General features: G+C 44.5%; 3 protein-coding genes and 2 non-coding genes across 10 annotated transcripts; 2 read left to right on the top strand and 3 right to left on the bottom strand.

Annotated features, from left to right (window-relative positions):
- Positions 1-13,348: 13,348 nt before the first annotated feature.
- On the top strand, positions 13,349-112,417 carry BCL2L13 (BCL2 like 13). 5 transcript variants are annotated; one of them, XM_004616701.2, is made up of 7 exons: positions 13,349-13,488; positions 30,666-30,823; positions 54,683-54,790; positions 75,080-75,236; positions 89,226-89,295; positions 92,168-92,311; positions 110,212-112,417. In XM_004616701.2, the coding sequence occupies exons 2-7, from the start codon at positions 30,703-30,705 to the stop codon at positions 110,989-110,991; spliced, it is 1,380 nt and encodes a 459-aa protein (XP_004616758.2). In that variant the 5' UTR covers positions 13,349-13,488; positions 30,666-30,702; the 3' UTR covers positions 110,992-112,417. The 5 variants fall into 5 exon arrangements, with proteins under 5 accessions (XP_004616758.2, XP_054983856.1, XP_054983857.1 ...); XM_055127880.1 differs by lacking the exon at positions 13,349-13,488 and adding an exon at positions 13,875-13,986; XM_055127881.1 differs by lacking the exon at positions 54,683-54,790.
- LOC129402843 (U6 spliceosomal RNA) lies at positions 101,722-101,829 on the bottom strand. The gene has a single exon (XR_008628881.1). It is a non-coding gene; the product is annotated as a U6 spliceosomal RNA (small nuclear RNA).
- LOC129402808 (U6 spliceosomal RNA) lies at positions 109,800-109,905 on the bottom strand. Its single transcript, XR_008628850.1, has one exon. It is a non-coding gene; the product is annotated as a U6 spliceosomal RNA (small nuclear RNA).
- Positions 112,418-119,631: 7,214 nt separating the features above from the next.
- Positions 119,632-142,968, bottom strand: BID (BH3 interacting domain death agonist). 2 transcript variants are annotated; one of them, XM_055127883.1, is made up of 6 exons: positions 142,604-142,968; positions 127,506-127,595; positions 123,970-124,162; positions 122,523-122,662; positions 121,310-121,525; positions 119,632-119,840 (listed from the first exon to the last, which is right to left on the bottom strand). In XM_055127883.1, the coding sequence occupies exons 2-6, from the start codon at positions 127,545-127,547 to the stop codon at positions 119,829-119,831; spliced, it is 603 nt and encodes a 200-aa protein (XP_054983858.1). In that variant the 5' UTR covers positions 127,548-127,595; positions 142,604-142,968; the 3' UTR covers positions 119,632-119,828. The 2 variants fall into 2 exon arrangements, with proteins under 2 accessions (XP_054983858.1, XP_054983859.1); XM_055127884.1 differs by having other exon boundaries at positions 127,533-127,595; positions 142,604-142,965.
- On the top strand, positions 133,561-139,830 carry LOC129401759 (pygopus homolog 2-like). Its single transcript, XM_055124593.1, is given in 4 exon segments — positions 133,561-133,567; positions 136,972-137,261; positions 137,263-137,667; positions 137,670-139,830. Coding segments are annotated over 4 exon segments (1,482 nt in total). The 3' UTR covers positions 138,450-139,830.
- Positions 142,969-144,179: the final 1,211 nt, after the last annotated feature.

Consider the following 144,179-nt stretch of genomic DNA (forward strand, 5'->3'; position numbering starts at 1 on the left):
GTTATAAAGCAGAGTTATATAGGCAAAAGTGCATTCTCATATTTTTAAATTAATCACCATTGATATATGCAGTTATAAAGTTATTCATGATTGGATTTCAGTCATTCAATGTTCCAACACCCATCCCTTTACCAGATAACATTACTCATGACCAGTGTCCCCAATTTTATGATCTCCACCTCCCCCACCTCCACATCCCCACCCCAGCCAGCCTCTATGGCATTTTCCTGTCTCTGTCTCTGTCTGTCTCTGTCTCTGTCTCTCTTTCTCTCTCTCTCCCTGCCTCCCTCTTTTTTCTTTCGGGTGTTATGGTTTGCAATACAGATATTAAAATGTCATCATCTATAAAATGAGAAAAAACAGGAATAGCAGAATAGGAAAATATTAACACTGGATGTTTTTCCATACTAACACATTTTGTAGGTTCCTTACACATTATAGAGTTTATTTTGAGATCATACGAATCATTAATATCAAAGATTTCATCCAGGCAACTCCCTAATTAGATACTTTGTACATAATTAATTCCTTAGTTGCTTCATACTAGGTTCACACACTATCTCCAAAGTTCACAGTGCTGATAACCCAGTAGGTATGCAAAAAATTAGATAGTTGTGTAGAAACCTACTAAGCACAAGTAGCAAAAACAGAAGCACAGAAGTCTCAGCGAGCAACTAAAAGCTCAGCAAATCCTCAAACAATACCTTTAGCAGCACCTTTGAGATATATGTTATAACAAACAATATAGGTAAATTATTTTGCAACTACTAAGGGGGAAGGCTTTGGGGTGAGTGGATAACTTGGGACATTGGTGCGAGGAAAGTCTGATGGTGGGATTGGTGTTGAAATATTGAATGCCTGGAATCACTGTATTATGATCAAGTTTGTAAATCATGGTGTTTAAATAAAGTTTCAAATGGGAAAAAATTAAAATAAAAAGTCATCATGTAGGGGCTGGGGCTGGAGCGATAGCACAGTGGTTGGGCTTTCGCCTTTCACACGGTGGACCCGAGTTCGATTCCTCTGCCCCTCTCGGAGAGCCTGGCAAGCTACTGAGAGTATGGAGCCCGCACGGCAGAGCCTGGCAAGCTACCCGTGCGTATTGGAGATGCCAAAAACAGTAACAATAAGTCTCTCAATGAGAGACGTTACTGGTGCCCACTCGAACAAATCGATGAGCAACGGGATGACAGTGACAGTGACATGTAGGTGCTGGAGCAATAACACAGCAGGCAGGGCATTTGCCTTGTACATGGCCGACCTGGGTTCGATTCTCAGCATCCCATATGGTCCCGCGAGCACTTATAATTTTTTAATTTTAATGAATCATCATGAGATATAGTAACAGACTTACAAAGTTGCATGATTACATTTCAGTCATACAATGTTCAAGTATCCATCCCTCCACCCATGCCCATCCTCCATCACCAATGTTCCCAGTATCCCTCCTATCCCACCACTTCTCCCCTTCCCCACCACTGTGGCAGGCACATTCCTTCTTACTCTCTCTCCCCTTTCAGATGTTATGGTTTGCAATAATTACCAAGTGGCCATCATGTTTGATCCATAGTCTGTTTTCAGTGAGGTGCAGAAGCTTCTTCATCTACTGTCGTCCCATTTGTTTATCTTCACTCCCATTTGCTGGGGCAGTGGTGTTTCATGTTTAAAAGTGACTTTAGGGCAGGAGCAATAGTACAGCGGGTAGGGCATTTGCCTTGCACGTGGCCAATCCAGGTTCAATCTCCAGCATCCCATATATGGTCCCCTGAGCACCACCAGGAGGAATTCCTGAGTACAGAGCCAGGAGTAACCGCAGAGCATCGCTGTGTGTGACCCAAACTGCAGCCGCAGCAGCAGCAGCAGCAGCAGCAGCAGCAGTAGCAGCAGCAGCAGGAGGAAGAGGAGAAGAGGGAGGAGGAGGGGGAGGGAGGGAGAGGGGGAGGAAAATGACTTCAATTTCAATGTCATGGAGAGTTTTGCCTACATTTTCGTCTATGTACCTTATGAATTAATTCTGATATTGATCTTTCTAATCCATTTTGCTCTGGCTTTTGTGCATGGCACTAGAAAGAGATCTGAGGGGTCTTTTTTATGTAGCTTCCCAGTTTTCCCAGCACCACTTGTTGAAGACGCTTTCCTTGCTCCATTTCATATTTCTTGCTCCTTTATCAGAGATTAAATGATCATATTTTTATATCTGTTAGGACATTCAAGTCTATTACATTGATCTGAAGGACTGTCTTTCCTCACACTCCAGGCTGCCTTAATACTACAGCTTTGTAATACAGTTTGAAGTTGGGGAAGGTGACCCCCTCCCATCTTCTTTTTCCCAAGAACTGCTTTAATGATTCATGAAGATTTATTATTCCATATGAATTCAGGAGTGTTTAATCTATTTATTTGAAAAATGTCATGGGCATCTTTATAGAGACTGCCTTGAATCTGTATAAACTTTGGGGACTATTGCCATTTTGGTGATGTTAATCCTCCCAATCCATGAGCAGTGAATGTGTCTCCATATCCTTGTGTCCTCTTTCATTTCTTGAAGTAGTGTTTTGTAGTTTTCTCTGTATAAATCCTTCACCTATTTAGTTAAGCTGATTCAAACGTTCTTGATTTTCTGATGAGAGATTATACAGCAGATAGGGCACTTGCCTTGCATGTGGCTAACAGCACTTATAGTCCCTTAAGTCCTGCCAATGCTGCTCCCCTGAGAACAGCCGAGGGTGCCCTGCACATCCCTCCCCACCAAAAGCCAAACAAAACCTCACCCAAACAAAAAGAAGGTTGGAATGATAGCTCAAAGGGCTAAGTTCATGCTTTCTATGAGGAAGGTCAAATTCAGTCTGTGCTGTGGCACTACGTGATCTCACAGCACAGAGCTGGGAGTAGTCCTCAGCGCCATTGGGCGAGACTTCAAGACAAAAAACAAACAAAAATTAACAAACTAGCCAGCATTTTGTCACTCTCTAGTTTGGTTCTCTAGAGCAGTGGTTCTCAGCTGCCAGAACTCACATTCGTGCAGCCCTGCAAGCGTGGGAAGGTTGAGAACCATTCATCTACAACTCTGGTTGTAATTGCTAGTTCGTGGACAGGTGCTGGTCCACAGGGACAACTTGGCAGAAGGGGCCGTGTGACTCCCTGTGTGCCCCAGGATATTGCAAAGGGCTCACCAGTGAAAGTTGTGTAAATGGGAAGTCAATGGCAATCTATAGAATAGGGGAGGCTAAAGGAAAGAAACAAGGTCAATAGGGGACCATGGTCAGAAAAAGGTTGGGAAACACTGTTCTAGAGGCTTCCATGTGACCCTTCCAGATGCCCTCTGTGTGATGTCCTACGCCAGCCTGCCTACCTACTTGACCTAATCCTGATCACCTTCTTCTTTGCTCACCACCTTGAACTTAGTTTAGTTTCAGTTCCCATTAAACACAACCTTTCTAACCTGTGAAGAAAATATTATTGTACTCCACTTTTATTAGTTTGCTTTTTATTCTTTAAATCTCAACAAAAATGTTCCATCTTTTGGGGCTGGAGTGATAGTACAGCAGGTAGGGCGTTTGCCTTGCACACAGCTGACCCGAGTTCGATTTCTACGCCCCTCTTGGAGAACCTGGCAAGCTATTGAGAGTATCTTGCCACCAAGGCAGAGCCTGGCAAGCTACCCGTGGCATATTCGATATGCCAAAAACAGTAACAACAAGTCTCTCGATGGAGATGTTACTGGTGCCCGCTCAAGCAATCGATGAGCAATGGGATGACTGTGACCGTGACCATGACTCCACTTTTATTAGCTTGCTTTTCATTCTTTAAATATCAACAAAAATGTTTCATCTTTTGGGGCTGGAGCGGTAACACAGCGGATAGGGTGTTTGCCTTGCACACGGCTGACCTGGGTTCAATTCCCAGCATCCCATATGGTCCCCTGAGCACCACCAAGAGTTAATTCCTGAGTGCATGAGCCAGGAGTAACCCCTGTGCATGGTCGACTGTGACCCAAAAAGCCAAAAAAAAAAAAAAGTTCCATCTTTGGAGAGAGATTTGTGAATATACTTTACTTTATTTACTATTCAAACCCTTTGTCTACTTTCAGACAAGCCACAACTTTAAAGTTATTTTTCTTTTTTAAAATTTTTTTTAAACTGGGGGCTGGAGGGATAGCACAGTGGGTAGAGCATTTGCCTTGCACACAGCCAACCCGGGTTCAATTCCCAGCATCCCATATGGTCCCCTACGCACAGCCAGGAGTAATTTCTGAGTGCATGAACCAGGAGTAACCTCTGTACATCGCCGGGTGTGACCCAAAAAGCAAAAAAAAAAAAAAAATTAAACTGAATATTCGTGAGACAGACCATTACAAAGCTGTTCATAGGGTCTGGAGCAATAGCACAACAGGTAGGGCATCTGTCTTGCATGCGGCTGAACTTGGTTGATTCCCAGCATCCCATATAGTCCCCAGAGCACCATCAGGAGTACTTCCTGAGTTCATGAGCCAGGAGTAACCTCTGTGCATCGCCAGGTGTGACCCCCCCCCCCAATAAAAACAAAGCTGTTCATAATTGGGTTTCAGTCATACAATGATCCAGCACTCATCCATCCACCAGTGTACATTTCCCACCACCAGTGTCCCCTGTTTCCCTACCACCATCCTCCAAGACCCCATCCCCCACCCGCAGCCTCTCTCTATGGGAGGCACTTTCTTTCTTGCTCTCGCTCCTTTTCATCTATTTTGCGCATTATGTTTTGCAATACAGATGCTAAGAGGTCATGGTATTTGTTTAAGGCATTTGGTATTTGTATTGGGAAGATAAGGCTGGAGTAGCTTATTAACTAGGTGGCAGCTTTGAGATGTGGATGTGCCTGCTGAGGCTTCCAGAACTACAGGGAGGTGGGGGAAGGTGGCCCATCCCAACCTGAGAAAGCCCGGAGATTTCAGTCACAAAACCCGAATACCCTAATTTTCAGCAGATTATATCTTGATTATACATAGTAATAAAAATAATTATAATATATTGTTATTATATTATATAATAATCACATCTCTTGATTATATCCACTCTCCATACGTTTGGACGAGCCTCATGCATGAAGGAACTGGCAAAGGAACCCAGGTGTACGGGACCTGGAGCCAAGATCTCCAAGGCTGCTCGGATCGAGACCAGGCCTCTTCCACCCAGATTCCCCATTCTCCAGTAGCTAGGCAGTTACACCCAGAAACTGCCCCCCAGCGCTGTGTAATCTCATCAATGGCCAACATCCAGATACTATAAAACCTAGCTCCCAGACATCTGATAGCCTAGTTCTCCCTCTTGGAGAACCTGGCAAGCTACCGAGAGTTTACTGCCCGCACGGGGAAGTAAACCTGGCAAGCTCCCCGTGGCATATTCATATGCCAAATTCAGTAACAATGATGGGTCTCATTCCCCTGACCCTGAAGAGTCTCTAATGTGGCACTATTGGGAAGGATGAGTAAAAAGAGGCTGCTAAAATCTCAGGGCTAGGATGAATGGAGACATTATTGGGCCCGCTTGAGCAATTCGATGATCAACGGGGTGACAGTGATGCAGTGATATCTTGGTGAGGTCCATACTGAGATGGTGGAGTCAGGCTGGGGGTATGGTGACTATTTTGAATTGTGGAACCAAGCTGCTGCTGGGAGCTCTGCTTAGACAGGCACCAGACTAAGCCACCCCGCTCCACGGTTTACCCCAGTCTGTTCAGCCACGTGCAGGTCCAGGATTAACTGTAGTTTTTTATCTCTTTTGAGATTTATTTATGGGTCTCTGAAATAAGGCCAAATGAGGCTTGTATAGCTGAGCCGGAGGTGGTTTGTGGCTGTGGCTCCCACATATCTAACTTTTGGCCATTTAATTTCTTGGTAATCTTGGCCCCATTTTGTTGGGGTCTGGTCAAAGGCATAGCAGCAATTTTGGGGTATCAGGAAGCCTGAAGACACCATCAGGCTGCTAATGCACTCACCCCGCAGGTACAGATTGATCTGCTGGCGGCACCATAACCCCAGTTATTTTTCTTTTTAGGACCACAGATGTGACTCAATAATAGAGTGCCTGCCTTGCATGTGTGAGTTTCTGATTTTGATCCCCTGAGCATCACCAAGAGTGACCCCCAGGAATCATCAAGACCGCTGTGCTGGGAATAGCCCTGAGAATGCTGAGGCCCTCAAACAAACAAAAGAAACAGAATATGGGGCAAAGGAGATGGTTCATAGGGATGAAGCACATGCTTTCCCATGGGAGGTCATCCTAGGTTTGATCCCTGATCCTACATGGCACCCTGAGATCCCCCAGGACGCAGCTCCTGAAAACCAAACTGCTCTGTGTGAGGCAGTGGCCTCAATCTCTGACACACTGTAAAGGAAGGAAGGAAGGAAGGAAGGAAGGAAGGAAGGAAGGAAGGAAGGAAGGAAGGAAGGAAGGAAGGAAGGAAGGAAGGAAGGAAGGAAGGAAGGAAGGAAGGAAGGAAGGAAAGAAGGTTAGAAGAAAGGAAGGAAAGGAGAGAGGGAGGAGGGAGCGAGGGAAGGAAGGGAACAGCAAATCCTAAAACAAAAAAAAAATCTAAAAGAAATGAACCTGATCTTATTTGAAATTGGAACCGTAACCGTGCAGAATTAATTCATTGGTTTCGAGGCCACACCTACTATGCTCAGAGGTCCCTATCAACGGTGCTGAGAAGACCCTGGATTGATTCAGGTCTACTCCAGCATATAAAGCGTGTGTTTAGTCCTCTGGTCCCATGGAATATTTTGTATTTGTCTTTAATTTACACAGTGAATTGCACACCTTGAAAGAGTACTATTAGGTGAGTTCAGATGATGAGTACTGACTCTCCCTGATCTCCTGCCCAGTGGAGATATGTAGTATTTCCATCACCCTAGAATGAAAGTTCCCTTTGATAATGAAAGTAGCCTTCTTTAGCCTTCCTCTACCACAGGTTACAGGCTTCTGGTTTCTTTCTCCATGGACCGGTTTTGACTATTTTGAAATTAATGCAAATGAACTCACATAGTATGTAGAGTTTGTGGGTGGCTTATTTCACTTAACACAATTTTTTGAGATTAATTCATATGCCTTTTAGATTAATTAGATATATTGGTGGTTCATTTTTGTTTTATAGCTGAGAAGTTGTCATTAATGTTTTATTTTGTTATTAATTTTTTGGTCTCTGGACCACAACTGGAAGTTCTCAGAGGTTACTCCTGGCTCTGAACTCAGAAATCACTCCTGGTATGCTCAGGGATGTTGACAATGGAACCTGGGTCGGCTGTATGCAAGGCAAGTGCCCTACCTGCTCTACTATCTCTCTAGCCCCTATTTTGATAAAAGTAAATGTTAAAAAATAATCTAGGAGGCCAGGGTGGTAATACTTTAAATAGGCTCTTTCCTTGTACACTGCTGGCCCATGTTCTTTTCTGCACTTCATATGATCACCCATGCCTATCTGGATGATCCCTGAGTGCAGAACCAGGAGTAAACCCCGAGCACTGCCAGGAGTGGCCCCCAAACCAAATCAAACAAGTCTCGTAAACTTTTAGAAGATATAGCAAGGTGACCTGGGAGATCATAGGGCCAAAGTGCATGAGTTGTACGTGTGAGACCCTTAGTTCAATCCCGGCCCCACACAACCCGTTGTAGCACCACAAAGTGTAGTTAGTCCTGGTGTCCCCCAGTATTGTGGGTCCCAGTACCAACCTATCAGATGCACATTCCTATGATGAATGTTGCTAGGAGTTGTCCCTGGTCTTCCCCCTGCTCCTACAAAAAGAAGAGAATTTAAAAATACATTATTTGGACAATTGTGAAAATTAGATCACTGTATCACTGTCATCCCGTTGTTCATCAATTTGCTCGAGCGAGCGCCAGTAACATCTCCATTCGTCACTGTCACGTGCTAGTGTAGCCCGATGGCATATTGGGGGCTCTTTCGGGATCAGGGGGATGAGGACCGTCGTTGTTACTGTTTTTGGAATATCAAGTACGCCACGGGTACCTTGCCAGGCTCTGCTGTGTGTGAAAATTATATATGGGCTGGTAATTAGTACCAGGTTATTAGGGGCATGTGATAGTTTTCTTAGTTCACTAAATTTTTCTTTGGCAAATATCCATGTAAGTTTCATTAATGGCACCAGTTTTTAATATCAGGTAGGCTAAAGCTGCCTATGACAGCAGCTCAAACTTTTTGATTTTAAATTGTCACTTAGGATTTTTAATCACTCTCTTAATAGAGATTGTGATATAATATACACCATATAACACTCCCCATGCATTATGGGGACCATATTGCCAGGTATTTAACCTGGGTTGGCTGGGTCCAAGGCAAGCACCCTGCCTGCTGTACTATTTCTCTAGCCCTCACCTAAAATTTTTAATTATATTTAATTATATACACTCTCCACTTCTCTCAGAGAGCCCGGCAAGCTACTGAGAGTTTCTTGCCCCCACAGCAGAGCCTGGCAAGCTACCTGTGGCGTATTCGATATGCCAAAAACAGTAACAACAAGTCTCACAATGGAGATGTTACTGGTGCCCACTCGAGTAAATCAATGAGCAACGGGATGACAATTACAGTGACAATTATATACACAGTTGTGTAGCTATTACTACAATCAATTTTTTTTGGTCACACCCAGTGATGTTCAGGGTTACTCCTGGATCTGCACTCAGGAATCACTCCTGGAGGTTCTTGGAGGACCATATGGGATGCCAGGGATTGAACCTGGGTTGGCCGAGTGCAAGGCAAATGCCCTACCCGCTGTGCTATTGCTCTGGCCCACCACAATCAATTTAAGAACATTTTTGTACTCCAAAAAAATTATGACTAGGTGTCACTGCCTCCTGTTTGATTCTTTGTGTGTGATGGAGGTATTGGTAGGCCACACCTAGCATTTGTCAAGAGAGCGCTGTGCAGGGCCAGAGAGACAGCAGGTAGGCTTGCACACTGCGCCCGGTATTCAATCCCCAGCATCTGCATCCCCATATGGTCCCCCTCAAGGATCAGGCTCTCGGGGCTGGAGTGATAGCACAGCAGGTAGGGCATTTGCCTTGCACTCGGCCAACCCAGGTTCGATTCCCAGCATCCCATATGGTCCCCTGAGCACCGCCAGGGGTAATTCCTGAGTGCAGAGCCAGGAGTAACCCCTGAGCATTGCTGGGTGTGACCCAAAAGCAAAAAAAAAAAAAAAAAAGAATCAGGCTCTCTCTCTTTTTCCCTCTCTTCCCTGCCCCCGCCTCTCTCTCTCTCTCTCTCTCTCTCTCTCTCTCTCTCTCTCTCTCTCACTCACTCTCTTCCCTTTTGGACCTTATGATTTGCAAAACAGATAAAGGGTTGTCATGTATACCCTTTTAACTGCTCTCAACACTCAGTTCCTGTAAAAAATGATCATTTCCAACAATTAATGTCATATTGGTCCCTTCTCTATGCTAACTGCCTTTTGCCCTCCCCACAACTCCCCTCCCTCCCCATGCCACAGACATTCTTGTGGCAAGCTTCCAAGCATTGACCAGTTCTTCTGCCTCCATTGTGCCCTGACCTTGGATATTAACTTCATACTATTTTTTTGTTATATCACACAAATGAATCCAGTCATTCTATGTCTGTCTCTCTCCTTCTGAATCATTTCACTCAGCATGATGCACTCTGCGTCCATCCATTGACAGGCAAATTTCATGACTTCATTTTTCCTAATAGCTGTATAGTATTCCATTGTATAGATGTGCCATAGTTTCTTTCCCAGTCATCTGTTCTCAGGCACAATGATTGTTTCTAGATTCTGGATATTGTGAATAATGCTGTGATGAACATAGACGTGCAGATGACATCTCTGCTGTGCGTTTTGGGGCCTTCAGGATGTATTCCCAGAAGTGGTACTGCTAGGTCAAATGGGAGCTCAATTTTTAGTTTTTTGAGGAAATTCCATATTGTTTTCCAAAATGGCTGGACCAGTTGGCATTCCCACAGATAATGGAGAGTACCTTTCTCACTGGATCTGCACCAGCACTGGTTGTTCTTGTTCATTTGGATATGTGCCAGTGTCAGTGTTGTGAAATGATATCTCACTATTGTTTTGATTTGCATTTCCCTGATGATTAGTGATGTAGAACATTTTTTATGTGCTTTTTGTCCATTTGTATTTCTTCTTTGAGGAAGTTTCTGTTCATTTCATTTTTCCATTTTTTGATAGGGTTGAATTTTTTTCTTATTAAGTTCTATATAAGTGCCTTATATATCTTATCAGATGGGTATTGGGTAAATAATTTTTTCCATTTCATGGACTATCTGTATCTTATTTCTTTTTTCTTTTCTTTTCTAAATTTTATTTTATTTTTATAAAGTTGCTCACAATAATTTATTACATTTAATATTCTAATATCAAGCCCACCACCATTATTTTAAATTTTCCCACCATCACTCAAGCCTGCCCCAAAAGCAGACCCTAAATAACTTACTTTGTTTTGCTTGCTATGTTATGAATAATATGCTAAAAATGATCCAAAAAGTTTCCATAGAGGAAAAAGTATGAAGATTGTGTCTCGCCCTGAAGCCATGAAGCTCTTGTGTAAAAGATACTGAACATGTTGTTACACAGGTTGAGCTTTGTGTGCATATATATGTGTGTATATATATATATATTATCGAGATCAGTTACCTTCTACTTTTATACCCCATCAAATGTGGTGTGCTACAATTACCCCTGAGCACCTCCAGGGGTAATTCCTGAGTGCGGAGGAATAATCCCTGTGCATCGCTGGAGTGTGACCCAAAAAGCAAAAAAAAAAAAAAAAAAAAAAATGAGATGTCACCTGGCCACAAATATGGCTGTGCATTCCAAGAATTCTAAATTTTTTTTTTTGCTTTTTGGGTCACACCCAGCGACGCTCAGGGGTTACTCCTGGCTCTGCACTCAGGAATTACTCCTGGAAGTGCTCGGGGCACCATATGGGATGCTGGGAATCGAACCCGGGTCGGCCGCGTGCAAGGAAATGCCCTACCTGTTGTGCTATCACTCCAGCCCCAGAATTCTAAAATTTTAACAGGGTGACACAACTGGGGTTATATTTTTAACTGGATGGTCACTTTGGGGTCCGGAGGCATCTCTACAGCTTGTTGCTCTCTCCTGAGATTTATTTGTGAGTCTCTGGATCATGGCCGTTAATGAACATGTACAGCACCAGAGGCAGTTTCATTTCTTTGGAGGTGCAGAAGCTTCTTAGTTTAATGTGGTCCCATTTGTTTATCCTTGCTTTCACTTGCTTTGTCAGTGGTGTTTCATCCTTGAAGATGCCTTTAGCTTAAATGTCATGGATAGTTTTGCCCATGTTTTCTTCCATGTATCTTATGAATCCAGGTCTGATGTTGAGATCTTCAATCCATTTTGATCTGACTTTTGTGCATGTTGTTAGAGAGAGTTCTGAGTTCATTATTTTACAAGCAGCTGCCCAGTTTTCCCAGCATCACTTGTTGAAGAGACTTTCCTTGCTCCACTTCATATTTCTTGCTCCTTTACAAAGATTAAATGATTGTATAGCACAGGGGTTACTCCTGGCTCTGCACTCAGGAATTACCCCTGGCGGTGCTCAGGGGACCATATGGGATGCTGGGAATTGAACCTGGGTCATCCACATGCGAGGCAAACGCCTTACCCAATGTGCTATTGCTCCAGCCCCCAAATGATCGTATATTTGAGGATATTCAGCTCTCTTCCATTGGTGTGTGGGTCTGTCTTTATTCCAATACCATGTTGTTTTAACTACTACCACTTTGTATTAGTTTGAAGTTGGGCATGGCGATGTCTCCCATCTTCTTTTTCCCAAGGACTGCTTTAGCTTTCCGTAGGGGTTTATTGTTCCATATGAGTTTCAGGAGTCACCTGACACATTTTATTCTCAGCACAGTGCAGTAGATGTTGGTGGGCCCCAAGGGTGGCTCATGTGAAGTAGGGAGGGGAAAGACAGTCACTTTCGCCTGATCGGCCTCTGCCACCTGGGACCCAGGGTTACTTGGTTCTTGTCTTGCCTCGCAGAAAGGAATTTCAGGAGCAGACAAGTAGTGAAATCCGTTTTTATTTGGAGGTTTTGAAGGGATGGAGGGAAAGTGGGAAAGAGTGGAGAATAATGTGCTCAAGAGAGAAGCCAGCCTCGCTGGAGCGATACACACCTGTGCTTCGCCGGAGACAGCCCCTACATACATCCCAGTATTAGACATGAAAGCATGAAAGTACACATCTCAAGAGGGGAGATGCAGGTGACACATAGGCACTGCATGCTGGGCCATATGGGTGAAAGCAGCACAGGCAGCATATGGGCTCGCTTCCTTTGCCCTCACGTGGGGCTTCTATCTAGGTCAAAGTCTGGTGCTAAGGAGGTTGCCTAGGGGAGTAGGGTTGGGAGTGATGGTCTTCTTTGAAATTTCTTTTCTGGCCTTTTATTTCCCCGTGGAGTTTCTGTCTGAGGAGGGTCCAGCCTCCTCAGGGTCTGTAGCTGGCACCAGGCGAGGGTCTTGTCAGGTCTTAGTTCCTGTTTTCTGCAAGGTTGGCCTTTGCAACTTTAGCGTTATTACTTCCCAGAAAATTTACTGTTATCACCTAGGGAGGGGGCCTTCCCTATCTGCATGCCTACATCACAGTGAGCAAAAAGAAACACTGCTGGAGATCCTTCGGCATCTATACCTGTATTTGGCTTCTATTCCTATTACTGACATTTTTCTTTTTGTGGGGGGTATACCCCGCGGTGCTGGGGAGCTACTTCCTATCTCTGTGCTAGGGGTCATTCCAGGCAGGATTCAGGTGACTAAGAAAGCCAAGCGCCTCACTCAGCCTGTCTCATCTTTTCGGACTTCTTTTGACATTTGAAAAATCGCTTATTTGCAATTTGCAGACAGTTGGAGCTCAATACTTAAAAGTTGTTTTTTTGGTTTGTTTTTGTGGAGTGATGCATAGAACTCAGGACTCACATATAGAGCTCTACCGCTGAACTACATCACCGGCAGAAGCTGTATTCGTTTCCTCAATAACTCCAGAGAACAATTTCTGTGGCTATAGGACAAGTGTAGTTGACGCGTCAAGGCTCCTTTCGAGGCTTTTTGTGTGAGTATGGGCGGGGGGGGGTGAGTGGGATCGCAAGCCTCTCTCCCCACACAACTGGTTTATCACTTTACTTTCCACAGCCAGCAGGTCCCGCTGCAAAACCAGGAATCAGTTGAGCGACTAGAGGAAGCCGCGGGCAGGAGCGGTCTTGGCATTTCCGGGTCAGGTCTACGCGGACCTCCAGGTCTCTATGGTGCGTGCTTCCCTCGCGAGACCGAGCGGCCACGCCCCCCGCGCCGCGGTGACGGAAGCACGCGGATGACGTCACCCTCCAACATGGCGGCGGCGGTAGACTAGGGCCGCGGGTCGGAGCATCCGCCGCCGCTGAGGACCCTGTCGGAAACCGCTGCCGCCGCCTCCTTCACCTCTTCTGGGGCAGGGACCAGGGCCAGGTGAGGGGAGCGGGCTCCGGGCAAGCAAACTGGGTCCGGCGCTTCCCACCGGGTAGGGAGGTTCGGAGGCGACGCGTGCGTGTGACCGGGCGGACAGCGACGCCCCCGAGGGTGCTCCCAGTGACTGGGCCGTTGCTTTCGGACCCCGCGCCCGGGACTCGGGGCCCGGCTTCCCCGCGAACGGGGAGCGGGAGCCCGGCCCGGCCGTGGCATCTGCCGCACGCGCGGGCACAGTCCCGGAGACTCGTGCCTTTGAGATTTGGGCTCTTCCCGGCGCACGGCGAGCCCGAGCTTGTTCCCAGCCCGCTGCCAGGAAGGAAAACGAGTGTAGCCGAGGCGGTACCAGAGTGACATGGACCCGGCCCGTGGTCCACAGACAACTGGTCGATAGGTTTGTCCTTAGCCACTCCCGCTGCGCGTCTGTTTGTCCAAAGTAGCGTGCGCGCCGCCTCGAGCCCCCCGGGAAGCTGCGACCCGCCCGTATCCCAAATCTCTTTGGTGAGTGTGTACGTTAGGATGTAAAACAAAACAAAGGCTTTTGCGAAATTGCCAGTAATATTTCCCCAGGAGATTTGGTATAAACCCGAATGTTGATCTCTGCCCTGACTTGTGTGACCTTGGATGAATTGCCACACCCTTCCCGAACCTTCTTTTTTAAAAAATCTCCCAGAAAATTAAGTAAATGTTTGTGTAGATAGTTTATTCCCTCCCTCAATTAGGTAAAGGTACTGCACATATCCACCTGCAGATTGAACATACTTAAACCATTATGAAATAGTCTGTGTTTGATAATAGGTAAGGTTTGAAACTTTTACTTAGATTGGTCGGATACTCAGTATTTCTTTCATTTTTAATAGACTTGTTTTCTTAAGGTGGGCGGCTGTGCTTCATAATTGAATATTGTGGAAGGATATACATAAGGTTGAGTCATTCCAGTTTTTAAAGAAAAGAAATGCTTGGCTGTACATGAGCTAACAATATTTACTAAAAACTTTTTCACTAAATTTTTGTGACATATTTTGCAGCAGTGATAACCACTATGTGTGCATATATACGTATATATTACATATATACTCACATATAATTTTTTTCTCGTGAAGGAGATAGCTCGTTGATTTGGAACATATGCTTTTCATGGAGGAAGCTCTTGGTTTAGCCCCTACAAGAACACTGAGCCAGGAGTACCCCACAACCCCATGAAATAGCTGAGACATAAATAGTTTAAGTTTAAAAAAAAATTTAATTCAACTTCTTAGTAAAAGTTTAAATTTTAGTTCTCACTTGCATCTTACCTTTTTAAAAATTTGCATTGCCGGGGCTGGAGTGATAGCACAGCGGGTAGGGCGTTTGCCTTGCAAGCAGCCGACCCTAGTTCAAATCCCAGCATCCCATATGGTCCCCAGAGCACCGCCAGGGGCAGGGGTAATTCCTGAGTGCAGAGCTAGGAGTAACCCCTGAGCATTGCCAGGTGTGACCCCCCCCCAAAAAAAAAGTGAAAAATTTGCATTGCCAGTGATCTAACCTGTGGCCTCACATGCATAAGACGTGTTTTGCTGCAAATCTTTACCCTTTGTTCGTGATTTATATCTTATTTCAAATATTTATCATGAGAAGTTTTATTTGATGTAACAGAATGGGAGGGAGGGACTGATTTTTACAGTGCCTGCATTAAGGGGCTGGAGTAATTGGTATAGTGGGTAGAGCACTTGTGTTTCATGGGACTACACTGTTTTAATCCCTGGCACCCCTATGGTCCCTCAAGCTCCTCCAGGTGTAAACCCTGAGCATCCCCTGGTATTACACCCCCCACCATAAATAAGATAGCTTTGAGATATGGGGCTCTTGCCACAATTACCACCTCCCAAAGAAATCCTGTACCTACTTGTACCTTTTTTTTCTTCTTGGGTCACACCCGGCAATGCTCAGGGGTTACTCCTGGTTCTGCACTCAGGAATTAATCCTGGCGGTGCTCGGGGGACCATATGGGATGCTGGGACTCGAACCTGGGTTGTCTGCATGCAAGGCAAACGCCCTAGCTGCTGTGCTATCGCTCCAGCCCCCTTACTTGTACCTTTTAAGAATAATTTCTTTTCTCTATACTTGTTCAAGAGAGTCTCTTGGCAGTGTTGTGAGGGAACCATGTCGTTCGAGCATGCGCACTAGCTCTTTGAGCTGTCTCCCCAGCTCAGCAGTGTTTCTGTTCTCACTTCACCCCACCTCTAGGTTTGCTAATTTTGGGTGTTCTATTTACATGAAATTATACAATATGTGGTCTTTTGTGTTTGTTTTTGGCTGGATGGGGTGGGGGGTGGAGGGGAGGTGGAGGTGCTGGGTGGGATGGGGCACACACCTGGTGTTGCTCAGGGCTTGCTTCTGGCTCTGAACTAAGGAATTGCTCCTGGTGGGCTTGGAACCATATGGAATGCTGGGGATTGAACCCAGGTCGGCTGTGTATGAGGCAAGTGCCTTACCCGCTGTACTATTGCTCTGGCCCTTTTGTGTTTTAGTATAATGTTTTCAGGGCTTATTCATGATGTAGCACGTATCAATACTTTTTTCCTTTTCATGGCCCCATATTTGATTTATAGAAAAGGTGCCAAGTTTTCTATATTAAATTAGTGGCAGTTACTTGCCCTATGGTATAAAAATGCTGTATAATCATGTACAAGTTTTTGAGTAAATGTATTTTCTCTGCTATATACCTAGCAGTTGGACAGTAACACTTTTATGTGTTCAATTTGTATACGCTATCTACATGTATGTGGGATCCCTAATTACTTGAAAGACTGAGAGAGAATGAGTTAATCCTCTATTAAGTATGTTTACTCCTAATGTTGACTGCTGAGTGAAAACATTTTTGGGCAGCTCAATCCAAGATTGAGCTAGAATGTTTATATTAAGCACGTGTATAAAGAATCATCTTCTCTAGGATTCTCAGGTTCTCTTGAGTCAAGAATGGCACCTGGGACTTGGACTCTAGTAAAGGAATTGAGATGTTTGCCTGCGAGTGACTGTATCTGGTTCCATCCTCAGCACTGCATGTCTGGGAGCAGTCTCCGATCACAGGTCCAGGAGTAGCCTCTAGTGCCATAGGTATACCCCCAAAACCAAATCAAAACAAAACAAACCCCAAATGATACTTTGGTTATTTGCTTTTTATGCTTGGGCAGGGTTATATTTTGCAACTTCACAATTTTCGTTAGGATTATTTAATTTTGGGGGGACAGGGCTTGGGAGGGCTTGGGACATCTAGCAGCACTCCTGGCTTAATTCTGGTGGGTTTGAGGAGCCGTATGTGGTGATGGGGAGCCAACCAGGGTTGATTGCATGCAAGGCAAGCGGCCCGCCTGCTGTTCTGTCTCTCCAGCCTGAGATTGTTTAATTTTACTTTTTTTGGAGAAAGTCCTGGATGTCTGTAGAAGCCAATAAAGTATAAAATAAACAACAACAACAAAAAGCTGTTGGGGTTAACTTGTGGAATTTAATTTTTTTTTAATTTTTTTTTTTTTGCTTTTTGGGTCACACCTGGCAATGCACAGGGGTCACTCCTGGTTCTGCACTCAGGAATGACCCCTGGCGGTGCTCAGGGGACCATATGGGATGCTGGGAATCGAACCCGGGTCGGCTGCAGTGCAAGGCAAATGCCCTACCCGCTGTGCTATTGCTCCAGCCCCAACTTGTGGAATTTAAAATAAAAATACTCCTTAAGGTCTACTCAAATCACTGAGATTTGAGACTACTGTTCCGGTAATGAAAGAAATGTTTAAAATTTCAGAGTTCAATTTATGACAGTTTTCTGTGAATTTTAATTTTTCTCTTTATAAACAAGAATTTATAGATCTATTTAAATCATTACTGGAATATTTTTAAATTTTGTTAGGGTGGTTTAGTGAAAGGAACTTTACTAACTAAATATGTCAGGTTATAATGTGTTTTTTTTTTTTTTTTTTTGCTTTTTGGGTCACACCTGGCGAAGCACAGGGGTTACTCCTGGCTCTGCACTCAGGAATTACCCCTGGGCGTGCTCAGGGGACCATATGGGATGCTGGGATTTGAACCCGGGTCGGCCGCGTGCAAGGCAAACGCCCTACCCGCTGTGCTATCTCTCCAGCCCCATAATGTGTTTTTTATGTTGCTATGAGACTAAGGAATACAACAGAAATCATGTTCTCTTTAGCGGGGAAGAGTTTGAGCCACAGCCAGCAGTGCTTAGGGATTTCTCCTGTCTCTGTGCTCAGGGATCAGATGCAGTGTCAGGAATCCAGCCAGAGTTGGCCATGTGTAAGTCAAGTGTACTCTCAAGTACCCACTGTTCTCTCCAGGAATGATAGTCTTTTCTTTTTCTGTTTTGGGGCCACACTCTGTGGTGTTTAGAAATTAACTCCTTGCAGGCTGGGGGTCCATATGGGATGCTGGGGACCGAACCTTGGTTGGCTGCATGCAAGGCAAGTCCTACCTGCTGTACTATCACTTTAGTTTTTTTTTTTACAAATGGGTCACACCTGGTGGTGCTCAGGACTTACTCATGGTGCTGTGCTCAGGGACCAATTCTGGTGGTGCTTGAGGGGATCATATGCAATGCTGGGGATCGAACATGATCAGCCACATACAAGGCAGTGCTCTCTACCTGCTGTGCTAGCATTGACCTGGAATGATACTTTTTTTTTTGTTTATTTTGGGGTCACCTTCGGCTGTGATACTCTTTGCTCTGCACTCAGGGATCACTCCCGGTGGGCAACCATATGGGATGCTGGGAATTGAACCCAGGTCAGCTGTGTGCAAGGCGAGTGCCCTACCTGCTGTACTATCACTGTCTCCTCAAGCACCTTTAAAATATTTTTTTTTTCTCTTTTGATTTTGGGCCTTACATGGGAGTGCTCAGGGCTTACACCTGGCTCTGTGCTCTAAAGTGTGCTATTAGGGGTACCAGGGATGCTGTGTGTGGTGCAGGGATCTAATTCAGGTCAGCCACATGCAAGGCAAGTTCCTTCTCCCACTGTATTATATCTCTGGCCTCAAAGTAAGCATCTTAACCCTGTACTGTCTGCACCCTGACTTTTCTTTGGTGGGGAGAAGGAAGATTTGGCCACACTGGATGGTACTTGGGGCTACTAAGGGCTCTATGTTCAGGGATCACTCATGGTGATCAGAGGTTGTAGGAATTGAATGGGGTAAGCAGAGAGGTGTTTTCTTTTTTTTTTTCTTTTTGGGTTACACTCAGTGCTTTGAGGTTACTCCTGGCTCTGCACTCAGGAATTACTCCTGGTGGTACTCAGGGGACCATATGGGATGCCAGGGATTGACTCAGGTCACCCGCATGTAAGGCAAGTTTCCTTTCTGCTGTACTATAGCTCTAGCCCCCAGTTCTATTTTCCCAGAAAGATTTTCTTTTTTTTGATTGATCAGATGCCGTTTATTCCATTCTCTCCACGCTCCTGTTCCAGTCTCCCTGAGCTCCCCCTTTCTCCCCCCTCCTCTCTCCCCAGCACTCTTCCTTCCTCGCTTCTCACCTTCATCCCGCTGTCTCGATTCTCCTTCTCCTCTGGAGTCTGCTCCACTCTCCAAAAGATTTATTTTCAATATGCATCTATGTAATTATGAAACAAGTTTGGAAAACATTTACTAACATTTATATTGATAGAAATCTGTTTTTCATAAGAATATAGAGTTTTGGGGGCCATACCCACTGGTGCTGGAATTGGTTGGGGTCTGTTCTGTGTATTCTCTGGTCATGGGTCCATCCAGTGCAGGAATTGAACTGTAACCTGCAAAAACGTGCTCAGCCCATTGAGCTATCTCTCCTGCCCCAAGTTTAATAGGTACTGCATACCTTCTGATTGTAGTTCACAAAGTGTGCTTAGCTTCAGGGTGGGCTTGAACATTTGTCTTACTTCCAGGAAAGCTCTGGGTGATGGCTTCAGATCTAATTTATTCTTTTCTTCCCCTTTGCCCCATTCTTTTGTTTGTTTGTTGGCCACACCTGCTGGGCTCAAGGGTTCCCCTTGGCTCTGCCCTCAGAATCACTCTTGGCAGGCTGGGCGGACCACATGGAATGGGGCGGGGGGCCGGGTGCCGGCGGATTGAACCCTCACTGGCAAACCCTACCCATTGTACTGTAGGTCTGGTCCCTTCTCTGCTCCTTTCCTTTTTTCTTTTTTCCTTTTTTTTTGCCTTTTGGGTACATCCAGCACTGCACAGAGGAATTTTTCCTGGTGGTGCTCAGGGGACCATATGGGATGCTGGAAATTGAACCCTGGTTGGCCGTGTGCAAGGCAAACCCCCTACCCACTGTGCTGTTGCTCCAGCCTCCCTCTGCTCCTTTCTTAACATTGACAGACGAGCTTCTCGCACTGCGCTAGATGGAACCCACCTTATTTTTCTATCCTTTCTATTAATTACTGTTAGTATTTTCACTTCTGCAGTTCTTTTCCCCCAGTCCATTACTTGGCATGCAGTACTATATTGAATGATTGCAGTTAAGGGCTGAGAGTTCAGAAATGAAGAGAATGTACATTACCAACTGGTTATATTGTATAGTTTTGGGTAAGTAAATTTTTTTCCATCAACAAAATTGAAACTACTACTTTCCAGCATAGTTATTTTGACAGTACATGAAAAAGTGCTTTAACAGAGGTCTTACGTAGATAGCATTAATTTATGATGTAAGCAAGCTAGTTATGTAGTATACATTAAACGTTGGAGGATCTTGCAGTGGCTGTCCTGTCTTCCAAGTATACCTTAGGAAGTACATGGTAGTGCTATGGAGATTACATTTGAGATGTTCTCAATGCCTTAATGCTATAATTTAATACAGGTGCTCTAGATATAATAATTATGTTCTGGGGCTGGACCAATACAGTAGGTAGGCATTTGCCTTGCATGTGGCTGACCTGGGTTCAATCCTTGGCATCCCATATGGTCCTCTGAACTCCAGAAGTGATTCCTGAGTGCAGTCAGGAGTAAGCCTTGAACATCACCAGGTGTGTTCCCAAAACAAAATACAACAAAACAAGAAAATAGTATTTCATGGAGTCTATACTCTACCACTTAAATAACCAGATCTATATGAACATTTCATTGCTATAAAATTGTAAATTTAAGCTAAATTGGAAGTTGGGGGAAAATGAAACCAAAATAGAAGATTGGGGTACAAAGAGTAAAGGGTTAATTTAATGTGCTTCCCTTCCATGCAGCTGACTTCAGTCCATGGCACCATAGAAGTGACTTCTGAGCACTGTTGGTGTGACTCAAATCTTAAAAATTAGGAATTGGATGGTTATTGTTTTTTTATTATTAGTTAAAAAAATTTGGCTTTTTTTTGGTCACACTGGGCAATGCTCAGGGTTTACTCTGGACTCGTCATTCAGGAATTACTCCTGGAGGTGCACTGGGGATCATATGGGATATCAGGGAGTGGACCTGAGTTGGCCATGTGCATGGCAAATGCCCTACCAGCTGCACTGTCTCCAGCCCCTGCTGATTTTGTGTTGTAGGTGTGGTATGTTTAGGTCCAGTCCTTAGAATGTGAAATACACACTTAAAAACTTAAAACTATAAAACTGTATACTAAACTTAAGTGATTAGTTTGTAATATCTAAAGATATTATCTTTGGAAAATAAGTATATAAAAATTTTGCATGGATATTAACATGTGTACTAGAGCTGAACACTTTATTGTAAATAGGGATGTTGGGTGCAGAAGATTGAAAATGATGGAATCCAAGATTAAGATTGCACTCACAGGTATTCAGGACATGGCTCTGTGATAGAGCCATGTGTACAAAATGTACAAAATCCTGGATTTAATCCATGGAAGTCCATAAAAAGGATTAAATTTATTTTATTTAAATTTTCATTTATAGTTAGGCAGTTAGGAATTGTAAGGACATCTGAAGAACATAGGCTAAAACAAAAACAAAAACAAAACTGCGCTTTATCTTTGTCATTTAAAACAACTGAATACGTTTTCTACATTTTTGATAAATACAGAAAATTTTTTTTCCCAGGAGGCCACATGTCTATTTTCAGGGGTTACTCTTGGTTCTGGGCTGGAGCGATAGCACAGTGGGTAGGGCGTTTGTCTTGCACACAGCCGACCCTGGTTTGATTCCTCTGTCCCTCTCAGAGAGCCCGGCAAGCTACCCGTGGCATATTCGATATGCCCAAAACAGTAACAAGTCTCATAATGTAGACATTACTGGTACCCGCTTGAGCAAATCGATGGACAACAGGATGACAGTGACAGTGACTCCTGGCTCTGCACTCAGCATTACTCCTGGCAGTGCTTGAGGGTCATATGGGTTGCCAGGAATTGAACCCATATGTTGGCTGCATGCAGAGCTTACTGCTGTACTGTCTCTCTGGCTCCAAATAGAAGAAATTTTAAAAAATGTTTTTTTTTGATTGAATAACAGTGAGATACAATTACAAAGTTGTTCATGCTTGAATTTCAGTCATATAATGTTCTAACATCTGTCCCTTTACCAGTGTACATTTCCCACCACCAATGTTCTCAGTTTCCCTCCCCCCACCCGAAATTCAAGAAATTTTAATGTAATAAATTTGAAAGCATCAATTTCTGTTGTAAAGTGTTAAAAATATGAATACTTTAATTTTTTTGGGTTTTGGATCACACACAACAGTGCTTAGGGCTTACTCTTAGCTCTGGGCTCAGGGATCACTCCTGGTGGGCTTGGGGGATCAAAACCAGGTTGACCACTCGCAAGGCAGGTGCTCTAGCTACTGCACTATCACTCTGGACTCGTCCTTACCTTTCTTTTGAAGTGCCTCCCTACTGGGCCCAAGAGTTCAGTATAGCAGTGAGCTCTTCCATGCTGATGATTGACCTTGGAGATTTCCAACATGCCACATGTCCTCTTTTTGTGTAAGCTTTCAACCTGGCCTGACCTAATTTTTTATATTCTGCATCTTCATTTCCCTTGTCATCAACTCCCTACCTTTGCCATTGTCCCTGCCAAACAGAATTATCCTGTTAGGAATTATGCGTGACTTCCTAATATTAAATCCAGTTGATTTCCCTTCCTTTCTTTTGCTTTTTCTTTGGTTTTTTGTTTTGGGCCACATCAAGTGATGTTCAGGAGTTACTCTTGCCCTTGCACTCATGAATTACTTATAGGATGCTGTGGACCAAACCTAGGTCAGCTGCAGGCAAGGCAAATGCCATACCTGCTGTCCTGTTGCTCTTACCCCAAATGACTTCCATTTTCATCCCTCTTAGTGACATTTGACACATTTGTTCAATACTTTTTTTTTGTTTGTTTGATTTTTGTTTGTTTACTCCATGGTGCTCAGGGCTTACTCCTGTCTCTGCACTTAGGGATCACTCCCGGTGGCTTGGGGCCATTTGTGTTGCTGGGAATTGAACCTGGGCCAGTTGTGTGCAAGACAAGTGTTGTACTATTGCTCTCACCTTGTTCACTACTTTCTGTTGCTTTGTGTTTTTTGGCTACATCCAATAGTGCTCTGGGGATAATGTGGTATCTACCAGTGATGGAGTCCAGAGCTCCTACTTACAGTGCATGCACTCTAGGTCTTTGAGTCATCTGCGTAGCCTGTTGCTTATTTTCTTTCTGAAGTCTCCCTCTTTTGTGAATTTTTGGCTAACTCTGAAATACTAGTTTTGTTCTAATTTTAAATTGTGGTTTTTTAAAATCCATAATCAGACATTTCTCTACATGTTTTTGTTGTGAGCTCTACATCTTGTATTGTTGGGGTGGGGGGTGCCAGTACCTGGAATTGACTTGGAGTTTGCACCTACAAGGCATGTACGCTACTACTTGAGATACTTTCTGATGTTTTTCTAGTGTGAAGTGATCTATCAGCTATGCTTTTTCATCCTATATTACTCCTTCCCTAAAACTTTTGTTATTTTTGCCTTTTTGCACATAGTTGGCAGTACTTGGATGTTATTCCTGGGTAACTTGGTACTTGGTGGGGAAGGGTATTGTCTAACAGTGGTGCTTGGGCGACCATACAGTGCTGGGAATCAAGTCTAGGCCTCCCTGACTCTGGAAAGATGGTACCACTGGTAAGGCTCTTGGGGCTTGCATGTAGCCAACCTGGGATCAGTACCAACACTGTGCATATGGTCTCCTGAGCACTATCAGGAGTGATTCCTGAGCATAAATCTAGCATAGAGAGTCTGGCACACATTCAAAAGAACAAAAGCAACCAGTGCTGGCGTGGATGTGGGGAAAAAGGGATGCTCTTTCAACTGTTAGTGGGGATGCCATCTGGTCCAGCCTTTCTGGAAAACAATATGGACAGTCCTTCAAAAACTAGAAATTGAGCTTTCATATGACCCCGCAATACCACTTCTGAGAATATATCCCGAGGATGCAAAAAAGCACAGTAGAAATGACACCTGTACCTATATGTTCATTGCAGCACTGTTCACAATAGCCAAAATCTGGGAACAACCCAAGTGCCCTAGAACAGATTACTTGTTAAAGAAACTTTGGTACATCTACACAGTGAAATACTATGCAGCTGTTAGGAGAGATGAAGTCATGAAATTTTCTTATAAATGGATAGACATGGAGAGTATCATGCTAAGTGAAATGAGTCAGAAAGAGAGGGACAGACATAGAAGGACTGCACTCATTTGTGGAGTATAGAATAACATCACATGAGGCTGACACCCAAGAACAGTAGATACAAGGGCCAGGAGGATTGCCCTATATCTGGAAGACTGCTTCATGAGCGGAGGGGAGAAGGCAGATGGAATAGAGAAGGGATCATTAAGAAAATGATGGCTGGAGGAATCAGTCGGGATGGGAGATGTGTGCCAAGGATAGATAATGGAACAAACATGATGACCTCTCAGTGTCTGTGTTGCAAGCCATGATGCCCCAAAGTAGAGAGTATGGGGAATATTGTCTGCCATGGAGGCAGGTGGAGGGTGGGAAAGGGGGCGTATACCAGGGATATTGGTGGTAGGGAATGTGCACTGGTGGAGGGATGGGTGTTTGATCATTGTGAGATTGTAACCCAAACATGAAAGCTTGTAACTATCTCACAGTGATTCAATAAAATTCAACAGCAACAACAACAATAGCAACAAAACAAATCCAGGATAGAGCCCTGAGTGCTGCTGGGTGTGACTCCAAAACAAGGAAAACAAACAAAAAAATATGTGATTAGCATGTGCTCCAACTTCCTGGACTATTTTCCCCAGTTCCTCTAAAATGTTGGCATATCCTTCTCTTTGGAGATCACTTTCTTCATTAGTCTCCTTAGGTTTCTTTTCTCTTTTTTTCCCTTTGGTATTTGGTCACCCAGTTTTTCTCGGGGACTACTACTGGCTTTGTGCTTAAGAAATGACTCCTCGTAGACCTGGGGCGTGCGGGGGGGCTGTCTGTGGTCTCAGGAATTGAACTGGGGTGGGCCTTTTGTGGTTTTTCATTTGTACTATTTTTCTTTTCTTTTTTTTTTTGCCACACCTAGTGGTGCTCAGGGCTTATATGTATGTAGCTCAGTGCTCAGGGATCACACCTCACTCCTGGCGGGCCTCGGGGGAACTGTATGGTGCCAGGGATTGAACTCAGGTTGGCTCTGTGCAAGGCAAGCACCCTGCCCACTGTAGAATCTCCCTGACCCCAGAGTACTTTGTATCTCTGGCCTCAGAGAACTTTGTATCACTTGTACAAAGAGACTTTGTATTAGTCTTCTTTGAGGACTTACCCTTCTCCATCAAACCAACTCTTCCTGTTATAATCTGATTTGAGAAATGGTCATAACACTTTGCATAACATTGTCTGGATTACTTTTTCAAAAGAATACTCACATCTTGAATTTTATGTTTGTTTTTTGGGCCACAACCAGCTGGCCTCAGGGCTTTGTTGTGGTCTTTGCTGAGAAATTAGTGGTTCTTTAGGCACTATCTGTGATGCCAGGTTGTCTAAATGCAAAGTAAATAACTTACCTGCAATATCATCTCTCTTGCCCCAGATATTTAAATTCTCAAATTTTAGGGGGCCATTGAGATAGTACAGCAGGTAGGGTGTTTACTTTGCACGCACACAGCGAGGTTTGATTCCTGGCATCTCATAGTTCCTCGAGCACTGTGAGGAGTATTTCCTGAGTACAGAGCCTGCACTCCTGCTTTCATGGATCTTTGAGGTTTTTCCAACATTCCTCTAAATTTGGTGTGTCCTTGTCTCTAATCCCCATTCTGCCTCTTATACTGTCTCCAGAACGGTTTTTATTTATTTATTTATTATTATTTTGGTTTTTGGGCTACACCTGGAAGTGCTCAGGACTTACTTCAGGCCTTGCACTCAGGGATTACCCCTGGTAGGCTCAGAGGAGCGTATGTAGTGCTGGAGATTGAATATGGGTTGGCTGCATGTAAGACAAGTAACCAATCTGCTTTACTATTTTCCTGCTGATCCAGGAATATTTTTTTTGTCTTTTGATTTTGAATTTTTGGGTTACACCTGCTAGTGTTCAGGCCTTACTCCTGACTCTGCACTCAGAAATTACTCCTGACAGTACTCGGTGGACAATATGGGAGGGCTGGAATCAAACCCAGGTCAGCTGTGTACAAGTCAAGAACCCTAATTGCTGTATTGTCTCTCAGCTCCAAAGCAAGATAGTTTTCTTTTTTTTTTTTCTCTTTTTGGGTCACGCCTGGCAATACTCAGGGAACGGAACGGGAAGGTTAGGGCACTGCTGCTGGATCCACGTGCTTCCTCTGCCGAACTCTCTTTCCCAGATTCCACATTCTCGGTGGGATCCTCCAACTTGCCTGAACTTTGGTCATTAAGATTAGGGACAGGAGGAAATGTCCATTTTAGCCATTTAAGATTGACACGGGGGTGCCATGGAGACAGTCTAGCAGATAAGGCACATACCTTGTATGCTATTGATCTGGGTTCAATTCCCAGCATTCCAGATGATCCCCCAGGCACCACCAGGAGTGATTTTGAGTGCAGTCAGGAGTAACCCCTGAGTGTCGCCAGGTGTGTCCCAACAATTAAAAGATTGATGCATGGGATTTCTCTGCAGATAGGAAATTGGATTCAGATGACAGGTGACAAAAAATTGGAAAGGAAATTGTTAAGGCCACAGAGAAAGTACAGGGAGTAAGACACTTGCCTTGTGCCCCACAGACCTGGGTTCAGTCTCTGCCCCTGCATGTGTAGTCCTCTGGAGGACTACTAGGAATGATCCCTGGTGAGTGAGCACATGTGTAGTCCTCTGGAGGACTACTAGGAGTGATCCCTGGTGAGTGAGTACTGCCAGATGTGGCCCCAACTCTCTTCTCCACCCCCTGAAAGAAAAGGAAAATGTCCGTTGCAATGTTTTTATCAAATACAGACTCAGAAAACTTACTTCATCTCTATGTTGGGAGTCACACCCAACACCTCTCAAGTGCTATTTCTGGTGGTGCTTGGGGACTATGTGGTGCCTAATATGGAACTTGGGACATCTGCATTCAGAGCATTCAGCCCCTTGAGCCATTTCCCTGGCTGGGGTTGATTTTCTTACTGTATATTTGGAATTCTGTCTTATTAATAAATAGTAAATCTAAAAATTTGCTCCAATGTATTGTCTTTCAGAAAGAGTAAAGCCACATTGGGCTGGAGTGATAGAAAGGGGGTAGGATGTTTGCTTTGCAGGGAGTCAACCCGGGTTCAGTTCCCGACACCCCAAATGGTCCCTCTGAGCACTGCCAGGAGTAATTACTAAATGCAGAGCCGGGAATAACCCCTGAGCATCACTGGGTATGACCCAGAAAACAAGAGTAAAGCTACAGTGTAAGAACACAATGGATGTGAGTTTTCATTCCTATAATGTATGTAAGCCATAACGCTACTGCTTTCTTATTGGGGAATGTTAATAATTTTTGAAAGATTTTTTGGGGTCACACCCAGTGATGCTCAGGTATTAGTTCTGGCCTTGTTCAGGAATTACTCTGGTGATGCTCTGGGAACATATGGAGTGTTGGGGATCAGACTGGGGTTGGTTCTGTGCAAGGCCAGTGCCTTACCTCCTGTACTATTTCTCTAGTCTCCGAATTTATGAAAACTCCCAAGTCCAAGGCCTAGTGTTTGAGTTCTTGAATATTTTAATATAATTTGATTGTATTGCTTTCTGGAGATATAAACAAAAACTTTGAACTGTTGAACCACAGTTTAAAACAGTTACATTTAAAATTTTTTCTTACAATTCTAGAGTTGAAATTAATTAGATAACAGAGTTCCAATATTAAAATAGATATGTATAAAAATCAATTTTTTAATGTGGAAATTCTTATCTCTAACCCTGGGTTCAGTCCTTATCTAATAAGTACTTACTAAGTTATTTCTTGCTGGTTCAGCCTTCTGTGTTATTGTTTCTGTTTGTTGAGGTTAGTTGGCTTCTATGTTACTTTCCCATCTGATTTGTTGTGCTCATACTGGAATTTCAGTATTGAGGAATTTGGACTAGTATATGGCCATGCAGTCCAGAGATTTCAGGCTCTATGGTCTGGGTCAGTAAGTTGACATGATGTCAGCTGTGGGAGGTAGGCAAGGCCCCTGAGAGTGAGTGCCTCAGAGTTTTCAGCTGTGGGGACATGTGTGTCCATGCATTTCCAACTGCTTGGCTTTCATCTCCTCAGAGCTAACTGTGAATCAGTAGATCAGGGCTGGTGGGTGAGTCAATATGGCAGTGGTTGTGTTGGACCAGAATTTCTTTCTTTTTTCTTTATTTTAGAACTTTATTAAGTCATCTGTTTAGTTATAGACATTCAATATTCCAACGCCAATCCCACCACCATTGCACCTTCCAACCACTTTTATTTCCAATTTCCCAGCCATCCCTTAAGCCTGCCCCATAACAGGTCCTCAGTAACTTATTTTGTGTTGCTTGTTATAATTTGCTAAAAGGAGGATCAAAAAATATTTTCTTAGAAGAAAGTGAAGATTGTTGTATTTTCATTATGGAGCCTTTAAACTTTTGTATAAAAGATTACTAATACATTGTTGTAGGTTAAACCTTCTGTGTTTATATTTTGTTAATTGAGATTGGTGAACCAGAATTTCTTTTGATTGCCTAAATACATTTTGATGTAATAATAACCTGTAAATGTACTCTGGTTGAGGGGCCCCACCTGCAGTATGGGAATCTGCTATTGATTCTGTACTCTGGAGTTGTTCTTGATGTTGTTTAGGGGATTGGACAGTGTGGGGTTTGAGCTGGGTTTTCCCTTATGCAAGCATGTGCTCAGTCCTTTGAGTTATTTCTCTTGCCCATAATTTTTTTTTTTCGGGCCACACCTAGTGATGTTCAGGGATTACTCTGGCTCTGTGCTCAAGGATCATTCCTGACAGGGCTCAGGGGGCCCATATAAAGGGTATAAGGGATTGAATTTCGTTTGGCCATGTGCAAGGCAAGTGTCTTAACTGTTGGACTATTCTCTCCAGCCTCGTAAGTGCATTTTTGAAAAAGAGTTTTTTTTTTTTTTCCTTGATGGGTCACACCCTGATATGCTCACAAATTACTCCTGACAGTGCTTGGGGGACCATATGGGATGCTGGGGATTGAACCCGGGTCGGCTGCATGCAGGGCAAACGCCCTACCTGCAGAACTATTGTTCTGGTCCCTGGAAAAGAGTATTTGGAGATAGAGAAGTGATACAGTGGTAATGCACAGTCCTTTCCAGTGTGAGGATCTGAGTTATACTCCTAGCACTGCATAAAAAACAATAAAAAGATAGCTTTTATTTAAAGTGTGTGTGGGTGTGCACGCACATGCCCAAGGCCTCATACATGCAAGGCATGTTGTACCACTGAGCAATCTGGAGCCCTTGGGGTGGGGTGGGGTGTGCGTGTGTGAGCCCTTGGGGGGGTGGGGTGTGTGTGTGTGTGTGTGTGTGTGTGTGTGTGTGTGTGAGAGAGATACCTGGCAGTGCTTCCAGGCTCTTCACAGCTTTGTGCTTCAAGTGGTACTTAGGAGACTTTGAGGTATAATGTGCTGGGGATGGAACAGGACTGATCGCATATAAGGCAGTTGCTTTAACCCCTGGATTATATCTCCAGTCTCTCCCTGCCTCCCACTTTATTTTTCTTTTTGTGCATCCTATCTATGCTCAGGGCTTACTCCTAGCTCTGCACCCAGGATTACCTGGTGTGTTTTTTGAGACCATATATTGTGCTGGCGATTGAACTTGGGTCTGCATGTGCAAGGCCAGCCCCCTACCCATTGTACTATCTCTCCAGATCCTCCAGTCTTTTTTATCTCAAGTTTTTCATGAATTATTTTTGGCATTTTTTTCTAGGGCATTTTTCTTTGTTATTTTAAATTTTGTTTTTTTTTCCATGTCTTTGTTTTCCTATTACTAATTTTCTGAATTTCTGATATTTGTGAACTTAAAGCACTCTATTGTTTTAAATGGAAAACAAGTTATTTGAAAGCCTTTTAAGACATTCCTATTTACTAGGATGGGGTGAGAAAAAGGTGTATCTAGATTTTATTGTTCCATGTAGGTAAAAACGGCAACTAAGAAGAGATAGGGGAAATTTACTTTGTTAAAAATAAAAAATTCATTAAACATGGAACATGTTTGCCTTCTCTGGCTTCAGATAGTTTCTATTTGTTTTTTGTGGTTTAGGAACTGGCCACACCTGGTCGTGCTTAGGGCCTGTTCCTGACATGGCTCTGTGTTCAGGGATCACTCCTGGTGGGGCTCAGGAGACTGTGTGGGGTGCTGTGGCCTGAGGCTAGGCTGTGGCCTTGGGCAGGGCAGGCCCTGCCTGCTGCATTGTTTCTCCACTTTCAGGACATTTACTTTTGATACAGACTTCGAATAAATTTTTATTGTAAATAAAGTTGCAATATATATACTTATGTATATATATATATTTTATTTTTTATATTTTTGCTTTTTGGTTTTTGGGTCCCACCCAGCGGTGCTCAGGGATTACTTCTGGCTCTGCACTCGGGAATCACTCCTGGCGGTTCGAGGGACCATTTGGGATGCTGGGGATTGTACCTAGGCCAGCCACGTACAAGGCAAATGCCCAACCCACTGTACTATTGCTCTGGCCCTTTTAAAGTTGCACTTTTAAAAGACTACTGTAAAGTAAAATATTTTGGCATTTAGTTCAATAGATATATATTTTGATCTGTAATAAACTTCAAGCTGAAAAAAAACACTTTTATGTTTTTAGGTTTTACTCACCTGTAAATAGACCTTTTTGGAGCTCAATGGCGTCCTCTACTACAGTGCCTCTAGGATTTCACTATGAAACAAAATATGTTGTTCTCAGCTATTTGGGACTCCTCTCTCAGGAGAAGCTGCAAGAGCAACACCTTTCCTCGCCCCAAGGTATTATCTTTGGTTTATGGTGGTTTTAAGTGATGAATAATTCTCTTATGTATCTAAGAAATTTAAATCTATGGTTATCAAGTAAAAATATTAATACTCCCTCCAGAGCCTGGAGATAGCTTAATTGGCAAGGAACCTGCTTCAAGGGGGTGGAGCTTAGAGTTTGATATCTGGTACCATCCCACGTGCCCAAATATGATCCCACTGGATCTCCTGTTTAGAATCTCCAGCAATCTGGAGTATGATCTCTGATGCTTTGCATCCAAATGTGTTCAGGTTTTAAAACTAAGTGTTCAGAGATATGGCCAACTTGGGTTTAATCCCCAGCAGCAAGCCCTCCAGGAGTGATGCTCGAGCCAAGAGTAATCCTGAGGTGTGGTCCTAAAAACAGAACACCGTGTGGGGTCCCCAGCATCACAACCAAGCACCACACAAAGCATGTGAGGGCTAGAGAGATGGTATGAGGTGAAATCTTGCCTTACATGCATTTGGTCCAGGATTCATCTTCCATATGGCACATGGTTCCTGAGCACAGAGTCAGGAGTAGCACTGCTGGTTGTGACCCCAAAACCTAAATTAAAAAAATGACACGAATCCGAATTATTCCTTTTCATTAAAATATAGTAGCATCATTTTAAATATTCTTAGTCATATCTTCCTACCATGTAGAAATGTATGTAGCCACGAAAGTAATTCTTTCTTGTCTGAAACCATTTTAACTCAATAAAGTGTAATATTGAGAATTCATAAGTAATAGAGTCAAATTGTCTTTTTTTTTAAAGCAAGATAGTTTTTAATTGTTTTGTTTTTGGGCCACCTAATGGTGCTCAGGGGTTACCCCTGGCTCTGCACTACTCAGGAATCACTCCTAGCCTGCTCAGGGGATCATATATGATTCAAGTTATTGAACCTGGATTGGTCAGGTGCAAAGCAAGCACACTATCCACTGTACTATTGCTCTGGCCCATAAGGTGGTTTTTATTGAATAAAACTTAAAAAGATGTGAGAGGAGAGAGGATGTACGTGTTTAAAATGCACAGTGTAAAACGCAAGAGGAAAAGAAACGTAGAAACAAGGAAGCAAGATATGTATTCAGGGTGAGACCATGAGCCTGAATAGCCTCGCTTAGTTTTTTGGTGGCAAGGGTCCTACCTGGCTGTACTTAGGGCTTAGTCCTGGCATGGTTTGGGGAACTGTATATAGCCCAGGGATAGAACCCAGGTTGGCTGCTTGCAAGGCAAGTACTCTACATACTGTTCTATTGCCTTGGCCCCTAAATATTTATTTATTTATTTATTTATTTTGAGCCACACTCAGCTGTACTCAGGGGCTTTGTGCTCAGGGATCACTCCTGGTATTGCTTGGGGACTGTATATGGCATGGGATTGAACCAGGGTTGTTTACTGCAACTCAACCATCTTAATTCCTATATGGTTTCTCTGGCCCCAATATATACACAGTTTTTACAGAGTTGTAATTACTGTGAGTTTTCTTTTTTATGGTTTAATTCATATTTACAAATTTCTGTCTTTCCTCTTAAATGTCTAAGTATTTTCTTTTTTGTTGTTGTTATTAATAGGATTGCAGTAAATGTTTAGCTTAGTAAAGTCTAGAAGAGGGCTTTTTTTGTTTGTTTTTTGGCCAAACCCAACTGTGCTCTGGGCTTACTCCTGGCTCTGTACTCAGGGATTACCCTTGGTGGTGCTTAGAGGACAGTATAGGATGCTGAGGATTGAACATGGGTCATCTGCATGCCAGTCCAACGTCCTACCTCCTGTAATATCTCTCCAGCCCCAAGAATAGGGCTTTAATTTAAAAAGGAAAAAAAAAAAGAGGGAGTCATAAACAAAGAGGTTGTTATAATAATTTAAAATTTGAGAGGAGGGGCTGGAGAGATAGAACAGTAGGTACGGTGCTTGCCTTGCATGTGTCCAACCCGGGTTTGATCCCAGCATCCTACATGGTCCTTAAGCATTTCTGTGTAGAGCCTGGAGTAACCCCTGAGCATCACCAGGTAGGTGATCAAAAAGCCAAAATAAGGGGCTGGAGCAATAGCACAGCAGGTAGGGCGTTTGCCTTGCATGCAGCTGACCCGGGTTCGATTCCCAGCATCCCATATGGTCCCAGGAGTAACCCCTGTGCATCGCCGCGTGTGACCCCCCCCCAAAAAAAAAGAACCCAAAATAATAAAAATTGGGGCAGCATACCCTGTAGAGTCAGGCTTTACACTCAGGGCTCACTTCTGGTAGGACTTGGGGAACCATACACGGTGCCAGGGATAGAACCTGAGCCGGCTGTATGCAATGCAAGTTTCTTCTCCACTCTACGATGTCTCTGGCTTCTATTTTACTATTTTTTGGGGGTTTTATTTTACTTTTTGTTTTTGTGCCACACTCGGGCTTACTCATGGTGGGCTTGGTGAACTATATGGGGTGCCAGGATTGAACCCAGGTCGATCATGTGCAAGGCAAACACCCTGCCCACTCACTGCACTGTCACTCCAGCCCAATACTTTCTAATTTTTTTTTTTAATTTAAATTTTATTGAATCACCATGTGGAGGGTTACAAAGTTCTCAGGATTATGTCAGTTATACAGTACTCAAACACCCTTCCCTTCACCCGTGCCCATATTCCATCACCAACCCTCCCATTATACCTCCCGCCCCCTCCCGCCCCCCCAGTCCCCGCCCTTGTAAGTGATAAGTTTCACTTCGTTTACGCTTTATCTTGGTTACAGTCCATGTTTCAACACATAATTCACTATTGTTGCTAGGGTTTCCCCACAAAAAAGAGAAGACAGTCCCACTGTCAAGGAAGCATTTGATGGCTCTCCATTGCTGAGAATGTAGAGATATTAAGTCCCACTGTTTGTTACATAACTTTTCTATTTTTTTCCCCCCTCGTCCCGAGCCACCGAGATCACGCCTGTTTAGTAATCACCACGCTGCCTGACAAAGGGAAAACAAACCAAAAGAGATGGTTATTTCTCGTCATCAGCCGGCGTGGGGCTCTGGCTTAGTTGATAGTCTGGTAGAATGTCTGCAAGCAGTTTCTGGAACCAAAAGTAATACGCTGGTATTGGCCCCAGCTCAAGATTCCACCAGCGTCCCGCTGTTCCAAGTACATAATAATTTATTCCCTTGTATCCCATTCCCACGCCACCAGGTCCGTGTCAGCTTAATGGACATCATACTATGGTTAACGCCACGCCGCGTTTCTTCCCGAGAAAGAAGGATATTTCTTCTCAGCCGGCGTGGGGATATGGCTTAGTTCAGTCTATAGAGATGGCTACCACTTTGGTGGCCTTCAATATTTCAGCAAAAGACTTACTATTCTTGTTAGGATTTCCCACAAAGTCCGACCCGTTAAAAGGGAACTATTTCATATTGGTGCTGATTAAATGACAATAGGTTGCGCGGCCATGGCAGCAGCCTCGCGGCTTTGAATTTCTGTATAAAGTCCAGGGAAAGTACAGCCAGAAATTACACATCGCTACAAACTTTAACCCTATTATGGTCCCCCCCAAAGTCCAACCCATTACAAAGGAACCATTTCATATTGCTGATGATTAGATGACATTAGGCTGCCGCGGCCGCGCGGTTTTGAGTTTCTATATAAAGTCCAGGGAAAATTCTGCCTAAAATTCTATCGCTACAATCTTTTACCCTTTACCAAAAAAACTTAGTACTATTGTTTGGAGTTTCCCCCCACGTTAAGCCCTGCCAAAAAGGAACATTTACACGTTGCTGACAATCAAGAGATATTTGGATTTCTATATGAAGTCTAAGGAAAATTCTTTTGGTAATTGCATCACTCGCTGGCAGCGCCTGGGCCAGAAGCTCCCAGCACACAGTTTGGAGGCATTTTGGGGATGCCGCTCGTGTCCAAAGTGGTTCAGTTGCCTCCGGGGTCGATCTCGCGCGGGGCCGCAAAGGAATACTTTCTAATTTTAAAAAGTTAATATTGGGGCTGGAGCGATAGCACGGCAGGTGGGGCATTTGCCTTGCACATAGCCAACCCGGGTTCTGTTCCCAGCACCCCATATGGTCCCCTGAGCACCACCAGGGGTAATTCCTGAGTGCAGAGCCAGGAGTAACCCCTGAGCATTGCATTAATATTGTACACTTACTTAGAAATTTTAATATAGGCTTCCAACAGTTCTCCCTCCGCTTCCCTCCTCTCCCTGCCTGCCCCCTCCTCACGTCTCCTTCCCCCTCCTCTCCCCTTGCGGCGCTCAGTGTGTACTGCTGGGTTAGTGTTGGGGGTAGGAGGTCCCTTCTGATGGTGATGGGAGGAAAATATGATACCAGGGATGTAATTGGGCCTCTTCCTTGCAAACAAACACTCTCCGGTCTATTGAAGGATCTCTAACCCTTATTTTTTTCTTTTGCTAACATGGTTCTGTTAATTGGAGTTCTGTATTATCCATATTTATTACTTACAGTTTCTGGTTTATATTTAAGTTAGAAGATAAAGATCATTCTATTTATTTTTGGGATCAAAGCATTTTATTTATTTATTTAACTTTTTGATTCATAGCTGGCAATGATCAGGGTTATTCCTGGCTCTACCCTCAAGAATTACTCCTGATGGTGCTTGGGGCCCATATGGGATTAAATCTAGGTTGTGCAAGGCAAATGCCCTACCTGTTATACTATTGCTCCAGTCCCAAGAGATCAAAGCACTTTATTGGGGGTCTTCAGGAGAGGATCTTTGGCCAACCAGGATCTCCGCAGTAGTACAGCCACAGAAACCTATTCTGTGTATTTATGATTCCTCCCTATCTGAGATAGTTTTGTCTCCCATTCTGGGAAATATTTAATTGTTGTTGGATTTTAGAAGGGCCACATTCAATGATGCTCTAAGAGGGGTACTTGGGGCCTTGCATGTGCTAGGCATGTGCTCTACCCCTTAAATTATCTCCCTAGGATTTTGATGAGATTTTATTTTTTGGAGGCTAGCCTACCTGCAGTGCTCATGAGCCAACAAGGGCTACAACTGTTAGTGCTTAGGGACTAGGTAGTAACAGATTCATGCAAGATTTCACTCCTTTAAGTTATCTTCCTGTCACCATGGTGATTTTTTTGGTGGGAGTGGGAGGCAATTTCCTAGCAGTGTGCAGGGGATATGGGGCCTGGGTCCATTCCTGGAGCTACTTGGCCAGTTGAGCAGATGGTTCATTGCTTGGGCTCTTTAGTGCCAGTGGACGAGTGGGCCACCCTGTCAGTGCTTGGAGGCCATTGGATCAACCCAGTGATTCTTGGGGAAACTTGTGGTGCTGGGGATTGAATTTGGGTCCTTGCATATAGAAAACATCTACTCCAGCTGTTTGAGCATTTCCCCAGCCCATGGCAAGATTTTTTTCCTCCTGTGGCCACACTTAATGGTACTCAAGGGGCTACTCCTAACTCTGTGCTCGGGATTCCACCAGGTGCTACCAGGGTCTGTTCAGTGCTGGGGACTAAATTTTGTTTCTTATGTGCAAAACAGGGTGAGATGTTTTTCTTTTTGTGTTTTCCTCACCACACCTGGTGGCACTCAGGACTTGCTCTTGGCTCTGCACTTACTTCTTACACCTGGGCTCGAGGGCCCAAGAGAAGGGATCGAGCCTCGATCAGTTGTGTGCAAGGCAAGTGTACCAGCTGTACTGTCTCTCCATGACCACGATGAGGTTTTTAAAAAAATTTATATACTTTAACACCATGGTTTATACAGTTGTTTCAGGCTTTTAGTGTTCCAACACCAATCCCACTACCAGTGTGATGTTCCCTACCATTGTCACCAGTTTCCATCCATTCGCAAGCAAGCCTACTCTCTCAACAGGCACAAAATAATTTGTATGTTACTTGTTACAACAAAATGGCAAATGGGATTGTTGAAAATTAGGTCAGTAAAAGAAAATTTGTGAAAAAAAATCACACAGTGGGATAACTAAAATTGAGTGTTAACTGAGTTGTTTGTTGCTAGGTGAGCCTTGCTTTTTTCTTTTTCCCCCTTTTTGTTGACTGAGCTTAGATGGCTTATTTTGTTTTTGGCCACACCCAGCAATACTCTGGGCTTACTCTTGGCTCTTCACTCAGGTATCATTTTTGGTGGTGCTCCAGGGGCCATACAGGATGATAGAGATGGAACATGCAGTACCTGCTGTACTCTCTTATGTCCCAAGATTCTATTTTATATGCTTTTTTTTTTTTTTTTTTTTTTGCTTTCTGTGGCTAGAGAGATAGTACATGATTTTTGCCTTACACACTGTTGACCCAGTATCCATTCCTGGCACCCCAAGTGGTCCCCTGAACCCTATGATGAATGAACCCTTTGTACAGAGCCAGGAATAAGCGCTGAGCACTGCCTGGTGTAACCAAAAACCCAAAGGAAAATGTAATCTTACTGTCTCCTAAATTGTACATATATAGGGCAGAGCAAAGGACCTCAACGTAGGATAAAATAACTGAGCAGAAATCTGAGCTCTATTCAATACCAATCCAGAATTCAGGAATGACCAATGAGCCCTGCTGGGTGTGCTCCCAGTGCACCTCTGTCTCCCTCCCCCAACCTCCATCTGCTCTTCATAAAAGAATTCTCCCCCTTCTCTCCTTCTATCTCTCGGAATCTCTTGATGCTGCCTCTCAGAGCTCCTGTTTTTGTGTGTATGTGGGAGTGTTGGGTCACGTGGGCAATGCTCAGAGGTACTGACTGGGCTCAGGGATCATTGGGGGCAGTGCCTAGGCTGCTGGGGATCAAACTGGGGTCAGATGCGTACAAGGAAAGCACTTGAACCCCTGCATTATCCCTCCAGCCCCTGTTTGGGGATCACATGCATACTTGGTTATGGTATTCACACATTTTGGTGCTTGTGTGTCACAGGCATTTTGCTCTTTTAGTTACAGTGATGTGGAATTTTATTCGTGGCTTGAGTGTGTGTGTGTGTTCATATATCTTTTCTCTTTTTCTTTCTTTTATTTTTGGTGATGTTCAGGGGCTATTCCTGGTTTTGTGCTTAGGAATGACTCCTGGGCTCCTGCCAGTGCTTGGGGAATCCTTTGTAGTGTTAGGGATTTGAACTGGGGTTGCCTGTATGCAAGATAAGAGCCTTACTTCTTATATTATTTCTCTAGCTGGGTATTTTTTTAAAATTTTATTTTCATAAGGTTGTTCACAATAATTGTTTACATTCAATATTCTAACATCAGTCCCACCACCATTACACCTTCCTACCCCCATTATTTCAAATTTTCCCACTACCACCCAAACCTGCCCCCAAAGCATATCCTAAATAATTTGTTTTGTATTATGTTGCATGAAGTGTGTGACCTTGGCAAGCACTGTAACAAAGTTAGTGACCCTGAAAGCACTTAATACCAAAGAATGTGCATGCACCACAACTGAAGAGTGTGACCGCTGCGAATATCACAGTCAAGTGCTGGAGCATCACAACCAAATGAGAGCCCTGGTCTTCACAGTGACAGAAAAAACAAGGGGGAGAGGAGAAGGAGAGGAAGTACTGCTATATCTTAAATTTAGTTCTATTTTCCTATTAACTGGCTATACTTAAATTTATTCCTATATCCTATGACTTAACCTATTAAGTCATTATATAACTAATCTATAGTACTCATTTAGGGAACCTATTTAAATAATTTAGAAAGAGAAAATTCTAAACCATAAAATTATAGAAAAATACTCTGCAAAAGATGAATATAAAAAGACTAATTGTTATAACTTCAATTTTGTGCCACCAAAAAAAAAAGCAAAATAAAAAAAGGAGGCTGGAGCGATAGCACAGCGGGTAGGGCGTTTGCCTTGCACATGGCCGACCCGGGTTCGAATCCCAGCATCCCATATGGTCCCCTGAGCACGGCCAGGGGTAATTCCTGAGTGCAGAGCCAGGAGTAACCCCTGTGCATCGCCAAGTGTGACCCAAAAAGCAAAACAAAAAAAAAAGCAATTTTGTGCCACCAAATTTGTCACTAGTTTCCATTGTAATAAATGAAAATAATATGAAAGCCCCAAATTACTAGGCATTCAGATGACTTTCTCGCACAGCAAAGTAGAATGTTTCCTTTAAAAAAAAAAAATAGAGGGACTGGAGTGATAGCACAGCGGGTAGGGCATTTGCCTTGCACGAGGTCAACGCGGTTTCAATTCCCAGCATCCCATATGGTCCCTCGAGAACCACCAGAAGTAATTCCTGAGTGCAGAGCCAGGAATAACCCCTGTGCATTGCCAGGTGTGAACCAAAAAGCAGAAAAAAAAAAAGAAGAAGAAATAACATTTATCCATAATGATATCTAGAAAAGTAGACTAAAAAACTTAAAAGTAATAATATTGCTACAAAAAAATGCAAACAAAGCCATCAACACTTTCTGACTCTGCCTTGTGAACAGGAAGATGCTTCGCTAAACTCAGTTATTTTAACTTTTGAGATTCTTAATCTGAGGAGGAATGTTTACAAAATATTTTGTCAGAATGTAGCTGCATGAAAACACATTAAACAGAGGGTAACAGCCTTACTGTGCAGAGCAAACTTTCCTAAAAATATTTTAAGTAGATAAACATTTAAGTATAAAGAAAAATTACAAACACAAAATCATTTTTGCTAAAATGTTTTGGGAAAAATAAACTCAAGGTCAAGTTCAAAATACATCAGAACAAAGAATTCTTCATTAACCACACCCTTGATATCAAAATGGATTGTTCCCTTTTTAATTCTACTAGTATCACTTAAGATTTAGTACTCTACTTCTGATGTTCCCTTGAATCTAGAGCTTCCAAACAAGAAATTCCATACTGTTATTGTTGAGCATTTTTTTCCAGTAAATTATGTATCAGCTTTAAGAAATCTAAATTAGGAGCCCAAGACAGTCAGAGGAAGAGTAACTGCTTTGCGGGCCTGAGGCCACAATCAATCCTGGCAGCACTACCAGTGTTATTCCTGCTGCTACAATAAAGTGTGTAATTGCCAGCACACAACACCTAAAATCACAAAGCTGCCAGGCTTCCACTCTGCATGTGAGGTGATGCTGGGGAATGAATTGTGGCCCCCCTGTGTGGAAAGCTGGCATTCCACCAGTGATCCACATCCTCAAGCTTTAGGATATACCAGATTTGTTGTTTTCTGTGCAAAGACTTGGTTGATATAAATTACATTAATTGCTATATGACCAAAATTTAAACAAAATTTAAAAAGTGATAGAGTATCTGCTAGATTCATACTCAGGTCAGCCTTCTGTAGCATTTATATATAAAGTTATGTAATAGTATATTATGAATTATATATAGAATTTTTACCTTGAAATAGTAGACATTTGAATTACTGAAAGTATTTCTGACCTATTGATCAGTACTTTTTCGTCAAGAAACTGAACCGATATTTTTTTGACTACTGAGTCCAATATTTATTGACCACTAAGCACAGCAAAAGCCGTTCTCTTCCTTTCAATTCCCCTTCACTTTCTTTTAAGTGTTACATGTAAATCCACAAAAATTCTGTGAATTAGGAAAATTTTTGTTTTATAGCTTGTTAGAGAACATGAATCTGGATGGCTCAAGTGGTAGAACACATGTCTTTACAAATGTGTGAACTTGGGTTTGAACCCCAGCAATGCTGGATGTAATCCTGTGACCTGTCTATGTCTATGCCAGAGGTGGCCCTGGTGGTCTTCACCCCCTTACCTTCTCAGACCTTGAGTTTTGGGTCCTTTACTTTTTTGCTCTTAGCAGTCTCACTTGTTTCCTCATTTGTATAACAGGGAAATAGTAAGTTACTAATGGAGCTGTTATAAGTATTAAAACTGCTTAGAATTGTATGTAGCATATCTATGGCAAAAAAAATAACCTGCAAACTGAGAAATTGAAGATGCTATTACTGTTTCTTATTAGGAGACATTCAAGCTAAGTATTGATAAAATAAGTACTTAAAACAGTAGGGTCTGGAGCAGTAGTACAGAGGGTAGGGCTCTTGCCTTACACGCGGCCTCTCTGGGCTCGATTCCTGACCTCCTGTAGGGTCCTGTGTCTGCCAGGAGTGACCCCTGACCACAGTTCCAGGAGTAAGCCCAGCACACTGCTGGGTGTGGCTCAAAAACAAAACCTAGGATCTCTTTGACTCCAAAATACCTTGTTAAGCTTGATAAATAGCAAGTAAATGAAAGCAGAATATGCTAATTTACAGCAATATGATGCTTTATGGACTGGAGCTATAGCACAGTGGGTAGGGCGTTTGCCTTGCACGCAGTCGACCCGGGTTCAATTCCTCCGTCCCTCTTGGAAAGCCTGGCAAGCTACCAAGAGTATCTTGCCCACATGGCAGACCCTGGCAAGCTACCTGTGGCATATTCAATATGCCAAAACCAGTAACAACAAGTCTCACAATGGAGACGTTACTGTGCCCACTCGAGCAAATCGATGAACAATGGGACAACAGTGCTACAGTGCTATGTTGCGTGACGTGATATATCAGTTGGTTGAAGGTGCAGAGATAAGACATGAGAGGAATGTAGAAGCACGAGGGTCAAGGCATCGCTCAGGCTCATGGCCAAGAGCAGCTGCCAGAGACCTCCTTTTATTCTATTTTTTTAAATTAGTTACATCCTAATGACTTCATCACAGAAAGAATCATTAATGAGAGTACAAACAGTTAATAAGATAAGCATTCGGCGAAAGAACATCAAGGTATACATTGTCTTGTCAGAGCTATGCTGTAATGATTAAAATGTCAGGAAGATACAGAGCTGGACATGTATGCTCTCCAGTTGGTTACACACAGGGCAAAGAGAAGGCTCAAGCTGTTAAGATTAAGGATGTGTAAGAGAGGGGGAAACTGCTGCTTTGTACTGCCGAGACAGTGTATGACCAGGCAGACGTAGGAGTGCATGCTGTACTTCTCCAGATTATCCGATTCACACACTTAGCTCGCCTACTTACCTCAGAATGTGGCCTCGGTTCTGCTTCCTGCTTGCAGGGAAGCGTCCAGAGGCTCATCCTAATGACCTGGCACCGGCAGTATTATTTGTTATGAATAATCTTGCTAAAATTGATCCAAAAAGTGTTCTTTAAAGGAAATTGTGTGAAACTTGTTGTATCTCACCTTGGAGCCATAAAATCCTTGTAAGAGATAACTGTTACAGCTTGAGCCTTTTGTGTGCATATATATATGCATATATATATTTTTTTTTTGATTGAGATAAGTTGCCTTTACACCCCATCAAATGTGGTGTGTTACTCTTGATATGTTAATGGCACAGAGTATGAGAGGTTGCTCCAGGAATTCTAAAATTTTTAATAGGGTGATAGAGTTGGAATCAAATTTTTAACTGGATGGTGACTTTGGGGTCTGGAGGCAGCTTGTGGCTCTCTTCTGGGATTTATTTGTGAGTCTCTGGATCGTGGCCATTAATGTACTTATACGGTGCCAGAGGCAGTTTGTGGGCATGACTGCCAGGCTCTTGAAAGAACAGGGAAATGTGGGGGAGGTCGCCTGTTCCCAACTTGTGTGAGCCTGGAAATTTCAGTCACAAAACCTGCATACCTGAGTTTTTCAGCAGACTCATTCTCATATGTGAGAGGCTCCTCCAGGGCCTGTGGAGATCGGCTGTGAGCATGATGGTGGTTGGGTTCTGGAGGGGCTCTGTTGAGGCAGGTGCTGGTTTCACCTGCCCCCCTCTGAGGTGCCCAAGGTGAATTCAGCCTGGCACGGGATGCGGAGTTATCGCTGCAGCTTGTGACTCTCTTTCGAGATTTATTTGAGTCTCTGGATAATGGCTGTTAATGAGCTTCTAAGGTGACAGAGGCAGTTCATGGAATATGTTTAGTTTTATATGAAGCAGTCATGATAAGTCTGGGAATTTTGTTCAGTGGTAGAATGCCTATCTTGCAGATATGATCTCTGTCTCACCCCTGGCATAGCCCCACATGTTGATTGCAATGATCCTGGCACATCACAATCAGATTTGCACTTTCTGGCAAGCACCGTAAACCTAGTATTGTAACTAATCTACTCTATGTTCTTCATTACTCTGAACGCTGGTTAGTGGCACCAGATCATCCTTATTTCTTGGGGGGCTCTTCACTCAGGGAACACTTTTTGCAGGGCTCAGGGACCATATTGGGTGCTTGGGATTGGATTAAGGTTGGATGCATTCAAGGCAAATACCCTGCCTGCTCCACTACTGCTCTGGCCCCCAAATCACTCTTCTTAAAAGCACTTTGAATGTCTCCTTTTGGGGCCAGCCAGCCAGGGCTCACCCAAACAGAGCCTTGACAGTCGCTCACTCCTACACTGCAAAATTGCCATCATGCCTCCAGCCAGACTTCATTGTGTCAGGACAGAGCCTCAACCCGGAAATTAATCCGCTGGTAATTCAGGTGTGCAGGTCTTTGTGACTGAAATCTCTAGACTTTCTCAGTCCAGATGGTCTGCCTCCCACTCATCCCTGTACTTCCAGAAGCCCCAGCAGTCACGTCGACAGTCCAAAGATGCTGCCCAGTTAAAAATTCTGGACCTCTTGGACTCTACAATACTGATAATCCAGTAGCAGCACTCCACACTGGATGGGATGTAACGTAGAAGGCAAGCAGTCTTGGCTAAGCAAACAGTAGCACAGAAGGCTTAACCTGTAACAACGTTTTAGTAACCCCTCATACTTAATGTCTTAATGTCTATGGTGAGATACAACAATTTACACTAATTTTCTTCTAAGAAAATATATTTTCTTCATTCTATTAGAAATTTATTGATAACAAGCAGTATGGGGCTGGAGCGATAGCACAGCGGTTGGGCGTTTGCCTTTCACGCGGCCAACCTGAGTTCGATTCTTCCGCCCCTCTTGGAGAGCCTGGCAAGCTACTGCGAGTATGGAGCCCGCACGGCAGAGCCTGGCACGCTACCCGTGCGTATTGGATATGCCAAAAACAGTAACAATAGGTCTCTCAATGAGAGACGTTACTGGTGCCCGCTCGAACAAATCCATGAACAACGGGATGACAGTGACAGTGAACAAGCAATATGAAATAAATTTTTGTCAGTCTACTATAGGGGCAGGCTTGAGGGGTGGTTGGGAAAATTGGAGACAGTGGTGGAGAGAAGGTGATACGGTGATGAGATTGGTGTTGGAATATTGAATGCCTGTAACAAATCATGAACAACCTTGCAAACCACAGTGCTTATGTAAATGTAGGGGAAAATTACATAAGTAGGCCTTACTTATTTAATGTAAACTCCAAAGTATTTTAGCACAGAATTTCCTTTTTTTTTGCTTTTCGGGTCACACCCTGCAATGCACAGGGGTCACTCCTGGCTCTGCACTCAGGAATTATCCCTGGTGGTGCTCAGGGGACCATGTAGGATGCTGGGAATCGAACCTGGGTTGGCTGTGTGCAAGGCAAACGCCCTACCTGCTGTGCAGCCCCAACCCCAGAATTTCTTTAAAAATTTTATTAGACAGGTAAGGCATGATTATTACCATAATGAGATCCAAATATAAAATGAAATTTAATATAATATATTTTAGATTTCAGAGTTGAGAAGTTACTTATATAAACATATAAATAAGAATCATTATATCATATTAAGTGGTTTTATTTTTTGGGTTTTTTTTTTTTTTTTTTTTTTTTTTGCTTTTTGGGTCACACTCAGTGATGCTCAGGGTTACTCCTGGATCTGCATTCAGGAATTACTCCTGGGGAGCTTGGGAGACCTTATGGGATGTGGGGGATCGAACCCAGGTCAGCTGTGTGCAAGGCAGATGCCTTACCTCTGTACCATCTCTTCGACTCTTATTTTCCTTGTTTATGTAAGTTAAAATCATATAGCAATCACAAACTGGCTGTTTGTGATTTATTTTCTGATTATTCTATTTGCCATTTCTTTAAGTTTTTTGTTTTTTTTTTTAGCTAGCAATATAGAGTAAATTTGTACCTGGGCGGGCAGGTTGGGCTTGGGAGGGAAACTGGGGACATAGGTGGAGGGAAGGTCACACTGTTGGAACACAAAACACTCTCAGCCAGTGTTCCCAGATTCCCTCTCCTCCTCCACCTGCCTCAGCACCAGCTTGCCATCTTGACAGCATCTATCGTGTTTGGTTAGTATAGCTTGCATCTCACTGTTGCGGTGTTGTTGGCTCTGTGGTTTGGATATCCAGTGCTATCATTCCTTAAAACAGCCGATGTACCTGAATCCCTTATTGCTTCATCTGTCTCTTCAGACAAGAAGCCACCAAATCTTTTCCTTAACTCTCTTTATTTCTTTCTCATCCCTATACTCTGGGGCAAAAGGTGATCTTGGCATCCCCCTTTAAACCATTGCATTTCCTCATCCAGTTACTCTAAATTTCACATATAAGTGATATCATCCTGTGTTTGTCCTTCTTCTGGCTTGCTTTATTTAACATGATATCTTCCAGTTCATCCATGTTGCAGCAAATTGCCTTTTGTCCTTTTCAGCTATTTGTCTTTCTGTTGTTGATTTGTAAGAGTTCTGTATATTCTTCATGCCAAACCCTTATCAGGTACCAGATTATTTATTTATTTATTTATTTATTTATTTATTTATTTATTTATGCTTTTTGGGTCACACCTGGCGATGCACAGGGGTTACTCCTGGCTCTTTACTCAGGAATTACCCCCTGGCAGTGCTCAGGGGACCATATGGGATGCTGGGATTTGTACCTGGGTTGGCCGAGTGCAAGGCAAACGCCCTACCCGCTGTGCTTTCGCTCCAGCCCCAGGTACTAGATTTTTGGATACTTTCTCCTATAATCTGTCTTTTCTTTTTTTTTTATTTTCACTTTTCCATCCACTTTTTGGTTATTGTTGCAATCACTGTGGGCCACATAGGCTGTGGCACTTGCATATTTTTTGGTTCTGGTGCCTGCTGTGAGTTGAATATATGGTTGATGCTGCAGTACTCACTGGGGTGGGACACTGTTGCATTGTGGAGGGTTCTAAGCAGCAGAGCTGTAGGCTTTACCCAGCATATATCCCCTCAGAATCTTTGGATTCTCATATGTGGAACTCAGAATCTTGCTTACAAAGTAGGTGATTTTTGCCACTGAGCCTTCTGTGGCCCGATAGTTAAGTTTTTATTTACTTATTTATTTATTTAACTTATTTTTGGTGTTTGGGTCACACTCAGCAGTGGTCAGGGGATACTCCTGGCTCTGCACTCAGGAATCACCCATGTCAGTGTTTGGGGAACCCTATAGTATGCCAGGAATTGAACCTGGGTTGGTTGGCAAGCACCTTACCTTCTGTACTATCTCGCCAGCCTCAATCAATAGTACTTTTTTCTTTTTAATTTTATTTTTATTGAATCACCGTGAGATACAGTTATAAAGCTTTCATGATTGAGTTTCAGTCATACAATGATCGAACACCTATACCTCCACCAGTGTGCACTTTCCACCACCAGTATCCCCAGTATCCTTCCCGCCACTCCCAAACTACCCTCCCCCTGCCTCTGTGGCAGGCACCTTCCTTTTTACTTTCTCTCTACTTTTGGGCATCATGGTTTGCAGTACAGATACAAGCAACATGCAGCATGCTGCTCTCTTCAGAAATTCATTTGTGAGTCTCTTTTTTTTTTATTTTTTTTTTATTTTTGATTCTTGTTGTTTGAACTATCCTGGGATATGTGGTAACTAATATACTAATAGTCTTGGGCTACACCTACCAGTACTCAGGGGCTATTCCTGGCTCTGCACTCAGGGATCACTCCTGATGGTGTTTGGTGGACCATCTGGGATGCTGGAGATTGAACCTGGGTTGACCACCTGCAAAACAACGCACTGTGTTACCACTCTTGCACCCTATACTACTAGTTTTTTTTTTTTTTTAAATCCTTTTGTATTTGTATATAACTTTAGTGTTGGTGATGTATTTCGGCCACATTCACTGGCTCACTCCTATCTCACACTTGGAGATATGTGGTACTGGGGATTGGGCCTGGGTTGGCCACATGTAGGGCAAAGGCCTGAACCCTTGCCTGTCTCTCCAGCCTTGAGCTTTTTGATTTGGGGCCACAACTGACTGTTCTTGGCACTTACTCTTTTTTTTTTTTTTTTTTTTTTTTTTTTTTTTGCTTTTTGGGTCACACCCGGCAATGCACAGGGGTTACTCCTGACTCTGCACTCAGGAATTACTGCTGACGGTGCACAGGGGACCATATGGGATGCTGGGAATTGAACCCGGGTCGACCGCGTGCAAGGCAAACACCCTACCTGCTGTGCTATTGCTCCAGCCCCTTGGCACTTACTCTTGGCTCTCCCTCAGGGATCACTTCTGGTGTGGCTGTATGGGCCATATGGTGTGCTGGGATGAAACCCAGATTGGCATGGGCAAGACAAGCACCTTATCTGCTGTTCTACTCTCCAGCTCTCTCCTTGAGTGTTTTTTGGTTTTTGAAGTAAAAACAGGTTTTATTTGGAAGTTTTGAGAAAGGAGGGAGGGGGATTAACTGCAGATTAAGTTTAGGACCTCACACTTGCCCTGGGCCCTTTATCACTGACAGTATTGTTTCAGTGTTTGCAGGCTTAAAACTTTGAGTTTCGTATTTGCTGAGCAATACTTTAAGCCTCCGTCGCTTTTCAGACCAGAGTTACTGGGAATAACAAGCAGTAGGACTGTCCTGATCACCTCAACGCAGGTGGTAGCACTGAGGTTTGAACTCATGACTGTGCTTTCCAACCAAATTTGCCTACTTGTAACCTTCAGAATACTTCTGACTTTTTTTTTTCTTTTTGGGTCACACCGGCGATGCTCAGGGGACCAGATCCTGGGAATCAAACCCGGTCGGCCACGTGCAAGACAAACGCCGTACCCACTGTGCTATCGCTCCAGCCCCGGACTTTCTTTTTGGTGTGGGGGATTTGCGCCATATCTGGTGCTGCTCAGGACTTTGTCCTGTCTTTGCTCAGGTCTACCTCCTGACAGTGTTTGAGGGACTGTATGTGTTGCTGAATATCGAACTAGGGTTGGCAACATGCAAGGCAAGCACCTTAACCTCTATACTATCTCTCAGGCCTAGTTCTGGTACTGGTATTTTATATGCTATTATCTAGCGTATATTTTTTTTCTTCTTTTGCCCTCAAACCTCCCTGTGTAGATTACTCTTCTTAGTTTATCTTCCTCAAGGTCTTTTAGTACTGATTATTGCACATTGTCAAATCACCTAGAGACACAAAGCTGTTGTATATTAACTGAATGAAAGATAACTCTGTTATGCAATGAGTATGGTTGTAGGTGGAAGGCAATAAGGGAAAAGGAGAATTAAGTGAAAACTGATGAAGTTTCAAAACCAAAGACTTGTTCCACCAGGATGCGACCCGGGTGGCCACACGTTTGTGTGGCCGCTCTGCGGCTGATTGACCACAATCCGGAGGCCAGCTAGACTACTTTTGGTACCAGCAGCTGCTTGCAGAGATGTCTCTAGACTGTGAACTAAGCCATAGCCCCATGCTGCCCCAGGAAGGGAAATGATGCAATTCTAACATAAATCTCCCTGGACTTAGTTACTAAAATACAGAAATCCCAAACCGCGCAGCTGCTATTGCAGCTGCACAACTTCATATCTCTTCATTCTCAGCAATGGGAAACTAATTATTAAATGCTTCCTTTTCAGCAGGGCTTTTTTTTTTTTGGGTGAAACTCCAACAACAATAGTGAGTTTTGGGGCTGGAGCAATAGCACAGCGGGTAGGGCGCTTGCCTTGCACGCGGCCAACCCAGGCTGACCCAGGTTCGAATCCCAGCATCCCATATGGTCCCCTGAGCACCGCCAGGGGTAATTCCTGAGTGTAGAACCAGGAGTAACCCCTGTGCATTGCTGGGTGTGACCCAAAAAGCAAAAAAAAAAAAAAAAAACAATAGTGAGTTTTGTGTTGAAATATGGAATGTAATCAAGTTAAAGAGAAAGTGAAGTGAAATTTATCAGCTATGCAGGTGGGGATGGGGGTTAGGGGGTGGGAGGTATACTGGGGATTTTGGTGGTGGAATATGTGCACTAGTGAAGGGATGGGTGTTTGAGCATTGTATAACTGAGACATAAGTCTGAAAGCTTTGTAACTTTCCACAGGGTGATTCAATAAAATAAATAAATTTAAAAAAATAAAAGAAAACCAAAGACCTAGGGGCTGGAGCGATAGCACAGTAGGTAGGGCATTTGCCTTGCACGAGGCTGACCTGGGTTTGATTCCCAGCATCTCATATGGTCCCCCGAGCATCGCCAGGATGCCAGGAGTCATTCCTGAGTGCAAGTCAGGAGTAACCCCTGTGCATTGCTGGGTGTGACCCAAAAAGCAAAAAAAAAAAACAAAAACAAAACCCAACAAAAATCAAAGACTTAAATGTTCTTGAGAAATGCCATGAGCACTCTGAAATTGCTTGTGAACATTCTGGAACAAAAGTCATTGGGCCATTAAGGGACTAAAATTCAAAAAGTCTAAGAATAGGGCTGACCAAAAGAGCCCATGGGTCATAGAGCTTCTGCCTTACAAGCAGGAATATGGTTACAAGTTCAAATCCCTGGTGTCTCACATTTGCTGAGCTGGAACCTGGCTGCTGTTATGTCTGTGACCCCTGGTGCTGCAAGCAGTTTTCATCCACACCACAGCCAGGGATGAGTAAGCACTACCAAACAAAAAAGAGGGGGAGGTGTACCCCAGGTCAGTATCACAACAAAAATGAAGAATGAGTGCCAAGGTTAGGAAATGTGACCTGGTGACTACCAGAGCAACCCATGGAAAGCATGACACATAACTGTGTGCCTCAGTTAAGAGTGCTTTCTCCATGCTCCATACCTCAGACCTGGCCAACAACACCAGGGCGCCGGATGGAGAAGGTGCAGAGTCCCCGCCTTCTCCAGATGGAGTCCCAGCGACACTGAGTTTCTACTAGCACGGCTCCAGTTTGTGGGACTGGGATATCTCTTGGCCGTGCGACCTTTCCTGATATCCAAAGAAAACACTCAGGAACGGCTCCGCCACCCCTGAGCGGCCATTATACCAGACGCACAGAATCCCAGAGGCTGCTGCCAGCTCCACTCATGGACTTTGAACTAAACTACGGTCCCATGCAGCCCTGGGAGGGAAAGGGTTTTTGTCCTCATCCTTTGCCCCTCTGGGCAGCATGGCAACCACCACCGTTTAGAGCCACTTGGACAGAGAGATAGGAGCTTGCAATGATGGGACCCATGGGGAATCTCGCAATGGCGGGGGGGTGGGGGGAGGCAGAACCGGACCTGCTTCCTGCCCTAATGAGACCCCAGCAGCCTCCCACAAACAGCTCCCCCACTCCTGAACAGCCGTGATCCCAGAGGCACACAAACCAATCTCGGAATGCAGCGGCTGCTGGCAGAAATACCTCTGGTCTTAATTCCAGAATCCCAAAACTGGGTGGCCAATTTCATGACCGTGCAACATCATATGCTCATTGTTATCAACAATAGAAAACAGACGATCTAATGATGCCATTCTGACAGGTCTGACTGTTGCGGGGAAAACTCCAAATAATGATAGTGAATTTTCGGTCAAAAATTGAATGTTATCATAGCAATGAGAGAGTTAATTGAAAATCATCTGCACCCAGAGGGGGAGAGGGAGGGAGGGTGTCTGGGATTCTTGGTGGTGGATCATGTGCACTGGTGAAGGGATGGGTGTTTGATCATTGTATGACTGAGACTTGATCCTGAAAGCCCTGTAACTGTTCTCACGGTGTTTCAATTAAAAGGCATAAAATTAAAAAAAAGGAGTGCTTTCTCCAGCAGTAAGGGTGTGTGCACGCCCTGCAGCTAAAGGCGTGCAGACCTCATGGACACCATAGTAAGAAATGGCAAGGACCTGATGTCTCTGTAATACCCCATCCCCATCTTGGCACTAGCATTATCAGTATTAATAACAACATTCATAAAAAAGGGATGTATGGGATGTGATTTTTTTTTCTTTTTGGGTCACACCCGGTGATGCACAGGGGTTACTCCTGGCTCTGCACTCAGGAATTACCCCCGCGCAGTGCTCAGGGGACCATATGGGATGCTGGGAATCGAACATGGGTTGGCCGCATGCAAGGCAAACGCCCTACCTTCTGTGCTATTGATCCAGCCCCTTGGGATGTGAATTAAAAAAATTAAAAGGCTGCAGGAATCCTGAGAGTGCAGAGAGCAAGGTGCTTGCCTAGCATGTGACTGACCTGGGTTTTATCCCCAGCACTGCATATGGTAAGTACCCCAGCACCACCAGGAATACTCTCTGAGCACATAGCCAGGATTAAGCCCTAAACACTGCTGGTTATGACCTCAAATGCAAAAGATTAAAAAACGTCTTAAGAAGTCTTATTAGGAAATCATTGTTGTAGAAGAGTCTTTGACTTTTGGGTGTTTGCCAGCACTTTTTAGCATGCTGAGAGGTAATTAGTGTGGTGGTGAGTCCAAACCTTAAAATTGGAATGCTTGGCTTGCTGTCTGGTTGACATTGGTCAGATCTCTTTCCTCTGCCTCAGTTCTCTCATTATAGGGATAATAATGCTGTACATCTCAAGGGATTATTAGGGAGTTTAACAAATACACACAAAGTGCTTGGTATACTGTGCAAAACTTTAACATAGGCTGTGATGCAGATGATGCATTGAAGTTGCTAAAATTAACTTATTTTGCAAATATGAATATGATGTGAAACTGAAGGGAAACTTCAGTTGGCAACAGTACCTTCACTTTTTTTTTTTTTTTGCGCTTTTTGGGTCACACCTGGCGATGCACAGGGGTTACTCCTGGCTTTGCACTCAGGAATTACTCCTGGCGGTGCTCAGGGAACCATATGGGATGAGGGGAATCGAACCCGGGTCAGCCGCGTGCAAGACAAACGCCCTACTCACTGTGCTGTCGCTCCAGCCCTAGTACCTTCACTTTGTACATCAGTTCATATATAGTTATATAACTTTTGTTGCACTTTGAAAAATCAGTAGAAAATGTAGGTAAGCATAAGATACTGATGATGATTTTCATAAATATTAATATATTTTTGTTGTGAGGCCATACCTGGTGATGCTCAGGTGTTACTCCTGGCTTTGCACTCAGGAATTACTCCTGGTGGTGTTCGGGGACCATATGCGGTACCAGGGTATGTCATGTGCCCTTACTACTCTCTAGCCCTAAATCTAATATGTTTGAAACAAAGAGATCTTTCTACCCAAAGTGGTAGATCTTTTGCTTCAGTTTTATATTTTGTGGATCTAAGCAAATATTAACTATATCCAAATAAGAACGAAAATTAAAGTGTGTGTAAAATCCTGGTACTATGCCATTTAAGATTATGTCCGGGGCTAGAGAGATAAACAACAGACAAGAGCATGCTTTGCATTCATGAGGCCCAAGTTCAATCCCTGGCATACCGCATGATCACTGATCACATGATCACCACCTGATCACTGCTGGGTGTTGGCCTCCCAGAAAAATTGTGTCCAAGAGACAACAGTAGAGCAGGACTAGCCTTGCATGTGGGCCCCACTCTGCAGCTGGGTGGGGTGAAGTGTACAAATGTGACATGCAATTTGGGACCTATATAATATTATCATACCATATAGGAGGGTGGGTAAATAATAATGTAATTCCTTTTTATTCTTTTCATATTAGGTTTCATGCAAGATATTTTAGAATATATTATATACTTAATACATATTAATACTAGTCTTTTTCCTAACCTATTGTGCTGCTTTTTTCTCCTTTTCTTCCTCCCTCCCTCTCTCCCTCCACCTTTCATTTTGTTTTTTGGGTCATACCCGACAGTGCTTAGGGGTTACTCCTGATTATGTACTTGGGAATCACTACTGGTAGGCTTGGGGTACCATATTATCTCTTCAGCCCTTTTTTCCTTTTCAGAAATACACATCTGAATAAACAGGAATACATTCGTTTTTATTTGGGTTCATTCCCACTGGTACTCAGTGTTGGGGATTGAACCTGGCCTCTTTGCAAGAGCTTAGCCCACTAAGTTTTCCTTCCAATAAAATATATATATATTTGCACCAACTTTGCTTGCTCATGGCTTACTGCTGGCTCTGTGCTTAGGGATCACTTCTGTTAGCACTCAGGGGGACTGTAAGTGGTGCTGGGGATAAAATCCGGGTTGGCCACATGCAAGACAAGTGTTGTACCTACTGTACTATATCTCTAGTCCACAGACTATTTTACTTTTAGTTTTTAGGTATTAAAAAATTTTTTTTATGGGGGGAATATGCATAGCAGTTGTTTGGGGACTCGGTGGTGCTGGGGGTCAAACTTCGGGCCCTCAAGCAAGTGAAAACAGATAAATAAATGGGACTACCTTAAACTAAGATGCTTCTGCACCTCAAAAGATACAGTGACCAAAGTACAAAGACAGCCTACAGAATGGGAAAGGATATTTACCCAATACCCATCCGATAAGGGGTTGATATCAAGGATATCAAGTAACGATGAGACTAGGACCCTGCTAGGGACAGGAAAGACTAATCTGGCCTGAGCACTGTAGTCTGAGATCGAGATGACCCCAGGACAGCAATTCTATAAGCTTAAGCACCTCTTGCTATGTCCATACAAAATGATTAATAATATGAATACTTATATGTCAGTTGGACAAGGAGAGGAGAGACACACCCATGGGATTCTGCTCTTGGGCGGGTGTCCTGCTGAAAGAGTATCTGTCCTAGAAGGAGCATCCCCTGAGGGAAAGAACTTTACCCCTATTGATGGTGACCACACCTATGTATAATCCCCAACCCCTCATTCTGTGGGATTTAACTAGGGTCTGAGAGTGGGTTGGGGGCGAGTTCCAGGGCCAGTCCCAGGGCCAGTCCCTGGCGAGTCCCAGAGCGAGATGTAGAGAAGCTAGATCGAGATCCAGATCCAGAGGAGAAGGAGAATGAAGTAGCATGGGGGAGGAAGAAACAGGAGAATCAGAGGAGAATGGAGATGGGAATGGAATAAACTGCAACTGAGACCAACCAGCCTGGCTCCGTTCCTTCTTTCGCCTGCTTCATCATCGCCATCAACCTCCCCGGGGTGGGGAAGTGGCTGCAGACTACCGAACACGGGTGGCGGGAGAGATAGAGCACCGGTGCCCTGTGCCCAGTGCCCAGTGCGGTCAGGTGCTCCCCTTCTCGCGCCCCTTTCTTTTCTTTTTTGTGTTTTTACACAACACGAGCTAGCAATGATGCAACTTCTGGCAGAAGTTCCTCTGGACTTAGTTACTAAAATACTAAAATACAGAAATCCAGAACCTCGAGGCCGCTATTGTGGCCACACAACCTCATATCTCTTCATTCTCAGCAATAGAAAACAAATTATCAAATGCTTCCTTTCCAGCAGGTCCGACTCTGGTGGGGGGGAAAACTCAAAACAATAATAGTGAGTTTTTTGTTTGAATGTAATCAAAGTAAAGAGAAAGTAAAGTGAAATTTATCAGTTACACAGGCGGGGTGGGGGGCTGGGGGGGTCTGGGGGCTGTGGGAAGGTTTACTGTGGTTCTTGGTGGTGGAATATGTGCACTGGTGAAGGGATGGGTGTTCGAGCTTTATGTAACAGAGACTTAAGCCTGAAAGCTTTGTAACTTTCCACATGGTGATTCAATAAAAATAAACAAACAACAAACTGCGGGCCCTCCACATTCTCTTCATGTGCTCTAGCCCTGGAGTTCTCTATCTCCCTGGCCTGATATGCTTTCATTCACGCCCCCCCCAGTAGATAGGAGCAAACATTTTTAAGGATTTAAAAATAGATATTGTAAAAACTATTCCCGAATCCTCCTACTTTTGATTTTCTGTTTTCTGATTTAATAAAGTACTTCTGTATCCTAGTAATTTCTCTCTTTCAATAGTAAACTTTTGTGTTGATTTCAGGAGTTCAGCCAGATGAAGCTTCACCACTTCTGGATCAAGAAATTTTATTAAAAATTAAAATTGAAATTGAAAAGGAATTAAAATCCCTGGATAAAGAAATTTCTGAAGGTCTGTTTATTTTTATTTTCCTAAGTAGTAGATTCTATCTGGTGTGCTTTGCTGTTGGGTTAATTTGATTTTTACGTAGAATGCTCTAAACATTGCACAACTTGTATTAATATAGTAGTATACACGGGTGACCTAGACATTGTTCATTTTCTTCCCTGATGAAAATGTGAGTTTCCCAACTAGGGGAAGGAGCGGTAACTCAAAGGGCAGAGCATCTGCTCTGTAAGCAGGAGCCCTGGGTTGACTCCTGGCTTACAGAAAGTACTTTTCATTTGATTTATATGAATTTCATTGTGTTTAGGATTCTTTCAGGTTACTTCCAGTCTGGAGGCTTTCCTGCAACAACAGCAATTCTTAAAAAACAGCAGGTTTTTCAGAATTAAATCAGTTCTTACATTACTTTCCATCAAATTCCAGAGATTAGAAGTTCAGTCTCTCAAGATTACCTTTATTTTGGGCATCAGTTGCAAGCCTAGGTGTTAGCTCTGCTTCTAAACAATTTGTTGTAATTCAAAGTTTGGATCAGTGTGGTAGAGTAGTATCACTGAATTATCATTGGCGTACCACTGACTAGCTATTACCCTGACTGTGACTATCCTTGTATCACTGACTTACCCTGACTAACTATTCTAGTATCACCGACTTATTTCAAAGACTGTAGTTCGGGAATAGCCAAATTGAAGAGACACATAGGTCATGGTATGCTGAAAGGTATTCTCACCAGGCATGGCATCCTACCCAAATTTCCACATTTTTATTAACCCAGAAGCTCTCTGAAGCACCCTCCTCTTACTGTTTTCTTGTGGGTGGGGTGTTGAGGCCACATCTGGAAGTATTCAGGGGGGCCCTTCCTTGCTCTGTGTTCAAGAGTGATCTCTGGCTGTGCCGGGGGACCAGATATGGTGCCCAGGATTTGAACAGGTTTTCTTTCTGCAGGTCGTACCCCTGGTACTGCCTCTCTGGCCCTATTGTGTGGTGTTTTTTGTTTTGTTTTAGTTTTAGTTGTGATATTGTTACTTCACATATGCAGGGGCAAGTATTGAACCACTGAGTAAGCTACATCTTTAGTCGCCTCTTTTTCTTTCAGTTTTTTTTTTTATTTATTTGCATTGTAAATAGGCATGTTTGATTAAGTCATTGGCTATTTGCAGTTGAACTCAACCTTTAATCCTTCTCCCCCCAAGGAAGTTACAGATCTAGACCAGAAGTTCTAGGAAAATCTCTCTCTTCCAACCTTGTGCTTGTAATATTACATATTATAAACTTTTTTTTTTGGGAGGGTGCCACACTCTATGGTTCTCAGTGCTTACTCCTTTCTCGGTGCTCAGATACCACTCTTGGGAGGTTTGAGTACCATATGGGGTGCCAGGGATCAAACCTAGGGTTACTGTGTTCAAGGCAAGTGCCCTTTCCACCATACTCTCGCTATGATCCTACACATTATAAACTTTAAAAATATTTGACATTTTACTAACTCGAAAATTCCACTCACTGAATGAATATGTATTTAATCATTTCCCCTTTTCTGTTTGCAAAACAAAAACCTGAAATTTCAGCCCAGCTCTGGACCCAGAGTAGTACTTGCTATAAAATGTCCAACTGTTACTCAATATCTCGGTGGATAGCAGCCTGCACTGTCCAGAAGTGGTGAGAGTCATTTTGCCTGTTTTGGTAAAATCATGCGTCTAGATTGAGGTTTGAGGAGCTGTTCCTGCAGTAGCAGTGGTAGTGGTCACGGCAGTGAGTTTCAGGAGAGCTACAATCAGGAGTCCAACAAATCATCAGGAATGCCAGAGCAGTCTTGTCCTCTGATGCTGACTCTTTCTCTGATTTCCTTGTGACTTTTAGCTGAAATCGGTTTGGCGGGGCTGGAATTTGGAGGATTTAGGGATTTCTGATGGTCTCAGGGCCAAATCTGGTAGATGAAATTTGGAGGGATGTGGAGTCTCTGACGGCCTGGGGGCTGACCTTGGCGGATGAATTTGACTCCAGATGAGGTGTAGCGGGACCCAGAGTTTCTTTCGGGTCTGTCATCTATTAAAGTATAGTCATATAGAGACTGAACACAATGGCCACTCAACACCTCTATTGCAAACCACAACACCTAATCAGAGAGAGAGAACAAAAGGGAATTCCCTGCCATAGTGGCAGGGTGGGGTGGGGGGAGACGGGTCTGGGGAGGGGGGGAGGGATGTTGGGTTTACAGGTGGTGGAGAATGGGCACTGGTGAAGGGATGGGTTATTGAACTTTGTATGGGGGAAGCATGAGCATAAAGATGTATGGATCTGTAACTGTACCCTCACGATGACTCTCTAATTAAAAATAAACTAATAAAAAAAAAAAGTATAGTCATAGACTTTTCCTCCTACCAGGAGTTTCCCTGCTACATTCAAGTGGGGGCATACCTCCTTTTTTGTTTTTTAACATTCCACTGAGTGTGGAGGGGTGGTGGGCGTAAACCGCAGTGGCCCTGATTGAAACAGGGCTACAGGGACAGAGGAGTGGAATCGCTAAGCTCCGCTTGCCATTGTTCATGTAAATCCTTGTGACTTCAGTGCTGAGGGTGCTACAGAGGGTGGAAAGTGGCCGTGACTCCCTCCAGGCCAGTACATTTGAGCCTCTGGCATTCTGCCGGAGGGAGGAAGCGGGATCATGCCTACTCCGTGCAGATGGTAGGGTCCTGCCCGTATGCCCATATGGCCCACGTATCAGGTCAGTATTGGACAGAGATGATAGAAGCATTGGCTCCCGAGTCAGTTATTCCCTTAGGTTTTTCCCCATGGATCTCAAGAGTTAAAAGCAGGAGGTTGCCTTCTGGAAGTCAGAGGATTAGTGCTGCCAAAGCCTCCTGTGCAGGGGTGAGCGGATTGACGGGCATAAAAAAAGGAAGAGAAGCTGAGCAGTGCGCTCTCCCTTATCAAATGTCCAAACAGTTGGCACCGTAAGAATATTACAATTTTCCCAATAGAATGAGAATCAGTGACCCCCGTATAAACAGTGATTCCGTTAATAGTCAAACTGCTTCTCCCTAAGAGTGGCCTCACAGTGCCTGGTGGATTGGTCCCTTTACATCAGAGTTTAATTTGTAGGGACACTGTATCAGGGCAGGGAATATAAGGCAGCAGTCCCCTCTGTCGCAGGCTTCAGTGAATCTACTGATTGAAACTTTGAAACACCACGTTTGGAGGAGGGACTGTAGTCTGGGATGTCCTCAAGCTGGCCCCCTTGCTGGTTTCCTAAGATCAGGTTACCTGCAGAATCAAATCTGGAATGACAGTCCCCAGTGGTTTCCTCTCTTACACTGGGGAAAGGGACCAGGAGGTGCTTTCAAAGAAGCAGGGTCGTGGGGTTCCCTGCAATCTTTTCTGGTTTCCTGCAATTGAAACATTTATTCCCACAATTGAAACGTTTATCCTGAGCTCCTCACTTTACTGCATAGACCTCAATAGTATTCATCTGCGCCCGATGTTTAACAGAACCAGCAATACAACATGCCTTCATGTACCCCATTATACTCTCCTAATGGTGTGTAGAACAGCCTGATGATTCTCATTAGCATTTTTTATTTTGCTTTTTGAGTCACACCCAGCAATGTTCAGGGGTTACTCCTGGCTCTGCGCCTAGGAATTACTCCTGGCGGTACTTGGGGGACCATATGGGATGCCAGGGATCGAACCTGGGTCGGCCTCATGCAAGGCAAATGCTGCAGCCCCTGTTAGCATTTTCAAAAGTCAATTGTTTTGACTGGTGCTTCTGAGTTTCTTACCCTTAACCTGTTTTAATAGCCTCTGCCAACCTCCCTATAAAGTCTGTATATGTTCTGAGGCCCCCTGAACAATTTTTGTATACCTTCCCTTAAACTTGGTATCTGCATCTGTCATCTCCCAAGCCCATAGGGCTGCCTTGCAGACATGAGCAAAACCAGCATGAGGCAAGGTGACTTTCCTTTTTGGATTGTGCCATTTCCCTTTGCCTATTAACATCTCATAAGTCAATTTGATCCCTGAAATTTTTTGTACAGAATGACCCAGCTCATGAAGTTTTGCCTTATCACTGAAACCACATCTTCCATTGCATGCACTGAGAAGGGCTTAAGCACATTTCAGTGACCAGGTGAAAATCTTGGGGTACCAAATAGGCACTTGTACTCTAGCCAATAAAATTCTTTACAGTACGGAGTTGTAGGTCTGTACGAGGCACTAGGCCTTTTATAAGATGACTGAGTGAATCTATTCTTAATCCCTCGTAAGATGGAGGCTGGTTGTCCTCCAGCTGGACTGGGAAAAAGAGACGGAGCTTGTGTGTTCTGGGTGGGTGGTATCGGCCACTATGGTCGAGAGGTCTCAGCTCTAAGCTTTGATGGAGAGCACCTCTTGAACTGCCTGGCGGCTGCTTGGCTGAGAGAGAAGGCAGTCCCGGTGGGGAGCCCTCTGCCCATTACTCTTGACTCAGAATCTGAGGAAGCAGAAGTGTTGTCCACGTCACTTGCATCTGATGCACTGGAAGTGGAGTCATACAGGGGAGATGGGGGTCTCTCCGGCTTAACATCAGTGGGGAACATTGATTCACCAGTATCAGAAAGATTTTTACTTTGAGAACACGTTTCCAACATGTTGAGCTCCTTTTGGGGTTTGGGTTGGGAGGAGCCAAGGGCGTCTTATCCCTAATATTCTCCTTCTCAAGTGTACCATCCCCTAACTGGAGAATAGAATGAATAGTCTCCCATGTAACCCAGGATTCCTTGGGGATCTGAGTAACCTCTTTAGATGCTATGTAGACATTTTCCTTAACTTTTTCCCAAATCTTGTTCTGTAGAGTCCTTTCTTCCGGGAACCATGGGTTTATTTTGTAAACAACTTTAAAGCAGGCCCAGGGTTGGTCTCTGGGAAATAGTCTTCTGGGTCTCCCCAGCAGGAGAGATGCTGAATCAAATCCATCATGGTTCAGCCTGTTCAATCTGGCTCTAGATAGACTGAAAGAGTCTGGGGCAGCCCTGATTATATCCATCTTTGTGTGGGAGCGTGGGGTTACTGCTAGGATTCTAACTCTGAGCACCCCAAAAAACTATCCCACTCTCCTCTGAGTCAGGGATATGACTAGGATTTTTAAGTCCCTGGTATCCCAAGAACATGTTTTCCCACTCACCCCTGTAAGCGGGGGGTGTCCACCAAATGCAGTTTTTATCTTAGGTGCCCACTCAGGCACACCAGCTGTGAGTTCAAAGTGTGGGTGCGTTAGGTGGCCCAGAACCATTCCCTAGCCTGTCAACTGATAGTGACAGATGAACGAAGGAACAGGCCACAGGCTGGTTGGTAGTCAGTGAACGTTTATTCTCTACAGTGTAGTTATATAGAAAGGGTGGGAAAACACTTTGGTGTGTTTGAGCATTATCATAACAATAAACAGATTCCTTCAAGGGAAGTTCTTCTAGGAGATTAACTCAAGACAAAATCTTACCCTGGGGGTTCAGCACTCTGGATTACTAGATCTGCTCAAAGGCAGATCCATCTAAGGGCGTATTGCTTCCTCTTTTCCTTAGCTAGTAATTCATTTAAACAATCATATTAAATTTACTAAAGAATATTTCAATAAAAATATTAGTCATTTTGTGTGAACACAAGAAGATATATATTAAGCTAAAGGGGTGGCTCTTTCTGGGGACATCTCATTATATACCCTAGACTATATATAGTCCTCAGGCCAGGTTAGTCTTCCCCTAGCAGGGTCCTTATTCAGTTATTTATTTATTTATTTATTTATTTATTTATTTATTTATTTATTTATTTATTTATTTTTGGGTCACACCCGGAGATGCTCAGGGGTTACTCCTGGCTTTGCACTCAGGAATTACTCCTGGTGGTGCTCAGGGGACCATGTGGGATGCTGGGAATTGAACCCGGGTTGGTCGCGTGCAAGGCAAACGCCCTACCCGCTGTGCTATCGCCCCAGCCCCTCAGTTACTTCCATGACTAGGTTCTTAATTTACAATACTTATTTTTTTTAGTTTTTTGTTTTTGGCTTTTGGGGTCACACCCAGTGATGCTCAGGGGTTACTTCTGGCTCTGCACTAAGGAATCACTCCTGGTGGTGCTCGGGGAACATATAGGATTGGGGGGGCGGCGGGGGATCGAATTCGGTTCGGCCGCATGCAGGGCAAACGCCCTATACAAAAAGGACATTGCTAAATCATGCATAGGGCATACAGAAAAGAGAAAAGCAATATAGGATTAGAAGAGCTTAATGGAATTGGGTGTGCCTTGGGAGCATTGTGATGGGTGCAACTCAGTAAACCTGAGCTCCCTGCAGGAGTAAGTTCAAACCAGTGTTATTCAACATTCATTTCCTTTTATTGAGGGGAAAAGTTAATTTTATTTCTTGTTTTACCTTCTATAAATAACACTTCGTTGAACATCTTGCCCCCTGATTTTTCAAAAAATTTTTTTATTAATGAATCACCGAGAGGTACTGTAACAGACTTAGAAACTTTTGTGCTTGCATTTCAGTCATACAATGATTGAGTACCAATCCCTCCACCAGTGCCCATTTTCCACCACCAATGGTCCCAGCATCCCTCCCACCACCCCCACCCCGTCCCCCCACCCCACCCTGACTCTGTGGCAGGGCATTCCCTTTTGTTCTCTTTCTCCTTTTGGGTGTTGTGGTTTGCAATAGAGACATTGAGGGGCCATTGTGTTCAATCTATAGTCTACATTCAGTATGCAGCTTCCAACTTGAGAGGACCCTCCAAACACCCTTTACTTGGTATTCCCTTCTCTATCTGAGCTGTCTTTTCCTCCAGCATGTGAGGCTGGCTTTCAAGCTGTGGGGCAAAACTCCTGGTACTTATTTCTCCTACTCTTGGGTGTTAGTCTCCTATTCTGTTACTTTATATTCCACAAATGAGTGCAATTTCTCTATGTCTATCCCTCTCTTTCTGACCTCTTAAGTCACTTAACATGATATATCCAACAGCTGCATAGTATTCCATTGTATAGATGTATCAAAGTTTCTTTAACTGGTCATCTGTTCTTGGACACTCAGGTTTTTTTTTTTTCCAGATTTTGGCTATTGTAAACAGTGCTGCAATGAACATACAAGTGCAGATGTCATTTCTACCATACTTTTTTTCCTCTCTGGGATATATTCCCAGGAGTGGTATTGCTGGGTCAAATGGGAGCTCAATTTCTAATTTTTTGAGAATAGTCCATATAGTTTTCCAAAAGGGCTGAACTGTAAAAAACTAAAGCTCGCCGAGGGGCGAGTGCACTCTCGGGCTCTCCGGGCGGCTCTGTCTCACCGCCCGCGTTCGGTGCCCTGGAACCGCAGTGTGTGGACTGGATCGGGACGGCCGGTGGTCAAGGACAGGCGAAGGAAGAACGAGGACCAAGCTGGTTGCTGATTAGTTACCGTTTATTCAATCTTCCATCTTTCTCATCTCCCGCACTCCCAGCTCCGGCCTCTCTCTGGATCAACTGCTGCTTCTTTTTTTGCTTCTCTGTCTCCTCCTCCTTCTCTCTCCCACCTTGCCTTCTAGGCTACACCCAGCCAGGTAGCAAAATCAACATAAGAAAGCCCTTCCTGAGGGCAGGGCATTCCAAAGCCCTTCCTCACTCTTAAGGTTTTTTTCTTTTCCTTAGTCCAGGAACTTATTAACATCTTAATACTAGTTATTTTTGTATGGACATAGCAAGGGATACATTGAGGCTTGCAAGGCAGCTCTCCTGGGAACATCTTGCCACAGGCTCAGACCACAGCACTCAGGCCAGATTAATCAATCCTCACCCTAGCAGGGTCCGAATCTAGTTATCACTGTTTGGATCATGACAACATTTGTCCGTGATCAAGCTCTTAACTTATAGTTAAGCATTAGGCACTTTGGCCAGGCCCATCTCGATGCCAGGGTAGCACACAACTCACCACTTGCCCTGGGTCCTTCTCGTCCCACGTCGTTGGGACCCTGCTTTGGGGATGCTAGGAAGTAAGGGCAGCTGAGGCTTAGGTCAAGAGAACAGATGCCCTGGAGGAAAATATCATGTAGAGTCAAATGACTCCCAGGTTACAAAAGCATAACATTTGTTAAGTCTTCCTGTGTCCATACAAAAAGGACTTGCTCTGAATAAACTGTGCAAAGGACTCAAGGAGAAGAGAAAAACATTATTTACAAGTCAACAGAACACTAAGAAAGAAGCTACAAATAAACAAAAAGGAATAGGAGCACTGTAACAGGAGTAACCCAATAAACCTAAACTACCTGAGGCTATGTTATCCTACACTGAACCAGTCAGCATTCCCACAGCAGTGAAGGAGAGTCCCTTTCTCCCCACATCCATGCCAATATTAGTTGCTTTTATTCTTCTGGATGTGGGCCAGTCTCTGTGGTGTGAGATGATATCTCATAGTTGTTTTGATCTGCATCTCCCTGATGATTGTGATGATGAACATTTTCTCATATGCCTTTTGACCATTTGGATCTCTTCTTTGAGAAGGTTTCTGTTCTTTTCATCGCCTCATTTTCTGATAGGGTTGGATGTTTTCTTCTTGTAGAGTTCAACCAGTGCCTTATATACCCTTGATATCAACCCCTTATCAGATGGGTATTGGGTGAATATCCTTTCCCATTCTGTAGATTGTCTTTGTATTTTAGCCCTTATTTCTTTTGAGGTGCAGAAGCTTCTTAGTTTAAGACAGTCCTATATGTTTATCTCTGTTTCCACTTGCTTGGCCAGTAGTGTGTCATCTTTGAAGATACCTTTAGCTTCGATATCGTGGAGGGTTTTGCCAATTTTGCCTTCAGTGTACCTAATGAATTCTGGTCTGATGTTGAGGTCTTTAATCCATTTTGATCTGACTTTTGTACATGGTGTTAGGTAGAGATCTGAGCCTCCCCCTTTTTTTTTCTTTTGCATGTAGCTGTCCAGTTTTGCCAGCACCATTTGTTAAAGAGGCTTTCCTTGCTCTACTTCACATTTCTTGCTCCCTTTTTTTTTTTTTCTTTTTGGGTCACACCCAGCGATGCTCAGGGGTTACTCCTGGCTTTGCACTCAGGAATTGCTCCTGGCAGTGCTTGGGGGACCATATGGGATGCCGGGGATCAAACCCAGGTCAGCCGCGTGCAAGGCAAACGCCCTACCCGCTGTGCTATCCCTCTGGCCCCCATTCTTGCTCCCTTTTCAAAGATTAGATGATCATATGTTTTAGGGTGTGTGTCAGGATATTCCACCCTGTTCTGTTGGTCTGCAGCTCTGCCTTTGTTCCAGTACCATACTGTTTTAATTATTACTGCTTTGTAGTAGAGTTTGAGGTTGGGGAAGGTGATGCCTCTCATCTTCTTTTTCCCAAGGAAAAATCGGGGGCTTATTGTTCAATATGGATTTCAGGAGTGTTTGATCTATTTCTTTGAAGACTGTCATGTCTTATAGGGATCACATTGAATCTGTATAATGCTTTGGGGAATATTGCCATTTTGACAATGTTAATTCTCCCAATCCATGAGCAGGGAATATGTTTCCATTTCCTCATGTCCTCTTTTATTTCATGGAGTAGTATTTTGTAGTTTCCTTTGTAGAGGTCCTTTACCTCCTTAGTTAAGCTGATTCTGAGGTACTTGATTATCTGAGACATGAGTATGAACGGGATTGATTTTTTTTCATGTCCCTTTCCTCTGTCTCGTTATTTGCATGTAGGAAGGCTATGGACTTTTGGGTATTGATTTTATAGCCTGCGACTTCTGTACAAGTTTCTATTGTTTTTAGGAGTTTCTTGGTAGAGGCTTTAGGATTCTCTAGATACAGTCTCATATCATCTGTGAATAGTGAGAGCTTGATTTCTTCCTTTCCTTAATATCTTTTTCTTGCCTAACCGCTATTGCAAGTACTTCTAGTACTATATTTAACAGAAGTGGTAAGAGTGGGCATCCTTTTCTTGTCCCATATCTTAGAGGAAAGGCCCTTAGTTTTTTTCCCATTGAGGATAACGCTTGCCATAAGTTTGTGGTAGATGGCTTTGACTATATTGGGGAAAGTTCCTTCAAAACTCATTTTGGTGAGTTTTCATTGTAAACAGGTGCTGGATATTGCCCAATGCTTTCTCTGCATCTATTGATATGATCATATGGTTTTTATCTTTTCTTTTGTTGAGATGATGGATTATGTTGATTGATTTCTGAATGTTAAACCATCCTTGCATCCCTGGGATGAATCCCACTTGGTTGTGGTGTATGATCTTTTTGATGAGTCGTTGGATTCTCTTTGCTAATATTTTGTTGAGGATCTTCGCATCCGTGTTCATCAGAGATATTGGCCTATAGTTTTCTTTGTTAGGGTGTCTTTGTTTGCCTTTGATATTAGGGAGATATGTGCCTCATAGAAACTGTTTGGGAGAGTTTTTGTTTCTTTCATTTCCTAGAAAAAGCTTGAGAAGAACTGGCAATAGGTCCTCTTTAAATGTTTGGAAGAATTCACTAGTGAATCCATCTGGACCTGGGCTTTTGCTTTGGGGAAGACTTTTGATTACAGTTTCAATTTCCTTGATAGTGATAGGTCTGTTTAGGTATTCCAACTCTTCTTGATTCAGTCTTGGGAGAATATAGGAATCCAGGAATTTATCCATGTCGTCTTGTTTCGTGGCATACAGACTTTCAAAGTAGTCTCTGATGATGTTTTGTATTTCTTTGGTTTCTGTTGTGATGTCCTCCTTTTCATTTCTGATTCGGTTTATTAGAGTGCTCTCTCTCTCTTTGTGTGTCTTGCTAGTGGTTTATTAATCTTGTTTATTTTCTCAAAGAACCAACTCTTGGTTTCATTGATCTTTCAGATTGTTTTTTGGGTTTCCATGTCGTTAATTTCTGCTCTAAGTTTTGTTATTTCTTTCCTTCTGGCTGGTTTGGGATCCTTTTGTTGTTCCTTTTCTAAGATCTTAGGCTGTGAAGTCAAGTTATTTATGTGGACTCTTTCTTCCTTCCTGAGAAACGCTTGCAGCGCTATGAATTTCCCCCTTAATAAGGCTTTAGCTACGTCCCATAAGTTCTGGTAACTTGTGTCTTCATTCTCATTTGTTTCCAGGTATCCTTTGATTTCTTTTTGATTTCCTTCCTGACCCACTCATTGTTTTAACATTGAGCTGTTTAATTTCCAGGTGTTTGATTTGGTTCTCCAACGTCTGTGTGTGATTAAATTCTGTCTTCAGTGCATCATGGTCTTAAAAGATAGTTGATACAATTTCTATCTTCCCGATTCTATTGAGGTATGTTTTGTGACCCAGCACATGGTCTATTTTGGAGAATGTTCCATGTGCACTGGGAAAAATAATGTGTATCCTTTCTTTTTGTGATATAAAGCTTTGTATAGATCTATTAGCCCTCTCTCTTCTATTTCTTCCTTCAAAGCCAGTGTTTGCTTGCTGATTTTAAATCTTGTTGATCTATCTAGAGGTGATAGGGCAGTGTTGAAGTCTCCAACTACTATTGTGTTGCTAGCAATGTCCTTGTTAAAATCTATTAGCAGTTATTTTAAGTATTTAGCTGGTCCCTCATTAGGTGTGTATATGTTTAGGAGTGTGATTTCTTCCTGCTGTACATATCCCTTGATTAGTAAAAAATGGCCTTCACTCTCCCTTCTAATCTTTTTCTACCTGAAATCTATGTTGTCAGATACTAGTATTGCCACCCCAGCTTGAGGGAGTTGTTTGCTTGCAGGATTGTTTTCCACCCTTTAACTTTGAGCCTGTGTTTGCTCTGACTGTATAAATGTGTTTCTTGTAGGCAGCAGAATATTGGGTTCAGTTTCTGAATCCATTTTGCCACTCTGTCTCTTAATTGGTGCATTTATACCATTGACATTGAGGGAGATTATTGTCATGGGTTTTGCGCCATCTTTCTGTAGGGGTTTGTTGTGCTTGTAGGGGTTTTTCTTGTCTTCCAGTAGCCCTTTTAGTCCTTCTTTTAAGTTTGGTTTTGAGTCTATGAAGTTCCTGAGCTGTTGTTTATCCATGAAATAGTGTATCGTTCCTTCGAGTTTGAGGGAGAGTGTAGCCAGATAAAGTATTCTTTGTGAGGCATTCATTTCATTAAGCCTTTTCACTATATCCCACCATTGTCTTCGGGTTTGGAGGGTTTCCTCTGATAGGTCTGCTGTAAATCTAAGGAGTGCTCCTTTGTATGTGTGTTGCACTATGGTTTGGCCAGGCGGTCTGAGACATTGAGATACACACTTGAAAGAAATAATTTTTGGAGGATCACAAACTCTCTCTGCTGTTGTGACCCAGAGCAGCCTGTTCAGCCTCTTTTCATTAACTAGTTTAATGTCCTAACCAATGATGTTCAACCACATAGGCATAATATGCAAATTAACTTAGTCAACTGAAACAGAATCAAAGTCAGTTACATAAATGGAAACATTGTCAGTTACAGTAACAGAAAAACAATTTTTACATGGAAGCCTAGCTAGGCCTGAGATATGTGAGATGTTGTACACCAGCATATGTGATTTCCTTCTTTGACCTTGCTCCTATCCGTGGCATCCATCATTCTGACTATGATATTTTTTGGAGTCTTTTTGTGAGGGTGTCTTTTAGCTGGCACTCTTTGAGCTCCTTGGATCTGAATGCCTGCATTCTCCAGCTCTGGGAACTTTCCAGCAATGATATATGTATGTTTTATTCTTTTTTAAAAAATTTTTTATTAGAGAATCCCTGTGATGTACAGTTACAAACTTATGAAGTTTTGTGTTTGCATTTTACTCATAGTGATTGTTTACCCATCCCTCCATCAGTGCCCATTCACCTCCACCAATGATTCCAATATCCCTCTCACCACTCCCACCTCATCCCCTACCACCCCACCCTGCCTCTGTGGCAGGGCATTCCCCTTTGTTCTCTCTCCTTTTGGGTGTTGTATTTTGCAATAGAGGTATTGAGTGGCCATCATGTTCGGTCTACTGTCTACTCTCAGCTCGCATCTTCCAACCTGAATGGGTCCTCCTGCCATCCTCTTCTTGGTGTTCCTTTCTCTATCTAATCTGCCTTTTCCTCTAGCATGTGAGGCCAGTTTCCAATCTGTGGGGCAGACTTCCTAATCCCTATCTCTACAACTCTTGGGTGTTAGTCTCCCACTGTGTTATTTTATATTCCACAGATGAGTGCAATCTTTCTATGTCTGTCCCTCTCTTTGTTTTTTTTTTTTCCCCTCCCCGTTCCCTGTCCCTCTCTTTCTGACTCATTTCACTTAACATGATACTTTCCATGTAGATCCAGTATACAAATTTCATGACTTCATCTTTTCTAACAGCTGCACAGTATTCCATTGTGTAGATGTACCAAAGTTTCTTTAACCAATCATCTGTTTTTGGGCATTCTGGCTTTTTCCAGATTTTGGCTATTGCAAATAGTGCTGCAGTGAACATAGAAATGCAGATATCATCTCTACTATACCATTTTGCCTCTCCAGGATATAGTGCCAGGAGTGGTATTGCTGGGTCAAATGGGAGCTCAATTTCTAATTTTTTGAGAATCGTCCATATTGTTTTCCAAAAGGGTTGAACCAGTTGGCATTCCCACCAGCAGTGAAGGAGAGTCCCTTTCTCCCCACATCCACGCCAATAGCGGTTGCTTTTGTTCTTTTGGATGTGGGCCAGTCTCTGTGGTGTGAAATGATATCTCATTGTTGTTTTAATCTGCATCTCCCTGATGATTAGTGACGTAGAGCATTTTCTCATGTGTCTCTTAGCTATTCAGATTTCTTCTTTGAGAAAATTTCTGTTCGTTTCCATCCCCCATTTTTTGATGGGGTTGGAAGTTTTCTTCTTGTAGAATTCAACCAGTGCTTTGTATATCCTTGATATCAACCCCTTATCAGATGTGTATTGGGTGAATATCCTTTCCCATTCTGTAGACTGTCTTTGTATTTTGGTCACTGTTTCTTTTGCGGTGCGGAAGCTTCTTAGTTTAAGGTAGCCCCATTTGTTTATCTGTTTTCACTTGCTTGGCCAGTGGTGTGTTATCTTTGAAGATACCTTTAGCTTCAATGTCGTGGAGGGTTTTGCCAACCTTGTTTTTCATGTACCTTATGGATTCTGGTCTGATACTGAGATTCTTTAATCCACTTTGACCTGCCTTTTGTACATGGCTTTAAGTAGAGATCTTAGCCCATTTCTTTGCATGTTGCTCTCCATTTTTGCCAGCACCATTTGTTGAAGAGGCTTTCCTTGTTCCAATTCACATTTTTTGCTCCTTTATCAAAGATTAGATGATCATATATTTGAGGGTGTGTGTCAGGATATTCAACCCTGTTCCATTGATCTGTGGCTCTGCCTTTGTTCCAGTACCATGCTGCTTTTTGTTTTTGTTTTTTTGCTTTTTGGGTCACACCCGGCAATGCACAGGGGTTACCTCCTGGCTTTGCACTCAGGAGTTGCTCCTGGCGGTGCTCAGGGGACCATATGGGATGCTGGGAATAGAACCCAGGTCGGCCACGTGCAAGGCAAACGCCCTACCCACTGTGCTATTGCTCCAGCCCCACCATGCTGTTTTAATTATTACCGCTTTGTAGTATAGATTGAGGTTGGGGTGTGTGATTCCTCCCATATTCTTTTTCCTAAGAATTGCTTTAGCTATTCGTGGGGGTTTATTGTTGCATATGAATTTCAGGAATGTTCGCTCCATTTCTTTGAAGAATGTCATGGGTATCCTTATAGGGATCACATTGAATGTGTACAATGCTCTGGGGAGTATTGCCATTTTTGACAATGTTAATTTTCCCAATCCATGAGCAGGGGATATCTTTCCATTTCCTCATGTCCTCTATAATTTCTTGAAGTAGTGTTTTGTAGTTTGTACAAGTCCTTTACCTCCTTAGTTAAGCTGATTCGAGGTACTTGATTTTCTGAGGCATTATTGTGAACAGGATTGGTTTTTTCACATCACTTTCTTCTCTCGTTATTTGCGTATAGGAAATCCATGGACTTTTGGGTATTGATTTTATAGCCTGCAACTTTACTATACGAGTCTATTGTTTCTAAGAGTTTCTTGGTAGAGGTTTTAGGGTTCTCTAAGTATAGTATCATATCATCTGCAAATAGTGAGAGCTTGATTTCTTCCTTTCCTACTTGAATGCCCTTAGTATCTTTTTGTTGCTTAACCGCTATTGCAAGTACTTCTAGTACTATATTGAACAGAAGTGGAGAGAGTGGGCATCCTTGTCTCATCCCTGGTCTTAGAGGGAAGGCTCTTAGTTTTTCCCCACTGAGGATGATGCTTGTTGTAGGCTTGTAGTAGATATCTTTGACTATATTGAGGAAAGTCCCTTCTATACCCATTTTGGCCAGAGTTTTCATCATAAATGGGTACTGGATTTTGTCAAATGCTTTCTCTGCATCTATTGATATGATCATATGGTTCTTTTCTTTTGTTGATATGATGGATTATGTTGATTGATTTCCGAATGTTAAATCATCCTTGCATCCCCGGGATGAATCCCACTTGGTCCTGGTGTATGATCTTTTTGATGAGTTGTTGAATTCCGTTTGCTAATATTTTGTTGAGAATCTTCAGCAATGATATTTTTAACTGTGGCTTTTTCATTGGGGTTGTCTCCCTGTCCTTCTGGTACTCTGATGATTCTAATGTTGTTCCTCTTAAAATCATCCCCTAGGTCTCTGATTCGCTTGAGAGCTGTTTTGAGGTCTTTTTCCATTATTTGTTGTTGCCTGTAAGCTTCCTGCAGCTCATCTTCAAGCTCACTGATTCTTTCTTTGGCTGTAGCCATTCTACTGTTGAGGGCACCCACTGAGTTTTTAGTTTCATCTACCGTATCCTTTATTTGTGACACTTCTTTTTGTAGCTTTTTTATTTCTGCTCTCATTTCTTCCCATATTTTCTTGGCTGTCCATTCCACTGTTTCTTTCATGTCCTCCTTTAATTTACTGGATGTCTGTTCCATTGTTTCTTTTGAGTTCATTGAACATCTTCAGCATTTCATCTGAATTCTTTATATCGGAGAGATTGTGGGTAATGCCTGTTGAGACATCTGGACCCTTTTTATCATCCTCTCCTGGGGTGGGGATTTTCACCGTTCCTTCATGTTTTTCGAGTAGTATGGAGGTGGGACTTTTCAGTTCACTATCAGTTTCCCCTCTAGTTGTGAGAAAGGATTCGGATGAGCTCGGTCAATGGTGGTCTCCTTTTCCCCCTTCTAGAGTTCCACCTTCCTCTCAGGTGCACCTCTGCGGTTTATGTGAGGTCTCTAGTGAAGCTTCGGATGATGTGTTCTTTTATATTGGGCTTGTGCAGCTTCTTGTGTCTGCCATTATTTTGGTGCAATTGGAAGAGGCTACTGGACTGTTGACCTGATGTGTTTGAGATGGCCAGGATATTCTCGACAGAATTAGGTGATGGAGATGAAGATGCGAGTCCAGAGTGCTGGGAAAGGGTAAAATGACTGCAGCCGCATGAGCAGCCAAGGCCCCAAAGAGGCCACACCCACTTCTGCGGAGGCCATGCCCCCTACAGCTATGATGGTGGGATGCCAGGTGGCAGGGCAGAACCTGGGACAGAACAAACGCATTTGGCGCTGCAGGATGGTGCTGGGGTCAAGAGGAAGGCGCTCGAGAGGTTGGGAGGTTGGGTGGCTCAGGGCCAGATGACTGGAGCGCAGGGGGTGGGGCGGGGGTGGGGGTGGAAATGGGGGCTCAGTCTGGTTCACTGACCTGGGACAGGGAGCAAACCAGCGCTGGCTGCAGGATGGCACGGGGGCGGAACCTAAAGGGTAACACTGTATCACTGTCATCCTGTCGTTCATCGATTTTTTCCAGCAAGCACCAGTAACATCTCTATTACACTCAGCCCTGAGATTTTAGAGCACCTCCTTACTCATCTTTCCCAATGATTGGAGGCTCTTTCAGGGTCAGGGGAATGAGACCTATCATTACTGTTTTTGGCTTATTGAATACGCCACGGGTAGCTTGCCAGGCTCTGCCATGGGGGCGGGATACTCTTGGTAGCTTGCCGGGCTCTCTGAGAGGTATGCATATATTTTTTACTGTATTTTGGGATATGAATACACCCCCATGAAGGCAATAAACTGTTGGTAGCTTGTCAGGTTCTCCAAGAGGGAGAACAAGACTATTACATGTCGTGTGTGTGCTTTTGGGAGCTTGGTCTTATAGTTTCTGGTTTGCTGTTGGTGAGATTACGTGGTGCCGGGGGCAGTTTGTGGGTGCAGCTGCCAAGCTACTGGAAAATGGGAGGTCTGGCTGGAGAAGGCCCAGTCCCAATCCAAGCAGGCTTGGAGATCTCAGCCCCGGGTCCCTCACACCTGGGTTCCTCATGCTACAGCCATGCTCAGGGCCACTCTCCACACACTTGAACGAGCCGCAAGCATGAAGGGACCCAATATATAGTTTTTAATATATTCACAGATTGTATAACCATTACCACAAACTAAATTTAGAGTGTTTTAAAATTTTTTAATTGAATATCAGTGAGATAGACCATTACAAAGCTGTTCATGGTTGGATTTTAATCATAAATGATCCAACACCCATCCCTCCACCAGTGTATACTTCCCACTATCCCACTACCAGTGTCCCCCGTTTCCCTCCCACCATCCCCCAACATCCCACCTCCACCCCCCAGCTTTCCTCTATGGCAGATACCTCTCTCTCTCTCTCTCTCTCTCTGCCTTCCTCTCTCTCTCTTTCTCCCCCCTTTTGTGTATTATGGTTTGCAGTACCATATAGGTAGTAAGAGGACATAAATTTGTTCAGGGTGTTCAGTATTTTTACTGGGAAGGTAAGGCTGGAGTAGCTTTCTTAACTGGGTGGGAGCTTTGGAGTGTGGATGTGACTGATGAGATTTCTGGAAGAATAGGGAGGTGGTGGGAGGTAGCCTATCTCGACCCTGAGAAAGCCTGGAGATTTCAGTCACAAAACCCACATAACCAAATTTTTAGCAGATTGTATCTTGGTGATGTCTGTCCTGAGACAGTGGAGTCAGACTGGGGACATGGTGACGATTTTGGACTGTGAGATACCATTAAAAAGCTTTCATGTTTGAGCTTTAGTCAGATAATCATCAAACACCCATCCCTTCATCAGTGCACATTTTCCACCACCAAAATCCCCAGTATTCTCCTCCACCACCCCCCACGCCCGTTCCAATCCTTCCCCTGCATGTGTGGCAGTCAATTTCCCCCATACTCTCTCTCCACTTTGGTCACATTCAATACTTTGACACCAGTCTCACCAGAACTCAAACCTGCAAAAAGGCGATGCTAGACGATTTGTTTTGTCTTGCTTGTTATGGATAGAATTTCCAGGAAATTCTGTGTTGTTTTATTTTGGGATTTAGTCTTTTTACCTTTAACAAAATTTTTTCAGGAGGGTACTGGGGATTGAATCCAAGACCTCATATGTGCAAAGCATGTATTCTATGTCAGCATTTTAAACTAATTAACGTTTCACTTCTATTTGAAGCCTTTCTTCATATTTTGATAGCCATACTTATACGAGATAAAACTTAAAGAAAGGGAAAAAGCAACAAAAGACTTAACTTCCTGAGTGAAGCTCCTATTACACAATAGATTATTGAAATGGAGACTTCCAGGCTTGCTTAACACATGTTTGTGAACTTTGACAACAAAATATTTGGAGATTTTGCAACCAATTGAATCTTTCTTGCAACTTTTAAAATTATTTATTGATTGATTGGTTGATTTTTGGACCACACCTAGTTATGCTCTGGGCCTGCTCCTGGCTCTGCCTCAGGGATCATTCCTGTTGGAGTTGGGAGACTATTTGTGGTGCCAGGGATCAGATCCAGGTCAGCTGCGTGCAAGGCAAAATGTTCTACCCACTGTACTGTCACTCTGGCCCCTCTTGCAACTTCACGCGGCCCACCCAGGTTTGATCAAACCTCAGACTTGCAAGATAAGTGACTTATCTTCTGTACCATCTCTCTGTTCCCAAGCAGTTGATAGTTAATAGTTTGAACCAGGTCCAATGGAAGTAATCTTCTTTTCAATGCCACTTCAGTTGTTTGAAAGCCAGAGAGAAAGCTCCATGGACTGAGCACATGCTTTTATTTATTTTTTTTCCTTTTTGGGTCACACCCAGCGATGCTCAGGGGTTACTCCTGGCTTTGCACTCAGGAATTGCTCCTGGCAGTACTTGGGGGACCATATGGGATGCCGGGTATCGAACTCGGGTTGGCTGCGTGCAAGGCAAACACCCTACCCGCTGTGCTATCGCTCCGGCCCCGAGCACATGCTTTTGTATGCCCGGACAGCCAGGCCTGCTGGGACTGACTTCCGAGTGGTCCTGAGCACTGCTCGGTACGATCCAAAAACAAACAATACCCCCAAAATTAAAAACAGAAACAAGGCCTCTGGCATGAGGTCAAGAAGGGGTGAGGTTTTTAAATCACATGGGCATAACTGATAAAGGAGTATAAAGGACCAGAGACCAGAGTTCATTAAATCAGAGGAGTTATAGCAACCACTACTCAGGTTCAAGACTCACAGTAATCAACATTTTTGTATGTCCATCACCTGGAGAATCTATTTAGAGTAAAACATAATAGGAAGAAGTTGTGAGGAAAATTAAACAACTGGAGAAAAAAACATCCTTGAACAGAAGAATCAGCTCCAGAAATGTATATATACGTAATATATCTATAATATATATAATATATCACTGTATCACTGTCATCCCTTTGTTTGTCGATTTAGTCGAGCGGGGAGAACAAAAACAAAACTTTTTCTTAAAAAAGACACTCTAGGCCCCCAAATAGAAACAAACAAAAAGCATTTAGGATCTATTCAATTTTATATACTAGTAAAAAATTCCATTATTATCTGACCCTTTCAAGTGGCTTATAACTTGTTTCCAGACGATAGAGCTTTTTGTTTTGCTTTTGTTTTAGGGCTATACCTGGCAGTGCCTTGGGTAACTGCTGGGGGTGCTGGGATATGAGATGTGTGGAACCAAACCTGGATCAGGGTGCACAAAGCAAACTACTATCACTATACTGTCACTCTGGACCCTTGAGCCTTTATTTTTTGTTTTTTGGGGCCATACCCTGTGGTGCTCAGTGTTTACTCCTGCCCTACACTCAGGGATCACTCCCGGCAGGACTTGGGGACCAGACAGAGTGCCAGGAATCAAACCTAGGTCAGCTGCCTGCAAGGCAAGTGACCTACCCGCTATACTGTCGCTTCATCCCCACCTCTTGAGAGTTTATAGCACAATTATTAATATTGTTTACTAAGTTAAGGATTTTTTTATTCTCCTTCTCTTTAGCCTTTACCAGCACAGGCTTTGACCGTCATACTTCTCCAGTATTCAGCCCTGCTAACCCAGAGAGCTCAGTAGAAGACTGCTTGGCTCATCTTGGAGAAAAGGTGTTACAGGAACTGAAGGACCCTCTACAGAAAGCCGTGCAGAAGCTCCTCGACCAGTGAGTTACATTGCTGAGTGAGAGAGTTTGTCCCTACGGAATTGTGGATTTTATCAATGTCACTTTTTCTGTTTGTTTGGTTTTTGGGCCACATCCGGTGGTACTTCGGGCGTACTCTTGGCTCTGTGCTCAGGAACTGCTCTTGACAGTGTTCAGGGGACCACATGGGGTGCTGCATGCAAACTTGGGTTGACTGTGTGTAAGGCAAGCACCTCACCCACTGTTGTCTCTCCAGCCCCAGGTGTCACTGTTTTTCTCAGTATACTTTTTTGACTTTTCCTTTTGCTTCCCCAGAGTACTTTTTTCTTTTTTTTTAAAGAAAGGGAAAGCAAAAGGTCTTGCGTTTCAAGTTGTGTTTTTCCTTCAATACAATTGCTTGCTTGTCTCTGTTGCTTGCTTTTTCCACTTGGAGAAGCCGTGTACATGTATACTCTTGGACATTTACTTCTTCTCTTTCTCAGAGAGAGAGGGAAGAAGGGAGGGAGGAAAGGATGGAAGAAGGAAAAAAGGGGGGAGGGAGAGGGAGAAGGAGAGAGGGAGAGGCCTTATACATGCAAGGCAAGTGCTCTATCATTGAGCCAGATCAGATCCCATACTCTTTATTTGTGGAGGTTTTTTTCCCCCCCTTTTGTGCCACACTCAGCAATGCCCTGGGGATCAGGGGTTACTCCTGGTTCTGCACTAAGGAATTGCTTTTTGTGATGCTCGGGGGAACCATATGGGATGCTGGGGATTGATTGAACCCAAGTTGGCCTACATACAAAGTAAACACCCACTGTACTATTGTTCCAGCCCCCTTTATTTGTGTTTTCAGTAAGAATTTTTCTTGCATCAAAGCGGTGATTTAAGTATTCCAACATGAATTCCGTTTGTATGGACTCTGTGAATTGTGTGATTTTCAAAAATGCTTTTACTGAGCTATAAATTTTTACTCGATATGCCAAAACCAGTAACAATGACGGTCCTCATTCCCCTGGTCCTGAAAGAGTTCCCAATACACTGCTGGGCTACAATAGCATGTGACAGAGACGAATGGAGACATTACTGACGCCTGCTCGAGCAAATCGATGAACAGGATGATAGTGATACAGTGATAAATTTGTCTTGAGCACTCTCTTCCATGTGTATTTACCATTTCATATTTCCTTTTTACTTTTTTTTTTTTTTTTTTTGCTTTTTGGGTCACACCTGGCGATGCACAGGGGTCACTCCTGGCTCTTCACTCAGGAATTACTTATGGCGGTGCTCAGGGGACCATATGGGATGCTGGGAATCGAACCTGGGTCGGCCGCATGCAAGGCAAATGCCCTACCTGCTGTGCTATCGCTCCAGTCCCTCCTTTTTACATTTTTGTGTGGGGCATCCTCGGCATAGCTCAGGGACCTAGGGGCCGCTTCCAGCTTTACTCAGTCAACTGGGCTGCTCAGACCCCAGGGTGATGGGGATCACCAGGACCATTCTGGAAGTACTGGGGCCTTGAGTACTCTACCCAGAGGTATTTGAAGATCCATGAAGTGCTAGGGTTCAAACTGGGTTGTAGCACATGCAGAGAGCCTGCAAAAATATTTCTCCGTCATGAAACAACTTCCATTTTCTTTTCTCCTTTTTTTTCTAATGTTTTTTTGGGCCACACCCAGCGGTGTTCAGGACTTATTCCTGGTTCTCTACTCAGGGATCACTACTAGCCAGGCTTAGGGGACCATGTGGGATGCTTGAGATTGAACTTGGGTTAGCCATGTGCCAAGGCAAATGCCCTGCCTGCTATGCACTCTGACCCTACTTTCATTTTCTTATAGTGAGAATTTCTCCTGGTTATGATTCTGTTGAAGCTAAAAACAAGAAGCTAGTTATAGTGAGAGTATGTTACTCTCCGGCAATCGTGACCCCGCCCAGCGACCCCCGGGACACTCTCCCAAAGGCTCCCGGGCAACGGGGACTCCCCTGGAACCCCCCACCCCCCTGCGCTGCATGGACACCTCTCTGCTCCTCTGTAATGCCTGAACTGTTCATCAGGTACTCTCAGATGATCGTGACCCCGCCCACCCCCATCTACCCAGCTCTGTGCCCCAAGAGATTACTGGGGGTGTGGCCTGTATTTCAGGGGGCGTGACCACAAAAGGGGCATGGCCACTCACTGGAGCGGCCTTGGCTGCAGTTGTAATTTTCCTTTCGTTATACTGTCTATAACCTATTTCTTCGAAAATCACCCTGGCCATCTCAATTATTCTTTGCCAAGTAGTCCTTTAGCTGACTTGAACTTCACAAAAGCTGTCAGTGAACAATAGAATCTGCACAAACTCCTCATCCAAACAGCATAGCCTTAAGTCATCACTGGAGGCCCCACACAAACCAAGAGGAGCTCCTAGGAAGTATTTTAGAATTGGAACAAGGCTATCATCATCAACTTAGCACAAACAGAATCCCCCCTGCAGAAAGAGGGAACAGGGATAGACGACTAGAAGGTTCCAACTCTAGACTTCCATAACAATATGAAGAAACAGTGAAAATCCCCTCCATGAAGAGAAGATGAAGAAAAGATTCCAGAAATCTCCACAGGGTCTACCCAAATACAGGACCTCTTAGAAAAAGAATTCAGAGAGGAAATCTTGAAGAGGGTCGATGTACTCAAAGCAACCATGGAACAGACATCCAAAAAATTAAGGGAGGAGATGAATGATGCTTTGGAACAGTCAACCAAGAAAATGCAGGAAGAAATGAGATCAGAAATTTCAAAGCTACGAACAGAAGTCACACAAATAAAGGATTCAGTAGATGAATTAAAAATCACAGTAGGTGCCCTCAACAGTAGAATGACTACAGCTGAAGACAAAATCAGTGAGCTTGAAGATGAGCTGCAGAAAGCTTACAGACAACAACAAATAATGGCAAAAGACCTCAAAATGGCTATAGAGCGAATCAGAGTCCTCGAGGATGACTTCAGGAGGAACAACATAAGAATCATTGGAGTACCAGAAGCACAGGGAAGTAACCCCAATGAAAAAAACACAGTCAAAGACATCGTTGCTAAGAAATTCCCAGAGCTGGAGAAGGCAGGCATCCAGATCCAAGGAGTCCGAAGAGTACCAGCAAAAAGAGACCCGAATAAAAAGACTCCAAGGCATATCATAGTCAGAATGACGGAGGCTGTGGATAGAGATGCAATTCTGCAAGCAGCACGGTCAAAGAAGGAAATCACATACAAAGGAGCACCCCTCAGATTTATAGCAGACCTATCAAAGGAAACCCTTCGAGCCCGAAGACAATGGTGGGACATAGTGAAAAAACTCAACGAAATGAACACCTCACCAAGAATACTTTATCCGGCTAAACACTCACTCAAACTCGAAGAAACCATACACTATTTCTCGGGTAAACAACACGTCAGGAACTTCATAGACTCAAAACCAAACTTAAAAGAAGGACTAAAGGGGCTATTTTAAGTCAAGGAAGAACCCCACAAGAACAACCAACCCCACAAAAAGATGACACAAAACCCCATGACAATAATCTCTCTCGGGCTGGAGTGATAGCACAGCTGGTAGGGCGTTTGCCTTGCACGCGGCCGACACAGGTTCAATCCCCAGCATCCCATATGGTCCCCTGAGCACCGCCAGGAGTAATTCCTGAGTGCAGAGCCAGGAGTAACCCCTGTGTATCGCCAGGTGTGACCCAAAAAGCAAAAAAAAAAAATAATAAAATAATCTCTCTCAATGTCAATGGCCTAAATGCACCAATTAAGAGACACAGATTGGCAAAATGGATTCAGAAACTGAACCCAATATTCTGCTGCCTACAAGAAACACATTTATACAGTCAGAGCAAACACAGGCTCAAAGGGTGGAAAACAATCCTGCAAGCAAACAACTCCCTCAAAGAAGCTGGGGTGGCAATACTAGTATCTGACAACATAGATTTCAGGTTGAAAAAGATTAGAAGGAACAGAGAAGGTCACTTCCTACTTATCAAGGGGTATGTGCAACAGGAAGAAATCACGCTCTTGAACGTATATGCACCTAATGGGAGACCGGCTAAATACTTAAAAAACTCCTAACAGACTTTAAGGAAGACATCACTAACAGCACAATAGTAGTCGGAGACTTCAACACTGCCTTATTACCTCTGGATAGATCGACAAGAACAAAACTCAGCAAGGAAACACGGACTCAGAAGGAAGAAATAGAAGAGAGAGGCTAATAGACCTATACAGGGCTTTACACCCCAAAAAGAAAGAATACACATTCTTTTCCAGTACACACGGAACATTTTCCAAAATAGACCATGTACTGGGCCACAAAACATACCTCAAAAAATCAGGAAAATAGAAATTGTATCAACTATCTTCTCAGACCACGATGTGCTGAAGATAGAAGCTAATCACACAGACGCAAAGAATCAAAACAAACTACTGGAAATTAAACAGCGCAGTGTTGAACAGTGAGTGGGTCAGGAAGGAAATCAAGGAAGAAATCAAGAGATACCTCGAAACAAATGAGAATGAAGACACGAGCTACCAAAACCTATGGGACACAGCTAAAGCTGTGTAAAGGGGAAAATTTATAGCTCTGCAAGCATTCCTTAGGAAGGAAGAAGGGCCTACATAGATAGCTTGACTTCACAGCTCAAGGCCTTAGAAAAGGACCAGAAAAAGGAACCCAAACCATACCAAAGGAAAGAAATAATAAAAATTAGAGCAGAAATTAACGACATGGAAACCCAGAAAACAATTCGAAAGGTCAATGAAACCAAGAGCTGGTTCTTTGAGAAAATAAACAAGATTGATAAACCACTAGCAAGACTCACAAAGAAAGAGAGAAAACCCTAATAAACCGAATCAGGAATGAAAAGGGGGACATCACAACAGAAACCAACGAAATTCAAAAGATCGTCAGAGACTACTTCGAAAGTCTATATGCCACGAAACGTGAGAACCTAAAAGAAATGGATGAATTTCTTGATTCCTACAATCAAGAGGGAGATTGGTTCAATCTCCCAAGACTGAACCAAGAAGACTTGGAATACCTAAATAAATACATTAATATCAAGGAAACTGAAACCAATAAAAAATCTCCCCAAAATCAAAAGCCCAGGTCCAGATGGATTCACTGGCAAATTCTTCCAAACATTTAAAGACCTGTTGCCAGTTCTCCTCAAGCTTTTCCAGGAAATTGAAAAAACAGGAACTCTCCCAAACAGTTTCTATGAAGCACACATCTCCTTAATACCAAAAGCAAACAAAGACACCACTAAGAAAGAAAATTATAGACCAATATCCCTGATGAACACCGATGCGAAGATCCTCAACAGAATACTAGCAAATAGAATCCAACAACTTATCCAAAAGATCATACACCATGACCAAGTGGGTTTCATCCCAGGGATGCAAGGATGGTTTAACATTCAGAAATCAATCGACATAATCCATCATATCAACAAAAGTAAAGATAAAAACCATATGGTCATATCAATTGATGCAGAGAAAGCATTTAACAAGATCCAACATCCATTCATGATGAAAACCCTCACCAAAATAGGTTTTAGAGGAACTTTCCTCAAGATAGTCGAAGCCATCTACCACAAACCTATGGCAAGCATTATCCTCAATGGGGAAAAACTGAGGGACTTCCCTCTAAAATCAGGAATGAGACAAGGGTGCCCACTGTCACCACTTCTCTTCAATATAGTACTGGAAGTACTGGATAGCTGTTAGACAAGAAAAAGAGATTAAGGGCATCCAGATAGGAAAGGAAGAAATCAAACTCTCACTTTTCGCAGATGATATGATACTATATCTAGAGAAGCCTAAAGCCTCTACTAAGAAACTGTTGGAAGCAATAGACTTATACAGTAAAGTTGCAGGCTATAAAATCAATACTCAAAAATCCATGGCCTTCTTATACGCAAACAATGAGACAGAGGAAAGGGACATGAAAAAAGCAATCCCATTCACCCCAGAAAATCATGTACCTCGGAATCAGCCTAACCAAGGAAGTAAAAGACCTCTACAAAGAAATCTATAAAATGCTACTCCATTAAATAAAAGAGGAAATGGAAACATAATCCCTGCTCCTGGATAGGGAGAAGTCAGCATTGTCAAAATGGCAATACTCCCCAAAGCATTATACAGATTCAGCGCGATCCCTATAAGGATACCCATGACATTCTTCAAAGAAATGGATCAGGCAATCCTAAAATTTATATGGGACAACAAACGCCCACGGATAGCTAAAACAATTCTTGGGATAAAGACGATGGGAGGCATCACCCTCCCCAACCTTAAACTTTACTACAAAGCGGTAACAATTAAAACAGCATGGTACTGGAACAAAGGCAGAGCAACAGATAATGGAACAGGGTGAAATTTCCCTACACACAATCCCAAATGTATGATCATCTAATCTTTGGTAAGGGAGCAAGAGATGTGAAGTGGAACAAGGAAAGCCTCTTTAGCAAGTGGTGCTGGCACAACTGGACAACCACATGCAAAACCTGACACCAAGCACAAAAGTCAGATCAAAATGGATTAAAGACCTCAGCATCAGACCAGACTCCATTAGATACACTGAAGGCAAAGTTGGCAAAACCCTCCACAATATCGAAGCTAAAGATATCTTCAAAGATGACACACCACTGGCCAAGCAAGTGGAAACAGATAAACAAATTTGACTCTCTTAACTAAGAAGCTTCTGCACCTCAAAAGAAATAAGGGCTAAAATACAAAGACAATCTACAGAATGGGAAAGGATATTCACCCAATACCCATCTGATAAGGGGTTTATATCAAGGGTATATAAGGCACTGGTTGAACTCTACAAGAAGAAAACATCCAACCCCATCAGAAAATGGGGCGAAGAAATGAACAGAAACTTTCCCAAGGAAGAGATACGAATGGCCAAAAGGTACATAAAAAAGTGCTCTACATCACTAATCATCAGGGAGATGCAGATCAAAACAACCATGAGATACCACCTCACACCACAGAGACTGACATACATCCAAAAGAACAAAAGCAACCACTGTTGGAGAGGATGTGGGGAGAAAGGGACCCTTCTACACTGCTGGTGGGAATGCTGACTGGTTCAGCCCTTTTGGAAAACAATATGGACACTTCTCAAAAAATTAGAAATTGAGCTCCCATTTGACCCAGCATTACCACTGCTGGGAATATATCCCGGAGAAGCAAAAAAGTATAGTCGAAATGATATCTGCACTTATATGTTCATCGTAGCACTGTTTACAATAGCCAGAATCTGGAAAAATCCCGAGTGCCCTAGAACAGATGACTGGTTAAAGAAACTTTGGTACATCTATACAATGGAATACTATGCAGCTGTTAGAAAAAATGAACTCATGAACTTTGCATATAAGTGGATCAACATGGTATCATGCTAAGTGAAATGAGTCAGAAAGAGAGAGACATAGAAAGATTGCACTCATCTGTGGAATATAAGATAACGAGTAGGAGACAAACACCCAAGAATAGTAGAAATAAGTATCAGACAGTTGACTCCATGTCTTGGAAGCTGGCCTCACATTCTGGGGAAAAGGCAGCTCAGATAGAGAAGGGAACACCAAGTAAAATGTGGTTGGAGGCCACGTGGAGGAAGGGTGAGTGTGCTAAGGGTGAGTGTGCTGAAAGTAGACTAGAGACTTAACACGATGGCCACTCAACACCCCTATTGCAAACCACAACACCCAATTGGAGATAGAGAACAAAAGGGAATACCTGCCACAGTGGCAGGGTGGTATGGGGGGAGATGGGATTGGGAGGTGGGAGGGATGCTGGGTTTATTGGTGGTGGAGAATGGGCACTGGTGAAGGGATGGGTTCTCGAACATTGTATGAGGGAAACACGAGCACGAAAATGCATAAATCTTTAACTGTACCCTCACGGTGATTCACTAATTAAAAAAGAAATAAATTTAAAATAAAAAATATGTTAGAATAAAATATGTAGCACTGTAGCACTGCCATCCTGTTGTTCATAGATTTGCTCGAGCGGGCACCAGTAACATCTCCATTGTGAGGCTTGTTGTTAATGTTTTTGGTATATTGAATACGCCACAGGTAGCTTACCATTTATTGTAAGTGTTAGATTATTTCCCCTAATTCTCTGAAAATTGTGAGGAACTGTCATAAATTTGAATAAAGTATTTGTTTTGGTGACAGGCATCTAGAATAGCATGAATTCTTGGGTTGAAGTGGTAGTATAGCAAGCGAGTAGGATGCTTGCCTTGCAAGCAACCAACTGGAATTTGTTCCCGGCATCCACATGACCCCCTAACTGCTGAGTACAGAACCAGGAGTAAGACCAGATCACTGCTGGGTGTGGCCCCCAAACAAACAAAAAGAAATAAAAAAGAAATATAAAATAGCATGATATATTTAAACGTAGTATTCTGTGCATTTAAACATCGGCTGTGCTCAAGGCTCACTCCTGGTAGTGCTCAGGATACCTTATGTGGTAGTAGAAATAGAACCCAGGTTGGCCTTTTGCAGATTAAGCACTGCTTTACTTTTCCAGCCCTGCTGTATAAATATTTTAGGGTTTTGGATTTTGGGTTCAACCCAGCAGTGTTCAAGGGCTATTCTGGGTTCTATGATCAGGGTTGCCATCAGCATGCTTATGAAACCGTGTAGTGCCAGGGATCAGAGCATATACTGAGCTGTTGAGTTTATCTCTCCAGCCCCTGCATATATAAATTTGTTGTCACAAATGTCCTACCCACAGTACTATTTCCTCAGCCCCTGAAATCTCTTTTTGAGGGGGTTGGAGAGACACACACAGTGGTACTCAAGGCTTATTTCTGGCTGTGTGTTCAGAAAGGACTGCTGGAAGTAACCATGTGTGGTGCCAGGGATCAAACCAGGGCTGTCTGTGTGCGAGGTTAGTGTCTTACCTCCAGTACTGTTCTCCAGCTTCTGCAGTGTATCTTGTTTTATACGGGGCAAACCCAAGTTCAGTTCCTGAGCACCACCAGGAGTGATCCCCGAATACAGAGCTGAAGTAAATAAAGCCTTGCACACTGCCAGGCATGACCCCAAAAAAACAGAACAGAGGAATTAATGTTATCTAGGAATGTGGCATTGTTATTAAATAATTGTGTGTTTAAAGTAAGATGAAAGAATGGGGGGAAAAAAGAAAAAATGCAAAGTGAAAATGCCCCCTTCACTTAAAAAAAAATTAGAAACCAAATTGTCAAAGTAATGCAATTAAATTCTTACTTTCACAAAATCATTATTAAGGTTTTACAGTTTATTAGAAGACAGTATTGTGCTTAAGGAGAATTAAGTCTATTACTGCATATTTTTTGATGATATGAACCAATGTTAAAACAGGTTTGGGGATAGCTTAAATGCTGGAGAAATGCCTTTCGTGTGTGAGACCCTGAGCTCAAGCCCTACAACTGTCTCGCACTCTATAACCCCTCAGCATTGTCAGTGGCTGAAGCGTCACTGGGTGGGGCACTGATGACCCTCAGTACCACCTCAGTGGCTTTGGTGTCCTTCAAGCACTGCACCACTGGCTAACACTAAACCATCAGGCCTGTATTGCTGTGAGTGACCCCTTCCTATTAAAACAAAAAAGATAGGAAAGAATGAAGTGAAAACAATATTTGAAGTATATACAGAAAAACCTTATGTAAGTGTTGAGGGCCAGGCTTAAAGGGCCAGAGCACATACTTTGCATGCAGCTTTGATCCTTGTATCACATGTTCTGCCGATCACCTCAAAGAGTAGTACCTCTTGAACATCACTGGATGTGGGCCCGCTCAACTCCCTGCCCCTCCCAAATGGTGAGAGAAGATTATGGGTCTAAGTAAAGCTTAAATAGGAAATTTGGATTTACAGCAGAAGCTTACAAAGTGTTAGGAACCCTGAGTAGGTGTCAAAAGGTACCAAATAAGCTGAATGTATAGGGCTCATTAGGGTCCCTCCACTCTTTAGCCAGAGCAGCCAAATTTTCATACATTTGTATATCTATATATTGTCACAAAGCTGTTTGAACTTGGAACAAAATAACAGAAGTGTAGGCAAAAAGATTTGCTCCCAATTTTCAAGTGTGACCCCAAGACAAAAACAAAAAGAAAAACTTTAAAAAGGTTAGCTAAAGTTTACCTTTCACAGGGCACTGGAGCAATAGCACAGTGGGTAGAACATTTGCCTTGCATGTGGCTGACCCGGGTTCGAGTCCCAGCATCCCATATGGTCCCTTGAGTGTCACAAGGGGTGATTCCTGAGTGCATGAGCCAGGAGTAACCCCTGTGCATTGCCAGGTGTGACCCAAAAACAAACAAACAAAAAAACAAAAATAATAAAGTTTACCTTTCATGCTTATAAGTACTTTCTTTGAATCTAGGTTGTGATTCAGAGTAATAATGACACTGCCATCAGAGCTATTAGTCTCCTCAAACAAATACATATACATGGGTTGGACCTTTCATAGCATTAAATAAAATCTTTCCCTTAATTTCTTATAATTACACCTTGATTCATGCAACAAAAATGCATTATTAATGGTTTTGAAGATATAGCTTAGGGAATGATTTTTTTTAAAATTCTAAAATCAGTAGCTTGGTTTTATAGTCTCTGGATGTTGGCCATTGATGGGATTACACGGCACTGGGGCCAGTTTCTGGATGTGACCGCCTTAGCTACTGAAAAATGGGGTATCTGGGTGGAAGAGGCCCAGTCCTGATCCGAGCAGGTTTGGAGATCTCAGCTTCAGATCCTGCACACCTGGGTTCCTCTGCCCGTTCCTTCATGCATGAGGCTCATCTGAACGTGGGGAGAGAGGCCTTTAGCATGGCTGTGGCTGGGTTCCAGAGGTCTTCGGCTGCTGGGGCTCTGCTCGGGGCCAGGAGGAAAATTCAACCCACCCTCTCTGAGGGGCCCCGGTGAAGACAGCCATGCAAAGGAGCAAGAGACTCTTACAGTCTAGTTCTCCCTCTTGGAGAACCTGGCAAGCTACTGAGAGTTTTCTGCCCACCTTGAAGAGCCTCGCAAACTCCCTATGGTGTATTCATATGCCAAAACCAGTAACAATGATGGGTCTCATTCCCCTGACCCTGAAAGAGCCTCCAGTGGGGCACAGTTGGGAAGGACGAGTAGAGAGAGGCTTCTAAAATCTCAGGGCTAGGACAAATGGAGATGTTACTGAGACTGCTCAAGAAAATTGACGATCTATGGGATGATGATGATGATATGTTACTGAGACTGCTCAAGAAAATCCATGATCTACGGGATGATGTTGATGATGATGATGATGATGATGATGTTGATGATTTTATATGAACTTACCTAAAAGGATAGCTGTATGATCAGAACTGTTTTTTGAAATATTTAGACAAGCCCTGTTTAAAAGATAAAATGCAAAAACATGGTCCTTTAAATTCTCTAGCAACTACATAAAGTTGAATTTTAAAATTTAATAATAACCCTGTCATGCAACAATACTTTTCATATATATGCAATATATATATGCAATTTTCATGTATGCAATATAAAATTATTAATAAAATATTTTGTTAAGTCTGAAATTCAGTGTATATTTTACACTTTTACACATTGGGTTTTTAAAAAATTTTTGTAAATTTTGGTTTTGATTTTTGGGACCCACCCAGCAGTGCTCAAGACTTACTTCTGGCTCTAGGCTTAGGGATCACTCTGGACCTGGACATATACATCTGCCAGTATCAAATTGAAGTTGGCTATGTGCAAGGCAGACAACCTTTCTGCAAGGTTGGCTATGTGCAAGGCAAACACCTTTTTGTTATGCTATTGCTTCAGCCCCAACTAGTCACATTTATTTATTTATTTATTTAATTTTATTTATTTTTTATTGAATGACCATGTGGAAAGTTACAAAGTTCTCAGGTTTATGTCTCAGTTATACAATGCTCAACACCCATCCCTTCACCTGTGCCCATATTCCACCACCAAAGACCCCAGTATACCTCCCACCCCCCGCCCCCCACCCCCCATCCCTGCCTGCTTAGTTGATAAATTTCACTTCATTTTCACTTTACCTTGATTACATTCCATATTTCAACACAACATTCACTATTGTTGGAGTTTTCCCCCAAGAAAGGCAGCCCTACTGCCCATGCAGCATTTGATAATTAGTTTCCCATTGCTGAAACTGGAGAGATATGAAGTCCCGTTGTTTCAAGTACATAGTTTTTCCCCCCTCCTTCCCGCGCCACCAAGTTCGTGCCTGCTTAATGAATAGTCCTCATCTTATGGCTGACACCACGCCGCCCTACGAGAAAAAAGGATATTTCCAGTCCTCTGCCGGCGTGGGGCTATGGCTTAGTTCAGTCTAGAGACATGGTTACAAGTAGTTTCTGGAACCGGAAGTCTAGTTAGGCTCGGGGTTCTGGTTGATCAGCAACATCGCGGCCACTCAAAAGTGTGGCCACCCGGGTCGAGTCTCGGCGGAGCATGCGCTGGTATCGGCCCGAGACTTCCCAAGCGTCCCGCTGTTCCAAGTATATAGGTTTTTTTTTTTCCCCTCCCATTCCCTCGCCTCTAACTTAGTGCCTGCTTAATAGACTTCATAATATGGTGGACACCACACCGCGTTTCTCCCAGAAAAGGGAAAAGAATCGAGAAAGAAGGATATTTCCTCACCTCGACCCGTGTAGTCACATTTAAAATGCTCATTACAGACGAAAATAAAAAGAAAACAAAAGAAAAAAAAAAGAAACAAAAAAAAAATAAAATAAAATGCTCATTACGGGCCAGAACAATAGTGCAGTGGGCGGGGGCTTGTTTGTTGGTGGTTGATCGGGCTCAGCCCCCAAGCATCACCAGGAGTGATCCCTGAGCTCAGAGTCAGGAGTAAGTTCTGTGCACCAGTGGGTGTGGCCCACCGCCCTCCTTCTCACCAAAAAAGCTCATTACCCACATGTGATATCTAGCTATACATTATTAAAAAATGTGTTAAGATCCTAACTTAAAATAGAAGTAATGTGAGGGGTTGGAGGTAGGGTGCTTGTTTGTCATGCAGCTGACCTGGGTTTGATGCCCATCACCTCATATGTTCCCCTAAGCCCTGCTCAGAGTGATCCCAGAGCCCAGAGACAAGAGTTTCCCCTGAACACCACTGAGCTAAACTGAAACAGAGAAATAGCAGTGTGGACCTTAGAACCAGATCTTATTGGAAGTACATTCCTGTATTGGCTGTTTGTCAGCTATTTGAAATAGTCTCTTAGTATTCTGAGCTTTGTTTCCTAATGCATAACATGATGTGTAAATTATATAAAAATGTAGGCCCTAATAAATGATATTGTTGGATATTCATAGAATGGAGAGATAATAGACCAGAGTAGTTAGAACAGAAAATGCTCTTTGGAATGAGTTTTAAAATTCCCTGACAGAAGAGTCCTCTGTCTTTGTTTTTATTTATTTATTTTGTTTTTGGGGCCACACTGGGCTGTCATTGGGACTTTCTCCTGGCTCTGAGCCTCGGAATCCCTCATGGCAGGGCTCGGAGAGCTGTAGTGGGGATCAAACCTGGTTTGGCTACGTGCAGGGCAAGTGCCTTACTGGCTGTATTCTCTTTTTTTGATCCTATGTCAACTTCTTGCATATTTAATTTGAAAAGTTTCCAGTGATGTGACTTTTTAATTTTTAAATGTTTTGTATTTTTGTCTTTGAAAAAGTGTGTTTGAATTCAGATAATTTCGTAATTATTTGATCTTGTATTGATAAGCCAAGTATTTATTGTAAATTCAAAAACCTGTTAGGTGAACATCAAGGTATAATTAAATTTTTCATTATTGTTATGTTTTGTTTTTAACTGCCTTCCTAGATTGGTAGCATACATCTCAATCTCTACAGAATACTTAAAGACATTATACAGAACAATATATAGAATAATCTTTATTAGCTTAGCAAAATGTTCAACAGTAGTGACGTATATTTATTCATCTGAAAATTTAGAATTTTCCTTCTGATGACACAGACTTTTAAAAAACATCTCTGCAGGCCAGTGACGTATCAGTCATACCGGGAATGTACGTTGGAGACTGCAGTTCATGCCAGCGGCTGGAATAAGGTATTAACCAGATCAGCTGTTCTTTTACAAGGTTTTATTGTGCTATTGATAGAGACCAAATTGCTAGCATATTATAAGAGAAACTGTTAGAACTTCGTAAATATATATATTTTTTATTTTGGGGGCACATCTGGCAGTGCTCAGGGCTTATTCCTAGCTTTGCACTCAAGAATCATTGCTGGTGGTGCCTGGGGGACCGGATGGTATGCCAGGAATCCAACCCTTGGTATGCAAGGCAAGGATCTTCCCCTCTGTACTATCTCTCTGGCCCTAGGTATCTACTTTTTGGAACATGAAAGATGTAGTAGATTATTAGGGGAAAGTGGAATGTTTTCAGTTACATTAAGTAACATTCCAGGCCTTTGCAGTTGTTCTGATATTGTCCCTACTTAGACACTGAGAAAAAGAAAGACAAAATACTGGTACTAAATGGACAGTTTCGTTTTTAATAGTATAAATTACTGAAAAAAAATATGTAACATGTTCTGTGTAGCCTTATATTGCTCCTCTTAATCTTTTAGGGTTCTAGGCTGGGGATGCATTTCAGTGGTAGAATATTAGACTTTCATTTGAGCTTCTACCCACAGCTTTGATTCTTGTCACCTCCAAAAGGTGTTTTTATATTTAGTCATTTATTTTGTTTTTTGTGCCACACTGAATGGTGTTCATGGTTTCCTCCTGGCTCTGTGCTCAGGGATCACTTGTGGTAGTGCACAGGTACCATATGTGGTACTGAGATCAAACCCAGGTGGGCTGCATGTAAAGCAAGTGCTTTAACTTCTGTACTCTTGGCCCCGAAAGATGTTTTTAATTTATTCTGAGCTAAAATTTTATTAGACTGTCAGAAAGTGAACGCATATTTGTTGTTTTTTCAGACTTTGATCTATATTTTCTTATATGCCAATGTAATGTAAACATAAGCTCATTTTTTTCTGTTTGCGCTCTCTGCAGAAATATAATACTCAGTTATTACCTTGGCAGTTCTGTAACAGGAAATTAAATTTGATTTCATTTCCTCCATCATTCCTTTTCTAGTCATGAGAAGATCTTTTTATATTAACTACAAAAGAGATATATAGTTAACTGAAAATATTTAGTTTGTTTTAATATGCAGTATTTCTTGGAAGGCAAGAGACTTGAGTTTCTGCCATAAATTTTGATGACTTTTAGATATTATTTGGAATGACAATAATACTTTAATTTTTGAAGACTTATAGAACTTCAGACTTTCTGATTTTCATATAAAAACACATGATTTGAAGTACAAAAAGTACAGAAAGATGCGCATCTACAGTGTTTTTCCTGCCTTGGTTTTTGCTCAGTGGTAGACTGCATGCTTTGCATATTTGAGGCCCTGCACCAAATAAAGTTAAAATTATGAAAATTTATATAGGCAAACTATAAAAGATAACAGAGTCTGGAGCCATAGTACACTGAGTAAGGCACTTGCCTTGCATGCAGCTGAGTGGGCTTGGTACCCTATTTGTCCCTAAAGCCCACCAGGAGCCCCTAATCATAGAGCCAGGAGTAAGCCGTGAGTATTCAAACAACAAAAATTGAATCAGAGAGATGGTATCTACCTTGCATGCAGCTGACCAGGTTTGAACCGCTGGCATTCCATTGTTCTCATGAGCACTACTAGGAGTAAGCCCCAAGCATCACTGCGTGTGGTCCCCAAAAGTCTATTGAAGTAAAACATAAAATAAATAACCTTGTTCACATTTGTGTAGTTTTTCCTGTTCTTAGGCAACCTCTATTATCAGTTCTTTTTACCAGGGACAGGAAAGTATATAGTATACACACATCTATGTGTATGTATGGTTTTATGTGTTTCCTTACAACTAATACCATTATTGTATCTTATATATTTTACTTAGAGTAAATCTTAGTCATTTGGTAGTGAAAATATCTAATTGAAGAAAAATTAGGTGACTTTTGGGCTAGAGCCATAGTACAGCTGGTAGGGCACGTGTCTTATGCATGGCCACCCACACATGTCCCAACACCCCCCCATATGTTCCTTTTGGGTCCCACCGTGAGTTATCTGTAAGCACGGAGCCTGGGGTAAACCCTGGTTTGGGCCCTAGAATAAAACAAAAAAAATTAGGGCATAGTGGATTATGTGACTAAAATTTACTTATTTAAACTTTCTTGGGATGTTTCCAATTTCATGCTGTTATAATACCGCTTTAGTGAATTTTTTATGCAATATGTTGTTCTCAGTTTATTTAAAAATATATCTCTAAAATGTTTATTTAATAACATCTCTCTTTTTTTTTTTCTTTTTTGGGTCACACCTGGTGATGCACAGGGGTTACTCCTGGCTTTGCACTCAGGAATTACTCCTGGCAGTGCTCATATGGGATGCTGGGAATCGAACCCGGGTTGGCCGTGTGCAAGGCTGTGCTACTGCTGTGCTATCGCTACAGCTCCAATTGCTTTCTCTCTTTCACATATATGAGTCTTATTTCTTCCATTGAATTATTTCTACTACCCAGTAGTACAAAATCTACCATAGTCACAAAGATGCAGTATCTGTTAAAATTTTAGCAGCAGGGGCCAGAGCAATAGTACAGTTCGTAAGGAATCAAAGTGACCTGGTTTGATTCTCAGCACTCCTTATGTCCCCTGAGCTCACCAGGAATGATCCCTTAGCATTGAGCAAGAGCTTACTTTTGGTGTGAACCCAAAACAAAAACAAACAAAAATTTTATTAGGAACCAGTGGTTTATTTTCTTTAGTTATAATAAAAATGAAGTACTGTAATGATGGATACACTATACTGATGATGATTTTCTACCAATTGATGAGTACAAGATGAATTATAAAAATTTCAATTTGTATTTTTTTTACTTTCATTGTTCCATTGAAGATTTTGGTGCCCCTGGTTTTGCTACAGCAAATGCTTTTGGAGTTGACAAGACGTGGTCAAGAACCTTTGAGTGCATTGTTGCAGTTTGGTGTGACATATTTGGAGGATTGTGCAGCAGAATACATCATTCAGCAAGGTGGCTGGGTATGAATTGTAATTAAAAAAATAATCTTTTTATTAAAAATTAAGTCCCTCATTAAGGCATAAATATTGCTATTTTGATAGAATAGCAATCATACTGAAAATTATTAAATGGAAAGGATAGTCATACAGTTTAAACTAAGATTTTACTTACAGTAAGTGACTTTTAAAATGGTTTTTAATTTTGGAAACTTTATGTTAACGAAATTTTAGGTGGTAAGGAATAATAAAATGAACACGTATTTGCTGTTTCAGAGAACACAGCCAGTACTTTTGAATATCCTTATATACCTTTCCGATATTTGAATCTGCTTCATAAGAATAACTTCTACTTTGAACATTAATTGCTTTTAATTATGTATAATTTAATTATTGTTTAATACTACATATACATATAAGCCTAAATAATATGTTTTGAACTATATATAAATACTTTGATACTATATGTATATTTGTCTATAACATTTTTCCAATTTTTTGAGGGGGGAGCCAAAAATAAGTACAGCTGTGGCTTTGGGTCATACATAGCAGTGCTCAGAGATTTCACCTCATTCTTTGCTCTGGGATCACTCCTGGTGGTGGTAAGGGGATATGTAGTGCTGGGGATTGAACCTGGGGTGGCTACATGCAAGGAGAGCGCCTTCACTTCTCTATTATCTCTCTGGTTCTAAACTTGGTTTCCCTTGTGACCCCACCTCCCGCCTTCAGCACACACACTCTTGTTTTGAGATTCACTAGGTCACTGTTTTTCAGTACTCCTTTTATTAATACTTCTCATTGGATCCTATTTATACATTTTACCCCTAGTGATTTTTATTGGGTTTTTTTTTTTTGCTTTTTGGGTCATACCTGGCAATGCACAGGGGTTACTCCTGGCTCTGCACTCAGGAATCACCCCTGGCGGTGCTCAGAGAACTATATGGGATGCTGGGAATCGAACCCGAGTCGGCCGCATGCAAGGCAAATGCCCTACCTGCTGTGCTATTGCTCCAGCCCCCCCCCCAATGATTTTTTGCCTTCCCACTGTAAAACTTCTATTTTTCCAATGATCAATGACGCAGAAATACCATGGAATCATAGTACTATGGCCTAAGCTGTTTATGTACTATAACCTATTTTTTGTTTATTTGGGGGGCCACACCCTGAAGTGCTTGAGGGTTTCTGTAGTGCTGGAGAGTAAGCCCAGACCTTTTGCTTGCAAAGCATGCACTTTGCCCACTGAGTCTCTGGCCTCAGCTCAGTGCTTGATGTTATCAGGGAACTGTGCAGTTCTGGGGATTGAACTCAGCAGTGTTAGGAACCTTTAGAGGGTCACAACCATTGTAATGTTTAAGATTTTCCTTGCCTCCAAAAGCCAGTTTTCCTTTTTGGGGGAGTGGAGTGTTTGGGGCCACACTCAGCAGTGCTCAGGGGCTCTTCCTGGCTCTGTACTTGGGGGTTGCTCCCTAGCAGAAGTCAGGGGACTGTGCTCTGTTGGGGATCAAGCCAAGGTTGCCATTTGCAAGGCAAGTGCCTTCACTCCTGTGCTAGCTCTTGGACTGGACCCAGCTCAGTTTTTGTTTTCAAAATCATACCCTTTGAGGATGCATGCTCGAGTGTGTGGTTTGTATTTGGCATTCCCATGTGAAAATATATGACTATTTATGGTCTTATCAGTAAAGAGTTCCTCTTTTTGCTATTTCAAATTTTGTTGTATGAACTTTTTTGTTTTTGGTCCACACATAACTGTGCTTAGGGCTAAGTGCAGACCACTCAGGGATCAGGGGACCTGTGGGGTCTAGGAGATCAAACCTGGCTTCAGCTGTGTACAAGGCAGTTGCCTCACCTGCTATACTATCTCTCTGACCCCATTCTTTATTTTTTTTTTTTTCCTTTTTGGGCCATACCCGGCAGTGCTCAGGCTAAGACCTGGCTCTGTGCTCAGGGATCACTCCTGGTGGGGCTTAGACTTAGGGGACTAAGAAAATAGAAGTGTTCATTTACAATGTCAAAATGTTTTCTGAAGTAGTTTTCTGATTAACACTGTCAGTAAATTTATAACGAATTGTGTTATTTTGTATCTTTTTCTTGACCCTTTAATGTTGCTTGATTTACTAATGTTTAAAATGATTAAATAAGGGGGGCTGGAATGATAGCACAGCAGGTAGGGCATTTGCCTTGCACGCGGCCGATCCGGGTTCGATTCCCAGCATCCCATATGGTTCCCTGAGCACCGCCAGGAGTAATTCCTGAGTGCATGAGCCAGGAATAACCCCTGTGCATCGCCAGGTGTGACCCAAAAAGCAAAAAAAAAAAAAAAAAAAATTAAATAAGACTACTTTTTTGACTTTTGGGCCATACCTGGCAATGTTCAGGGCTTACTTCAGGGTCAGTGCTTAGGGATCACTCCTGATGGGGCTCAAATATGTGGTTCCTGGAACTGAATCCAGTTTGGCCATATCAAGGCAAGTACTCTCTCCACTATACTATTTCTCTGGCCCCCAAATAATGCTAATTTGGAATAATTTCAAAATTTATTAAAAATTCATAAATACAGGGGCTAGTGCAATAGCACAGTGGGTTGGGCGTTTGCCTTGCACGCAGCCAAACTGGGTTTGATTCCCAGCATCCCATATAATCCCCCAAGCACCGCCAGGAGTGATTCCTGAGTGCTTGAGCCAGGAGTAATCCCTATGCATTGCCGGGTGTGACCCAAAAACCAAAAAAAAAAAAAAAAAAAATTTACAAATATAAAGGTATGACCTTTCACCTGTTTCAACTAGCATTAACATTTACGTAACTGTGCAACTTTGTTTTTGTTCTTGTCTTTTTGGGCCACATCAGGCAGCCCTACTCCTTGTGGGCTTGGGGATCATGTGGGGTGGTGGGGGGTGAGTCAGGTTGGTCACCTGCAAGGCAAGTGCCCCTACCTGTTGTACTGTCTCTTGCCCCATAGCTATGCTACTTTTGTCAAAACTAAGAGCTTAGCATTTGTGTATTAAATCAGCTGATCTCTTATTTTTTTTGGTTATTTAAAACTTTTTATCTTTTTATAAAGTTGCTCACTATAATTTATTACATTCAGTATTACACCTTGCCATCACCGTTATTTTGAATTTTCTTACCACCACCCAAGCTGCCCCTAAAGCAGGTCCTAAGTAATTTATTTTGTATTGCTTGTTAGGGGCTGGAGCATAATAGCACAGTAGGTAGGGCGTTTGCTTTGCACACAACTGATCCGGGTTCAATTCTTCCACCCCTCTCGGAGAGCCCGGCAAGCTACCGAGAGTATCTTGACCAAACGGCAGAGCCTGGTAAGCTACCCGTGGCGTATTCGATATGCCAAAAATAGTAACAAGTCTCACAATGGAGACATTATTGGTGCCTGCTCAAGTAAATCAGTGAGCAACAGGATGACAGTGATACAGTGATACAGTGATTGCTTGTTATGAATTATTCATTAAAAATGACCAAAAAATTTCCAGGGGCTAGAACAAATAGCACAACAGGTAGGGCGTTTGCCTTGCACGCGGCCGACCCAGGTTTGATTCCCAGCATCCCATGTGGTCCCTGAGCACTGCCAGGAGTAATTTCTGAGTACAGAGCCAGGAGTAACCCCTGTGCATCGCCAGATGTGGCCCAAAAAGCAAAAAAAAAAAAAAAATTCCATAGAAATTGTGTAAAGATTGTTGTATCTTATCCTGGAGCCGTTAAGCCCTTGTATAAGAGATTCTAACATGCTATTACAGGTTGAGCCTCATGTGCTTTATATATATATATATATATATATATATATATACACATATACATATATATCATATATATCATATATATAATATTTTTTTGATTGAGATTGCTTGCCTTTTACCTTACACTCATCCAATGTGGTACATTGGTACATCAGTGGAATAGAGTATGAGATGTCACATGGCTGCGTGCTCTAGGAATTCTTAAATTTTTTTTTTTTTTTTGCTTTTTGAGTCACACCTAGCGATGCACAGGGGTTACTCCTGGCTCTGCACTCAGGAATCACTCCTGGCGGTGCTCAGGGGATCATATGGGATGCCGGGGATCGAACCCGGGTCGGCCGTGTGCAAGGCAAATGCCCTACCCGCTGTGCTATCACATATCCAGCCCCAATTCTTAAATTTTAAATAGGGTGATACAACTGGAGGTGACTTTGGGGTCCAGAGGCATCTCTGCAGCTTTCGGCTGTTTTCTGAGTTTTCTTTGTGAGTCTCTGGATCATGGCCGTTAATGAGCTATATTGCAGCAGAGGTCATTCATGGGCATGACTGCCGGGCTCCTGGGACAACAGGGAGATGTGAGGAGGTTGCTCATTCCTAACTCTGAGACCCTGGAGATTTCAGTCTCAAAAGCCTCATACCTGAGTTTTTCAGTAGATTTATTTTCACGGATGAGGCTTGTCCTGAGCCTGTGGAGATCAGCCATGAATGTGGCGGCAGTTGGGTTCTGGAGGTTTTCAGCTGCCAGGGCTCTGTTGGGATGGGCGCGGGGGCCTCATCTGCTCTCTGCCCCCCAGGTTGCCCTGGATGAGACTCAGCCTGGTGTGATGTCTGGGGGCATCTCTGCTGCTTGTGGTTCTCTTCCGAGATTTATTTGTGAGTCCCTGGATCACTCAATCAACTAATATCTAGACTTTGTATTATTTCATATTTTCCAGATAATGATACTTTTCTGGTTCAGGATTAATGCAGGTTATTGCAGGATACCAGTTAGTATAATTCTATAATAATTGTATCATATAATCATAAATTTAGAGACTTACACTAATTTTTCACTAATTGTGGATATAAAAATGATTTATATACTCTGTGAGAGTCAGGAAGCTTTAACCCTTAATCATGGTTGTATTTCTGCCACTAAGTACCTTTGTTTTGAATCATTTTTTCCTTTCAATTGAACTGTTTTTCTGTTTTTTTTTTGGCCACACCCTGCAGTATTCAGGGTTTACTCCTGGCTCTGAGCTTTGGGATCACTCCTGTCAGGCTCTGTGGATCAAGTGAGGTGCTGGGAATGGCCTCATGTAAGGCAAGCATCCTACCCTCTGTACTATCTCTAAGGCCCCTTGTATTCATTCATATGTATATATACCATAGTTAGTTCTTTATCAGGTATTTGTTATAAGTCCGTTAATTTGTGACTTTTAAAATTATATTTTATCAGTCCAAAATTTTAAATTTCTATGTATTTTATAAATCCTTTTCCTTATTGTTTATGCTTTTTTTTCTTTTCAACATAGTTTTTTGTTGTTTGGAACCACACTTGACTAAACTTAGGTTTTACTGTTGTCTCTGTGCCCAGAGACCAATTCTGGTAGTGCTCGGGGGACATATGTGATGCTGGTGATCAAACTTGGATCAGCCTTGTGCATGGCAAGCACCCTACCCCTGAATCTCCCAACATAGCACCGATCTCCCACATAGCTTTATTGTTTTCTTCTTCCTTTCCCTTTGTTATTGTGTGTACGAGGGTTCATATATGTTCTGGCAGTGATGCTTATACTTTGTAATTGTGTGTCTTGCTGGAGCTGCACATCTGGTTGTGCTCAGACATTTAGTCATTGAGACTCATACTTTTGTTTGTGATACTGACACACAGTTTGTTTGTAGTACTTTTGTGGAGGCCACAATGATGTTTCAGTGCTGGTACTCCTCAGGGGTCATACTTCTTGGCTTTGATGTTTTCATGTCTCTATTCGTGGTGCTCATATGTTTTCACTTCTTTAATTGCAGTGCTCACCTGCACACTGCGTTGAGGCCAGAAATTGCTTGCATTATTAGGGATCATGACCAGCACAGGTGATAACACTGATGATTGAACTTCTGGAATTAAGCTTAAAAAGCATGTTTTGCTGCTATCTTCCTAAGAAGTTTTTGTTGTTGTTTGTTTTTATTGTGGATGGATTTTTGGTTGTACCCTGTGGTACTCAGGACATGCTTCTGTCTCAGTGCTCTGGAGTCATTTCTGGATGTGCACAAACCTATTAAACATATTGATATGAACAAAATAGTAGTGGGAGACTCCACTTTCTCCACTAGACAGATCAACCAGATGGAGTATCAATAAAGAGACAAGAGCTCTAAATGAGGAGCTAAAAGACATAGGATTCTTGGACATATACAGGACTCTCCACCTCCCAGAAGTTAGTAAATATTCTTCTTTAGTGGACATAGAATGTTCTTCAGGATAGATACTAGGGCATAACTCAAACATACATAAATTTACAAATATAGGAGTCATACTAAGTATCCTTTCAGATCACAGTGCCTGGAAAGTAGAAATTAATGACAAAAAAGAAGATGGGGAAAGTTTCCAACATGTGGAAGCTGAACAAAACACTGCTAAACAACAGGATCAAAGAGTAAACAAGGAGGACATTAAAAGATACCTTGAAACTAGTGACAATGAAGATACAAGCTATCAGAATCTGTGGGATACAGCAAAAGCTGTACTGCAGGGGAAATTCATAGCAATGAAAGCCTACTTTCAGAAAGAAGAAAAAAACCCAATCAACAACCTAAACACACATCTCAAAAATCTGGAGGGGGAACAACAAATGATCCCCAAATGTGGTAGGAGGGAAACAAGAAGGCAATACAAAAAATTAATGAAACTAGCAACTGGTTCTTCAAAAGTATAAACAAAATTTATTGACCTTTAATGAGACACGTGAAGGAAGAAATGAGAAAATGTCCAAATGTATCATAAACCTAATTATAACATCTACCAGAAATTTAAAATATAATGAGAGGTTATTAAAAAAAAGGTGCAGTGAACAGCTTTATACTGTTAAGCTAGAAAAAATGGTCAGGTTCTTAGAATCATCTAATCTCCAAAAGCTGTATGAGGAGGAAGTAGAAAGCCTGAACAGGCCAGTCTTACGACAATCAAAGAAATCAAAACAGTAATTAAGAATCTCCCAAAGAATAAAGGTCCAGAATGGGTTCACTGGTGAATTCTATCAAACCTTCAAGAAGACTTACTGCCTTTACTCCTTAAGCTCTTCAAAAACATTAAAGACATAGGAATCCTTGAAACTAATAAAATACTAATGCCCAAAGCAGACAGAAACACTTCCAGAAAAGAAAATTTCAGAGCAAGCTCTATGATGAACATTGATATAGAAATCTTTAACAGAATCTTAGTCCACTGACTCCAACAGAATATCAAAAAATCATGTATATGATCAAGTGGGATTCATTAATAAAAAGATAAAAATCATATGATCAAATGAGTCTTGGCACAGAAAGCTGTTAACAAGATTCATAATAAGAAACCCTCAACAGAATAGGAGTAGAAGGAACTTTCGTTAAGGTAGTAGTGGCCATCTGTAACAAGTCCATAGCTACTATCCTCCTCCTCCTCCTCCTCTTCCTCCTCCTGCTTCAAAATCCATCTGTTCTTAGGGTGTACTCCTGACTCAGAGATTACACTTGCCTGTGCTACGAGGACTTTTGAGCCTGGGTCAGTCATGTGCAAGGCAGGCGTCCTATACACTGTACTATCTTTTCAGCACTGCCAGTATTATTAAAGATGGAAAAGCATTCCCTCTGAGATCAGATACAAGTCAAGGATGTCCACTGTCTTCACTTATATTTAGTATGTTATTAGAAATTCTAGCTATAGCAATCAGGAAAGAAAAAAATCGAAAGTATCCAAATTGGAAAAGAAGACATATTATTCTCACTATTTTCAGATACATAGAAGATCCTAAAGAGTCCACAAAAAAAGCTTCTAGAAATAATAAACCATAATAGCAAAGTGGCAAGCTGCAAAGTCAATACACATAAATTGGTTACATTCGTATATGCAAATATTGAATTAAAAGAGAAAGCAATCGAAGCGTCTATCCCATTTAAAGTAGTGTCCAAAACCTAGGAATCAGCTTAACAAAAGACTTTGGAAATATGTACTATGAAGACTTTAAATTACTTTAAGAAAAAGAAGCACTGTAGCACTGTCATCCCATTGTTCATCGATTTGCTTGAGTGGGCACCAGTACCATCTCCATCGTGAGACTTGTTACTTGTTTTTGGCATATACCATGGGTAGCTTGCCAGGCTCTGCCATTCGGACAAGATACTCTCAGTAGCTCTCCAAAAAGGAGATACTCTCCGAGAGGGATGGAGGAATCAAACCTGGGTTGGCTGCATGCAAGGCAAATGCCCTACCCACTATGCTATCTCTCCAGTCCTAAGAAAGAATACCTGGGGCTGGAGAGATAGCACAGCGGGTAGGGTGTTTGTTTGCCTTGCATGCGGCCGACCTGGGTTCAATTCCCAGCATCCCATATGGTCTCGAGCACCACCAGGAGTAATTCCTGAGTGCATGAGCCAGGAGTAATCCCCGTGCAACGCCAGGTGTGACCCAAAAAGGCAGGTGGGGGGGGAGTCATTAGGAAATTGAGTGGATTAGGGATTCAATGAAGTCCCCATTCAGATTCACAGACATTCTTTGCCGACTTAGAACAATCAGTAATAAGATATGTATGGAATCGGAAGAGACTCCAAATAGCCAAAACCATACTGAAAATAAGAAACTAGGATGTGTCTCATTACCTAACTTGAAACTATACTATAAAGTTGTAGTGCTGAAAACAGCACGGGACTAGATAGGCTCTCAGAATTGAACATCCAAGGACAAGTCCCTATATCTGTGATTAGTTAAATTTTGAGAAAGTAGATGAGAACATGAAATAAAGTAAAGACAGCTTCTTCAACAAATGATGCTAAGAAAACTGGATGACAATGTGTAAAAAATTAAAGCTGCATCCATATCTCACAAAAGTCATCTGAGGGGCTAGAGCGATAGCACAGCGGGTAGGGCGTTTGCCTTGCACGAGGCCGACCTGGGTTCGATTCCCAGCATTCCATATGTTCCCCCGAGCATCTCCAGGAGTAATTCCTGAGTGCATGAGCCAGGAGTAACCCCCGCTTTTGGGTGTGACCCAAAAAGGTGGGGGGGAGTCATTTGAAAGTGAATCAAAGACCTTTAGATCAGACCAGAATCTCTAAGTACATTGAAGAAAATATAGGTAAAATGCTCCAAGAGTTGGAGAAAATATTTCAGCACATCATATAAAGGGTTGATATCAAGGATTCATAAAGTACTCATAAAGATCAGCAACAGCAACAGCAACAACAACCATAAAAAAACCTTTTCAGAAAATGGGAAGAGACATTGAGCACACACTTCTGAAGAAGACAGGCAGATGGCTAATAGGTACAAGGAAAAGTGCTCAACATCCTTGTTTATTAGGGAAATTTAAATCAAAGCATAAATGAGATATCATTTTATACCACTGAGAATGGCACACCTCAAAAATAGTAGGAACAAGCTGTGTTGGTGGGGATGTTGTAAAAAGGAACTCTCTACTGCTGGTGGGAATGTTGTCTAGTTCAACCCTTGTGAAAACAGTGTAGAGATTTTTCATAAATTTATGTGTCATCCTTATATAGGTGCCATACTAATCTTCTCTGTATCTTTCAAATTTTAGTATATGTTCTGCTGAAGCAAACACTACAGTGTGGAGATTTCTAAGAATTGAGCTGCCATACGACCCGGCAGTCCCACTTGGGGCATCTATCCCTAGAACACACGCAAAAAATTCATTCAAAAAAGACATAAGCAACTAATATTGCAACACTGAGTACAGTAGCAAAGATATGGAATCAGCCTGAGTGTCCAATAAGAGATGAGTGGATTATTAAGATATGGTATATGTTCAAGTGGAATAGTATGCAGCTGCAAGGAATGACAAAATTATGCAATTTGCTGCAGTTTGGATGGAACTGGAGGATATGTTACATGAAGTAAGCCATAAGAAGGACAAACACAAGATGATGTCATTTATCTTTGGTATTTAGAATAACTGGATGAGGGAATGCAAGGTATAAAGGGAGGGAAAACTGGATTATCCTTGACCCCAGAATATAGGAAGGAGAAGGGCAGAGAGGGAAAGAAATCAAGAAGCAGATGGGAAAATAACAGAGGGCGAGGGACTCTGGGACATCACTGTGTAGAGGAGTGGTAGAGTTAGCAGCACTGAACGCAGGAGACCCAAGCCACAACAGCTGCACTTAAACATGTGCCTGTCAGAGAAAGAAAGCTGGGGAAGGAAGAAGAAAAAAAGAAGTAATGTGGGAACTGGTGCCAGGGGTCTCGATTACGGGAGAGTGGTAGCTATATATCCAGAGCAGAGACTCGACATTGAAAACATGAGATTTAAACCACAACCACAGAACTTTGAAATGTGCCTGTCAAGTTGGCAGGTGGTGGGCAGGCAGGAGGGAGCATGGGAACACTGGTGGGGGGGAGACGACATTGGTGGAGTGATTGGTGTCAAAAAAATCACATGCCTATATCCAATTATCAATAATTTTATAAATCATGGTTCTTTTAAAAAAATTTAGTGTGCCTGTCATTTAAAAATATTTTTTAAATATTTAAAAAAATGACAGCCTGATGGAAGGAGGTCAACACTGGTGGTGGAACTGGTGCTGGAATATAGATGTTAAAACTCAACTGTGAATAATTTTTGGAATTATGGTGTCTTGATTTTAAAAAAAAAATTAAGGGCTGGAGATTAAGTATAGTGGATAGAATACTTGCCTTGCATGGGGATCAAACCCTGTCATCCCATATGGTCCCCATTGTACCGCCAGAAGTAATTCCTGAGTACAGCCTGGAGTAAGCCCTGGGCATCTCTGGGTGTGACCCCAAAACAATAATAAAAATTTTTAACAAATAAAAATCCTTTATTAGAAAAAAAAATGTGATATGGGGCTGGAGTGATAGTACCGTGGGAAAGAAGCTTTGCCTTGCATATGACCGACCCATTTGGTTCCTTTAACCTTGTCATGAATGATCTCTGAGAGGTAGGAGTAACAACACCCTGAGTAATTCTGGGTGTGGCCCAAAAACTAAAACAAAAAGTGTATTATTTAATCTCCAAATGTTTGGGATTTGAGTTAAAATAAAAGTTACTGACTTCTAGTTGTAGTCCATTGTGGTCTGAGATGGCTCATGGAATCATTGAACAGTTTCTAATCTAAATTTGTTTAATTTATCCTTGTTTTTAAAGGTTCTGGGAATTGAACCTAGGGCCTTATATATGCCAGGCAAGTGCTCTACTGCTGAGACTCATCCCCAGGCCCTCTCTTCTAAATTTTTTTAAATTTATTTATTCTATTTGTATTTTTGGGTCACACCCTGTGATGCACAGGGGTTACTCCTGGCTCATGCACTCAGGAATTACTCCTGGCGGTGCTCGGGGGACCATACTGGATGCTGGGAATCGAACCCAGGTCGGCCACATGCAAGGCAAACGCCCTACCCGCTGGGCTATCACTCCAGCCCCTCTACTAAATTTTTTAGGTGGGCTTCATGTATCAGAACATGGTCTAGATAAATGGATCATGTTTAGGCCCAAGAGTTAGTGTAGAGATGTAGTACAGTGGGGAGGGTGCTTGCCTTGCACATGATTGATCCGGGTTTGATGCCTGGAATCCCATAGTCCCCCAAGTCCACCAGGAGTGATCCCTGAGCACAGAGCCAGGGCTAATCCCTGAGCACTGCTGGATGTGACCTGTAAACCCAAAACAAACACAAGTATGTGTGTGTAGGTGTGTAATTAATACATGTTTGGCTGTTTTGGGATATGCTGATTTTTGGTGGGGAGAGGGTCGGTTTGATGTCGGTGGGCCCCCACGGGTGACTTCCGTGAAGCAGGGAGGAGAAAGACGTCACTTTCTCCCCAGCCGCCTCTACCACCCGGGACCCAGAGTTACTGGGTTCTTGTCTTCGCTCTCGGAAAAGAATTTCAGGAATAGACAAGCAGTGAAGTAACAGATTTTATTTAGAGGTTTCTGAGGGAAGGAGGAAGGGATAAGTGGAAAGGAAAAAACAGTAAGAGTAATGCGCTCAAGAGAGAACGCAGGCTTCACCAAGGGTAGAGGAAGCTCTACACACATCCTAGCACTGGACACGAAAGCATGAAAGTACACATCTCAACTCAAGGGGGAAGATGCGGGCGACACATGTGCTCGGGCACCACATGTGCTCGGCCACGTGGGCACAAGCAGCACATGGGCTCAGGCAGCATATGCGCGCCCTTCCTTTGTTCAAGGTGTCTTTTATAGGGTCTCTTCAACCTGCCCCCACCTGGGGGCTTCTTCTCAGGTAAAAGTCCGTTGCTAAGGAGGTTACCAGGGAGGCTGGGAGTGGTGAAGGTCTTATCAGGTCTGTTTTCTATATCCACAAGGTGGGTCAGTCTCAGGATTCTCCTTCCCAGAGACTTTGTTAATCTGTTCCATTGCCAAGGGCCTTTCCCTATCTGCCTGCCTACATCAGGTTGACCACGCCCACCAGGGCTCAAGGGATTCTCTTGGCTTTGTGCTCAGGGCTCATTCCTGGTGGTTAGGGGCCCTGCAGGTTGGGGTCCATGTTTGAAAGCCTCGAGCATTCAAAGCATGCACTCAGCCATCTCTGCAGTCCAAGTTGCTATAACTTACTTTATCCACTTGGTTGCCTGATGGTTCCAGTGTATCTTGAATTCATTATATCCTTCATGACTTTTGGCCTGCTGGATGTTTGCTTCTGATAGTGGGGTCATGTCTCTAATCATAAAGGTAGATTCATTTACTTAGTTCTCAATTTTTGATTCATAAATTTTATGGGGCTTTTTGTTTTGTTTTTTGATTCATAAATTTTGATACCCTGCTGTTGGGTCTATAACACATGAAACCTTGTTGTGTCTTACTGTATAGGTGATGCCCCTCTTGAATCTTGACACTAATCTTGTTCTAATCTCTTTGTTATTGTTGTTGTTGTTGTTTGTTGTTTGGGGGCCACACCCAGCAGTGTTTGGGACTTACTCCTGGCTCTGCATTCAGTGATCACTCCTAGCAGGGCTCAAGAGACCATTTGGGGTGCTGGGGATCAAACCCTGGTTGGCCATGTGAGTCAGCACCTGACCCCTGTACTGTTGCTCTGGCTCCTCCCTTGCCTTGCTCTGAAGTCTATTAACCCTGTCTGAAATTTATACATTTAGTCCCATGTCTTTTGGTGTTTGTATGGTAAATATTTTTTTCTAGCTATTTTCTGTCTTGTGGGGCCTTCTAAGCAGAGCTTAGACTTTGGCTGTGCTGTATAGGCCTAAACGTTCAATGCTTGGACCCAGTTATATTGTGCTGCTTGGGCCAGATGGTGCTAGGCAACTGGGCCCACATCCAGAGATGCTTGGGGAACCATGTGGTGCTAGGGATCAAACCCAAGGCCCCCAGAGGAAAGGCATGTGCTCTGATCCTTTGAGTGATGTCCACAGCCCTAGAAAATTACTTTTAATGTGTATATGTCTTCATATTTATATATGTCTTCATATTTCAAGTCCTGAAGACACATAGTTCCATCTTGCTTTGTAAAAATATTTGTTGTCAGGCTGGAATAATAGTATAGCAGGTAGAGCGTTTGCCTTGTACATTGCTGACCCAAGTTCAATTCCTTACACACCATATGGTCCCCCAAGCACACCAGGAGTGAATGCCTGAGCACAGAGCCAGGAGTTGTGTACCACAGCCTCCCTCTATGAGAGACAACCCAAACAGAGCCCCAGTGGCTGAAAACCTTCACATTCCAATCACCGTCATGCTCACAGCCGATCTTCACCAGCTCAAGACAAGCCTCACCCTGCAATGAATCCGTAATGGGGTTTTGTGACTGAAACCTCAGTCACAAACTGGGTTTTGTGTCTGCTAAGAAGGCAGGCATAGAGGGTGGGTGGGAAACTGGGGGGGCAATGGTGGAGGGAAGGTCACACAGGTGGTGGGTTTGGTGATGGAACACTTAATGCCCAACATAGCTAGCTGTATTATGAACAGCTTTGTAAACGTGTTTAAATAAAGAAAAAAACTGTAAATGTTATAAAAAAATTTTTTTTAAAACTGTAACATGACAAGAAACTGCCTTTGTATTTTTAGTCAAGGAATTTTGGGGGGGTTTTGAGAAAGAATTTTAGAGTTTTGTTTGCAAACATAATTCCTCATAAGTTAACTGAGGACTCTCCATACTGTTTTCCACAGGTGAGAAACGTGGAGGCACTTAATTGGTTATCTAAAATCAGTTAAGTGGGTTTCAGTAGATCAGTTTAATAAGGACAAGTACTGTATTGTGCAGTCTTTTTAATACTTAAAGTATATGTGTTTATTGCACTATTTTCTAAATTTTATACTTTTTGTGAGTCTTGTCCTCTTTTCACCATATGAAATAGAAAATTACTGGAATTTCTTTCATACTCTTTTCTTTTTTAGGTTCATAGTGATCATAGATTCACTTGGCTGAATACAGAGAATCAGTTACCTAATTTTATAAATTTACAAAGGTGAAGCTTGAGAGAAAATATTATACAAAGAAAATATACAAAGATTATATAATTATGTAATTGTATGTAATTATATAACTATAAAATTATATAAAGAAAATTATACAAATATATAAAATATTATATAAAATATTATGTGAATATTATACAAAAATATTATACAAATATAAAATATTATACAAATAATGATGAATAATTGTTGGCATTTTAGGGAAGGTGAGTCCCTGTCTGAGCTTACCAGTGGATTTTATTTTTATTAAATTGTTCACAATAATTTATTACATTTAATATTTTAACACCAATACCACCACCATTACAATCTTTCCACCACCATCCAAGTCTGCCCCAAAGGCAGATGCTAAGTAATTAATTTCGTATTGCTTGTTGTGAATAACTCACTAAAAATTATTCAAAAATGTTTCCTTAGAGGAAAGTATGTAAAGATTGTTGTATCTCATCTTGGAGCCATTAAGCCCCTATAAAAGAGATCACTAACAGGTGATCACTTCAGGTTGAGCCATGTGTGCTATTGTGTGTGTGTGTACATGCACACACTCGTGTTTATTAAGATTGGTTACCTTCTACTTAACATCCCATCAAATGTGATGTGCTACTCTTGGGATATCAGTGGCATGAAGTACAAGAGGTTGCTCTGGAATTCTAAAATTTTAAATAGAGTGCTGGAGCTGGAGTTAAATTTTTTTTTTCTTTTTGGGTCATACCCAGTGATGCACAGGGGTTACTCCTGGCTCTGCACTCAGGAATTACTCCTGGCGGTGCTCAGGGGACCATATAGGATGCTGGGAATCGAACCTGGGTCGGCCGCGTGCAAGGCAAACGCCCTACCTGCTGTGTTATTGCTCCAGCCCCTGGAGATAAATTTTTAACTGTATGGTGATTTTGGGGTTTGGAGGCATCTCTGCATTGTGTTTTGTGAGTCACTGGATCATGGTTGACTAATGAGATTTTATGGTGCAAGAGGCAGTTTGTGGTCGTGACTGCCAGGCTCCCAGAACAGGGACATGGGGAGAGGTAGCCCATCCCCAACTCTGAGTTCCTGGAGGTTTCAGTCACAAAACCCCATTACAGATTCATTCCAGGGTGAGGCTTGTCTTGAGCTAGTGAAGATAGGCTGTGAGCATGACGGTGATTGGAATGTGAAGGTTTTCAGCCACTGGGGCTCTGTTTGGGTTGTTTGGGTGGGTGCTGGGCTCACCCAAACGCCCTATTCTGGGATGCCCCAGATAAGAGACAGCCTGGTGTGGGGTCTGGAGGCATCTCTGCAGTTTATTGATCTCTTTTGAGATTCATTTATGAGTCTCAGGATCATGGCTGATTAATGAACTTATATGGCATCACAGGTAGTTCATGACCCTCTCCATTTTGCTTTAGGTACCTTGTGGTATATACCTTGTGGTACTCCAAAAAGTGGAGTTGCTGGGTCAAACAAAAGTGAAATTCCTAGATGTTTTAGGAATGTTCATATTGTTTTCCAGAAAAACTGGATCAGTTGACATTCCCACCAGCAGTGAATGAGAGTCTCTCTCTACATCCATGCCAGCACTGGTTGTTCTTGTTATTTTTTATGTGTGCCAGTCTCTGTGGAATAAGATGATATCTAATTGTTATTATGATTTGAAGAGCATTTTTTCATATGCCTTTTGGCCACTTGTATTTCTTTGAGGAATTTTCTTTTCTCCTCATTTTTTGATGGGCTGCATATTTTTTATTGTCAAGTTCTACTTGTGCCTTATATATCTTGGCTCCCGTATCAGATGAGTGTTGGATAAATAATTCCTCTCATTCTGTGGGCTGTCTTTGTATCCTGCAAAGATTACAGAAAGGGGGGGCGGGGCTGGAGCGGGTAGGATGTTTGCCTTGCACACTACTGAACCCAGGTTCGATTGCCAGCATCCCATATGGTCCCCCGACACCACCAGGAGTAATTCCTGAATGCAAAGCCAGGAGTAACCCCTGTTCAATGCTGGGCATGACCCAAAAAGCAATAAATAAATAAATAAAATAAAACTCTTAAATAAAAAGATTACAGAAAGGTCAGCATTTCCTTTGAGGTGCAGAAGCTTCTTAATGTAGTCCCATTTCTTTATCTTTCCTTGGTCAGTGGTGTTTCATCTTTGAAGATATCTTCCTCTAAAATGTCATGGAGGGTTCTGCCTACAATTTCCTCTGTGTACTTTATAGATTCAGGTCTGATATCAAGGTCTGGAATCCATTTTGATTTTACTTCTGTGCTCAGCATTAGAGGTCTGAGTTTGAACTCAGTTTGTTAGAAGTCTAGCTTCCTTCCTTCCTTCCTTCCTTCCTTCCTTCCTTCCTTCCTTCCTTCCTTCCTTCCTTCCTTCCTTCCTTCCTTCCTTCCTTCCTTCCTTCCTTCCTTCCTTCCTCCCTCCCTCCCTCCTTGCCCCCACCTTCCTTCCTCCCTTCCTCCCTCCCTCCCTCCCTCCGTCCCTCCCTCCTTGCCCCCACCTTCCTTCCTCCCTCCCCCTCTCCCTTTGACCAGTTTTCTCAGTACCACTTGTTGAAGAGGTAAGGATCTTTCCTTGCTCCAGTTCATTTATCAAAGATTAACTACTCATAGGGGCTGGAGTGATAGCATAGCGGGTGGGGCGTTTGCCTTGCACTCGGCCGACCTGGGTTCAAATCCCAGCATCCCATATGGTCCCCTGAGCACCGCCAGGAGTAATTCCTGAGTGCAGAGCCAGGAGTAACCCCTGTGCATTGCCAGGTGTGACCCAAAAAGCAAAAAAAAAAAAGATTAACTACTTGTATACCTGAGGGTCTGTTACAGGATATTCGACTCTATTCCACTGATCTGAGGGTGTGTCTTTATTGCAAAACCATGCTGTTTTAATTACTACTACTTTGTAGCACAGTTTGAAATTGGGGAAAGAGATTCACATCTTCTTTTTCTCACAGATTGCTATAGCTATGGGGGGGGGGGAGTTGTTCCATATTAATTTCAGGAGTGTTTTATTGCTTTGAAATAAAAATTATGGGTATCCTTATAGGGACTGCATTGTATCTGTACAGTGCTTCGGGTAGTATTGCCATTTAATGATGTTAACTCTCCCAATCCATGAGGAGAGGATGAAAAGTATGGAATGCTTCATGAAGTTGCATGTCATCCCTGTGCAGGGGTCATGTTAATCTTCTCTGTATCATTCCAATTTTAGTATATGTACTCCAAAGTGAGCACTGGAAGTTACAGTTTAAGAAATTATTTTTATCCTACATTTACATTTTTTTACATTTATTTTAAATATACTTACTATTCTGGGGGGCTGGAGTGATAGCACAGCGGGTAGGGTGTTTGCCTTGCACGCGGCCGACCCGGGTTCTAATCCCAGCATCCCATATGGTCCCCTGAGCACCGCCAGGAGTGATTCCTGAGTGCAGAGCCAGGAATAACCCCTGTGCATCGCCGGGTGTGACCCAAAAAAAAAAAAAAAGCAAAAAATAAATATACTTACTATTCTTTGTATTGGTTCTTCTTCTTTTCAAGGGCACTGTGTTTAATCTTGAACCAGAGGAGGAATACCCTGGAATCACTGCAGAAGATAGCAATGACATTTATATCCTTCCCAGTGACAACTCTGGACAAATCAGTCCTCCAGAGTCTCCGACTGTGACCACGTCTTGGCAGTCCGAGAGCTTGCCTGTTTCACTCTCAGCAAGTCAGAGTTGGCACACGGAAAACTTACCTGTGTCCCTTGGTCCTGAGTCCTGGCAGCAGATTGCTATGGATCCTGAAGAGGTCAAAAGCCTAGATAGCAACGGGGCTGGAGAGAAGAGTGAGAATAACTCTTCCAATTCTGATATTGTACATGTGGAGAAAGAAGAGATACCCGAGGGAATGGAAGAGGCTGCTTTGACTTCAGAAGACTTGTTTCCTGAAGGCCCAGCATCCTTGCTTCCAGATATCACTGCCACTTCCTTGCTGGAGATGCGGGAACCTGACACGGAAATGACTGCAGTGGAGAGAGTCAGCCCTCCCACATCTCTGTTTGTAGTGCTAGACGAAGAGGAGCTGAAAGCAGCAACAAAGGAACCCGTTGGACTGGAGGAAGAGGGGACAGCTGCACTGAAACTCAGCACGAAGACACGGCTGAGTGAAGAGCTGACGATAGGGGGAAGGAGGCCTGGGGCAGGGCCCTCCCCAGCTGGGGAAGAGAACGTCCTCCCGCTCTCGGAGGGCAAGTCCGTGCTGCTGTTTGGAGGGGCTGCTGCTGTGGCCTTCTTAGCAATGGCAGTTGGGGTAGCCCTGGCTCTGAGAAGGAAATAGATCTTGCAAAAGAGAAGACAAGGTTTGGGTGGTACTGCCTGAGTGTGAACATTTGTGGGACTCCTGTAACTGGAGACTGCACTAACGAAGATGGGGATTGACCCACTATTAAGGACTGAGAAGGAAGGTGTTCACATTTGTCTGGTGTAAAGGGCCCTGGCTCATACTAGACTTAGAATCTTATGAGTAAAGTGTTCCCTCTAGGCCAGGGTTTTTCAACCTTGGCATTAATGGCACCTTGGCAGTTTAAGAAACTGGCCTGTGCACTGAAGGACATTTAGCAACACCGCTGGCCTCTACCCACAAAATATCAGTAGTACCATTCCCCCCAAATTGTGACAGCCAGAAATGTCTCCTGACATTGCCAAATGTCCCCTGAGGATAAAATTGTTCCCTGTGGAGCAACATTGCTTTAGAGGGAGAGGGTTTAACTTAGAAGACTCTGGGACAGAAGTTCCTAGGCCAGAGGGCTCAGTGCTGATGACCTGTCCCGGGGGTGTCATTCCTGATTAGCTTGCTCGTCTGTAGCCAGGACTTGGGCTCTTCCTTTCTTCCTCACCGTCAGTCGTCTAGTGTGAGGGTGCTCCCCCCCTGTGTCTCAGCTCTCAGGTTCCCACTGTACTCCCCCCCTGCACCCCAGGTTCCTTCTGAGACCCCCGCCCTCCATGAGAGGTGCTTGCTCGGCACCCTTAAGTCTCTGGCATTTCCTACTTCCTCCTTGTGAAGAGGCTGCCTTGAGTCATCTCTGAAATACAGGAGACCCGGCCTCCCTCCCGGCTGGAGAACGGCCAGGGGACTAGCAAGAGAAGAGCTTTGTCTCCCTGTGGAGCCCGGCGACCAGCTGAGGTCTGTCCCAGACCAACTGAAGTCTCTTGTTCTGCGACCACTCAACTGAGATTTCAGTGACTTTCCCCCAGCATTTCTGTTGCTGGAGGATCACTGTGTATATCCTGTGCTAGGGTAGAACTATCTGGTCTGTCTTGTTCACTGGTCAGCCAGCTCCTCTGTGATCTCTTGCCATGGAGCAAGAATTTTCATACTGTGGCTTATAAATCAGTTGAATCATAATTCAAATATAGAAAGATTCCTGAATATCACTGAAATAAAAAAAAATAGGAAATTCAAGAAATTCAAGCACTTTGAATTTCTACAGGTTACGTCCAAGATTCTAGTTTGGCAGTGGATGAAGTTCAGAAAGAGCTCCAGGCTGGAGGCTTCTGCCCGATTCTTGTTCATCAGTGTGAGCTGTGAAACTCAGCTTGATTTTCTATCCTCTGGGAGATCCCGTGCTGTCGGGCACTGGGACCTGAGGACAAGTCACTGTGCAGGACACACAAATCAGGTCATGTTTATCTTAGTTAAATACAACAAATTGCATTTTCAGTCTTGAAATTTGTAATAAAATTACCTACCCAGGTCACCAAAACTTGATCTTTTAAATGTGCTTTCTTTTTATAACTAATTTTTAAAAAATTAAATATTTTAGGGGCTGGAGATAGTACTTGCCTTGCATGCCACACAGCCAGGTTTGACCCCAGCCCCTCATCTCTCCCCTGAACCCACCACGAGTGGGCATTGTATGCAGTGCCAGCAGCGAGCCCTAAGTACAGCTGGGTGTGACACCCCTCACTCCACCCAATTTTTTTTTTAGGCCAGAGAGATAGTTCAGGAGCCACGGGGCTTGCCTTGCATACGGTTGACCCTGGTTCAATCCCCAGCATCACATGGTCCTTGGAGCACCACAGGGAACAGTGTTCAGTCACAGAGCCGAGAGTAGCCCCTGCCCACTACTGGATGTTGTCCAAACTACCCACTCCCCCCACCAGAAAAACCCTCCCTACAGAGTACTATCTCAAGAAAACATCTGTGTGTCAAGATGTGGCAGAGCACAGACTTTGCATGTGTGAGGCACTCTGGTTTGACTTTGGCACCAAATCAAAGTTCTTTATTTTTGAAGGGTTTAGTGTCCCATTTAGAGCATGCTGGGATTTTTCGTTGGTTGGTTGGTTGGTTGGTTGGTTGGTTGGTTGGTTGGTTGGTTGGTTTCGTTCTTTGAGCCACATGTGGTACTCAGAGCCCTGTGCTTAGGTATTACTCATGGAGGGCTTGAGGGACCATATGGGGTGCTGGGGACTGAACCCAGGTTGGCTGCGTGCAAGGCAAGCACCTACCCACTGTACTGCTGCTCCGTCCCCGGCCATATTCTCTTCAACGGTTCTGGTACACCCTGATTAATACAGTAAGAGGTGAGGAGATGAAGTCTTTCTCTTCCTTTTGGGGAAAAGATTTGTGGGACCATATGGGGTGCTTGGGAAAAGCCCCAAGAGGATAATTGTATTACTCTGCTACAGTTATATTTTCATAGTGTAAAAACAAACTGGTGAGTTACCTAATTCTACCCTTTTTATAGCAAAATCGTTTCCTTCCAGTACACCACATTTTTAACTCTAGATCCAGACCCATTGGCTGAGCACACTTGCGTATGATGGGAACACGGTTCATTTCTGAGCTGCTGAACGGTGCTGAGGGCCGAAGGTGTTCGGGTTTGTGTCTCTGTGAAGATGTGTGCTGTGGTGCTGTCACATGCTCATTTACTTTCCTCTTAATTGGACACTAATCCAGAGTGATACGGGCCAGTTATATTTTGCTGGATAATGGCAGATTCTCTTTTCCGTTTACTTTTTCTCGGGTGAGTCTGTTCCTGAGTATTGGGATGTGTCGTGTCCCCATTCTTCCTTCCTCATTCTCTGGCAACAGAGTGGAGCCGGCCTCTGAAGGGCAGTTTTTGTTTGTTTGTTTTGGGATCACAGAGGCGACAGTCTGGATCACTCCTGGTGGGCTGTGTGGGACCATGTGGAGTTAATGGGGATCAACCCCTGTGCTGTAGCTCTGGCCCCATTAGGGACAGTTTCTTAACAGCAGCGCCTGTTTTTCCGAACACATGTGCACACTCAACTGTTTCACACCCTAACTCTCGTATACACACACCACTTACTGCATTCCTTTCCCTTTTTGGTGAGAGCCAGAAGTAGCCATTCTTTCTAGCCCCTTGCCCCATCAAAATTGATGGGGAAGGGAAAATTTAAAATTACTCAAATGCAGAATTTTGAATATCTCCCAAGCCTGGAGTGATGCTGTAGGGAGGTACTTGCCTTGGATGCAGGTGAGTTCAATCCCTGGTTCTCTAGCCCCACCAGCTATGTCCCCCCCCAAAAAAAAAAAAAAAAACCACGCAGCCAACTTTGGTTCAGTCCCCAGCACCCCATATCGTCCCCCAAACCCTCCAAAACAAAATAACATCTGCTTTTTTAAACCTCTTGAGGAAAAAATTCTAAGTCTTCCTGAAACTCTTCTTAAATGCACCATTGAATGTAATTTTATTTTATTTTATTTTATTTATTTATTTATTTTGCTTTTGGGGTCACACCTGGCGATGCACAGGGGTTACTCCTGGCTCTGCACTCAGGAATTACCCCTGGCCGTGCTCAGGGGACCACATGGGATGCTGGGATTTGAACCCGGGTCGGCCACGTGCAAGGCAAACGCCCTACCCGCTGTGCTCTCTCCAGCCCCTGTAATTTATTTTAATTATTGGGGGAGGGGGAAAGCAGTAAAGGGCTTAAGAAAAACATAATCAAATAGTTTTTTCCCATTCTAATGAAATAGAGTGTACCCTACAAAAACCTGTCCTGTGCCTTAGGGGACCCTCATCATAATGGCCCTCCAGAGAGCTGTACAGGGAAAGGAAACACGAATAGTTCACGGATTCACCCCAACGCGCCCTTGGCGTACCTGTTTCTATCCTTTCCTATCTGTCAAAACCCCTAGGTTTGATGAGACACACCTGGTTGTTTTCAAGGGTCGCTCCCGCCGGTGCTCAGAGTCCACGTGCCGAGATCAGACTGGGCCTCCCTTGAGATAGTCCCTTCCTGTAGAATTTAATTTCCTAACCTTATAAAAAGTAACTCACCTTTCCTTTCTGCATGTTATTTGGACAAAGTTACTCCCATAGAAATTTTAAATTCCTTTAGAGGTTTAATAGAAAAGATAGGTAATACTGTTTTTTCCTTTGTTGTCTTTTTTTTATGGACTGGAGCGATAGCACACGGCTGACCCGGGTTCGATTCCTCTGTCCTTCTCAGAGAGTCCAGCAAGCTACCGAGAGTATCCCGCCCACACAGCAGAGCCTGGCAAGCTACCCCTGGCGTATTCGATATGCCAAAAACAGTAACAAGTCTCACAACAGAGACGTTACTGGTGCCCTCTCGAACAAATCGATAAACAATGGGACAACAGTCCTACAGACAGTGCTACAGTGCTTGTTGTCTTTTTTTTTTTTCTTTTTGGGGCACACCCAGCGATGCACAGGGATTACTCCTGGCTCTGCACTCAGGAATTACTCCCAGCGGTGCTCAGGGGACCATATGGGATGCTGGGAATTGAACCCGGGTCAGCCTCGTTCAAGGCAAACCCTACCCGCTGTGCTATTGCTCCAGCCCCAATGCTTGTCTTTTTAAAAATTATTTTTAAAAAGTTTTTTGGTTTTTGGACCACACTAGCTGTGCTCAGGAGACCACATGGGGTGCTGGAAATTAAACCTACCTGCTATACTTTCTGGCTTCTCTCCCTCTTCCTCTCTCTCTTGTGCACAAATTTAGCTTTCTACAAATTTGAATAAGGGCCAGAGATCTAGAGGTTAAATCTTGCATGTGACTGAGCCTAGTTCAGTTGCCAAATGGTACCACCAGGGGTCACTCCTGAGCACACAGCCAGGAATAGCCTTGAGCCACGTTGCGTGTGACCCAAAAACCTAAAAAATAATTTTGAAGTGACACGATCATGAGGACTGTTTGATCAGGAGGACTTTCTGGTCATTTACAGCAAGAACAACTGGCCTCTGAGAATTGGTTTTAGTAGCACACTTGATGCCAGGTGTTTCCTATTGGAAATGTTTCCTACTTCCAAGCGTGACAAGTTTAAAACTGTAAAATGTTTCCTATTTCCACTGAGTTTCTCAGACTGACAGAGTGGATTAAGGGTGTAGTTTTTCCACACAAGAATCCTTTTCCTTAAAAAAAAAGAGGGAGAAGTATAATTTTTAACATATGAGCACTTCCACAGCCATTTAACTTTCACAGTTCTAATGGCTAACCCCTTTTTACAGATTGAGGAAATCATTTCAAAGTCTCCTAGTTTATGAGACGCAAGGCATTGGTTTCAGTTTTTCTGGCTTTCAAACCTAATGCATTTGTAGTGCGTGTTCCAGTTTTTACCATTTTTGTGACCCTGCAAAGCAGTATTAATAGCCTGTCTGCAAGTGGTTGTGCCAGTTGAACTTGCGCAGGGCGGCAAGTGCTCTCTACAGCAGGTCTCCTGGCGGCGGCAGCGCTTCCCCTGCTCCCTGCGCGCGGAGGAGGCTGGATATTGAGATGAACATGGAGCAGCGGCCACGTACGGGCTGTTCCTCACTTCTAATTAGATGGACAGGGTGTTCCCTTTTCAAAAAAAATGTAGGCACTGCGGTTAACAAAACTGTTGATAGGGCTGGGGGTGTTTTCCCTTAAAATATTGAATGAAATGCCTTATAGTGAATTAGTAATGGTGGTGTAGGTCATGCATTTGCTTCCTTGTTTAGATAAATATTTCTCTTGTACATAAGGGGAAGGCAATCTAATGCAGGAATAATCAAGTGATTTCCCCCTTTCCCCTTCCATCCTCTCTTGCCTCTCAACACTCAGAAGTCACAAACTCAAGGAGGGCTGAGCAGGAATGAGCCACGGGCAAAGCTTGCTCAGATTCTGCAGGTGACTTCCCAGTGAAAAGCTATCCACTCCATGCCACTGTTCACTAGAGAATGTCAAACTCAGTCTTGACCACACAATGCTTCTAAAACTCAGTCACTGTTCTTGCTTACTTCATGTTCTTTGCTTCACAGGAACTCTAATTGTTTTTGCTAAAATACTAATCTAATCCCTTCCTTTCATCCCAGGCTCCCTGAAACTTCAGGAGCTGAAACCGCCAGGGTCCTCCCATTTATGTTTACACTCACGAGCCCCTCCCAGGCAGCTGCTTGGTTGGAGCTCAGGTCGGAGCTGTCTCAGGGGTATCTGCAAGGCCTTGTACTGAGTACAGCTGGCTCAACTTGATATTGCTCACTTCTGTGAGTGTTCTTTGCACCGCTAGAAGTCACTGGTTAATTCATGTGCTATTTAGAAAAGTTTTGACGTTCTGAAAGTACTAGTTAGTTGCTTCCTTCCCTAGGAATAAAAGACAGACATTGAAGTGCGAGCGTCCCCATCAGAGGCTGGAGTAGTGCTTGCTCCTGAAGAGTCCTAGCGAGGGAAGAGCAACGTGTAGCTCAGACTTTGGTCAGCACCAAAGGAAAAGACAAAACTCATTTTTCTTTAGAACTTATCATAGTCTTTCTTCTTTCATCTTCAGATTAAAAGTGCCTCTTGCTTATTTATTCTTTGTTTGAGTTTCAATTTATGACTGGTTCTGATGCCTCAAAATGACTGGAATTAAACATTTTTATAATTAAGTCAACATAAACACTTAAGTATCTTATTTGCCTTTAAAAAAAAGAAAGAAAACCCAGTGGCTCTTCTTGCTACAGCCCAGATTTGCTCCATTTATTACTGTTTCCTTCTTCACTCTGCGCCCTCTTTTCTTGTCCCCTTATGTTATCTGCCTTTTAGCCAACTGACTTGTCATTGAGAAAATGTAACAAAATTTTATTCTATGGATTGTTTTCAGTTGGAAGCCATATGTTGGGGTAACAAACTGGAGATTGAAATAAAATGAGATCTTGAAGATAACCGGCTTGTCTTTCTACCTGCATGCTGGCCATACGCCCGTGCTTCACGTAGGACCGCTTTAGATAATGTTGAAGTGTTTGTATGTACATACTTACTGGGCTTGCCCTCATGGTCTGGGTTTTTTTTTTCTTTTTGGGTCACACCCGGCGATGCACAGGGGTTACTCCTGGCTCTGCACTCAGGAACCACCCCTGGCCGTGCTCAGGGGACCATACGGGATGCTGGGAATCGAACCCGGGTCGGCCGTGTGCAAGGCAAACGCCCTACCAGCTGTGCTATTGCCCCAGCCCCGCCCTCACGGTCTGAAAACATGTTTTTTCATCCAGAGGACACTCCATATTCAAGTTCTCCGTCAGCACAGCACGTGAAGTGGTTGGGAAATAAGAACAGACTCTGGTCTACAAACCATTCCGGAGCCCTGACACCAGCAGCTAACGGCGGGGCCCTGGTGGGGCCAGGTGGGGCTCAAGCTGGTTTTAGGACATACCGAGCACACGGCTCGACATGAGACACACCTGGCGTCCTGTTTCAGACTAGGTGGTGCAGACAGTGAGCCAAGGCCACACACAAGAAGAATATGCTCTGCCACAGCGTGGCCCTCAGACACTGAGTGCCAGACATTTGTGTCACCTGTCACAAACACTCAGCAGTTTTGATTCATTCTTTATTCCTTTCTCAGTCCATGGAGATTGTAAAATCTACCACCTTCAGGTTGGGGGTGTCGGTGATGATGGTCTTCAAAACACCGTTGGGTCCAGCACATACTGTGCCTAGGACTTAAAACTAAAAAAATGTGAGGTTTTTGGGTGATGGGCGGGGTTTGGGGTTTAGCTGTGCTCACAGCGTTTACTTTTGGCCTCACTTAAGAATCACTCGTTTTTTTGGGGGGGGCAGTAGAGGGTGTTTATATGTGAAGCAATGCGATATACTTTATCCCCTCTTTAATCTCTGGACCTATTCTTTGATACAATGAAATCTTTTTAGAATGCTAGATTTTTTTTTTTTTTAAATAATCAAAGCTTGGATTTCTTGGGAAAAAGTGTTTAGCTACCTGATTTTGAAGAAGTGTGTTAACACAGGCTCCTATGTCATCTACTTTTTTTTTTTTGAGAGAGCAAGAGTGCCACCTGTGATTATTTCTGACTGAAAAGGAAATCAAGAAATGGGTAAGAAATCAAGTTGAAAAAAGTCAAACCAGTTTGAGACCTAACGGTCCCATTGTTTGAGTATAGTACTTTGGTCCAGAACTTCTTGAGCCACCTGATTTTTATTTTTTAGTGGTTTTGGTTTGGGGGCCACACCCCACCAATGTTTAGGGCTTACTTCTGGCTCTACACTCAGAGGTCATTATTGGTGAGGCTCAGGGGACAACATGGGGTGCTGGGTACCAAACCCTGGTGAGCCACATGGAAAGCCCGCTGTGCTCTCAACCACTCTAGACCCATCCATCTGTCAGAACAGACTGGTCAGTTCCTCAGTGTCAGGCCCTGTGTGGAGGAAAACTTAACTTGTACATTTCTTCTTTCATCCTGTTCTTCTCCAACATGGTATCATTGCTGCCAGCAATAAAGAACAGGCCCCAAAGTTGCACTAAAGGTTTTTTGTTTTTCCTTTTGCCTAAAACTCTGCTTTTACATTTAATCTCCAAGGCTGGGGAGAAGGCGCAGGGATTTGATCCTCAGCATCAAGTGGACCCCTGAGCACCACGCGGCCACGTGGCCCTGCTCCATGTTATTCAAGTAGGAGTTCATACAGTTGAATTAAGGGTACGATATGTAGATGGATTTAGGGGACAGGAAATACATTAAAAAATATGCACGTCGATATTTTCATTCAAGTATATTAATGTAGAGATTCCTGAATCAGTCACAAGTTGAAAATATTTTCCTGAAAATGAAAAACAATTTCTCATGTCTATCCTCAGAAGTGTTTGGTTACTGTGGCTCCATCTCCACTGCAGGCGTCTCTCCTCTGTCGCCATGTCAAGTGTTAACCAGTCGTGTTCCTTGAGTCAGCTGTTCAGTCTATGTCCTACAGTGAGAACAGAGATAAGCAGAATTAGCCAGCCTGTGTCACAAACCAGCACGGCAAAGTCACAGAAGCACAGCTGTAAAACATAGAAATATTCTTAGGAACATCTTTCCATCTCACACCGTATTTTTCACCGAATGGGTGCAAACTGCCAAAATGGGCTTTGAAGGTGCTCATTTAGTGACATCTAGCAAATCACTCATGGCACCAAAGGCATCTTAACCAAAAATCGGTGGCAATCCTTAATATCAGGTTGTAGGTGAAAGCTCTATAGTACTTTCTCAATTGTCCTTCCAACAATTATGCCCTTCCAAGCTTAGTTTAACACCAACTTAACATTTATATTCCTTCTGTTTAAAAATGCTCATAGGGGCCAAAATGGTAGTTATAGCAGGTAGAGTACTTGCCTTGCACACAGCCAGCCAACTGGGATTTGACCTCTGGCACCACTTAACAGCCTCTGGAGCCCTACCAGACTGAGCCCTGAGTACAGAGCTGGGAGTAAGCTTTGGGCACAGCTCAAAATAAATATTTTTTAAAATGTTTTCATGGAAATGGGAAATGGCTCAAAGTGCCAAGCATATACTTTGCATGCAGGAGGCCCAAGTTTGATAGCCCCTGAGCACTGCCTGTATGGCTCAAACCCTTCAATTTTAAAAACTTAAAATGTTTACACAACTGAAGACCACAGTACACAGAGAATGCTTTGAAGGCATAGCAATAAATATTAAGACAACTGCCTGACAAAATGATCTCAGATATTGCTCACACTTCCAAGTCTACAGATTTAGATAATCACTAAACTCACTATTGGGTCTAACAAATTATCCTCAGGCCTTGGGCAGCATTATAAAACGCATGATATTAAGTATCCTGGTTTTAGGCAAAGAGGTTATCTGGGAAAGGGATAGATTTTTGCTCATTCTTTTTGGTCTCTCACATCATCTCTGACAAGCACATTTAAAAAGAATTTTGGTTATGCTTTTTTCCTGACAGAATGGAGCTGCGACAGACTAAGAAGACTCAGCTTGGGTCCCTCCTCCTTCTACTTGGGGCCCACATCACACTGCCACGTATTGTCCACCTGCTGCTACATGTCCACACTATGCTGCCACTGTTACACATCCACACAACACAGAAACATCTCCAGCATACTATTATGATTCTGTCAATAGTATTAGACACATCTCACTGCCCCTCTAATAGTACAAGTCTTAAAAGGAAAATTGATCCACGTTCGAGAGGATACCTTCCACGTCATTTTCTTGTGACAGGTAAAACCAAGTTGAGGTTTACTGAAGTTTTACTCAGTCAAACTTGAGCGGGGCGTCTGGTCTGTGACAACCTCAGAAGCAGGGGAAGGTGCCGTGAGAGAGCTCCATGGCACTGCCAACCTTCAGAGGAAAATGGGCATCGGGCAGAGACCCAGAGGATTCCATGATGTGGCAAGGGGCTGATAATGCTCTTACATTTCCGACCAAGTTCCTCACACAGGAAAGCAGGTTCTGGCTGATAATGAAGTTCACTGTGGTGTGGAAGACATCCCGCAGCAGAGAGGGGGTGTGGTTGGCCACCTTTTTAGCCAACAGCATGGTCATCGTCAGCACGATCTTCTCTTGCTCCATGTCTTTAGGGTAAGTCCGCAGGATCTCGCTCAGCGCCTCTCCCAGGCACTTCTCTCTCTCCTGCAAGGACACAGAGCCCAGGTCACCAACACTCTTTCCTCTTAAAGGGGAAGCTCTCTGTGGTGAGTGTAATGTGACAGGCTCTCCTGTAGGTGCAAGGTTATTAAATAGCTAAGGAGTAGGGGTGGGGAGGTGATTCTAAAGCTTGGAGTGTGTCGTTTGCATGCTGGAGGTCCAGGTTCGATCTCGCAAGCACCCCTGGAGCATCCCCGAAGCTGGGAGGAGTCCCTGAGCACCATCAAGTGTGACCCTAAAACTAACAGAAAACTTACAAACAAAAAAAAAAAAAACACTTAAGGAGAGCTTGGAAAGCAGTGACAATTACGTGTGGCAACACAAGAAGAAACAGGCAGAGGAGACCCCGGCCTTGTTGGGGCTCAATAACCCATGCGTCCAGTGAGCATGGTGCTTCTGAACTACCAGTGTTCGTCACTAGACTAGAATGAATAGAAGCTAGTCGATCCTTGCCTGTAAAGCACTTAAAATCAAGAACTAGTTGACAAAGCAGAATGTATAAGACCTATCTTAATGGTGCAGACTTAGATCAAAGAGATAAGTGACTCCGTCTCTTCAGTATGGACAGAAAAGGACCTGGCAGCTGACTGACTCACAAACACCATGTCCACACTGCGGAGAGGTGTGGGGCCACGCCCGGATGCTGGCGAACAGCAGATAGGGAGAGGTCACTAGAACGAGACATGTCTGAAAGGTAGAAGGTTTGACCCGGATGAACCATGGAAGATTCAATTTCTTATCTTTTTTGAAGCTCTAATCCCCAAACTCTTGATTCTGGCCTTAAGGTTCCAGTTTCCTAAACGTTCTTCAGAAAGACCCACCCTACAGGTCAGTTGCCCATTCTCTGCAGACGGCTAAGGTCTACGTCACCTCACTGGCCACAGGTCTGACAGGGAAGAAATTTTACTGATTCAGCTAACAACTGAACAACCCTCACACTTCCCAAGTAACCCTGTGCAAGTGCCCGGGGTTTCAAACCTACTTCCTCGGACAGGTTCCCGTTGATAAACCGTGCTGCCAAGTCCTGCACCAGTGCCGGGTGGATTTTGCAGTCCATGCTGTCTCCAATATGGGCGAGCTGCCTGGCAATGTCCTGGATGATTTCTTCTTGACTTTCAGAATCTGAATGATCAAACCAAGCAGCAGAGATAAAGCAGATTGCGACCCTGCTCACTATCCTCAACCCACAAACCTCCCAGAACAAGGCAGAGATTCTATTTTGAAACAAAGCCAACCTTCACTTCTGTGGCAGGCCACAGGGGTCCCCGCTGGGCCCACACAGCTCTCCCTCCTATGCAGGCGCCTGGGGCAGGTCTGGGAACAGGTTGCTCAGGAGCTGGGCTGAGAACGGGGTCAGGACGGGGTGGAACCACGAGCAGCCCAGAGCACAGCCTCTGACAGTCCCTCGAGCCCCTACCCCAGCTCTCCTGGACCTTTGGAGCAGCACCAGGTCCTGCTTCCATATTAGGGGTTGGCAGGTGATGTGCTCACTGGATTCGAAGAAAAAGTCTCTGAAACATGTTGGCTAGTGGGAACTTCCTGCCAGCCCTGCCTGGACAACCTAGGACACAGCTGGAGGTGCAAAGGCTGACCTGGGCACGCTCCATCCTGGAGACTATGGGTGCGCATTTCTTCCTTTTACTTAACAGTGCTGAATGCTCAAGTGGCCCCAGTCTTGGCCCATTAAATGATGGTGAGAATTTCCATTACTCCTTTGGGGAGGCCGGCAAGCTACCCGTGCGTATTGGATATGCCAAAAACAGTAACAATAAGTCTCTCAATGAGAGACGTTACTGGTACCAGCTCAAACAAATCGATGAGCAACGGGATGACAGTAACAGTGATCTTTGGGGAGAGCCTGTCTTCTGTCCCCACCGTGGTTGACTTGGCTGCTGTTCTCCCCAGAGCCGCCAGAGGGCAGCATGGCCTCGTGGGTCTTGACTAAGTTGAATTGAGTCTAGCCCTGAGTCATTTTGGGCTTCGAGGGCAGTGATCCTAACCAGAGCTGAGCACTGTGAAAAAATTCCTCGTAGAACTCCCAGAATACATCACTATGAATCACGACTCCAGGCAATCTGGGTGAGACTCAACGGTCCCCGCTTCCAGTCTGCTCTCAGCCTCAGCCAGGCCACTGGGTGGCTGTGAGGGCAGCAAGGTCAGGGATGTCACAGTGGAGCCGCCTGACACCACCCTCTGCTCGCTGTGACCACCTGCCTCTGGCCGTAACGCTCCCCGTAACGCCTCTGAACACACTGAGCCCCAGTGCCATGGGTGGTATCGGGAAACGGAAGTGCGCGGTACCAACAACAGGACTCACGTAGAGAAACAGTGGCACTCCGGCAAGAAAATTTGGGACAGCATGACCAAGTCACAATGTGCAGTGACAGGGGTGTCCCTGCACCCTCCCACGGGTGCCCTCACCGGCCTACCTGTCTCTGCGTCCACGAGCAGGTGGCTGCAGTGGTTGCCGTCGGTCTGCAACTCCAGGCCCTGCGGCCGCGCCAGCCGGCACTGCAGCAGCTTCAGCTCTTCGTGGAAATTAAGGTTGGAGCAGTTTTGGAGGAAACCAAACAGGAGCAAGTTTGTGATGTGCTCATCGTGGAGGCCGGAACTGTTGCTGATCTACAACAGGCGGGGGAGAGGCGAGAGGGTCTGGCGCAGCGCTGGGGCAGCCCGAGAGCCCCTCCCACTGCCTACGTGAGTTCCAGCTCTCACCAGCAGGAACCTGGTAGGCCTGACTCCCTGGCACCTAGCCAGGGCGAAGCTTCCCTTCGGGACAAGAAACTTAACATGCTTTGCATGTAAGCATCCCGCATTCAGTCCTGGCATCAATCCTGGCACCACACAGCACCCCAAGCACTGCCAGATGTGGCCCTAATAGAGCAAAACTTCCCATTTTTTGTGGGGAGGGGGGGCGCTACACCTGGCAGTGCTCACGTGTCAATTCTGGCTCTGTGCTCAGGGATTACTCCTAGCAGTGCTCAGGGGACCGTATCTTCAGCTACGGATCAGATGCAGGTCGGCTGCATGCTGGGCAAGGGCCCTACCTGCCGGGCTGATACCCTGATAAGAGGAACACGAGGGAGATTTACTTACAAAGTTAATATACAGACGAGGCAGGAGCTGACTGATGTGTTTCTAAGCCAGGGAACATCAGCAGCTGAGAGGGCCACAGACAGATTCTCTCAGAGCCAACCCAGATGTGACATTTTTAGCCTCCAGAACTGTGAGGAAGAAACTGTGGCTATTTAAGTCACCCCGTTGGTGATGTTTTGTTACGGCAGCACCGGGATGCGAATGCGGGTCATCACTGCTCTTCTGATGGAGGCTGGTTGTCTGGTGTCCCAAGTGCGGGCAGAGCAGAGGTTACAGTGTAAGGGTCTATCTCTCACTCAGCCACTAAAGACAGCAGGACTGGCTGAGTGTGCAGCTCAGGTGGGCACAGGAGCCTGGAGTCCTGCTCCGACAGGGACTGCAAATGGGAAGTGTGAATGCAAATTCGAGTCTTTAATCTCAAGAACAGAGGGCTAGAGTGATTCGGTACACGGGTAGGGCACTGCATGTGGCTGATGTGGGTCTGATCCCCACCTCCATCAGGACTGATCCCAGAGCACAGAGCCAGGAGTGAGCTGTATCACAGGTTGTGAACCAAAACCAAACACCTCCCCCCCCACACACACACACATGTTACAAAGGCCTGTGAGAAGCTAAGAAAGGAACTATAACTTGTTTTTTAATCTCTAGTGTGAAAAGTTAAACTGGATGGGGGCAGAGAAATAGTACAGCAATAGGGCACTTGCCTTGCAGATGGTCAACATGGATTTGATCCCCAGCACACCACAAATGGTCTTCTGAGCCCTGCCAGGAATGATCCCTGAGCACAGAGCCAGGAGTAAGCCCTGGGCACTGCTGGGTATGGACCCAAAATAAAACACAAAATGTTGAAATGGATGGGAGATGGATGATTTGATCTGACAGCTGTTTATAGGACAATACCTAACAAGAAATGATACAGATGACAGCAATCTTGGTGAACAGAGTATGCAGCCTGGAAGAGCCAAACGTGCTCCCCACTGTCACGCTGGTCCCACACCAAAAGGACGGGAAGCTCTCCCGTGCATCTGCACAAACAGAAGAACCCTCATGTCCAAGCCTGGCAGAAAACAGTAAGAAAAACAAAACCTCAAAGGCAATTTCACTTTTTAATGTTTTTGTCTTAGTTTTGGGGTAACACCTGGTGGTACTTGGGGCTTACTCCTGGCTCTGCGTTCAAGGACTTGGGGACTATCTGTGGTGCTGGGGATCAAATCCAGGTTATCTATGTTCAATAAATGAGCACAGGCGCTAGGGCAGTAGCTCAAAAGCTATAGTGTGTGGCCAAGCACACAGGGCCCCCAGCACCCAGCCAGCCCGCCCAGGCAGCTGGCACCTGAGCAATGCTGAGGAGTCCCACCAAAACAAGAATTCACAGACTGCTCCAATATGAACAGTCCCATACAAACAGCACCAGGACAACCAAAGCTCACAGAGAGAAGTGAAAGTGCCTGGCAAAAGCAGACACGTGTGCTTGCGTATTCGTGGAATCTGAAGGGGTGACTGTCCATGGCTAAACTGGCACATGTCACCACAGCTCTTCTGAAAGTTGGAAACAAATCCAAGGGGAAAATATGTCAGAAAACTCAGTGCAGGCTGCGGCTGAGCAGCGGAGCACAGGCCTCGCGGGGTCTCCCCCCAGCACACAGCACACAGCACGATTCGGAGGGAGAGAGTGCCCAGCTGCTTGGAACACCAGGAAATTTCTGCATCTGTTTTCTCATTGAAGAAAAAAAAAAAACACTAGGGGAACTGTATCCACCTCCACACAATAAAGGTGTGTCAGGAAAAAAAAAATGAAACAATATGGAGTGAGGCAATTCTTTGAGGGGTTTGGATGGAACTACAGGCTCCCAGAGGTGAAGCACGCACTCGGGCCATCCAAGCTAGCTCCCGGCCCCAGGAGGCATAGGGACCACATGTGGGGGTGGGGGTGAGCGGCGGGTGTGTGTGTGTGTGTGTGTGTGTGTGTGTGTGTGTGGGTGTGGGTGTGGGTGTGTGGGTGTGTGGGTGGGTGTGTAAGGGTGTTTTGCGGGATTGATGAGGATGGAACCCAGGGCCTCAAACATATAAAACATATGTTCTACATCCATACCCTTTTTAACTCACAGCATATAAAACATATGTTCTACATCCATACCCTTTTTAACTCACAGGTATCCTGGAAATATGACAAGGAAACAGCAGCTGTAAGCTGAAAGACAATAGGGGCAGGCAACCGCAGCACCGAGCAAGAAAGTGTCTTGAACACTAAGGACAGCAAAAGGGTCCCAAATCACCTCTGCTCGAGCAAGCAACTCCTCTCCTGCCCGCAGCGTTAACCTCCCATTTCGAGCAGCGGGCACAGATCTGAAGGCTGAGGCGAAGACTGACATGAAAGCACGAGGGCCACCTCTAGGCACTGCTGGACACTCCGAGTGTGACAGCAATGACCCATGGATGTTTCTTAAAGCCAGACCAGAAATGCCCCCGCCACGGATGAGGAGAACCAAGAAGCTGTCGTGTTGGTGAGGGCGCCAAGCGGTCCGGGGATAGTGGGAAGAAGTGGGCCCCACTGCACGGGCTTCCCACCCTCTCTACGGCTGATTCAGAAGCACACACGGTACCACTGAGGTATTACCCTGCTGAAGACAGAGGGCTGCCAAGGTGACCTTGGGATGCCCTACCCAAGAAACTAGAGCTATTAAACCGCCTTAAATTTGAAAGTCTCCTTCCCCTTGCAGCTAGCGAACAGGAACCAGGGAGGGGTGAAAGTTGGAGCTGAGGGAGGTCTCTGATTTCCTCTTCACTGTGTGTGTGCGGCTCCTCTTAGCAGCACTGTCCAGTCCCCACTGTGGCCAGGCCCACACTGCAGGTACCCACAGAGGCTGACCTGGCCTCGCCCTCCCTGGGGTCTGACCTGCATCTCCATCATGTGGGCCGTCGGTGGGAATCAGACTTGCTTGCAGCACAGGTGTCGTGGCTGGAAGAGAAAACACACACACACACACACACACACACACACACACACAGTAGGTGAGTGCTCAGACACACACCAACCCCGAGTGTCTCACCACACCCAACCCAGGAGCACACCTCCCAGTCCTCTTCCTTCCCTGGCATGGCGCTTGGGTGGCCACCCCCAAGATAAAATCCTCATTATATATGTTCCAGGGCACCGGGCACTCCCTAGAGTCAGTCAAACCTCCCGGCTCACTTATCAAAAGAACTCACTGACAGGCAGACAGGGCAGGCGGACTTACTTAAAATAATCATTACTGAATTTCCTATCAGAATATTACTTTGCTAGGGATACAGATCAGTGACAGGGCACATGCCTAGCATGTGTGAAGCCCTCGTTCCAATCCCAGCATGTAAAGGGGAAAAAGGGAATAAACACTGATGATCCATTAGCAGGGCTCAGGGCTGGAGGGAGCCCTGGTCTGGACACGACTGGGAGTGTCTGCCTCCTCCTCCCAAAGAATAAGATTTGCTACTAAAATCTACGTAGAATTTACTGAAAATCCCTTGCTTACCAGGGCTTATACCTAATACGGGTACTGAATTCTTGAATTCAATATTAAAAAAATCAGAAAGCCTGTCTGAGCAGGGGTGGTTGAAAATGCTATGACTGTTTCCCATATCTTGTCCTAAAGGGTAAGTGGAGGAAGCCTTAACCAAAATCTTCTTTTGCAGTTACATTGGAAGTGTATCTCGGGGATCAGCCCACAAGAGAATTCACTGACCTCTTGGTGACCACCAGTCTATATTCCAACTTTCATGGAATATGCTTTCCTCTTCTCTTTTCCTATGAAAGCAGTTTCGTATGACCACATAGTCAATATGGTTTTCTTTGGCCATATTCAGCTATGCTCAGGGTATTCCTGCCTTAGAGCTCAGGGATCACTTCTGGCAGGGCTCAGGGAATCATCTGGGGTTTTGGGGATCGAACCTGGGTCAGCCACATGCAAAGCAAGTGCCCATCCCGACTGTAATATTGCTCTGGTCCTCCAAGATGGGTTTTGGGGACATGAGTTGATCACCTCAGGCAGCCCCTGAATAAACCTTTTGTTCTTTAATCAACCGGTCTCTTTATTTTGCTGGAAATAAAACCCAGGGCCATGTGACCTTCTACTTGCTGCTTCCACCATCCCAGGACAGGGAAGAAAGACAACAACCTACAGCTTAATCCTTCAGCATCTTCCACAGGGGTTAACTACAAAGACTCACCCCCCAACACAGCAAGAAAACTAGAAAACCAATGGGGAAAACACGTAGAAGCCCCAGAGCTCAATGAGTGAAAACATTTTATCTAAGACATAAGCAATAGCAGTAAGTCCCCAGGTGGTGTCTCTAATGACACTAAAGAGGATATTCAATGAGCAGAAATGATAGCACAGGGAGCAAGTACAGGTTCAAAGTGAGCACAACAAATACGATAGCCAGAAATGAAGAACATGAAACTATCAACAAAATGGGAGTGGAAAGAACTTTCTTCAATATAGTCGAAGCCACAGAAAGCATTATTCTCCATGAGGAAGAATGAAAGCCTTCCCTCTAAGGTTAGGCACAAGGCAAGGCTGCCCACTCCCACCTCTCCTAATCAATGTAGTACTGGAAGTAGTACTGGAAGAACTCGTCATAACAGTTAGGGAAGAAAAAGGTATTAAGGGCATCCAGATAAGAAAGGAAGAAGCCAAGCACTCACTATTTGCAGATGACATACTAAGAGAACCCTAAAGTCTACCAAAAAGCTCCTAGAACAATAGATTTGTGTAGTAGAGTTTGGTAGGTTACAAAATCAATACCCAAAAGTCTGTGGTTTTCCTGTTACAAATAATGAAAGAGAAGAAAGTGGAATAAAAAAAAAAAACTCAGTTCACAATTATGCCTCAGAAAATCAAGTACACTGAAATCACTTTAACTAAGGAGGTAAAGGACCTGTACAAAGAAAACTACAAAAAGCTACTTTAAGAAATCAAAGAGGACAAGAGGAAATGAAAACATATCCCCTGCTCATGGACTGGGAGAATTAACACTGTCAAAATGGCAATACTCCCCAAAGCATTATACAGATTCAATGTGGTCTATATAAGGATACCCATGACAATTTTCAAAGAAACTGATCAAACAGTCCTGAAATTCATAAGGAACAGTAAACCCCCAACAATACCCACGAACAGCTAACGTAATTCTTGGGGAAACAATGGGAGGCATCACCTTCCCCAACTTCAAACTGTCCTACAAAGTTGTAGTAATTAAAACAGTATGGTACTGGAATAAAGAGACCCACAGACCAATAGAATAAGGTTGAATATCCTGACACACACCCTCCATTTAATCTTTGATAAGGAAGACATATGAAGTGGAGCAAGGAAAGCTTTTTAACAAGTGGTACCTGGAAAACTGGACTGCTACAGGTAAAAAAATGAATTCTGACCTCTTCCTAATGCCATGCACAAAAGTCAGATCAAAATGAATTTAAGACCTCAACATCAGACCTGACTCCATAAGGTACACAGAAGAAAATATAGGCAAAACCTTCCATAACACTGAAGCTAAAGCATCTTCAAAGATGGAACACTACTGACCAAGCAAGTGGAAGCAGAGATTAACAAATGGAACTATATTAAACTACGAAGCTTCTGCACCTCCAAAGAAACAGTGGTCAAGATACAAAGACAGCCCTTGGAATGGGAAGAACTATTCACCCATTCTCTTCACTATTCACTATTCTGATAAGGGGTTAATATCAAAGATATACAAGGCACTGGTCGAACTTATAAGAAAAAAACATCCAACACCATCAAAAAATGGGGAGAACAAGAACTTCCTCAAAGAAGGAATTTGAATGGCCAAAAGGCACATGAATAAATGCTCCACATCACTAACCGTTACGGAGATGCAAATCAATACAACAATGAGATATCATCCCACAATGCAGAGACTGGCACACATCCAAATGAACAGTAACAACCAGTGCTGGTGCGAATGTGGGAAAAAGGGACCCTTACTCATTGCTGGTGGGAATGCCAAATGGTTCACCCTTTTTTGGAAAACAGTATGTACATTCCTCAAAAAACTAGAAATTGGGCTCCCTTTGACACAGCAATACCACTTCTGGGGATATACCCTGGGGGGGTCCTAAAGCACACAGCTGACCTGGGTTCAAGTCCCAGCATCCCATATGGCTCCCTGAGCACCGCCAGGAGTAATTCCTGAGTGCAAAGCCAGGAGTAACCCCTGTGCATCACCAGGTGTGACCCAAAAAGGAAAAAAAAACAACAGCAGAAACACCATCTGCACACCTATGTTCACTGCAGCTCTACTCACATGGCCAGAAACTGGAAAGCAACCTGAGTGCCCAAGAACAGATGATTGGATAAAGCAACTATGGGACATCTACACAATGGAATACTACACGTTTTTAGGAAAAATGAGTTCATGAAATCTCCCCATAAATGGATGGATTTGGAGAGTCTCATGCTGAGTGAAAGGAGTCAGAAGGAGAGGGACAGATATAGAATGACTGCATTCATTTGTGGGATATTAAAAAAAAAATCGTACGAAACTAATATCCAAGATCAGGGAAAACAGGCCAGGAGGACTGGTCAACAGTGTGTGTGTGGGGGTGGATTGGGGGCTAGTTAAGATAGAGGAGAGTCCATTATGACATTATATCACCGCTGGAAATGATCACTCTGGACAAGAACTGAGTGTTGCAAGTAGGTAAAGGGATATATCTGTATTGAAAACCATAATGCCTAAATTGAGAGAGAGGAGAAAGAGAGGGAGAGAGAGAGAAGAGAGATGTCTGTCATAGAGGCAGGCTGGGGTGGGGGGTGGCTTGGGGGGATGGGAGGAAAACTGAGGACACTGGTGCTGGGAAATTACACTGGTGGAGGGGTGGGTGCTGGAACATTATATAACTGAAACCCACTCATGGACAGTTTTGTAATGCTCTATCTCACAGTGATTCAATAAAATAAAAAAGAAAATGTAAAAAAAAAGAAATGAAGAACACAGTTGGTGGTATAAGAAAGCCCAAAATCCAAGAGACACAAAGGGTCTCAGTGAAAATTCCCAAATTACGAAAACTCCTAGACACATTACATTCACAATGACAAACCCCAAAGACAGAGACAGCAGCAAGATTACAAAATGGAACTTACCTACAAAGGAGAGCCCATAAGATGTACAAGTGAGACTCTATGAGCCAGAAGAATATGGAAAGATGCAGTACAAAAACTCAATGGAATGAACCCCTCACCGAGAATACTCTATCCAGCTAGATTACCATTCAGACCTGAAGGAACCACACAGAGCTTCGTGGTAGGCAACAGCTCAGGGAATCCATCGCCTTGAAACCAGTTTTGCAATAAGCATTAAAAGAGCTCCCTAAGGGACTGGAGCAATAGTACAGCGGGTAGGGTGTTTGCCTTGCACGCGGCCAACCCGGGTTCGGTTCCCAGCATTCCATATGGTCCCCTGAGCACCGCCAGGAGTAATTCCTGAGTGCAGAGCCAGGAGTAACCCCTGTAGCTCCCTAAGTGCAGGAGGAACTTCCCATCATGTGGAACTGGGTGTGGCGGCTGACCTGGGTTTGATTCCCAGCATCCCATATGGTCCCCTGAGCACCACCACAAGTAATTCCTGAGTGCAGAGAGCCAGGAGTAACCCCTGTGCATTGCCGGGTGTGACCCAAAAAAAGCAAAAAAACAAAACAAAATAATACAAAACAAAAAACTGATGTAGGCACTGTTATTACTGTTAGTAGTATTATTACTATTACATTGCTATTATTAGCAATTATATTAGTTTTAGTAGCCTTATTGCTATTAAAAAATTTAAAAACCCATAGCTTCACACATGCAAGTAAATGCTACATCCCTGACCTAAATCAATGCTCAAATCTATTCATATCTCCCTTTCCTTACATTCACTTAATAAATTTATTTTTTTAATTTTATTTTTATAAGGGCTGGAGCGATAGCACAGCGGTTGGGCTTTTGCCTTTCATGCAGCCGACCTGAGTTCGATTTCTCCACCACTCTCAGAGAGCCAGGCAAACTACTGAGAGTATCGAGCCCGAGCAAGCTACCCGTGTGTACTGGATATGCCAAAAACAGTAACAATAAGTCTCTCAATGAGAGACGTTATTGGTGCCCACTCGAACAAATTGATGAGCAACGGGATGACAGTGACAGTGACTATTTTTATAAAGTTGTTCGCAATAATTCATTACATGTCATATTCAAATACCAATCCCACCACCAACATACACTTTCTCACCACTGTAACAGGAGTGTATGAAGATTTTTGTATTTCATCCTGGAGCCATTAAGCCCTTGTGTAAGAGATTACAAACATGTATTTTAACCCCAAACAAATATGTGCTACTCTTGGTACATCAGTGGGGTAGAGAGGTCCAGGAATTCTAAAATTTAGAATATGATTATAGAGCAAATTCACTCATGAGTGAGGCCTATGTCACTCTCTTCTAGAAGCTTTATTTCTGAGTCTCTGGATCATGGCTGTTGATGAGATTATATGGTACCAGGAGAGTCTGTGGGTCTCACCGCCAACCTACTAGAAAATTTGGGAGCTGGAGGGAGGAGGCCCATATCCGCTGCAAGTGAGCTTGGAGATTTCAGTCACAGGTCCCTCATAGGTGAGGCTCGTCCAAGTCTGTGGAGAGCAGCCACGAGATTGGCGGCCATTGGGTTCTGGAGGTTTTTGGCTGCCAGGGTTCTGCTGGGGCGGGGAGGGAAACTCAACCCACCCCTCTCTGAGTTGCCCTGGTGAACAGCCTGGCACGGGGTCAGGACATTCTATGTTCACTTAATGAATTTCTTTTTTCATTTTCTTTTAGGGCTACATGAGACAGTGCTCAAGAGACAACATATGGTACCAGGGATTTGAACCAGGATCACAGCTGATGTGGCACCATGCAAGGTAAGTGCTGTACCCCATGCTACCTCTCCTGCCCAACTCTTTTGTCTTAAATTGTGGGGCCTTCAAGCAGCAAACACCTGAAGCTGGGTTCAGTAATTCTGGTAAACTAGCCAGGGGGGCCGTGTGCCCTGACGGCTGTTCACCCGGAACCCCAGGTGGACCCTGACTCTGGCAGTCTGTCAGGCTAAGCCAATCATGGAACTGGCTGCCTGCAGCCAGCTGACCCCATGGGGAATCTGGGGACCCCCCCACAGCTGCCAAGATCCATCTGTCTTGGAGATTCTCCTTTTCTTTCCCTCCTGACACGAACTGCCTCAGCCCTAACCTACTGAAGAAACAGGTTTAACTGGAAAAGAACACATAGAAGGTGTCAACAGATCAAAGAATGTCTCTGTGTGCACATCCCACATCCCAGGCTAGCCATGTGGGCTTCTTTCTGGTCAGGACCGTGTGTTCATGAGGCTGTCGGGTTTGATTAACAGGTGTCTGTGACCCATGTCTCCTCTTCATGGAGAGATGGAAGGGCCATGTTTGTGTTTGGATCTGGTTCTGTTAGCATTTGTTTCTTGGATTTGGGTTTTGTTTTATTTTTGCAATAAAGGATTTAATCTCAATATCATTCAAAAACAACATAGGTCATACCCTAGCAGACGGGTCACTTTTAGTTATGGGTTCATGTATAAAAACAGAAAGCAAGTTTCTACTATAATGCTGTTTAACCTGTGTGTATATGAGCTAGAATTTGGGGAGAGATGGCCCCTAAATGGGTCTCTAAATTCCTATACTATTCTACAATCAGAAAAAAAAATTTCCCACGGGACTGGAGAAATAGTTGGGGTGCTTGCCTTGCATGCAGCTGTCCTGGGTTCCATCTCCAGCATTTCATAGGCCAGGGTGCAAAACCTGGTGCAGACCCCTGGGTGTAGCACTAGGAATAAGCCCTGAGCATAGCTGGTAGCGCCCCCAGCACCCCCCCCCCAAAGCCCCTGCAATTTTTTCCCCAAAAAACTGGTAAATGGGGCCCAGAAAGATAATACTGTAAGCTGGGCACTGGCCTTGTTGGTGGCTGACCCAGATTTGATCCCCAGCATCCCTTATAGTCCCTGGAGCCTGCCAGGAGTGATTCCTGACAGCACCACAGGGTGTGGCCCCCAAACCAAAACAACAACAATAAAAAAGAACTGGTAAATGCAATGAGATATAAATGCAGACATTAATGCAACTGCTTTAATCCTCAGAAGGGGGCCTGATATGTGGCCAACCAGCACCCAATAATGGTCCCCCAAGCTCCCTCGGAATGATCCCTTAGAGCATAGCCAGATGTGGCCCCACTCTCCAAAAAGAGAAGAGAAAGAGAGAGAGAGAGAGAGAGAGAGAGAGAGAGAGAGAGAGAGAGAGAGAGAGAGAGAGAGAGAAGAGCCTGGGCAGACACCAGAACTGATTTGTCACTTCAGCCTGAGTCGCGCATCTCCCTGAGAAATCAGGCGGCTGACTGAGTTCTCGTACCTTGCAGACCACGGAGGCCCAGTGTACTCTGCGACCTCTCCAGTGGGGCCAGCGAGATGCAGTGAGAACCCGTAAATGCTGCTGGCAGACCTCAGCGGTCCTAGCCCTCCAGGTGCTCCCTGGGGGCCAAGGGAAGGGGTAGTGCTCCCCTCCCTGAGGTTCCTACCTCTTTTCCTCCACTTCACAAGAGTCACTTGAGATGGAAGCAGCACCTGGCTCAGCCTGGGCTCCTCTCCAGCCCTAACAGCCTTGGAAGGCATTTTTGGCCCTGGTTTTCAGGAACAGGGCTGACCCGAGGGTGCCCATTGAGGGCAGGGCTGACCCGAGGGTGCCTGATGAAGGCAGGGCCCTCCTGCAGAACTGTCCAAACTGGGGTGCCCCTACCCCGGGTGCATCTTCCCTGAAGATGAGCAAAGAATGACTGGCTCTCTCAGGGCCTTCACGGGCTCCGACCTCCCTTTCCATGTCAAAGAGCCCCATCCAAACGCTGCAGTGACCTTGAATGAGTGAAAACCCAGAGACCTGGCAGGGACCAGCGCAGGCCCACCACGGGGAGCTCCCAAGGAGGCCTGGACCGGGGGCAGAAGGCACCGGAGTCCCAGGAGGCAGAGTGTCAAGGCGGGTTATCCTGACCAAGAACCAGGAGACTAAGATTTAGACACTGCATCAACCATGAGATTTAGTGTCATTATTTTATGGCCTTTGCCATTCCTGGGGGGTCAGTGCAAAAATTCTCTTCACGGTGGGGCAGCAGCTTCTGCCCTGCCAGGTGCTGGACCCTCAGGCAAGGAAGGGAAAACAGGCTTTCAGAGCCTGGCCACTTTCTCCGCCCCACAGGGAAGAAACCCAGACACTCATTTGCTTTGCTTTGGGGCTACACCTTGCCATGCTCAGGGGAACATATGTGGTACTGGGGACTGAATTTCAGCCATGTATAAGGCAAGGCCCCTACTCACTTGATCATACCCTGGTCCTGAAACCAAACCTTTAAATCCGAATGCTCTTGGGGCCAGAAGGAGAGTTAGCACTGCTTGCCTTGCAAAGGGCGGCTTGGGTTTTACCCCTAGACCCTGTATTATCCTCCAAGCCACCAGGAGTGATCCCTGAGCACAACCTGGTGTGCCTCCTCACCCCCCCGCAAAAAAAAAAAAAAAGTAATGAATCCTAATTCTTTCTCTCTCCCCTGGCTATAAGGACCAAACACCAGGTGGAGACCCCCAAACCACATCTGGCATCAGAAAACTACACAAACCCACTGCAGGACCACCGTGGGGGGGGGGGGGAATCTGCTGGCAGATCTGGGCCTTGTTCTCTTCCATTCCTCTAAATATCCTCTCAGCTAGGAAAGATAAACTGGCCCCTCACGAGCCCCAGACTGACTCTATAGGTCAGAAAGCAAGAGCTCACCGGTGTGGAGACAGCCCCGCCAAACACGCCCTTCTGAGAAGCATAAACCTCAAAGGAGATCTACAATTAAATAAAGAATCTAGCTCTGTCAACCCAGCTTGACTCAACTAGTAGTGTGACATTTCTAATATGTAACTTCAGAGCCTCCAGGATATAATCAGTTAACAAGCTATACTCAGAAATCTTAACTTCAGGGGCCAGAGAGATAGCACAGTGGATAGGGTGCTTGCCTCGGACATGCCAGACCCAGGTTCAACCTCCAGCATCCCATACATTCCCCCAGCACTACCAGGAGTAATTCCTGAGTGCAGAACCAGGAGTTACCTTGAGCATCGCCAGGTGCAGCCCACCCCCATATTTTTTTTTTAATAAACAAAAAAGGAAATGTCACTTCATAAGTTGCTCTGTCACCCAGCACAGGACCTATACTTATCTACCATTCCTCATTGGCGTCCATGTACCGCAAACACCTTAGCTCTCTGGCTCTCAAGAAGTATGCCAGGGGGGTGGCTGCTGCCGCCGCGGGCGGGCGCTGGGGCTGCGGCGAGCGCGCTGCGGCCGCCGGGCTCGGCGCCTCCGCCTCGCCGCACCCCGGGCCGCCGCCGCCGCCGGCCGCCGCCGCCGCGCGGGGGCTCGCGCCGTGCCCCCCACCCCGCCAGGCGATGGTGCCAGCCGAGGGCGCGCCCGTCCCCCGCCGCCACTGACCGGGACCCACACTCCACGGCCGCCTCGGCGCCCGCCGCCCCCACCGGACAAGCTGGAGGGAGGTGGCGGCCCCGCACCGCCCCCCCCCCCCCCCCCCCCCCCCCCCCGCGCCGCCCAGCACCGGGAGGAAGCAGGGCAAGGCCGGTTTGCAAATGAAGAGCCCGGAAAAGAAGCGGCGCAAGTCCAATACGCAGGGCCCTGCCTACTCACACCTGACGGAATTTGCACCACCCCCCACGCCCATGGTGGATCATCTGGTCGCATCCAACCCTTTTGAAGATGACTTTGGTGCCTGTAAGGTGGGGGGTGCGACCCCTCCGTTTCTCGGCAGTCCTGTGCCCTTTGGAGGTTTCCGTGTGCAGGGGGGCATGGCAGGCCAGGTGCCCCCAGGCTACGGCACAGGGGGAGGAGGGGGCCCCCAGCCTCTTCGTCGACAGCCCCCTCCGTTTCCTCCCAATCCTATGGGCCCAACTTTCAACATGCCCCCCCCCAGGGCCCTGGCTACGCTCCCCCAAGCAACATGAACTTTCCCAGCCAGCCCTTCAACCAACCTCTGGGCCAGAACTTTAGTCCTCCTGGTGGGCAGATGATGCCAGGCCCAGTCGGGGGCTTTGGCCCTATGATCTCACCCACCATGGGCCAACCTCCCAGAGGGGAGCTGGGTCCCCCTTCCGTCCCTCAGCGCTTTGCCCAGCCCGGGGCTCCTTTCGGCCCTACTCCTCTCCAGAGACCCGGACAGGGACTCCCCAGCCTGCCCCCCAATACAAGTCCCTTCCCTGGCCCAGATCCAGGCTTTCCTGGCCCTGGGGGTGAGGATGGGGGGAAGCCCTTGAACCCACCTGCTCCTACAGCTTTTCCCCAGGAGCCTCACTCGGGCTCCCCAGCCACCGCAGTTAATGGGAATCAGCCCAGTTTCCCTCCAAACAGCACTGGGCGTGGTGGAGGCACCCCAGAGGCCAACAGCCTGGTACCCCCCACCAAGGCCGGCGGGGGCTCTGGGCCCCAGCCACCCCCAGGCCTGGTATACCCCTGCGGAGCCTGTCGGAGTGAAGTGAATGATGACCAGGATGCCATTCTCTGTGAGGCCTCGTGCCAAAAATGGTTCCACCGCGAGTGCACAGGCATGACTGAGAGTGCCTATGGGCTGCTCACCACGGAGGCCTCAGCTGTCTGGGCCTGCGACCTCTGCCTCAAGACCAAGGAGATCCAGTCCGTCTACATCCGCGAGGGCATGGGGCAGCTGGTGGCTGCCAATGACGGCTGATCAGGGCGAGGTGGCAAGGCAGCACGCACATCCCTCGGCATGCCTCTAGAATGATCGGGCATCTCTGTTTCCAGTGGCTTCCCAGCACCAGTGGGGGCCGGAAGAGGGACTCTGCGGGGCAGGCCGAAGAGCCAGAGCACTCACTTTTCTGGAAACTAACGCTTTGAGATCTACAGGGATCCAAGAAACCAAAACCCTGTGGTTGTGTCTGGAGGCCTGGGCCAGCAACTTGGAAGAGGAAAGTGGCAAGAAGAGAATCTGTTGGTCCAGGCTGCCCCTTCTGGGCCCATGCCCAGCATTTGGGTCTCACCCACAGCACCGGCCTTGGGCTTTGGAGTCAAGTGTTAAATGTTTGTGGTCAGCGGAGTTGGAGACTGTTCGCCCTTTTTGGGAGCTGTGGGTGACAGCTTTAGGGAATAAGGGGAGCGTCCCCTCCCTTTCCCTAACTTCCCCTAGCCTCTGAGATGAAGCAGAGGAAGCAGAGATCTTAGCTCTGGCAGTGATCAGGCCATAAGAGATACTGTCAGGACACAGCTCCCTCATACTTGGTGCCTGAGGACCACTTTTTTTTTTTTTTTTGGTGGCCAAAATAATTGGGATATGTTGGTCCGACAGCAGAATCATTGACATTTGGACTGGCTTGGCAGCTTGGATTCTGGCTGTGCCTCCAGCCCCCCACACCTTTTGCCCATCTGTTGCACATTTCTTTGAGCACTAGTTTCCAGTTGGTATGTCTGTCCTCACCTGCCCCTGGGCCTGACTGAGAGCAGCTTGAAAAGATGCAGAGCCCTGGTATACCTCATTTTCCCTCCTGACGAAAGGATCCCGCGAGGCCCTGCCGTGCTTTGTGGGGAGGGGTGCACCGGTCTCTTCCCTCACTGTCATACTTGCAGCTGAGGACAGGGGAGGTCTTTGCTTCCCTCTCCCCACCACTTTTTCCCTCCTCCCTGCCAGAGCCCTGCTTGGATTTGATTTGATTTGCAGTTTCAGACAGCATTGCCACATACGTAGCTGCTGCTGCTTCCAGTTAGCACACACCGCCCTCAGGTGGGTGGGGAGAGCCGCTCTGCCCTGCAGGGTCCCCTGCCTCCCTTCTCAGCATCTCTTCGCAAGAGAGATGGGGTATAGTGCAGAACTCACCCACCTCACCAGCAGATGCCAGCAGCCATGAGGAAGGGAGAAAGCCAGGGCCGTGGGCCTCTCCCCTGTGCCCCCTGCCCGACAGTGTAGGTGGTGTCCTGCCCGGCTGTCATGTTCGGGCTGTTTGGCCCCTCTGCAGTTCATTGCTATTTTTGTGTTGTGTCCCCACTGCCGCGTTTTGTACAATGGCTCCCGAGGGAGAGTCTGCCAGTCCCTCTCGCTCACTCCACTAATTTTTGGAAGAACATGGGGTTGGCGGAAATGTGGTGGGGGGGGTTGTACGGTTGGATTAATAAAATGATTTGAAAACCTAAAAAAAAAAAAAAAAGAAGTATGCCAGGGGTCAAAATCCTTTCCCACAGCTTTACTGGGGGAGAGGGGCTTGAGTCTGAGCACAAGCAAGAGTAGTGATAATTCTCTTGTTTTTGTTTCTGAGCTGTGGCAATGCTCCAGAGCTACTCCTGACTCTGCACTCAGGAATTACTCCTGGTGGGACTCAGGGGACTATACGCGACGCCAGGGATCGAACTCAGTAGGCCGCATGCAAGGCAAGTGTCCTATCCGCAATCTTAACGCTCCAGTCCCAGGAACAAAAAAAATTCTTTTATTTTTCTAAGTGGAGAATTCTTTCATTTCTCTCTGTGTGCATGTGCATGAAGCAAACTAGTTTGTTGAAGAAATCAGAGAGAATGGGACTGGAGCGATAGCACAGCGGGTAGGGCGTTTGCCTTGCATGTGGCTGACCCAGGTTCAATTCCCAGCATCCCATATAGTCCCCTGAGCACCGCCAGGAGTAATTCCTGAGTGCAGAGCCAGGAGTAGCCCCTGTGCATCGCCAGGTGTGACCCCAAAAAAAAAAAAAGAAATCAGAGAAAAAAGAGATGGTGGTGGGAATGTGCATGGTGATGGGATTGGAGATTAAATATGAAATGTAATAAATTATTGTGAACAACTATATAAAAATAAAATACAATTTAAAAAAACTACTGGGGGTCATTCCCCGGTAGTGCTCAGGGACACTATGCTAAGGCTTGAACCTGAGCCTCCTGCATGCAGAGCATGTGCTCAGTCTCATCACATCTTCCTGTGGACATAGTTTACATTTTTCTTGCATATTTAGGAGTACAACTGCTGGGTCCAATGACAAATTTTTCTCTCTTTTTTTTGTTTTTTTGGGTCACACCCAGCTCCTTGAGAGCTGGCACCTGTCTCAACTGAGCAACTGGCATGTCTCTGGTGCAAAAGGTGCCCCAGGAAAAAAGTGTCAGAACCAGTGACAGGGAGAGTTCATGTGGCAGAGCACAAGTCGAGCAGGTGCGAGCTGAGTTCCTGGCCCTGAGGTCCCCACACCCTCCAGCACTGCAAGTCTATACTGGCAGCACAGCCAAGTAGACTACAGTGACTGGGCTGGACTTGGGTATAACCTTAATGGGGGCTGAGCACCAGAACAACCTATCCATCAATCGGCATGCTTCGTACAGGTATGCAATTCAAGCCCAACAGGGATGTTACTTATCTGGAAAACTGGCTGGTACACACTCTGTTCTCACTCCGCAACCTCCCCACACCCAGCACTAAAAAGAAAACTGGGATCTACGCAGTGTTAGCAGAGCAAACACTCCACCCCTTGGTGGAGACTTGCCCCTTCAGATGTCCTCTGCCTTCCCTTCCTCGAGTCCAAGGAGCTGGCAACCACTCACTGGGGCTCCAGATCACTCTCATCTCAGTAAGTTCTTGCCACTGGAGTTCAAGTTGTGAGTTTTCCTGAGTCAGGCCTCAAAGTAGGATTGCCTTTGGGCAGAAGCGATGGTACAGCGGGGAGGGTGTATGCCTTGCACGCAGAGGACCCAGGTTCAATCCCCGGCATCCCATATGGTTCCCCAAGCACTGCCAGGAGTAATTCCTGAGTGCAGAGCCAGGAGCAACCCCTGAGCATCACTGGGTATGACCCAAAAAGAAAAAAAAAAAAGTAGGATTGCCTGGGCTTATCACAGTTGTCACTCTTCTCTCTCCATTCTCACCATCAGCTGCTGACATGTTCCTTGCTCTCATGACACCCATCCTTAAGCCCCAGCTGTATTGAGTGGTGCCCAAACTGTCCCCTAGGCACCGTGGCCGCATTCTTCCAGAGAATCCACTCAAAATCGGGTATTTCCCCAGCACCAGCCACATGCTTTCCTCTTAGCAGTTGCTCCCAGGAACTCATGGATGATTTCTGTGACCTCCAGGGTCCCGGTGTGACACCTCCCGGTCTAGGAGAGCCCTCCCAACTTCAGAACCTGCCCCATGACCTGGATGGGTGGATACAACTGTAGAAAAGCCACTTCCGCCAGAAGCACCCGTTTCCGGGGAGGCTGGTCGAGATGCCACCACCTAGTGGCACCCCCTGCGCGAAAGGCACGGCTGGCACGGAATCAGGCTTGCCTGAGTGCTGTGCTGGGTCTCTATCACGCTCACCCCTCTCCGGGCTCGGGCTGGTCAGCCCATTCCCGGAAGGCTTGGTCCAATCCAAGCCAAATCAGAACCTGCAGAACCTTCTCGATCTTCAAGCCCACCCATCTTCTCTCCCCGCACCGCTGTCTCACTGCCCAGCAGTGTTCTTGAATGAATGATCTAGGGACCTTACCGGCCACGCTCGTGGAAGCGCTTGGGTTCGGGCGCCCGTGGGCCCCTCATTCACACTGCACCTGACGTCTGACGTCCTGAGACAGGCACCCACGCAGATGTGAGCCAGCACCAGGGACGGCGCCCTGACCACGGGGCAATGTCTGCTCTAGACTGCTCTAGACTGCAAAGTCTACTCAATGACTGCTCTCCATCAGCCAACGACAGGTACGAGACCTGAACCCTTTCCCGTGGGCTCTCCCTTCTGCAGGGCCGACCCGGAAGGTTTACGGTGTAACCGGCCCTGCACGACCCGCGGGCGCAGAAGGGGCTTCATGCCCGCCCAGCTCCCCAACACCTGCCGGCTGCGCGGCCGAGCGCCCCGACCGCCCCGCCAACGCGACACTCACGTGCAGAGAGGACAGAGAGCCGCCTCCTCCTACCAGCCGAGCGCCGCCGTGGCCGCGGGGGGCCCGGGACAGACCCGGCACCTCGCCAGCGGCGCCCGGGATCCGCGCCGCCCTCGGTCCCCAGGCGCGGCGGCCCCAGAGCGCGCGCTCGGCGCTGAACGCCGTGCGCCGGAAACAGGCGTCGGAGTCCGGACGCACGAGGCTGCCACCGGCAGGTAGTCACCCGCCCAGAAGGCGCGCGGGGCCGAGCGGCGGCGCGGGAACCGAGCGCCCAAAGCAAGGAAGCTCCCGAGGCGCGGGACGCGGCCGCCGGCGCCGACTTCCTCTAAGACCGCGGGCCCCGCCCCGCCCCGGGCCCGCCCCCAGCCGTGCCCAGCCCCGGACAGGCCCCGCCCCCAGGCGGGCCCCTTCTCCTGTGGCCCCGCCCCCAGTCAGGCCCCGCCCCGGAAGGCCCCGCCCGAGTTCGGGGGTTTCGGAAGTGTAAGGCCCCCGGCGGCGGGCGACGCGGCCGAACCCGGAGCTGTGGGCATCCCCTCAGTCCCCGCACCCCACCCGAGCCCCAGGATTCGGGCCTGAGCATCTCGGCTTGCAGCGCGCAGACGCGACAGACGCTGCGTCGCCGCGGCGTGTCTGGGCGGGTCGCTAGGCCCAGCGCTCGGGCGGCGTCGCGGCTCCCCCAGACCCAGGAGGACGCGGCCTCGTGAGGGCAGCGGTCAGCCACGCAGTTGGCGCCGCCCGCGCGGGGAAGCGCCAGCAGAAGAAAGCGGATGGAAGCTTCGGGAGGGGACGAGGAAGCGGAGGACGGGACTCGGGCGCCAAGCTGAATCGTGGGGAGGGGGAGGGAGGGAGGAGGAGAGACAGGAGGGAGGGAGGGGGAGGGGAAAGGAGGGAAGGGGGAGGGGGAAGGGAAGGGGCGGGAAGAACTGAATCCTGTTGGAGGGCCTTCTGCAGTGCCTGAGGTACGAGCCTCCAGGCCGAACTTCTAGACGTGTGCTCTGCCGTTTAAGCGACAGCCTTGCCCCTGAGCAATTTTTTTCTTTCTTCCCTTTCTTTCCCTTTCTTTGTCTTAATGGCAGGAATTGCACACTTGGCTGTGGGCCGACGCTAGAAAGGATGGAGCATAACTACACAGGTGCTCAGGGAACTTGATGCTGGGACTCAAACCCAGAGCCCTCCCCCGTCAAGACAGTAGCACTGAGCTACCCACCACATCACGTGTTTCCTCTTTGCCTCCCGTTCTCGGTTTTGTGGTGCAGAGGTCACAGGACTGGTCGCCAAGTGCCTCAGTCAGACACATACTTTGTAGAGACCATACACTTGCTAACGCACTGGGTGTCCAAGGACAGCACGTCTGGGATTGTGCTGGGTCACGGAGGCCTTCTGGGGACCAAAGAAGGCAAGTGCTTTTCCACTCCCACGGGCTCCTTTCTGCAAGGACGACTCTCAGAGGTGCTGAGGGGAGCAGCCGGGGCCTCTCCAGCTCTTGCTCAGCCTGGTGTGGGAATGATCACTCAGTGCTCAGGTATCAACGTCAGGGAGCCATGAGGGATACATCTGTGATAGTGCTCAGGTGGCC

The sequence above is a fragment of the Sorex araneus genome, chromosome 2 (assembly GCF_027595985.1).
Source record: "Sorex araneus isolate mSorAra2 chromosome 2, mSorAra2.pri, whole genome shotgun sequence".
NCBI classification, from domain to species: domain Eukaryota; kingdom Metazoa; phylum Chordata; class Mammalia; order Eulipotyphla; family Soricidae; genus Sorex; species Sorex araneus.

Excerpts from the sequence above, each read along its gene's own strand:
- BID (XM_055127883.1), bottom strand. The coding sequence starts at position 127,547 with ATGATGGAGATGCAGGTCAGACCCCAGGGAGGGCGAGGCCAG. Across the intron at positions 124,163-127,505 it reads CCCAGGGAGGGCGAGGCCAG|ATCAGCAACAGTTCCGGCCT; the intron begins GTCAGCCTCTGT and ends CGCCTGTTGTAG. Across the intron at positions 121,526-122,522 it reads ACGGGAACCTGTCCGAGGAA|GAGAGAGAGAAGTGCCTGGG; the intron begins GTAGGTTTGAAA and ends GTGTCCTTGCAG.
- BCL2L13 (XM_004616701.2), top strand. The coding sequence starts at position 30,703 with ATGGCGTCCTCTACTACAGTGCCTCTAGGATTTCACTATGAAACAAAA. Across the intron at positions 30,824-54,682 it reads ACACCTTTCCTCGCCCCAAG|GAGTTCAGCCAGATGAAGCT; the intron begins GTATTATCTTTG and ends TGTTGATTTCAG. Across the intron at positions 89,296-92,167 it reads ATGCCAGCGGCTGGAATAAG|ATTTTGGTGCCCCTGGTTTT; the intron begins GTATTAACCAGA and ends GTTCCATTGAAG.